The 114805-nt window shown below is 40.8% G+C and overlaps 3 protein-coding genes across 4 annotated transcripts; 1 reads left to right on the top strand and 2 right to left on the bottom strand.

Moving 5' to 3' along the window:
• Positions 1-15743: 15743 nt before the first annotated feature.
• rpe65a (retinoid isomerohydrolase RPE65 a) lies at positions 15744-20327 on the bottom strand. 2 transcript variants are annotated; one of them, XM_079451876.1, is made up of 14 exons: positions 20157-20327; positions 19956-20038; positions 19683-19833; positions 19498-19605; positions 19252-19393; positions 19023-19170; positions 18847-18928; positions 18426-18558; positions 17510-17649; positions 17184-17313; positions 16807-16921; positions 16612-16706; positions 16426-16537; positions 15744-16356 (listed from the first exon to the last, which is right to left on the bottom strand). In XM_079451876.1, the coding sequence occupies exons 1-14, from the start codon at positions 20165-20167 to the stop codon at positions 16211-16213; spliced, it is 1596 nt and encodes a 531-aa protein (XP_079308002.1). In that variant the 5' UTR covers positions 20168-20327; the 3' UTR covers positions 15744-16210. The 2 variants fall into 2 exon arrangements, 1 of the variants encoding a protein (XP_079308002.1); XR_013786365.1 differs by having other exon boundaries at positions 15795-16356; positions 17527-17649.
• Positions 20328-36954: 16627 nt separating this feature from the next.
• On the bottom strand, positions 36955-90437 carry LOC306891544 (uncharacterized protein). The gene is made up of 9 exons (XM_079451904.1): positions 90168-90437; positions 89872-89929; positions 81005-81166; positions 76089-76274; positions 63938-64150; positions 63782-63865; positions 54420-54522; positions 54286-54330; positions 36955-39412 (listed from the first exon to the last, which is right to left on the bottom strand). Exons 1-9 carry the CDS (start codon positions 90227-90229, stop codon positions 37212-37214), a joined length of 3114 nt encoding a protein of 1037 aa, XP_079308030.1. The 5' UTR covers positions 90230-90437; the 3' UTR covers positions 36955-37211.
• Positions 90438-93469: 3032 nt separating this feature from the next.
• Positions 93470-95324, top strand: cldn1 (claudin 1; the record flags this gene model as incomplete). Its single annotated transcript, XM_079453863.1, has 4 exons — positions 93470-93692; positions 94347-94515; positions 94707-94790; positions 95168-95324. The coding sequence occupies 4 exons, from the start codon at positions 93470-93472 to the stop codon at positions 95322-95324; spliced, it is 633 nt and encodes a 210-aa protein (XP_079309989.1).
• Positions 95325-114805: the final 19481 nt, after the last annotated feature.

Genomic DNA, 114805 nt, shown 5'->3' on the forward strand with positions numbered 1-114805 from the left:
CTTACATAAAAAATGGCACAGCTCAGGTTAAATAATGGAGGGTTTCCGGAGCCCCCAGTGGTTGGTGAGGGAATAGCAAGGGGGTTGTGCGTTAGTATACCATATAGTGTCTGTCTACCAGTGTAAATAGGAACCACAAATAAATGTTCAATAATTGTAAATATATCAATAATTGTGTGAAATACTACTGATAGATATAATATGATAAACAAATACATGTTTTTAAAGTTAAACATGAGCTATTAAATTATTGAAATATTTAGTTAAAATCTCAGGGGGTACAAAAGTAAATGAGTCAATATCACTATGGTGTCCTTTGGTGTCCTCATCAGACTTACTCGGTCATCATGAAAATGTAGCAGAATAATCTAAGTCTGAGGTCTTATTATAAGTGGCCAAACATTTGCACACATATCAGTACAATGATAAGTGATTTTGGAATGTCCCACACACTGCTCTGCTAACTACAGTGTGTGTAATAAGTGGTTAAACTATACTAAATCAAATTTTGTACATGGTTTTACGTTCCACAATATTTATTTGATAAAACAAGTAATTTTTATCGTGTATATTGTATGTTCATAATCATATTGAACATTTTGCATGTGTCCCTGAAATTGCTGTCCACCCTGTCATTATGGGGTAACTGCCCCTTTAAGAAACCCACTGATGTTTTCAGTGACATCACTACGAGCATTTTGTCTTTCTTCAATGAAGGCTGAAGCAGTGGCCAGTTGCAGAGTAAGTATGTTTCATAATTTTCATCATATTATGTGTGTAGTTGGATGTTGTCAAGCTTAACATGTCCACTCTGTCATAGGTTTTTCTATCAATTGATATTTCACTATCAGAAGTTTGAAATATATTTGTAAAAGAGTACACAGTCAGCTTGCTAACTGTAGTATGTTGCTAAGTGAAGGTCCACCATGTGCTCATTAAATGCTTACATTAGCCAAAAATGTCCACCCTGTCATTGTCCAGCCTGTCAGCAAGCCTTCCATGACAGGGTGGACATGGTTCATGAAAGGAAGGACATGTGCATAGTTTAGTCCACATGCTGATAATGTTACATATTACAACAGCTATTACACACATTTTATAACAGTACATGCTATACACAGTACGAATGGACAATATGGACAATTTATTTGGCGATATCGGTATCAGCAAATCTAGTTTGATAAGGCAAGCCTAGTTTACCGGAATAGGAATAAGGAATAAGATCAAAAGGAGCTGAGATAGCTAGGCGATATCTGGAACATGGTGATGCTGACCGACCCAGACAGAAGAGAAAGAAAGGGTCAAATGGAAAAGCTAGGAGATATCGGGAGCATCGTGATGCTGACCGACCCAGACAGAAGAGAAAGAAAGGGTCAAATGAAAAAGCTAGGAGATATCGGCAAAATTGTGATGCTGTCCGACCCAGACAGAAGAGAAAGAAAGGGTCAAATGGAAAAGCTAGGAGATATCGGGAACATCGTTATGCTGTCCGACCCAGACAGAAGAGAAAGAAAGGGTCAAATGGAAAAGCGGGAACATGGTGATGCTGACCGACCCAGACAGAAGAGAAAGAAAGGGTCAAATGGAAAAGCTAGGAGATATCGGGAGCATCGCGATGCTGTCCGACCCAGACAGAAGAGAAAGAAAGGGTCAAATGGAAAAGCTAGGAGATATCGGGAACATTGTGATGCTGTCCGACCCAGACAGAAGAGAAAGAAAGGGTCAAATGGAAAAGCGGGAACATCGTGATGCTGACCGACCCAGACAGAAGAGAAAGAAAGGGTCAAATGGAAAAGCTAGGAGATATCGGGAACATCGTGATGCTGTCCGACCCAGACAGAAGAGAAAGAAAGGGTCAAATGGAAAAGCTAGGAGATATCGGGAACATCGTGATGCTGACCGACCCAGACAGAAGAGAAAGAAAGCGTCAAATGGAAAAGCGGGATCATCGTGATGCTGACCAACCCAGACAGAAGAGAAAGAAAGGGACAAATGGAAAAGCTAGGAGATATCGGGAACATTGTGATGCTGTCCGACCCAGACAGAAGAGAAAGAAAGGGTCAAATGGAAAAGCTAGGAGATATCGGGAACATCGTGATGCTGACCGACCCAGACAGAAGAGAAAGAAAGCGTCAAATGGAAAAGCTAGGAGATATCGGGAACATCGTGATGCTGACCGACCCAGACAGAAGAGAAAGAAAGGGTCAAATGGAAAAGCGGGATCATCGTGATGCTGACCAACCCAGACAGAAGAGAAAGAAAGGGTCATATAGAAAAGCGGGAACATCGTGATGCTGACCGACCCAGACAGAAGAGAAAGAAAGGGTCAAATGGAAAAGCTAGGAGATATAAGGAACATTGTGATGCTGTCCGACCCAGACAGAAGAGAAAGATAGGGTCAAATGGAAAAGCTAGGAGATGGAACATCGTGATGCTGTCCGACCCAGACAGAAGAGAAAGAAAGGGTCAAATGGAAAAGCTAGGAGATATCGGGAACATCGTGATGCTGTCCGACCCAGACAGAAGAGAAAGAAAGGGTCAAATGGAAAAGCTAGGAGATATCGGGAACATCGTGATGCTGACCGACCCAGACAGAAGAGAAAGAAAGGGTCAAATGGAAAAGCTAGGAGATATCAGGAACATCGTGATGCTGTCCGACCCAGACAGAAGAGAAAGAAAGGGTCAAATGGAAAAGCTAGGAGATATCGGGAACATCGTGATGCTGTCCGACCCAGACAGAAGAGAAAGAAAGGGTCAAATGGAAAAGCTAGGAGATATCGGGAACATTGTGATGCTGTCCGACCCAGACAGAAGAGAAAGAAAGGGTCAAATGGAAAAGCGGGAACATCGTGATGCTGACCGACCCAGACAGAAGAGAAAGAAAGGGTCAAATGGAAAAGCTAGGAGATATCGGGAACATCGTGATGCTGTCCGACCCAGACAGAAGAGAAAGAAAGGGTCAAATGGAAAAGCTAGGAGATATCGGGAACATCGTGATGCTGACCGACCCAGACAGAAGAGAAAGAAAGGGTCAAATGGAAAAGCTAGGAGATATCGGGAACATTGTGATGCTGACCGACCCAGACAGAAGAGAAAGAAAGGGTCAAATGGAAAAGCTAGGAGATATCGGGAACATTGTGATGCTGACCGACCCAGACAGAAGAGAAAGAAAGGGTCAAATGGAAAATCGAGAACATCGTGATGCTGTCCGACCCAGACAGAAGAGAAAGAAAGGGTCAAATGGAAAAGCTAGGAGATATCGGCAACATTGTGATGCTGACCGACCCAGACAGAAGAGAAAGAAAGGGTCAAATGGAAAAGCTAGGAGATATCGGGAACATCGTGATGCTGACCGACCCAGACAGAAGAGAAAGAAAGGGTCAAATGGAAAAGCTAGGAGATATCGGGAACATTGTGATGCTGACCGACCCAGACAGAAGAGAAAGAAAGGGTCAAATGGAAAAGCTAGGAGATATCGGGAACATCGTGATGCTGACCGACCCAGACAGAAGAGAAAGAAAGGGGTCAAATGGAAAAGCTAGGAGATATCGGGAACATCGTGATGCTGACCGACCCAGACAGAAGAGAAAGAAAGGGTCAAATGGAAAAGCGGGAACATCGTGATGCTGACCGACCCAGACAGAAGAGAAAGAAAGGTTCAAATGGAAAAGTGGGAACATCGTGATGCTGACCGACCCAGACAGAAGAGAAAGAAAGGGTCAAATGGAAAAGCGGGAACATCGTGATGCTGACCGACCCAGACAGAAGAGAAAGAAAGGGTCAAATGGAAAAGCTAGGAGATATCGGGAACATTGTGATGCGGACCGACACAGACAGAAGAGAAAGAAAGGGTCAAATGGAAAAGCTAGGAGATATCGGGAACATCATGATGCTGACCGACCCTTGTGATCAGAAGGTTGCTGGTTCTAAACTCAGTGCCAGCAGGTCATGACTGAAGTGCCCTTGAGCAAGACACCTTACCCCTGATTGCTCGACAGTAATGTGCCACTGTAAAAAAACTACTTGTAAGTCGCTTTGGATAAAAGCATCTGCCAAATGAATAAATGTAAAATGTAATGTAAATGAAACAGGGCCAGTGCTTTGCTACAGCAAGAGCCACCACCCAACTCCCCTGCTGAAACTCCTGAAAATCAGCGTTAGCCAGGGCCCTCCAGGTTAGATCACAGAAGTTTAGCTGATGAGACTTATTAGAAAGTTTAGATTTATTTTTGAAGGACAATTATCAACTGTATGTCCCCATAAAATGACATATTGATAACTTGCTAAAACAAATCCTTACAAAAATGTTGTGTTTCAGGCAACGGCGTCAAGGGCATTTGAAGGAGTTCGAAGAGAAAACTTAAAAAGCAGATTAGAGAGACAGCTCACAAAAGAGAACATTTTAACTGAGAAATATTAGAAGAGGTACCATTGGGCCAAGAAAGAAAGTGCGTCCAAATCACCACGTACAAAAGTCAATGCTTTGTTGGCACATCAAAGAGCTCTTCTTTTCCATACATATCTGATTGAAGATATTAGAAGAAAATATGAACATGTTTGTGTGTGTGTCTGTGTGTGTGCATGTAGGGTTGTGCCTGTGGAGTGTTTTGTGTGTGGGTGTGTCTCAATCTGTGTGTCTGTCTTCTGTGTTTTCACCTTTTTTGTTTTCGCCTTGTATAACTTTATATGTTTTGCTTATAGTTAATGTGTTTCTTGTACAGCTGTACAATACTTAAACTGGTACTATAGATATTTCTGTATACATTATATCAGGGGCCCCCAGACATTGTCCTGGATAGTTGGTGTCCTGAAGAGTTTTGCTCCAACCTGCCTCAACACACCTTTCTGCAAGGTTCTACTCTGCCTAGTACAGGGGTCTCAGCAACCTTTGCGACCAAAAGAGCCATTTTGGATCCTCTCACACAAATTACAATTTGCCTGGAGCGGCAAAACATATGTAACCTTTAAATAAATATAACACAAGTTGTTATGCATGTTAGGCAGTACTCACTCAGTTTCACCATGATGTGGCCCAATAGTGTAATTTCTACTCTATTTAGATGTTAGCAATTTAGTGCTTTTTTTCCCTAGCAAGAAGTGGGAGTGTTGCCTGACAACGAGAGAGTGGCTTGTATGCACTGCTCTAGGGACGTGCGAGTAAACGTGCTTCACCTCTCCCCTCTACTACAACACGGAATCAGGTTGTTGTATCACTTAACTTGCACTTCTTTCATATTAGTGTATTTTATTCATAGCATACATTGTTAATTATCACTGTCGTTGCTAACTTATCCTGATATCTCAATAACCTCTCCTGGTTATTTACTTGAAAATCTTAAACCAAAACACTCAGTGCCGTTAGCATAGCACAAGCGTGCTAGCGGGCTTTCTGTTTACACTGCTAAATATCATCTCGCCTTCTAGCTGTCTTGTGTGCTAACGGTTTCTCTTTAAAGCGTATATGCTAAGAATCACCGAGCAGCCTTGGTAAGGTGGAATTACTCTTCAAACCCGGTGAGTTATGGCTTCTTCTCTTATTATTGTCACTTGCACCTCATGTCATATGTTTAGCTTAGCCTTCTCTGTCAGCGGCGAGGGTTTTACATGCGATAAATGCAGGGAAATAGCTAGGCTGACAGAGAAGATCACAGTATTAGAGTCTCGCATCCAATCTTTATCTGAGGATAGTAAGAATGTAAGGAGCTTAGAAAACACTTTGGATGCAAGCAATACTAGCGCGCACAGTTCGGTTCCGGTTGAACAACCCCCGCAGCTGGGAAACTTTGTGACTGTGAGACGGTGTAGTCGCAGGTCAAAACATCACTCAAACGTTCCGACTACAGTCTCGAACAGGTTTGCCCCGCTTAGTGACGCACCGACTGAGAAACCTGCTGAAAGTGCCCTAGTTATCGGTGATTCTATTGTTCGGAACGTTAACATAGAGGCACCAGCCACCATAGTCAAATGTTTACCGGGAGCCAGAGCGCCTGACATCAAGTCAAATTTAAATGTGCTGGCTAAGGCTAATCGTAAATTCAGTAAGATTGTTATTCACGTCGGAACAAATGATGTTCGACTCCGTCAATCGGAGATCACTAGAGATAATATTAAAGAGGTGTGTGAGCTCGCAAGCACGATGTCAGAAACTGTAATATTCTCTGGCCCCCTCCCCACATATCGTGGTGATGAGATACATAGCAGAGTATCATCACTAAATGGCTGGTTGTCTGAGTGGTGCCTGCAGAATGATATTGTTTTTATAAATAACTGGAAGAGTTTTGAGGGCAGACCTGACCTGTTGAAAAGAGATGGTCTCCACCCCTCCTGGGCTGGAGCTTCTCTACTCTCTAGAAATATGGCACATAGTCTTAATGCTAAAACTTGACTCACTGGGGCCCAGGTCAGGGAGCAGACTGAATGGCTTAACCAACGGTCTGCTTGCCGTCTCACGTTGCAGAACACACATAATACACTACATGCGATAATACTTTCTCCCAAACATCATAAAATAGAGACTGTGTCTGTCCCCCGGATTAGTAAACATAAAATAAAGCGTAAACCTCTCAAAGGTAATTTACTTAACGTTAAACTAACTAAACATGAACATAATACAGATAATCAACTGTTACGACTCGGATTGCTAAATATTAGATCTCTCTCTAATAAAGCACTTTTTGTTAACGATATGATAACAGATCATAAAATAGACATGCTCTGTCTAACAGAAACATGGCTAAAGCCAGATGACTATATTGCGTTAAATGAGTCTGTCCCCCAAGATTACTATTATACACACGAGCCTCGCCTAAAAGGCAGAGGGGGAGGTGTTGCTGCACTTTACCGTAACTCTTTTAGCATTTCCCAGAAGTCTAATCCTAAATATAATTCTTTTGAAGTCATGGTACTTGATGCATCAATACCTAATATTAAGGACAAAACATCTTTAAAATTTATTCTGGCTATTGTATATAGGCCTCCAGGGCACCACACAGATTTTATTAAAGATTTTGGTGGGTTCTTATCAGAACTAGTACTGTCTGCAGACAGAGTCCTTGTTGCTGGTGACTTTAACATTCATGTAGATAATGATAACGATGCTTTAGGAATGGCTTTTAAAGACACTCTTAACTCCATGGGCATTAGTCAACATGTGTCAGGACCTACTCACCTTCGTAATCATACTTTAGATTTAATTTTGTCTTACGGTATAAACGTGGTCGATGTTAAAATCCTTCAGCAGAGCGAAGACATCTCAGATCATTATCTGGTATCATGCTTGCTTCAATACCCAATGGTGGCAAATCAAACTCCAAGTTACAAATATTGTAGAACAATAACTTCGACTACAAAAGGTGCGTTTCTTGATAATTTGTCTGAATTGTCTCAAATCTCTAGCATGAGTAATAACGTTGAAGATCTTGACTTTACTATTGAAAATATTAATGCCACCTTCTCGGAAACGCTAGACATAGTTGCTCCCTTGCGCTTAAAGAAGATTAAAAATGACAGACCGACACCGTGGAAAAATGAACACACTCAGGCTCTAAAGAAAGCGGCACGAAAAATGGAGCGCAACTTTAAAAAGACTAAATTAGAGGTATTTCGTACTGCCTGGAAGGATAGTACAAAAAAATACAGGAAAGCCCTAAAAACGTCTCGATCCGCCTACATTTCATCACTAATAGAAGAAAACCAGCATAACCCTAGGTTTTTATTTGATACAGTGGCTAAATTAACCAAAAATAAATCGTCAGCGACTTCTGATGCTGTATACCAGCATAGCAGTGATGATTTTATGAACTATTTCACAAATAAAATCCAAGATATTCGAGAGAAAATTATAACTATGCAACCAGATGCGAAACCCGCTGAACAAACGACTTACTACAGCACCCCTAAGGAGAAATTACGTTTATTTTCTACTATAGATCACGATGAACTATCGAAAATCATTAGATCATCTAAATCGACTACATGCATGCTAGACCCTATACCTACAAATCTTCTGAAAGAGATGCTCCCAGAAATTATAGATCCTCTACTTAGCATTATTAACTTATCTCTGACATTAGGACATGTGCCTAAAGCATATAAGGTGACTGTTATAAGGCCCCTTGTCAAAAAACCCCATCTGGACCCTGGAGAATTAGTTAACTATAGACCTATTTCGAATCTACCTTTCTTATCTAAAGTTCTGGAAAAAGTAGTCTCAACTCAAATATGTTCCTTCCTCCAAAGGAATGAGATTAATGAAGATTTCCAGTCTGGATTTAGAGCACATTACAGTACAGAGACTGCTCTGATTAGAGTTACAAATGATCTGTTTATGGCGTCCGACCGAGGTTGTATCTCCTTATTGGTGCTGCTAGATCTTAGTGCTGCATTCGACACCATTGACCACAGCATGCTCCTACATAGACTTGAAAATGATGTCGGTATTAAGGAAATAGCTTTGAAATGGCTTAGATCTTATTTATGTGACCGTTTCCAATATGTAAAAATAAACAATGAGGTATCACGCAAATCGCAAGTCCAGTACGGTGTACCACAGGGCTCAGTACTAGGGCCTATGCTCTTCGCATTATACATGTTACCCCTAGGAGATATAATAAAGCGACACGGAATAAGCTTTCACTGCTATGCTGATGATACGCAACTTTATATTTCCTCGAAGCCTCACGAAACACAGCAATTCCATCGAATAGTGGAATGCATTGTCGATATAAAAAAGTGGATGAGTAGCAATTTTTTATTACTGAACTCGGACAAAACTGAAGTGTTACTTATCGGACCGAAAACCGCCCTACGTAACAACCAAGAATACTGCTTAACTATTGATGGATGTTCCATAAAACCCTCATCTTCAGCTAAGAATCTTGGCTTTATATTCGATAGTACTCTGTCATTTGAGAACCAGGTCGCCAAAACCTGTAAGATTGCGTTTTTCCATCTTAAAAATATATCTAAATTACGTCATATGCTGTCATCATCAGATGCGGAGAAGCTTATACATGCCTTTATGACATCAAGACTAGATTACTGTAATGCACTATTAGGTGGTTGCCCTGCAGGCCTATTACAAAAACTCCAACTGGTCCAAAATGCGGCAGCTCGAGTTCTTACACGTACAAAAAAGTATGAGCATATTAGCCCGGTTCTGTCAACCTTGCACTGGTTACCTATAAAGCATCGCATAAATTTTAAAATCTTGCTTATTACCTATAAAGCCTTGCATGGTTTAGCTCCTCACTACTTGAGAGAACTTCTTACGTATTATAGTCCATCACGTGCACTACGCTCTCAGGCGTCAGGTCAGTTGGTAATACCTAGAATTTCAAAATCAAGTGCAGGCGGCAGATCCTTTTCCTATCTAGCACCTAAACTTTGGAACAGTCTTCCCTTTACTGTCCGGGAGGCAGACACACTCTGTCAGTTTAAATCTAGACTAAAGACGCATCTTTTTAATCTTGCATACACTAGATTATCATAATATATGTATTTCAAAGATCTAGGCTGCACTAGTTAGATCAACCGGAACCAGGGACACTTCCAATAACAACTGATGCATTTGTTGCATCAAAGAGTGCAGAACAGTACTCTACTCTCAGCCAGTCTTGTCTCATTGTTCCAAGGTTACAAGAGCGGAGCGGGCAGGGCGCAATCCATTCCTAGACCTGACAAATGCTGGACGAAGGAAGTGACGTCCCTACAAAACTTCAGCCACTATTAGATTATTAATGATAATTTTAAATCTAATTTTTTTTTATTTTCGCCTTGTTGTGCAAGCACTGTTGAGCTTGTGCAGAGGCTGCAGTTTTTGCCAGAGGGGAACTGGAATCCCCTGGTTAGGCCTGGTTTCCCTCCGAGGTTTTTTTTCTCCTCCAATGGAGTTTTGGGTTCCTCGCCACCGTTTGCATACTGTTTTGCACTGTTTTGCCTGGCCGGGGGGGCTGCTAGAATTTGGTAGTCTTATTTAATTAACACTGCATATAGGAATTTATTGTGTGTCTGATATTTGACCTGTGTTTTGAATTCCATAACCTTTTATGTTTTACTTATAGTCATTTTTTCTTGTACAGCTGCTTTGTAACAATGAAAATTGTAAAAAGCGCTATATAAATAAAGCTGACTTGACTTGACTTGACTAGTAGCTTTTGTCTGTGATCTCTTGTTTGAGCTTCTTCTTTTTAAATGAATGTAACTTTGTAAAGTTTTGTCATTAAATCTGTTCTTGTTCATTTCACATTAAAGAACTGCGTTTAAAAAACGGCCACAAGAGACTCTCCGCATACGGACATAATGTCCAAACATTATGAGAAGCGCACAAGCCAGGCAGGATTAAAACTATGTCTGCTAAAGACCTAAAAGTATGGTTTAAAGATGAAAAACTTAAATCTTTATGTCTTGGTCAAGAGGTAGAAGTTCCAGAAGTTGTTTGTGACAGCTGTGTTGTCAGTGGGGTTACATGCCCAGGCTATCTTCTTAACGAACATTAAGACGTTGAAACTTTTACTGTGCAACAAGAACCCAACACTGTGCTCCAATCTGTCCTAGCCATCATACAACTTTGATGTCACACCAGCAAGAAGACGAGGAGGCCTTCCAGACAGACCAAAGCAGTGGCCAACCATCACCCTGAGTCACCCTGCCCAGGGCTGTGTGGTAATCTGGCATACCGGCCAAATGCCCGGTGGGCCGACACACGTGGGGGCCGGTCGATATAATATTATTTTTTTTATTTATTTGGCCAACGACCGGCCCATAAAGCAGGGACAGCGGCCCATTGGTTCATTTTCCATACTGACACTTGGCTGGCCCAATCATCTCTTAACAGGCTCCACTCCTCCCCCTCTGTTTCTTTTGTCAGATACACTCAGTTGCTCAGAGCCAGAAATTTGTGGATTAAGGATGGAGAAACAAAAGCGCAAGGGCAAGGGGGGTGCGGAGAAGCTGCGGGCCAAAAAAAAAATCTAGAGGTTGATGCCTCAACATGTGCAAAGATAACTGACATGTTTAGTGCTGTAGCTTCAGTTTCCAAGACAACAGTACCTGACAACACTCAGCAAAATCAGGTGAACATAGCACATGGAGGAGAGGTGACTAGCCATGATGGCGGCGCCGGCGGCACCCAGGCAGAGGAGAAGGTGTCTGAAGTCAAGGAGGGACCGAGTGAGCAGGAGAGTGAAATTGAAACGGTAAGCATGGTAGCTACATTATTAACAGGGAGGGAGTGTTAATCAGGGCGGGTGCAGGAGGATAGTGTGTGTGTGCGCCTGGTTGGGCCACACTGAAGATGATGATTTACCTAAATTAATGAATATTATAATAAAACAACATAATCGTTGTTGCTATTACAAAGTCTGTCAGATTATCACCTACGGCACGAGCCAGCTAAAGTCAAATAACACAGCATAAGCTTTTTTGCGTTGCTTTTGTAGCTAGGTTAGCAGAGTTAACTTATTCAATTGCAACTTCGGCTGACTTTTCTAATGTTAACATGGAGCACATTGTCCATCTAGATATTCTGCTCTTCAAGAATACAGGACTATATAACCAAAATGGTTACTTACTAAGTGTACTTCTAATAACTCTTCCAAATAATTGTTTGGATAATTGTCTTCCAAACCATCTCTCTCTCTGTCCTTATGTATAGTCAAGCCAGGTTGAGTTAGCAGTGGAGGAGAGAGACAGGGAGGAACAGGCTGTAGACTACTTTGCCCGTCCTGAGCCTGCCATGATGCAGGTGTTTTTAAATCATCACCCCAAACAGGATACTAAAAACCCTGTGGTGAAGAAGGTGTTCACCAGTAAAGATGGCAAAAGCAGAAAGTGGCTGTCATATTGTCAAGAACGTCATGCTTTATTTAGTTTTTTATGTCTGGCCTTCAGCAAGCCAACTGACTCCAACATTTTCATAAATGGATTGTCAGACTGGAGACATGTGCACCAGAGATCGGAAGAGCATGAAAAAAGCATGGCACACAGAAATTGTGCCGAAGCTTATTTTTTAAACTGCTCAAAAGCTGACATAAAAAACCTACTGGGGGCAGACAGCTGACAGAGCAGAGAAATCAGGTCAAGAAGAGGCGTCAGGTTTTGGAAGGGGTAGTGGAGGTCGTAAAAGTGATAGGAAAGAGGGGCCTAAGCTACAGACAGGTGGAGAATGAGGCTGTCAGGTACAGAAGGCAAGGACTCAAATGCAGATTCAAATAATAATGTTTAATCAAAAGCAAGACAAGAAAAAGAGCTTCAGACAGTTCAGGGCAAAGCAGATGCAAGGTCAGGCAGGCAGGTGGTCAGTCGAGGTGTAAACAGAGTCCGAAGGGGTAATCCAAAAGAGGCAGTACAACAGGCAAGGGTCGGTCGAGGTGCAAACAGAGTCCAGAGGGAAAAAGCAAAACTCGTAATCCAAACTGGTGCAGACTAACAGAGAGAATCCAGATCTAAGCAGCAGTCCAGTCCAAAACAATAATCCAGTGCAAAAACTATAACTAGAAAAGAGCAGGGTTAGCATAAATAATCCGACAAGGCAAGAGGCTAGAGTGAGGTAGACAATACAACGCAACAGCAACGAAGGAGAGAAACAGAGGGGAATATAAAGGAAGGAAAATAATGAGAGCGATAAGAAACAGCTGTGCGCTGCTGAGCCGCTCAGCAGATTGCCAAGCTGCATCAGCTGTGCACATGGAAAGGTGAGTGAGAACGTGAAGGAAGATCAAACCCGGGACCTGACAGAGGCTGCATATACCCTGGACAACGATAGCCTCGACCATGGAAATTTTTTGGAGCTGATCATTTTATTGGGAAAATATGATGTGTGTTTAAAAGAGCATCTAAGTAATGTGATTGAGAAGAGCAAAAAGTTGCATGTGACACCAGGATCAAGAGGCAGAGGTTCCCTCATCTCTTTACTGTCTAAAACGACCGTCAACTCTGTGATTGATACCATCCGGAACTTAATTCAGCAAAACATCTCCACTGAGATCCGGAAAGCTGGAAGGTTTTCTGTCCAGCTGGATACAACACAGGACATAACAGTGCAAGACCAATGCTCAGTCATTTTGAGGTATGTGACTGATGTTGTCAATGAGTGGCTTGTCGCAGTGGTCCGGTGCAGTGCGTCCACTGGACAGTCCTTTGTCGACTTGTTAAAAGAGGTCCTTGAGCATCTGAAACTGGACTCAAGTCTGTGCATTGGAAATGCAACAGATGGAGCTTTCGAATATGCAGGGACATTACAGAGGCTTCTCTGCACTGCTGGCATCACAGTCTCCCAACCATGTACATGTATGGTGCTATTCACATGTCCTCAATCTTGTGCTGTCTGATACCACTCAAATAGTGACAGAGAGTGGATCACTGTTTGATCTCCTCAATGACACAGCAGTCTTCATCAGGGAGTCATATCAGAGAGTGAACATTTGGGAGAAGGAAAGCCATGACAAGAGACACAGACGCATTGCTACAATTGTAGAGACACGTTGGTGGGCTAAGCACGATGCTCTGAACAAAATATTTGGATTATTTGGAAAGCCTCAAGAAAGTTTGTACATTGATGTATTGTCCACGCTCACAGCCATACAGGAACTGAAGACTGTGAAAGGAAATGCTCGCACCAAAGCCAGAGGCTACAAAGAGGGCCTACTCAGGTATGAGACTATACTTACAGCTCAATTATTCCTTAGGATATTTGAGCATACATCACCATTGTCAAAGTACCTGCAGACGGAAGGGATGGACATCCTCTCTGCCCATTGGATGGTCATGTCAACACAAGATGCCCTAAAAAAGATGGCGAGAGATTTCCTGGCTGTCAAGGCTGCTGCTGATGACTTTGTAAAATGGGCAAATGAAAAACTTGAGCAGCAAGATGAGGAGACCGACATGGAAGTGGAGGCTGCACTGCCACAGAAAAGAAGAAAGAAGAAAGAAAGCCATGCCGGGTGAGATGTCTCAGGATGACACCATTATTGATGCTGAGAGACCCTACGAGGTAAAGGTTCATAACCAAATTGTTGATACAGCTATTGAGGCCATCCACCAAAGATTTCTGACACATGGCACTCTTTATGCAGATTTGTCATTTCTGGATCCAAAAAACTTCTCCCTGATCCGAAACCATGCTCTTCCTAAATCTGCACTTGAAGACCTCAGCAAGTGCCTGGTTAAATTTGATGATAAGGCAACAGTTGACAACCTGCAGTATGAGCTGAAAAGCTTAGCGGGACAGTGGAACAAGCTAAAAGAGTCACCACTGGATGAATATGTGACCAGGACAGTGGAGGATGGACCTGATGGAAAGGAAGAGGACATGGAAATCATCAACAAAAGCTGTGCCTCCTGCAAAGACTGCCCACTGTGCTGCTATCAGATTCTAAAGAGATTCAACATGCTCACTGATGCATATCCCCTGCTTGGACTTGCGTACAAGTTTTTGCTGACACTTTCAATAACCCAGGTGGCATGCGGACGATCATTTTCAACCCTAAAATATATTAAAAGCCGACTGAGGAGCAGCCTGTCTGCCAGCAAAATGGAAGCCTTCATGTTGATGGCCACTGAAAAGGACATCCTTGTGGCCCTGGACACAGACACTGTAATTGACAGAGTTGCAGTGAAGAGCAAGCTACTGAGGAAACTGCTGTTATTGTAAGGTGAGATGACATCATTGATATTATTATAAAAATATTTTTATAATATTGTAGACTGAAGATGTGACTCATTATTCCATCATTACTCTTTACTCTCTCTCTCTCTCTCTCTCTCTCTCTCTCTCTCTCTCTCTCTCTCTTTGTCCCTCTCTCTCTCTTTCTCTCTCTCAGGATGCCCAAACTGAAGTTTGTTGTTTTGAGGATGTTCAGAGCCCCATGGAGCCATTTCCACTGAGTAAGTATAAAATATGTGCAACCATCTCTCTACATTGTTATTTATTAAAGATACTTGTATGGTGATCATTTTACTCATTCAGTTATCATTCTCGTCCCTCTCTCTCTTTCTCTCTCTCGGGATGCCCAAACTGAAGTTTGTTGTTTTGAGGATGTTCAGAGCCCCATGGAGCCATTTCCACTGAGTAAGTATAAAATATGTGCAACCATCTCTCTACATTGTTATTTATTAAAGATACTTGCATGGTGATCATTTTACTCATTCAGTTATCATTCTCGTCCCTCTCTCTCTTTCTCTCTCTCAGGATGCCCTCACTTTGTGTAGGCCCTACTCCACTGCCACCTTTGATCACCAGGGAGTCAGTCAAGAGAGAGTGAGTACACTGGTCCACTTGCACTGGTACACTGGTCCATGGAACTTAGTTCTCAGCTTTGTAGGTTTTTTGGGGAATGGAACAGTAGATATGCATCTCTACAGGGACTGCAAGGATGGTGTACTGTTTGGATGTGTCCGACCGATTGTGGTGGGCCGGTCTGAGCAAAAATGCCAGGGACCCAGTCCAGCCCTGACCCTGCCTGTCTGTTTCTGTAGACAGAAGTCCACCAAGGACCTACCTGTCAGAGTGTCATAAGTTGGTTCTCAGTTTTATTGGAATATACCAAATCACCAGGCTTATGAGTACAGCTACCTTTTCTCTATTTTGCCGCAGGGGCAAGCTGCTCTGCTCACAATACTTTGCTGGTCTTCTGATTATTCCTTAAGGTTTCCTGCTGAATTTCTCTAAATAAACTGTTGTCTGATTCCTGACCATGAATGTATTTATTTCTATATGTATGAATGTCATAAGCATCTCTTTTGGTAATCATATTTAATTTGTTAGATCTGTTGAAAACACAGAACACAAATCTAGGTGAAGTAACATTTTATTTGAGTATACATTTCAACATTAACAATACCCACAAACTTAACGCAGTGCTTCATAATAACCCTGGCCCCAAGAGACGTAGAAGTGTCTCTGAAACTTGATCCGCTGGTTTATATTGGACTTTGCACACACTATTATTAATCGTTTACACACTATTTGAGCGTTAATTTTTTTTTTATTCTGAGCAGATTCTTCCTTTCCAGAGAAAATATCCTAATGCAGATAAAGTGTGCAAGAGTTCATTTCTCATGCATCATGTACAGTATGGCACTGTGTTAATGTTGCATTTCCAGAACGAAAATGATAAAGCTAGTCAACATGATCATTTTATTCTCTTCTCAATGTCATTATGCTGCATTAAAACATTTCTGGCTTGGGAACTTAGTGTGACTGGCCACTTTACGGTTTGTACATTCCGTGAAAAGTAACTGGTGAAATGACGTCAACTTCTGCCCTTGCAATCTCGGACAGGTCCTTGGCATTTAAGATCAGGCAATATGTTGGTCTCTGCGCTCCAGGTGCCACCACGATTGTCAAGATTACACCTGTAGAAAAACACGTTAAATGTCAAGCATGTGTTGTGTAATGCCTAAAATGACTTCAACCTCACCCACCATCGTCCTCATCCACCGCGTCAGGCGTCTGAATGAACAGCGGCTCAGAAGGGTACGAGTCTGGCTCCTGCCACACCCACGTCTCCTTGGTTTTCACGTTCAACTTGCAAATCTAGAAATCATCAGACAGTCCACAAAGCACATTCCTTTTCAGCAATTTAAAATATAATCTGTGACTGTTCATACCCTGTCAGGGATAAAGTGGTTCAGGCCGAGTCCATAGGCGTATGTGTAATTCCTTCCGTTATTCATTTTGTAGTTGATCTGAGGAAACTCGAAAGCTTTGAAATATAAAACAAATTGCCTGTTTTATAAAGGTGTGCATGAAGTTTTTGTTATGTCCGTCACCTATAACCATGTTTCTCAATGCGTAGTTTGTACCTTGGCGAGGACCAGAGAAAAGAACCTCTGGCTCGAGCCAAATGGTCCCGTCAGTGCGCATCGTGGCAGTAGCGGTAGTGTAGGGTAAAGAGATGAGGTTTTTGCCCTGTTCCTCCTGTGAGAAATGGCAAAAACAACAGACATTATATTCAAAACATCAGTTTTAATGCTAGAAAAATCAGATCTTGAGCATTCGTTCTGACAACATCCATGCAGAGTCTTGTGGAGGTGTCTGATCATGTTGGACCTAGAAAAATGCAAGCTCGTTGGCTGCAGATTAGATCTGTACAAATGTTCATTTGTACATCTTTATTTGTTTAGTCATTGTTTAACAAACAGAGCAATAATTTGGCGGCAGCTGATAGTAATTATTTTACCTTGTAGGGGTCCAGAGGAATGACGTATCGCCTCACTTCCGGTTGAGGGGCGATCATGGCATTCCTCTTCACCTCTTCCCAGTTGGCACGGAGGTTTGCCAGCCACAAATAATTGTAGACGAATTCAAATCTGTCGGAAAGAACAGCAGCAGAGTGAAAAGCAATTGTTGTCACAGACAAATAATAACAATGGAATAAAGGTTCAATTGAATGTATACTATAATTAATGCTTTTGAATGATGAGAGATGTTTGTCTATCGAATTCAAAGCAACGTGAAGCTTTTGTGTAATTCTTTCCACCAGTCAACCATTTAGCCTTTAGTTACCCTTTCCATGCACACACGTCAAAAACGATGAAGCCAGAGTCCTCGTAGCAGTTAATGTGATGAAAAAGACCCATCGCTGAGGTTCTGAATTTATAGTTAATGTATTCTCCTGGATGCTTCCTTGCGATATGAATCCACGTCTGTAGGAATTGACAGAAAAGTTCAAGTGTCACACACACATCTGACACATCAGGGCATTGAAGAATGATGTATAAACAGTGTTGTAGTAATGTGTCAGAAGTAATCCGATTACTTTATGAAGTAACAAGTGAAATAACATATCAATATTTGAGTTACTTTTTTAACTTTTTTAAGTTATGCTTACGCTTTGTTGCTAATACACGGGGAGTAATAAATTATGTTTCTTGTTCAGAAAGGAATTCCCAAGGGTGAGTTAATGACAATTTTGGATAATTTGAGAAATGTCAAATTAGGAATCGTACCTTATATTTGATAAAAAAAGAATGATAGACAAGTGCTGTGTGTTTGTTTGTACACGTATATTGATGTATTTTGTGCCACCCCAAAGTAACAGGTCAACCCTATGAATAAATTTCTCCAAGGATATAGGCTATATTCTTTTTTTTTACAAAACTCCATTTTGCCCTTTTCTCTCAAATGTAACTTTATTAAATGTTTTCAGTTGTACTTTTGCTCTAAAAAACTTATTTAGCATCGCATACAGAGCAAATGGTTAGGAAATATCTGAAATGTTTTTTTCCAAAAGAAAATGAAGGTGTTCAGTATGTTATAGGCTATGGGCTTTATTGTTGAATGCATTACAGTGCAACACTGAAAAACAGAAAAGTCATCAGTCGGGTAAGAAAAAAGTAACACAAAGTACTTTAAGTTACTTTCCACAATGCTTTTTTATGGATTCAAAAGTTCTCCACTGTTAAGTGAAAGAATGACATACCCCTTTTTCCTCATCAGAATCGAAGCAGTCCATATAGTTGGATCCTCGAATACTCCAGGCACTCAAGAATTTTAAGAGGTCGATTTTAACAGGTGTCTCCACGAAGACAAAGTAGTTCTCTGTCATCCCAAAGCTAGACAGAGAAAAAGAGTTTCGGTCACAGACATGTTACCAAAAGCGTTCCACTTAATTTTATAAGAGCTGAACTGACAAAGACATGTAAAATCTTATCATTCAGATGTCAGGGTAGGGATTATTACTTGTTATTTACTGTATGAAGAGTTAAACACTAACAGGAAGACTTCAATGTCATGAAAGTTTGCTAAACATGAACGTGAATTCGAAATCAGGGAGACTCTAACATCAGGATACTAGAAGGATATGACCTTAAAAGTGTTTTGATCAATTCAGTGCTGCTTACCTGTGCACATAGGACGGCTTAAACCGTTCAGCACTTGGGAACTGCACCACGACCTTCGATTTTTCAATCGGGTCAGATTTGTCTGAAAGATTTGTCTGATTTCAGTTAATCCAAATGAAGTGTTGCATTAGTTCGAAAGATCACCAGACCCATTACATGATTGCGTGATCACTTACCTTTCTGGGTTGGCGGGATTTTTACGATATTATAGGCAAGCGTGGCTCCTTTCCCCATGCAGTTTCCAATGTTATACACTGTGCCATCTCTTTCAATATGGGGGTGGGCTGTTATTCCATTTATATTGACATAGTCACACATGTCAACCTTTTGGTGGGATATAGCAAAATTCCTTCACAAACAGCTTTTTAGGGTAACACGAAGCGAGATGACTAATACTCATATTACCTTTTTCAAGGTTTCCAAAGTGTTCACATTTACTTTGGTGATGTAATTGGTTTCTGTGACTGCATAAAAATCCTCTCCGATAGGGTAAACGTTCACCAGACAGTTGTCTGTGACCTCAACACCCTTGAAGTACGAGAAGAACCTGTCAAATTCAACAATCATCACAAATGGTGAGACAGATTAATACAATAAATGCTGAACCTCATAGTTTTCAACAATTGTTTGTGTAAATGCAGTCGGGGGCACCTGGAGAAGATATTCTTGCAGGGATCTGGGTAGGCACAGGTGCCGAACTCAGTAATTACCACACGTTTCTCTGTCATAGCTCGCACGTAAGCGTCCGTCTTGATATACCTGTTACAAAACAAATGTCACCGATGATGATTTTTTTACATGCTGGATGGAAAGTGACACAAGATTATTAGACATACTTGCGGACGTATGTGACCTGTCCGTTGCTGAAATCAAACTTGTGCATGAGGGCCTGGCCATCAAAAAGATGATAGAAAGGCTCAGAGCCCACCTCAAATAAACCGGGACCCAGACGCAGGAGACTCCCTTTTATAAACGAGGGAATGCGACCTAAAAGAAAAATAATTTGTTTCTCAGCGCCTTATGGATGTTAGCACATGTATTGTGACACTAATGAAACTAATCTTGAGCTTCATTTCGGTCCACATCAAAACTACATGATGAAATATTACCAGTGACTGTGGCTGGCAGAGGTTCGTTCAGCTCTTCCACGGTCTCAAAGATCTTTTTATAGCCTCCGGCAGGATGTTCGTAACTGAAGAAAAAAATCATTTTCAATACAAGGAATAGCAACTCAATAGAGCACCAGAAGTTTTTGCAAATGGAATGTTTAAATTCAAGAAATGTCTTTCGGCCACAAATAAGTCACTCACCGGCTGACCATGATTGTTCCCTGGGCAGCAAACTCGGTCACACAAGTGCTTCTTGTCAGTTTGTGGGGCAGAGCTGTCCATGTTCATGGGTTTTTATACATCAACCCCCCAATACCAGCTAACTTTAATCTTTGTAACAGGCCATGGCAATCTGTGCTTCACAACAGTCCCATTGTGCTGAAAGCTGTCATGCCTTCAAATAGGATTTACTTTTCACGATTTGAGGCTTTCACACAGTTAAACTGTGATGCAATGGAGTACACAAAATATGTGATTGTGAACACATGAATGAGTTGAAATCACCAGACAAACAACTTTGTTGTACACTTTCATTCAAGACACTCATTCATTCAGTACACTCTGCTCCTGACCTACAAGACCACCACTTGTCCGGCACCCCCATCTCTTCATTCGCTAATGCAGACTTACAGTATCCATTAAAGCGTCTGTTAAATGACTAAATATAAATGTAAAATGACCATCCTATGAGAGGAAAGTTTGCTAAACTGCATCCAGTACCTCATAAAACAGCATTCTTCATTTTGTTTTCATGACATAAAAACTCATTTGTTTAACCGATTACCAAATAAAGTAATGAAATAAAATTGCAATGCCTTAAACACACGTACATCTGACCCATGGAACAGTGACTCTTCAATTCTTCTATTAAAGGTCAAAAGGACAATGATTTTCTATTATTTGTAACGGGTCAAATAACCTGCTTTTACACAGTGTAACACAAACAGTCTGTTAATAATCCTTATCAAAGAAGATCACTTATCAAAATAAATCAGTGAAAGTGTTTTTTGTGTAATTCAAACGTGTTATTGCAGCCGTGTACTGAAACAATCATCACATTGTTCTTTAAGTCTCCTGGGAAAGTAGACTGAATGCTGAGGCTCTACCTTACATACCTCATGGTGACTGCAGTATCACGTGTAATAGTCCAGATATTCAATGTGGTGTGATTGAGTTACATGTGACTGTTCATGTTTGTGCATTAGTAAGCTTAATGTTGAACTTTGTTGCCAGATAAGTATACTCTTGGACCACATCCAAATTTGCCATATCTTCATAGAGAAAAAAAACAGCTAGTTGCTATGGTTACTACTGTGTCAATCATCACAAATGCGGACACATGTGCTGCGTCCCAATTTGCCTACTTATACTTTGCACTATAAGTATGTACTGTTTTTGTAATGGAAAAGTGTATACATTTTAGTGTGTAGCAAAAAACAATTCACGCACTGGAACATACTAACAGGAGACGGAAGTGTGCGCTTTTGCCTAGACAACATTGTGGCCATTAACGGTCACACACATCAAAATACAGCTCTTCTTTCTAGCAAGGTATTTATTCATTCATTATTGCAAATGTAATGTTTACTGTATACTTACGTTTATTAGTGTAGTGACGCATCAGTTATATGATTTATAAATGCAGTGGAGCGGTGAGTTATGGGTAATATCAGCCATTAGAGTGTGCATCGTTTGGCACTTCAAATTCCTACCAGAAGTAGTAGACCATCCAGAAATCTTTGGAATACTCTTTTCAACATACTACGCTTTGGGAAATACCAATATTACTTTCGAATACTTTCTCGCATTTTATGGGGGTTGTCATTCCCGAAAGTTTGCAGTTTGCACGTGTTTGCTTGATTCTGTTGTTTTTTAATAATAATCATTATTAAACCGGAAAGCTATGTTATGCTCTAAGCTGTTCCTATGGCTGCAGTCATTTATGTTTACTTTCTAATAAGGGAGAGCAATCTGTTGTTTTCAAGTTGGTAATATATGATTCCTCTTCAACTTTAAGCATTCTTTACAAGAACATTATAATTTCATATCTGTGCCATTCGTACCTAATTTGATACATTTTGGACTATGGCTCTTTGACCTATGACATATTTACACGACAGTACATTGTCATCAGTAAAAACATAATTGAGTTATGAGAAATGAATTTATTAATACTTGAAAAACGGATATCCCTCTTAAGTTTTTATTCGATTCACTTCTGAAATTTGACCGTGGCATCATGGGATAGAGAAGTGTCCATCCGATGTACACTCCCAAATCTTGGCGGAAGCAGTAGACCAGTAGAGGTATTTCTCGCATACTGAGGATTCAGATATACTACTCGTGATTCGTAATGAGTTTCACCTACTATGGAAGTAGCCGATTTCGGACGCAGGGTAGGCCTATGTGTTCATTTAATACTTTATTTAAGTCGTAGTCTGTGTTTACGAAGTTACTCGACAAATGTGCTCTAAGGCATATGTTCATTTAGGAACAAATTAAAAGGTAGTTCTGGTGCGCTGTCTGTGTCACAGAGATCTATGAGTTGCCGTACAAGCCAAATTTCATTCTAGCACACTCACGCACACACATTCTCCTTTCACACACATACATTTTTCCTCTCACACTCACACATTCTCCTTTGCATTCACATACATACATTTTTAATCACACACACACACTCACATTCTTTTTTTGCATTAACATACAAACAGTTTTTACTCTCACACACTCATATTCTCCTTTTGCATTCATATAAATTTCCACTTTCTTGCATGCCTACACATATGTATGGACTTTTTGTGGGGTGGGGGTATCCATTACTTCCTCTGTAAGGGCTCTAAAACCATTTGGTCCCTTATTTAATGCCCTTGTGTCTTCTGTCTTGTGCTGGTTCATTCTGGTTGTGTGGTGAGTCCATGTGTCTAGTCTAGTCTAGTCTAGTCTAGTCATTTTGTATTGTATTTAAGTGTCTCCTGGTCAAGTTTAGTTTAGTCATTCCATGTTCCTGTGTTATTGTCATGTTTTGTTCTGTTACCCCCACGTGGGTCTTTGTTTTGTATTTATTTATTAAATATCTGTTAAACCCACTGTCTGCACCTGGGTCCTCTGTCTGTGTCTCACCCACCGCGATCATGATAAAAACAGTTACAGCAGAGGTACTTGACTAAGATAGGTATAGGATAAAGATAGGTCTTTGTAAAACAATGTGAGCTTTTTGTGCTAACAATTAAAAATAAATTTTGTTCAGAGATTTTACACTTTAACACATGTGATATAAATTAAAGGACTTTCAGGATAAGGATGAGCACGTGTACCTAACTTTATCAAACACTGATTTTGACCCATTTAAAATAGCTGTCAGTTCACACTCTGACGTGAACGTAATGATCGCGTTCTGTTTCCATACCTTCAGTTTTCACTATACTCTCTCACACTTACACACATTCTTCTCTTACATACATATATACTTTGAATACGTTTATATGAAATATATAAATGTACGTCTTAAAATATATGAGCACGAAAGGAAAAAATATATGAATGTGAGCATTAAAATGTGTGAGTGTAAGAGTAGAAATGTAAATGTGCGAAAGGAGAATGTGAGTGTGTGAAAGGAAAAAAGTATAAATGTGAGCGTTAAAATGTGTGAGTGTGAGAGGAAAAATGTATGTGTGCGAAAGGAGAATGTGTGTGCGTGAGTGTGCTAGAATGAAATTTGGCTTGTACGGCCCCTCATAGAGATCAGAAGCTCTCCGTATTGCCGGAATGCACAGCTAGAATCTCTATGACTCCAAAAAATATATACCGTTTCCAAACCTGCTAAAATAAGAGCGTGATCATATAATGTAACGCTAACAAAAGGATCACAGAGAAGATTGATTCTGCGTTACTTGCGTTAAATATTTAACATCAGAAAAAATTCCCTGCATGCGTTAACATGATCATTTTGACAACTAATAAATATAATAAAAGGAAACACATGTTTGCCCCAGTCATATGTCTTAAAGGCAAGGTTATTTCTTTTTTTCCCCTGTTGTCACATGATTGAAGGCTTCTGTTGTTGCTGCACACCAGTGGAGGTCATTCAGGTTTCTGAACATTTCCAAACAGATTTACATAACAAGGAGCAAGCTAAACTTGTAAAGTTACCTCAGAGCTATGATGTAGAATAGGGGTCTCAGTTCTGAACATAACCTCAAAGTTGTAACCTGCAGGCACGAGGGTGAATTTTCATGACTGGAATGAATCCTTTTCTCAGGTCAGGAAGGAAGGGTGAGGACCTGGAGGAGGTGGAAGAGGAAAACACTGCAGGCCTGCTTTGGCTTAGATAAGAAAAAACACAATATCTAGCCCAACAATATAGTGACTGAATGTGTTCTCCTATATTTAGGATGTCAGGTTACTGTTAGCCTTATTAACATATATGCAGAAATGTAACAAGTCGAGAATGGAACACACATAAAGCTTGTAATCGAGACTTTCCGGACAAATACTGTAGCTGCCTATGTGACGGACACCTAGTGTTTAACAGTGTTCATAACATGAATGTTGATGTGCCTCGAAGATGAACTTCTTCTATGGCGTACGTTATTGTATGTGTGCTGTTCTTGTGAGCGCGTGCGGAGAGAGAGTGAGATTGTTCGCTCAAAGGGAGGAGATGACCGCTTTACTGCTGACTGTTATTTCATGTTAAAACACTCACTCATTGACATGTGTGTGAAGAGTGTGTTTAACTAAAGAGAAACATCATATAAACGACCCGTGGTCTTCTATTCTTCATCTGGGCAAACTTCAAAGTCTGAAAGACGTTACACCTCTCCATTCACATACTATCCGTCCTTAGTAGCATTTGAAAATAGAATGATTACGTCGACTACGAAAATACGTTGACGCGTCAGATGATTTACGTTATTTGGAGTAATGGCGGATTCTGCTCACGGGCATAGTGCAAATGACAAAATAACATGATCGTGGTCTGGTTTTATTGAATATGTTTAAGTGTAGGAAAACTTCAAACAGAGTTCGGACAAAATGGTGATGTATTTACTCTGTAACAAAATAATGGCCTACCACGGCAGCACGACTGCGATGCAAGAGCACCTCAAGAGATAACATCCGGTGACTCTCCGACGAGCCTTTGTTACGGTCAATGACTCATAATAGACATCACCCTAGAGCTGACGCTATCGGCTAGCACATATGCTAATAATATGGTGGCTAGGAAACGGGTCCGCTCGGTCCATTGATTCGCGCAGATGACATGTCAGCGCGGCGCGAGCTCTGTAAAAACTGTCTCATCCCACTTTTGGATTGTTTGGCTTCCCATATAAAAATGCTAATGTTAACCGCTAATGGTGTTACCTACGGTGGCAGTAAACTTCAACATTAGTCAGATGTAAATCTTACATCCACGGAAATTGATAACAGATAGTAAACAACACGTTTCCTCGTTAGACCTTCACTGTATACATTTTACATTTTGTCATGCTTTCTCGGTTCATACATTTCATAATAAAATACATTTACATTTATTAGACGCTTTTATCCAAAGCGACTTACAAGTAGTTTTTATACAGTGACACATTACTGCAGAGCAATCAGGGGTAAGGTGTCTTGCTCAAGGGCACTTCAGTCATGACCTGCTGGTACTGAGATTCCAACCCAACCTTCTGATCACAAGACCAACTCTCTAACCACTAGGCCACATAAATACGTAAAGTTACTCAAAATTTGTTACACAGTCCCCCAATATTTTTGTGCACTGTTCTTGTTGGGCATTATTTATGTTTGATTTGACTTGAAACTACATGTTGCCTCTCGGGATATTTTGCAGTGTATTAGGCAGGATATATATTTGAAGTAACGTCTTTGAACTATATGTTGTCTTTCAGGTATTTTTTGCACTGCATTAGGCAGTGTTTTTTTTTTACTTTGCTCCTCTAATATACATGTTGCCTTTCAGGCTGTTTTGCACTGTTCGGCAGTATCTTTGTTTGAATAAACTGAATTGAATTATGTTTTTAGAAAATGATTTAATAAAACATTTAAAGTTTAAAATACTAACGGTAGAAGCTGTACCTATTATTTTACTGGAAAGTTTACAAAATAATGAATATGGTAAAACAACAACAAGCTCGAGATTAATCGGAAAAGTAATTGGTAGATTAGTCAACTAATCGAAAAAATAATCGTTAGTTGCAACTTATTTCTCACATTTATAATATTTTGTTATGAAGAGAACAAAACGGATCGGTTTGACACATTTATTAGGAGTTTGAGTGCGAAGCACTGAAACCCTATTGTAATTGTATGTTTATTTTTTTTCTCGCAAAAACTGAACAGGCAGTCCAAACCATAAGGCTGACACCAAATTGGCCCATGGGGGGGCTACCGCAATGCCAAAAACGTTTATGCCCGTAAATCCAAAACCCCTCTTCAGGATCTCTGACTGCCGCATGCCGCACACCCAAGTGGTTCATATCATAGGAATCCTTGGCTCATGGCAAACAAAACATTTATCTCCGCTAATTAGAATTTTATGCAAAACCATACTTCTGCAAACTAGTCTTAGGTTTTTCACCTGATCGGTACAAAACCAACGAAGATTAATTGGGTCGCAAGAGGGTGCAAACAATTTGAAATTGGCGGAGCCCATAACACTACATTTTTGTGATAGTTGAGATATCTTTATAATGTGTGTAGACCCTCGCTCATAAGTTCACGCTAAAAAACACGGCATTTGGACACTAGGTGGCGCTATAACACTAAAATAGGCAACGCAGTCGCTTTCAAATCTAATACATCGTCTATTCTTGTTATAATTTTAAAGATTTGTGTTTTAAATTGTTACTTGCCGAGGGTGAAATTGATCCTTAAGTATATCCCATACAAAAATCATTGTTAAACGCATTATTATTTAGTAGATCATTCTGTATTACCAGCCTGCATACAGCCTGCTTACTGCTTGACTCACTGTTCTCATTATTACATAACTAATTTGATCTTCAGTCGGAATGCAGGGGTAAATGACATCAGGATGCGGCAGTCAGAGATCCTGAAGAGGGATTTCAGGAGTCTGATCGAGACAGTACCCAACACATCGCCCGCGGCGAGGATAATCGTATCGGGGCCGCTTTCTAACTACCGACGAGGGTATGAAAAGTTCAGGAACCATAGTCTGTGTTCCTCACAATCAACTGTTATTTATGTTTCTGCTTCCACATGTATAGAGACCTTATTTGTCCCCCGAATAATAAAAAAATTATAATAATTTTGGCAAAAGGCAGAGAAAAAATCTGATCGTGATTGTATTCAGGTTTATTGTAATAAACAACCAAAACCAATTCGTAAAGTTCGGCATTATGAATTGCATGAGCCACGTCCAGTTGGTTGAGGTGGTGGTGTCGCAACAATCTTTAGAGACTTTCTTACTGTAACTCAGAGAACAGAGCATAAATTTAAATAATTTGAAGTGCTTGCTTTAAACATGATTTTTCCAAACAAAAGTAAAAAACCATTGCTTTCTTTTACATTGGCTACTGTGTATAGACCCCCTGGTCCCTACACTGATTTTCTAAAAGAGTTTGCGGACTTCTTATCGGACCTATGGGTTCATGTTGATAAAATTAAGAGATTTCCACCCACAGCCACTAGATGGCGCATCTACGTCATTCATACAGCATGTTGAGGCTTTAGTTCATTTAAATGTATGCATTCAGTAGAGACTTCAACGTGTTTATATTACACGGTGACAAGATGGACCATTTGTAAAGTTTCAATCCAATCGGGGAATGGCCAATTTAAGTCTCTGTATATAGATAATATTATAATGTTAAGCATATAATATATTCATTTGAAGAGTCATTCCAGACTCTGGATTTTCTGTAAACATTATAAAACGCGGTTCAGCTTCCCATTTAATTAAAATATGACACCACACGCTTTTTTGATTACCAAAACAGCTGTTTAAGTTTGCCGTCTATTTTCTCCAGACTCTCTGGATACATAAAGATAATTTTATTATGCGACAATTATGTTCTGAATGATGCAGCCGCTCTGCATTTATAACAAGTGCGTGCATGACGAAGCGAATGTAGAAAGGATCCTTTTGGTCGGTGTCCTGTGACTGCGCACCCCATAACCCCCCCAAAAATAAATAGAATTTATGCAATTTTAGGCGAGTGATCCCCGTAAGGTGAAAAATATGAAAATCCGTATTCCCTGATAGATTAACATATAGAATTCAAGCGAATTCGTCATGATGTGATATGGCGCAAGTCACATCAACAACACAATAATGAGATCACAGTTGGTAAAATAGGTATGTATGTATATAATATAAATATATATACCCCCTTATTCTCCTTCACAATTCCTTCCTGGTGGAACATTCTTCCTAACTCGGTCCGGTCAACCACATCTCTCACAACCTTCAGAAAACTACTTAAAACCCTTCTCTTGTGTGAATACTTGACATGCAAATGAGAAAAATATATATACAGTTGTATGCAAAAGTTTGGGCACCCATTAGGAAAATCACTGAATCAGTTTGAATCCGAACAGAAGTTTGTCACTTGCTTAGCTTTTGAAGCTGCAACTTCATTTTAACATGTATTATACCTTATGGAAACAGAAACATCTCAGTAGTGAAATCATTTGTATTGGTCCAACAGAAACATTTTTATGTGCATTTAAACAAAAATAGGCATGTGCATAAATTTGGGCATCCCAAAGAAATAATTCTATTAGTATTTAGTAGAGCTGCTATAACAGCATGTAGACGCCTGAAGTCTGGCAGGTGGTATTTTGGCCCATTCCTACATACAAAACGCCTCCAGTTCAGTCAGGTTTCTTGGCTTCCGTGCGCAGACAGCCTGCTTCAAATCAATCCATACATTTTCAATGATGTTAAGGTCTTGGGACTGGGATGGCCATTCCTGAACCTTGTACTGCATGAATTCCTTGGTGGTTTTTGAACAGTGCTTAGGATCCTGCTGGAAAATCCAAACCCGCCGTAACTTCCACTTTGTGACCGACTCTTGAACATTCTTGTCAAGAATCAGCTGATACTTAGAGGAATTCATGTTGCCCTCAGCTTTAACAAGGTTTCCAGTATCTGTGCTAGCCATGCAGCCCCATAACAGTAGGCAATAAGTTCTTCTCATGGAATTCAGTGTGTTTTTTTTGCCCTGCATACCTCCTCTTGTTCTGACCATTGTCTGTGACCATTCTAATCATCCTTCGCCTGTGCCTGTCCTGTATTTGTTTCGGCCTACCATTCCATTTCTGCACTACATTTCTGAAGGTGGAAACGGACAGTCCAAACCTTCCAGATAGGATTTGAATGTGACTACTGTGGGAGCACATCTGATCTCTTCTGGAAGCTGGTTCCAGCTGCGGCTCGCATAATAGCTAAATGCAGACTCTCCTTGCTTAGAGTGAACCCTTGGTATTTCTAGCTGACGCAATCCTAATGACCTGAGCAACAAGAGGTGTGCAGGGTGGCGAACAGGACCACCTGTGCCTGCGCCTAGACACAAAGTATGCGTCCTTCAGGTTGATAACCACAAACCAATCCTGGTGTCGGACGGACTTCAGGATGTGCTTCTGCTTCAACAACGCAGGATGGGGCGCAGCCCCCCACCTTACTCAGGGACAAGTAAGTATGGGTTCTCACCCCTGAGACATTTCGGCCAGAGGGATGGGCTCTATTGCCCTCTTCTCCACAAGGGTAGCAACCTCGGCCCGAAGCACTGGAGCAATCTCGGCTCTGCTGAGGTAAGAGAATGTCCCTAAACTTCAGCGGGTTCCTGGCAAACCGGGTCTCCTGGCCAATTCCTTGGTTCCTGTATAACGACTGAGTCGCGCTTTCCCTTGTCTAACTGCTTCAACGCCTTAGCCTGTTGGATCTGCAGGATGGCCATGGTGTGAAGGACGGAGGCAGCTTGAACCGCCGCAGTGTAAGCCCTCAATATCAGTGATGGCAAGGACTAACAAGCTTCGGAAGGGAGCCTTGGTCGGTGTCTCCAGGTGGTGGTCTGTGGACACAAGTGCACTTGTGCCATGAGAGCACACTCTACCTGGGATACCGACATAGCCCATAGCTGCTCCACTGTCGAGGGAAGTCAGGGAGACCAAGCTCGTCTGCCGTGAGCGAGCAGCATTTCTATTGAGCAGCTTACCAACTACAAGTTCTCTATAAAGTGTGAGCCCATACCAAAGGTCACGGTAAAGCCCATCAAAAGCCTTTGACGGTGGTATACCGCAGACCTTAAAGACACTGAACAAGTGGAACAACTCACAGCCAGTGGTCTCAAGAAAATCAATAATACAGCTCTTCCTGGGAACCTGAAATTCTGGTGCTTTCAATCTGGCTCGTTTGCTGAAGAACCCTGCACTCAGCAAACGAGCGGCGCCTTGTAATGCCTTCTCATAAGGGCACTAAATCCCTTTCACACTCATTCTTCCCATTGCGGTCTGGTCAACCACATCTCTCACAACCTTCAAAAAACTACTTAAAACCAAATCTTCGGCAAATACTTTACAAAAACTTACACTTACCCTCTTCTTGTTGTTCTTTTTTTTTTAAACTAGTAACTTTGTATTAGCACCTATTGTACAATTGCTCTTTGTATGACATGTCGCTTAGTGCTCCCCAAACTTTGTAAGTTGCTTTGGATAAAAGCGTCTGCTAAATGACTAAATGTAAATGTAAACTGAGGGATTTCACCTTGCATCTTGCACAGTGTATAGGAGTACCATGGATGAAACAGCCACCGGGAGAATGGACAGTGTTCACCACAGCACCCGGGAGGAAGAAGCCGTGTTCGCCACAGCCCCTGGGAGAAACACAGTACCCGGGAGAACCAACCGTGTTCACCACAGCACCCGGGAGGAAAAAGCTGTGTTCACCCCAGCACCACGTACATTTAAATAAATCCACCCTTCGGGAAATCTTGATTTTGAGCTCTCCTTGTCGTGTGATCCTTCCACCCTGCAACATTACGTCATCACATGCTTGGCGGTGTGGAGGGGTGGCTTTGGGGCTGTAATGTATTCGAGAGAAAATTATAACTATGCAACCAGATGCGAAACCCGCTGAACAAACGACTTACTACAGCACCCCTAAGGAGAAATTACGTTTATTTTCTACTATAGATCACGATGAACTATCGAAAATCATTAGATCATCTAAATCGACTACATGCATGCTAGACCCTATACCTACAAATCTTCTGAAAGAGATGCTCCCAGAAATTATAGATCCTCTACTTAGCATTATTAACTCATCTCTGACATTAGGACATGTGCCTAAAGCATATAAGGTGGCTGTTATAAGGCCCCTTGTCAAAAAACCCCATCTGGACCCTGGAGAACTAGTTAACTATAGACCTATTTCGAATCTACCTTTCTTATCTAAAGTTCTGGAAAAAGTAGTCTCAACTCAAATATGTTCCTTCCTCCAAAGGAATGAGATTAATGAAGATTTCCAGTCTGGATTTAGAGCACATTACAGTACAGAGACTGCTCTGATTAGAGTTACAAATGATCTGTTTATGGCGTCCGACCGAGGTTGTATCTCCTTATTGGTGCTGCTAGATCTTAGTGCTGCATTCGACACCATTGACCACAGCATGCTCCTACATAGACTTGAAAATGATGTCGGTATTAAGGAAATAGCTTTGAAATGGCTTAGATCTTATTTATGCGACCGTTTCCAATATGTAAAAATAAACAATGAGGTATCACGCAAATCGCAAGTCCAGTACGGTGTACCACAGGGCTCAGTACTAGGGCCTATGCTCTTCGCATTATACATGTTACCCCTAGGAGATATAATAAAGCGACACGGAATAAGCTTTCACTGCTATGCTGATGATACGCAACTTTATATTTCCTCGAAGCCTCACGAAACACAGCAATTCCATCGAATAGTGGAATGCATTGTCGATATAAAAAAGTGGATGAGTAGCAATTTTTTATTACTGAACTCGGACAAAACTGAAGTGTTACTTATCGGACCGAAAACCGCCCTACGTAACAACCAAGAATACTGCTTAACTATTGATGGATGTTCCATAAAACCCTCATCTTCAGCTAAGAATCTTGGCTTTATATTCGATAGTACTCTGTCATTTGAGAACCAGGTCGCCAAAACCTGTAAGATTGCGTTTTTCCATCTTAAAAATATATCTAAATTACGTCATATGCTGTCATCATCAGATGCGGAGAAGCTTATACATGCCTTTATGACATCAAGACTAGATTACTGTAATGCACTATTAGGTGGTTGCCCTGCAGGCCTATTACAAAAACTCCAACTGGTCCAAAATGCGGCAGCTCGAGTTCTTACACGTACAAAAAAGTATGAGCATATTAGCCCGGTTCTGTCAACCTTGCACTGGTTACCTATAAAGCATCGCATAAATTTTAAAATCTTGCTTATTACCTATAAAGCCTTGCATGGTTTAGCTCCTCACTACTTGAGAGAACTTCTTACGTATTATAGTCCATCACGTGCACTACGCTCTCAGGCGTCAGGTCAGTTGGTAATACCTAGAATTTCAAAATCAAGTGCAGGCGGCAGATCCTTTTCCTATCTAGCGCCTAAACTTTGGAACAGTCTTCCCTGCAATGTCCGGGAGGCGGACACACTCTGTCAGTTTAAATCTAGACTAAAGACGCATCTTTTTAATCTTGCATACACTAGATTATCATAATATATGTATTTCAAAGATCTAGGCTGCACTAGTTAGATCAACCGGAACCAGGGACACTTCCAATAACAACTGATGCATTTGTTGCATCAAAGAGTGCAGAACAGTACTCTACTCTCAGCCAGTCTTGTCTCATTGTTCCAAGGTTACAAGAGCGGAGCGGGCAGGGCGCAATCCATTCCTAGACCTGACAAATGCTGGACGAAGGAAGTGACGTCCCTACAAAACTTCAGCCACTATTAGATTATTAATGATAATTTTAAATCTAATTTTTTTTTTATTTTCGCCTTGTTGTGCAAGCACTGTTGAGCTTGTGCAGAGGCTGCAGTTTTTGCCAGAGGGGAACTGGAATCCCCTGGTTAGGCCTGGTTTCCCTCCGAGGTTTTTTTTCTCCTCCAATGGAGTTTTGGGTTCCTCGCCACCGTTTGCATACTGTTTTGCACTGTTTTGCCTGGCCGGGGGGGCTGCTAGAATTTGGTAGTCTTATTTAATTAACACTGCATATAGGAATTTATTGTGTGTCTGATATTTGACCTGTGTTTTGAATTCCATAACCTTTTATGTTTTACTTATAGTCATTTTTTCTTGTACAGCTGCTTTGTAACAATGAAAATTGTAAAAAGCGCTATATAAATAAAGCTGACTTGACTTGACTAATGAGTTAAGTGCTCTGTAGTGTCCAAAGTGGGTCTAGAACCAGGGTCCTCCTGCTGAGAACACAACTTAACTACCTCGAGAACACTGATGACCCACGTGCACAGGAAGAAAGAACCAGGAGGCTGAAACTGTTGTAAGTTAGGCTCACTTTACTTGCCATTAAATTAAAACAAAGGGCAAAAACACAGTCCAACTAAAACAAAGGTGTCAAAAGCAAAAACTCAGGTATTCCATGCAAAGGGTAGGCTCAAGACTGAACAGGGAACAAAGCACTTGCCAAACTTAAATAGATAAACAACAGGCGATGCAAATTATAAGGAGCTGTGCTAAAAGAAAAAAACAGGACGAGTGTTTACTTTCTGTATATGATGATGTTTCTGATCATTGTTCTGTATCCTCTGCTGATTCTCTACCTGCTGGTGATTGCCCAGTTGTAGCTGAGGGGGAACTGCAGACTCTTGAGTCAGGTAATGTTCACCACCCAACTGCAGTAGTTGATGTTCCATTGCAAAGTGTGGTTTCTGGAAAGATCTCTCCAGATCACTTGGTCGGTCAGGAAAGTCCTGAAGACAGTAATGCCTGTAATGGTAACTCCGTACGAAACGATCAACATCAAGGTCACAATGTCGTTAGTCAAAGTTTGGAAGATTGTTGAAACCGGTAAATCGCCTTATTTCTTCCATGAATCAACGCTTCAAGCAGAAAGCAAACTCTGGGTAAATGGTCTATTTCAGTTCTTAGTCTGAAATATTGAAGTGTTTAATTCAGTGTACGATGTCAATGTGTGTAATTGCTTAAATGAAATGTAAAAGTCACTTCATTTGGTTCATGATTAAGGAGGAGTGATATGCGCATCACTTTTTCCTGTCAGTTCTTTATGTGAACAGTTGTTACTGATCAAAAGCATTATGCTAAGAATGGCAATTACAGTTTATGTTTAACGAAAGTAGAGCAGAGATTTTTTTTTGTGTAGGTTTTTATGTTTACCACATTTTTGGCAAATTCAGTGGGGGAGAATGTACAGGTAAAAGAAGTTTGTTATGAATTGTGCCAAAATAGTTTGTTCATCTTGTAAAATATTCATTTAATCGAATTTGGTAAATGCATCAAGAAGGGGATATGGGGACACCCCACAGGCAGTTAATGTAAACTTAAAGTAGAGTCTGCAGTTTACTCCTCAGTCACATATAAACTGCTGAGGAGAATGGTAAGTGTAGAAATTCACTCCGGTCAAACGAAGTAAAATGTTATTTAATTATTTTTTAAGGTCAAAATTGTTCTTTTAAAGCATTATATCTCTTATACCTCAATTCTGAAATAAAGAGTCGAAGGATAATTTGTTTTGTACAGAGTTTTCTGCTGAGTGGTTTGGGAGCACATGGTATTTGTTGTTTTTATCTCTGTCAAAAATAAATATACATGTGGAAATAAGCAAATACAAAATACAGTTATGTGACTGTAAGAGATCAATAACCACAAATACTTCTATGGTTATTTGGTGTCGTTTCATATATTCCAGGTATGATGCATCAATGTTCTTATATTGTCATACTTTCTATGTTTGAGAAACAACAAAAATTGGGCTCTTGATTTTGCGAAAACTGATTAATTGATTGTTAATCTGGTGGATCAGTCACATGTAAACTGCTGAGGAGAATGTTATGTGACCCGAAGAGATGTATTTAATGGCTATTTGGTGTCGTTTCATATATTCCAGTAAACGCGACAAGTGAACTCAGTCTGTGTCTCCGTGTTATCCTTTCCGTAATGGCCGTAAGAAGGAACCAAAAAGAGGGTGTTATACATGGGGGTTGCCGACTCCGCTTGATCCGCTCATCGAAAGAAAAGAACATAATAAAACAAAAAGATTCTAACTTGGTTTAAACGCTTAACCTAACTAAGCAAAGAAAAACAAGGAAAGCAAAATCTTCAACGCCAAGTGCCGTATACTTCACTACCCTAAACTAATCAAAAGATAAATTAACAGGAAGTGGCGTTCACCTCTTACCTTAGGTGTCGAATCTCCAAATTATAATTGAGGACAGCCAGAGCCCAGCGCATTAAACGCTGATTCTGGTTGTACATACGAGTCAAAAATATGAGCGGATTGTGATCCGTATAGACAACAATAGGAAGACTACTAGAACTGAGATATACCTCAAAGTGTTGTTATGCGAGCAATAAAGCAAGAGCCTCTTTTTCAATGGTCGAGTAATTAAGTTGATGTTTATTTGATGTTTATATGTTTTTAACGGACTCCAGAGCATGTTGACACTCAGTAGACCACTCAAAAGGTTTAGACGGACTAAGCAACGGTGTAAGAGGGTTCAGAACGGTCGAAAAATTCTTACAAAAACTGTAATAGTAGTCACATACCTAAGGATCTCCGCAACTCTCTTCGAGTGGTAGGAACCTTGACCAACTTCCTTGCCAAGGTAAGTGACTGTCGCTCTAACGAATTCACACTTTGCCAAATTGAGGGTTAAATTTGCTTTAACAAGTCTTTCAAACACCATCTTGACCAAGCAGATGTGTTCCGTCCAATCCAACGAATACAACACCAAATCATCAAGATACGCATTACAGTATGGTACGTCATGCAAGATAATGTCAGCAAGACATGGAAAAGTTGAGTCTAAAAGCCATTACACTAAATTGGAGAAAATGATCAGAATTTTCTGATAGCCTTTCAGCATATGTCAGCATGTCAATGTGAACATTTGTTTTGTTATGGTTTCAAAATGATAATACAAAAAACAATTACATAAACATTTTAATATAGCTGCCATTAATAGGGAATGCCCATTAATTTGGGCTAAGCCCCAATGTCTACAATGTCTGGCTCCGCCCCTGGTGCTTGACATATGATAGTAAACAGAACACAGGGAATATACTCTTATATTTTTATTACACAATAAAAACCATGTCTCCCTGCGGCAAATTTCCATGTGATTTATTCTTCTGTCACTACTTTTTGCATGAATAGGTATTTACTGTAAAGATGCTTTTCAACAATGTAAAATTAAGAAAGATACTGTAGAAATAATAGACTTTTCTTTTTTTGTTTAGCTTAAAAATCTGTTGAATATCAAATCAAAATATGATTGATTTTTATGATCAAATCAATGTTTCTTTATATTTTCCTTATATTTTTTTAGGTATATTTAGGTTGAGGTTAAAGGTATATTTAAATTCTTTCACATGCAAAAATGATATCTAAATAGTAATCTCTAAGTATTATGTTAAATTAATAAAGCAATTTACAAGAGTACTTGAGATAAACTGAGAGTAAAGTTTTAAAGGTTATATGCTAATAAATGATCAGTATATCAACATGTTCAATGGCAGTATAGTTGCAGTACAAATTAAAAACAAGTTGTTTACCCAAAAGTTAACTACTGTTACACTTAAAATACACTTAAAAGTACCTTTTTATAAACTTTAAAAAAGGGTAAATTTAGTCGCTAGGGGTATTGACATTTTGCACTTTCAAGTATAATACTTTGATCCATTGATATTACTATCCATAAAGAATACTTAAAATATGCTTGAACTTCACTAAAGAATACACAATAAAATTTACCATACTACCCTTTTGTAAGGACAGGCAAGACTCCACAAGTCAGAAGCATTGAAATGTTATATATTTATTTATTTAGCTACATATCAGCAGTGAGTATTTGGCTACAACACACAGTTAGTAAAAATAGGATAAAGGGAACACCAACGTAAATTAGTAATAGTTCTACAGAGAGTTTCACAGGACGCTTTTACACCGAAACACTTCATGCGTTTTGGAGTGACTTGATACAATAATGGAAAATCCAGATTTTAATGTAGCCAACAGACAAAACTCATTAAATAAAGCACATGGGGAAGTCTAAGAATTGTTCTGCTCCTTTTTAAAATCCCAGGGATAAAAGCTAGAAGTGTTTGGAACAGAGCCAAATAACATTTCTGTTACACTTTGCTGTACGGAATCAGAGGAACGTGAGGACACCATTTTACTGAGCTCAGAACAAAAATAGTCAATATCAGCAAGGTCAGACATTTTTGTAACATTGACAGTGTGATTTGCGACATCTTCAGTTTGTTTGGACACAGATGAATCAACAGCAGTTGTAATACATTTAAAGACAGAATGTTTCATTGAGTCACACATTTCAGGGACGGGTTCAGAGGTTTTCCACAAAGAGTTTGAATAAGCGTTTGATGTCATTGAACTAGGTTTGGTTTCTCCACAAGCTGGAGATTTGTCTCGGCTTAAATCAGGCATTAAAATTTCCTTAATACGGCCATCATTACTGCTTCCTCTCTTATGTGGAAAAGAACCGAAGGTGTAGCAATCATCAGGATCTTGATCACTCAGCACATCACACAATACAGTGTTGAAGAAAGACATTGCCTTCTCATCAGAATGGCTCACATCTAAGTAATCTTGCGGAGGACTAAAGGATTGACAGTAACTCATCACATAATCGGACTCGTAGTTCTCAATTTCAGAGTCAAATATCCCTGTGTCAATAGATTTTGGACTAAATGGATCTGCATTGTAGAATTCACAGTTGCTCTCTTTACTTGTTTCCAAACATGTGTCTTGAAGAGCGAAACTATATCTGCTTTTGTCAACCGGGTCTTGATAAACAGCTGTAGACGTATCAACCTCATTGTAGCCAGAATCCAGTCTCGAAGCATCATGACAGTTGATAGTGTATGTTTCTTCAAATTCAGATACACAGTCAGCTGACTCAGTGGATATGGGACTGAATGGGTCAAAATACTGGAGCTCAGATTTGCAAACGGTCAACCTTTCACAGCAATGGGAGTCATGCAGTGGTGAATGACTGGACTCAAGGTTCTCACAATCACAAAGCTGGTCAGCAGACGCAATGAGGTCTTGAGTTTTAGATTTTAAAGGTGAACCACATTCTGTATCCTGGACCAATGAATCAAGAATGTGTATTTCTAGATTTGGATCATTAGCCTCGGAATTAAGCAAGCTTTCGCAAGCATTTGGATCATCAAGCGTAAAATGTGGAATATGTGAATTCCCATACGATTCACTGTCAGTAGCACAAAGACTGTCTGTCGCAATCTCCATCTCTACTTGTTTGGAATTTTCAGGCTTTGGGGCACAACATTTAAATTCATCTGTGTCATTGAATTCAGGACTTAAAGAATTTTCATTCCAAGGCAGCTGATTCAGAGAACCACATTTCTTTACATCATCGTACTCTGGACAAACTGGATTGGGATTATGTAACTCAGGGCTACCAGGGTCTAATCGCACTGTGAAAAAGAACATATCTCCATATTTGTAGTCATATGCTTCTAAAGCAGAGCAATGGTCAGAGGTTTCACTCTTTATATCGTGTGATAATTCACATGAGCCACCTGGATTATGAAGATCCTTCTCACCATTTTCAAGTTCAGAATGACAGCAATCAGCATTTTTTTCAACAGTGATCATATACGGACATCCATAAGTCTTGTCAATGTCTCTGTTGTTTGGATTTGGATCAGGGTCACATGGACTGAGAGGAAAGTCAGTGTAGGAGCCTGCGATGATCTTCTGCAGACCACACAGAGATCCCGGCTGGACCCTGTCCTCCTCCTCTTCAACTGCAGCAAGTGTACTGCAGTCACCCTCAAAGGAATCAAACTCTGAAGAACTGTGACTATAGACATGGTCTTCATCAAGCTGTGGGCTAACAGCTTCAACTGACTCATTTGCTTGCACTGCATCAAGAGTTTGACCTGGGCTTGTGTTTCTTCCCACCTCAGGACAGGTATTACTGCAAGACCTCAGACTTTTACTTTCAGTGGGCACGGACACATGGCGAGCAAGCCTTTCAGTGGAACATCGGGATTGAGCATCTAGTGGTAGGTTGACCGGAGTATTGAAGGTACCGTAGTCTCTGTCTTTACCAACGGACTGGAGAGGGCAGAGCACAGTTTCAGAAAGACTCTGTTCTGCAGTGATGAAGCTATCCTGACAGCACTTTACCTCTGATATGTCAACAAAGAGCGTATCGGAGGCAAAAGGATCTGTGCCTTTGAATGGGTCCCTTGGTAAACAATCTGTGAAAAGAACAAAAACGTTAAATTAGTAATGACTGACACACAATGAATTAAACTAAATGTATTTCACTGCTGGGGAATATTTCACTAACTCAATGAATTTCTAGTTTCCTTTTGTTTCAATGTTCATTATTGCTGTTTATTATTATGTACTGATTCCCTCACTTCTAGTTTTATCATCTGTATATATACAGCCGCTACATTTCTAGATGTATTGTGGCCATTCCAGTCCAACAAAATCCAACCTAAAGAGAGACAAAGTCATCCAACAACAATGTTAATGATTAAATATTCAGGTTTTTACATAAATCTTCCTGAAATTATGTTTGTTTGATAATGTTTAAAATTATGTTATGTCAGAAATTCAAAATGGGAGTTGGAATTCATCTATTGGAGGAGTCAAGTCGCAGTCGGACGCTCCTGCTTAGCTTTTATATTTTATCTCCTTTTATCACCCGTGGTCAGCGGTGGCCTAATGGTTAGAGCGTTGGGCTTGTGATCAGAAGGTTGCCGGTTCTAATCTCAGTGCCAGCAGGTCATGACTGAAGGGCCCTTGAGCAAGGCACCTTACCCCTGATTGCTCTGCAGTAATGTGCCACTGTATAAAAAACTACTTGTAAGTCGCTTTGGATAAAAGCGTCTGCCAAATGAATAAATGTAAATGTAAATGTAAATGTAATTTTAACTTCGGCACAGTGCTCAAACGTATTACTACAAAAATCCGAATTATCTTATTTGACCAGCCTCCAACTGAAAGCTTACATTCCGGGGAAGAGAAAACACAACTGTCTACACTCATAAGGATAAGAGAAAATGCCTTCTCTGGAATCTACTTGCTGCATAAACTGCCACAAACTTTTACAAAGGATTGCAGTTCTTGAAACAAAGTTACTTGTGGGACCACCAATCCAGCCGGAACACAAATCAGAGCTCCGTCATGGACGCCCTCAGCACACAGCCGGTGAGTCCCATAAATCTAGTACTCCTCGACCGGCCTTTCTGAGTGTAGAGAAACAAGCCGATCGACTTACAAATAGATGGCATAAACAGGGAGCGAGACCTAAAGGCACCCGAGACATCAGACTGTCACGAGTATCACATATTGCCGCAGTAGCATCCTCTACCCCAAATACCGCTACCAGGATTGCAAACACTGGTCTCCGAACACCGCCCATACATCTTGAGAACAGATTTGAAGTATTATTCAATGAGGAATCCCCAAATTTTATGAATGTGTCTGAACACAGACTAAATCAGCCAGCAGCTAACTCTGTTTTTAACAGGCGCTCAAGGTCGAACAGACAGCGGCACTCAGCTCAAAGTGCAGCTGAGCCCAGGACTCTGATAGTGGGTGATTCCATAATCAGAAACATTAGTAGCAGGGATACAACTACGTGCTGCCGTCCACAAGCAACAACTTCTGATGTAAACAGGGAACTTCAGAACATTCTGATGAAACATTAGACTGTAAATCGACTCATCATTCATGTGGGGAAAAATGATATTCATAAAGAACAGTCAGAACTTCTTAAGAAGGACTTCAATGAACTCATTGAAACACTAAAAACACTGAATGTTCAAACATTCATCAGTGGACCACTCCCAGCAAGAGGAACAAACAGGTTTTCTCATTTGCTTGGGCTTAATACATGGCTGCAAAAAACCTGCAATATAAAAGGATTGAACTTCATTGACAACTTCAATATTTTGTGGAGTCAGAGGCAACTGTTTCAACAAAATGGCCACCAGCTAAACAAACTGGGTTCAAGAGTGCTTAAGGACAATATCTTCTTCTCCCTCAGTCATCCTTCTGCCAATCCACTCAACCAGAATGCCACACACACACCCGAACACAGTGTGAATGACCACATGTCTTCACCTCAGCACCTGGTTGGACATGCGGCTGACACGTCACACAATGATAACACCACTCAGTTCATGGACACCATCTCAGCTGAGCCCTGCCCACCGATCTCAACACAGACAGACTGTGACATATTAGAACTGCTCCAAGATTCAGCACCCAAGGACGACTTCCTGGAAAACAGCCAGGGAAACCAGGACAGCGTATTACAGCCTCTGATAACACTTGAGATACAGCCCCTCTCACCAGACACGTTATCTCTCTCCCCAGCATCTCCACTTCTGTGCTTCTCAGAGAAAATGGAAAAACTGGTGTATGCTGGAACCAAACTTGCTGGAAGCCCCCAAATATCGACCAAAAAACGACAAGCCCCACGGCCACAAAAGCCTGCAGGCCCAGCTCGCCTTCGCCCTCCTCCTGTGAGAGCTCTTCGGCCTCTACCACAACGCCAGGGCCCACACCCTCCTCCATCTCCTCGAGGTCAACCAAAAACAACTAATACCAGCTCTAAGTGATATGTGTCGGGTCCCCGCTATGATAACAGTAACTTTATCAAATGTTTACAGAACAAGCGGGAATCCAGTGTGCCTGTATCTTTTTCTATTGCTGTGCTATCACACGACAGAAAGTCTAAGGCCTTCAATAGTCGTAGATCAAACCAGACTAATCTGGTGCCCATTGCACGTCAAACCAAGATTGCTATGGGGCAAAAAGCAAGACTGTTAAGTTAGCACTTTTAAACATCTGCTCACTTAAAAACAAATCACTTCTAGTCAACGACTTAATAACCACATACAACCTGGATTTTATGTTTCTAAATGAAACCTGGCTAGAAGACAGCTGCAGTGCGACAGTCCTCAATGAAGCATCCCCTCCTAACTTTACTTTTATGAGTGTCTGCAGATCAGTTAGGAGAGGTGGGGGAGAAGCTGCTCTTTTTAAAGATGTCTATCAATGTAAGCAAATATCATTTGGAAATTACACGTCTTTTGAATATCTGGGTATTGTGTTAAAAGGTGCTCCTCGCATTTTACTAATCACTATTTACAGGCCTCCAAAATACTCTTCATCCTTTGCTGAGGACTTTATAGAACTGTTATCAACAATTTCCTCAGAGTTTGACTGTTTCTCTATTGCCGGAGATTTTAACATTCACATAGATAATGCAGAAAACAATATGGCAAAAGAAATCAAAACTGTTTGACAACATTTGACCTGACTCAGCATGTACATGGACCCACACACAATCGTGGACACACTCTAGATTTACTTATCAGTAAGGGTCTAAACATTTCATCTATTGTTATTAAGGATGTAGCACTATCTGATCATTTCTGTATTTTCTTTGATATATTGATCTCTCCTGCCATTGAAGTTAGATCTGTGTCTGTCAAGAAGAGATGCTTAAATGAGAACACTAGTGTACTATTTATGAAGGCCATATCTTTAACACCAAGCATATCTGCTGACTCTGTTGATTCTCTCCTTGATTCTTTTAACTCGAAGGTTAAAAGTGTAATTGATGATATTGCCCCTGTGAAAGTCAGGAAGAGTGGTAGACAAAAAGCACCTTGGAGAAACTCAACAGCGGTGCAAAATATGAAAAGACAATGCAGAAAAGCAGAGCGCTTGTGGCGGAAGACAAAACTCGTAGTCCATTATAACATCTACAAAGACACCATCCATGCTTTCAATATGGAACTAGGCAAAGCTAGACAGACTTTCTTCTCAAATATTATAAACAGCACCCGGACTCTTTTCGCTACTGTAGACAGACTGACAAACCCCCCAAGCCAGATTCCCAGTGAAATGCTCTCAGACAGCAAGTGCAGTGAGTTTGCATCTCTCTTCTCTGATAAAATCAATAATATTAGAAAGGTGATCAGCACATCCTTGAGTAGCGCTTGGGTCGGGCAGATCACACCACAACCTGAGAAAGTAGTTACAATGTCTGATTTTGAAGAAATTGATGGCAAAAATTTGGAAGAAACCGTTCAACACCTTAAAACAGACAATTTTCAATCTGGGTTCCGCCCGCATCACAGCACAGAGACAGCACTCATTAAGATAGTAAACGACATTCGCTTAAGTACTGATTCAGGCAAATTATCCGTGCTGGTCCTACTCGACCTCAGTGCTCCCAATGAGCCAAATAATGAGAAATAACCAAATTGCTTACCACAGCTATGCAGACGACACACAGATATACTTAGCCCTATCGCGATTACAGCCCCATTGACTTCCTGCTCAAATGCATTGATGAAATAAATAGTTGGATGTGCCAAAACTTTCTTCAGTTAAACAAAGACAAAACTGAAGTCATTGCGTTTGGAAATAAAGATGAAGTTCTCAAGGTGAACGAGTACCTTCACTCCAAAGGTCAAACAACAAAAAATCAAGTCAGGAATCTCGGTGTGTCTCTAGAGTCAGACCTTAGCTTCAGTAGTCATGTCAAAGCAATAACTAAATCAGCATACTATGAATCAGCATACTAAATCAGCATACTACATATCATCTGAAAAATATTGCAAGAATTAGATGCTTTGTTTCCAGTCAAGACTTAGAGAAACTAGTGCATGCTTTCATCACCAGCAGGGTGGATTATTGTAATGGACTCCTTACTGGCCTTCCCAAAAAGACCATAAGACAGATGCAGCTCATACAGAACGCTGCGGCAAGGATTCTGAGCAGAACCAGAAAATATGATCATATCACACCAGTCCTCAGGTCTTTACACTGGCTACCAGTTACATATAGGATAGATTTTAAAGTTTTATTACTGGTATATAAATCGTTCAATGGCCTAGGACCTCAATACATTGCAGATATGCTCATTGAATATAAACCCATAAGAACACTCAGGTCATTAGGATCGCATCAGCTAGAAATACCAAGGGTTCTCTCCAAGCAAGGAGAGTCTGCATTTAGCTATTATGTGAGCTGCAGCTGGAACCAGCTTCCAGAAGAGATCAGATGTGCTCCCACAGTAATCACATTCAAATCCAGACTCAAAACACATCTGTTTAACTTTGCATTTAATTAATGTGCCACTGTGCCTCTGACCGTCCGACTGTTTGTGCTGTACTTTATTTTATTTATTATTTATTCTTAACTATATTTTATTTTATTTTTATTCTTAACTGGTTAATTTTTATTTTTCTTATTTCTTCTAAACTATGTTATTTTATTTTTTATTCTTAACTGGTTACTTTTATTTTTCTTATTTCTTAACTGTTTTATCAAATGGATATTTTTAATTTCTTCGATGTAAAGCACTTTGAATTGCCATTGTGTATGAAATGTGCTATACAAATAAACTTGCCTTGCCTTGCCTTGCCTAAACGGTTGCAGTATAAGTGAAGAGACAAAAGTTATACAAAATTATTATTAGGTTTATTAACTATTTCTAGGTATGTTAAAGTAAAATGATCATTTTCATTTCATTCTGTAAACTAGTGAAAATTGTTTCTCCTAAAAATTGTAACAAAATGTGTCAAAATTACAAAAAGGCAAAACTCTATTTCATGTTTAAAAACACAATTCTAATTTGTTTAAATGTATATTTGGATCAGTTCAAAAATGAATATTTTTTCTCTTTCACATTGTTGTTGGGTAACCTGGTTTAGATCAAGTTAGAAAACTCAAGAGAGACTGGACTGGAATTGACAGAATACATGCAGGAATTCTGATTAAATGTTAAAATGTGGAGTGGTGTCTTTATTTTTATCCAAAGCGACTTACAAAGAGTTCGGGGAGCAATAAGCGATATGTCATACAAAGAGCAATAGTACAATACTATTCTTGATAATTTGTCTGAATTGTCTCAAATCTCTAGCATGAGTAATAACGTTGAAGATCTTGACTTTACTATTGAAAATATTAATGCCACCTTCTCGGACTCGCTAGACATAGTTGCTCCCTTGCGCTTAAAGAAGATTAAAAATGACAGACCGACACCGTGGAAAAATGAACACACTCAGGCTCTAAAGAAAGCGGCACGAAAAATGGAGCGCAACTTTAAAAAGACTAAATTAGAGGTATTTCGTACTGCCTGGAAGGATAGTACAAAAAAATACAGGAAAGCCCTAAAAACGTCTCGATCCGCCTACATTTCATCACTAATAGAAGAAAACCAAAATAACCCTAGGTTTTTATTTGATACAGTGGCTAAATTAACCAAAAATAAATCGTCAGCGACTTCTGATGCTGTATACCAGCATAGCAGTGATGATTTTATGAACTATTTTACAAATAAAATCCAAGATATTTGAGAGAAAATTATAACTATGCAACCAGATGCGAAACCCGCTGAACAAACGACTTACTACAGCACCCCTAAGGAGAAATTACGTTTATTTTCTACTATAGATCACGATGAACTATCGAAAATCATTAGATCATCTAAATCGACTACATGCATGCTAGACCCTATACCTACAAATCTTCTGAAAGAGATGCTCCCAGAAATTATAGATCCTCTACTTAGCATTATTAACTCATCTCTGAAATTAGGACATGTGCCTAAAGCATATAAGGTGGCTGTTATAAGGCCCCTTGTCAAAAAACCCCATCTGGACCCTGGAGAACTAGTTAACTATAGACCTATTTCGAATCTACCTTTCTTATCTAAAGTTCTGGAAAAAGTAGTCTCAACTCAAATATGTTCCTTCCTCCAAAGGAATGAGATTAATGAAGATTTCCAGTCTGGATTTAGAGCACATTACAGTACAGAGACTGCTCTGATTAGAGTTACAAATGATCTGTTTATGGCGTCCGACCGAGGTTGTATCTCCTTATTGGTGCTGCTAGATCTTAGTGCTGCATTCGACACCATTGACCACAGCATGCTCCTACATAGACTTGAAAATGATGTCGGTATTAAGGAAATAGCTTTGAAATGGCTTAGATCTTATTTATGCGACCGTTTCCAATATGTAAAAATAAACAATGAGGTATCACGCAAATCGCAAGTCCAGTACGGTGTACCACAGGGCTCAGTACTAGGGCCTATGCTCTTCGCATTATACATGTTACCCCTAGGAGATATAATAAAGCGACACGGAATAAGCTTTCACTGCTATGCTGATGATACGCAACTTTATATTTCCTCGAAGCCTCACGAAACACAGCAATTCTATCGAATAGTGGAATGCATTGTCGATATAAAAAAGTGGATGAGTAGCAATTTTTTATTACTGAACTCGGACAAAACTGAAGTGTTACTTATCGGACCGAAAACCGCCCTACGTAACAACCAAGAATACTGCTTAACTATTGATGGATGTTCCATAAAACCCTCATCTTCAGCTAAGAATCTTGGCTTTATATTCGATAGTACTCTGTCATTTGAGAACCAGGTCGCCAACACCTGTAAGATTGCGTTTTTCCATCTTAAAAATATATCTAAATTACGTCATATGCTGTCATCATCAGATGCGAAGAAAAGCTTATACATGCCTTTATGACATCAAGACTAGATTACTGTAATGCACTATTAGGTGGTTGCCCTGCAGGCCTATTACAAAAACTCCAACTGGTCCAAAATGCGGCAGCTCGAGTTCTTACACGTACAAAAAAGTATGAGCATATTAGCCCCGTTCTGTCAACCTTGCACTGGTTACCTATAAAGCATCGCATAAATTTTAAAATCTTGCTTATTACCTATAAAGCCTTGCATGGTTTAGCTCCTCACTACTTGAGAGAACTTCTTACGTATTATAGTCCATCACGTGCACTACGCTCTCAGGCGTCAGGTCAGTTGGTAATACCTAGAATTTCAAAATCAAGTGCAGGCGGCAGATCCTTTTCCTATCTAGCGCCTAAACTTTGGAACAGTCTTCCCTGCAATGTCCGGGAGGCGGACACACTCTGTCAGTTTAAATCTAGACTAAAGACGCATCTTTTTAATCTTGCATACACTAGATTATCATAATATATGTATTTCAAAGATCTAGGCTGCACTAGTTAGATCAACCGGAACCAGGGACACTTCCAATAACAACTGATGCATTTGTTGCATCAAAGAGTGCAGAACAGTACTCTACTCTCAGCCAGTCTTGTCTCATTGTTCCAAGGTTACAAGAGCGGAGCGGGCAGGGCGCAATCCATTCCTAGACCTGACAAATGCTGGACGAAGGAAGTGACGTCCCTACAAAACTTCAGCCACTATTAGATTATTAATGATAATTTTAAATCTAATTTTTTTTATTTTCGCCTTGTTGTGCAAGCACTGTTGAGCTTGTGCAGAGGCTGCAGTTTTTGCCAGAGGGGAACTGGAATCCCCTGGTTAGGCCTGGTTTCCCTCCGAGGTTTTTTTTCTCCTCCAATGGAGTTTTGGGTTCCTCGCCACCGTTTGCATACTGTTTTGCACTGTTTTGCCTGGCCGGGGGGGCTGCTAGAATTTGGTAGTCTTATTTAATTAACACTGCATATAGGAATTTATTGTGTGTCTGATATTTGACCTGTGTTTTGAATTCCATAACCTTTTATGTTTTACTTATAGTCATTTTTTTCTTGTACAGCTGCTTTGTAACAATGAAAATTGTAAAAAGCGCTATATAAATAAAGCTGACTTGACTTGACTCAATAGGTGCTAAAACAAAGTTACTAGTTACAAAAAGAACTAGACCACTACCTGTTGAGAGAAGAGGGTTAGTGTTTTTTTTTTCATTTGTCTGTCAGGTATTTGCCGAAGAGGTGTGTTTTAAGAAGTTTTTTAAAGGTTGTGAGAGATGTGGTTGACCGGACCGCATTGGGAAGAATGTTCCACCAGGAAGGAGTTGTGAAGGAGAATGAGTGGATTTAGTGCCCTTTTGAGAAGGCATTATAAGGCGCCGCTCGTTTGCTGAACGCAGGGTTCTTGATGGGGTGTAGGAGTGTAGTAGGGTGTGAAAGTATGCCGGTGCAGATCCTGTGATAGTCCTGTATGCAAACAGTGACTTGAATCTGATCCGGGCTTCAACCGGTAGCCAGTGGAGAGAGATGAAAAGGGGTGTCACATGAGACCTTTCGGGCTGTTGGAAGACGAGGCATGCTGCTGGACCAGTTTGATAGCCTTTGCAGGAAAACCAGCAAGGAGAGCATTGCAGTAGTCCAACCTTGAGATGACCAGGGCCTGGACAAGGAGTTGTGCCTCATGCTCAGTGAGGTAGGGTCTAACCTTGCGAATGTTAAAACAGGCATATCGGCATGATCCCGTTGTCTTTGCAATGTGATCATTGAAGGACAGCTGTTCATCAAATATGACTACGAGGGGCTTCCGGTAATGGAGGAGAAGCGAGTGGTCACATAATTCTAGAGCTCCCGGCGGGTCTGAATCTGCCTCAAGATTTACTGCCATTTTAATGGTATAAAAGATACTGGAAATAATGCCGGGGGGACGAAAGTCAAGAAATAGAGGAAAGGCTTTTGTTAATTCAGAAGAAGACGTTTTATCACCGAGTGACAGTGAGGAGAGTAACAAGTGCGCTTTATTTCCAACCCGGCCCAGTGATTTACAGAGATCTTCAAGAAGCCTCGAAAGACCTGAAAGGAAGAGGAGTGATTAATGCCGAAACTTTCAATCAAGTGATTAAATGCAAAGATCCAGCTGGACCAAATATGGCAAAACCTACTTGGCAAAATGCGGGTACCTTGTGACAGCAACAGGGGAGGATCAAAGATCAATTTAAATAATTTCGCCGCAATGGAGACAGCACTAGCTAAAGTCAATTCAATTTAACGATTTTTCTCAACAACTTTCCTAAACTCTAAGTGTAATCTGGTCCCCGCCACTGTGCAATGCAAGATTGTTGTTTCTCTACCACGCGAGCTGCTCTGAGTTAAATCAGAGGACACAACTCGCATTGAGAGGGAATCCTTTGGTTTCAGTGGATTCCGCTTTCAGATTAGGAGTGATCAGCACTTCACCTTTGGAAGTCGTTTTCGTTCATGTTCAAATGTTCTCTATGTTCTGTTTTAGATAGACCAACATGTTATAATTTTTCTTTTAGCCACTCAAGCTGCTCAGTAATAGTAACGTTTCCCAAAAAGAGGAAGGGGAAAAAAGGTGAAAAAAAATAAAGAAAATAAGTAACAAAAGAAAAAGTGTATGACTAGACAGAAATATAACTTTATTAGTTTTAATATAAATGGCTACCACAATCCTGTAAAAAGGTGTAAAATCATAGCTAAAATGAAAAGAGAAAAGCAAGACGTCATATTTTGGCAAGAAACAAACGCATGACAACATATGAAGACTATTTAAAATCATACATCATATGAAGCCCACTTAATCTGTTGTCCTCAGGCATGATGCAGAAAAGCATTTGATTCTGTGAGATGGGAGTTTCTATACATGTCTCTAAAACTATTCGGTTTTAATGGCCAGATAATCAATTGCCTAAAATCCCTGTATAGTTCACCTAAAGCAAGAATTAAAATTAACGGAGATCTATCAGATGTTGTTTCCCTAAAGCGAGGCTGTAGACAAGGATGTGCGATGTGCGCAACGCTATTTGTTTTGTTTATTGAATCGCTGGCACAAGCCATCCGAGAATCAGAAAACATTGTAGGAGTCACTGCGTATAATACAGAATACAAAATTTGTTTATATTTAGACAACATTTTGTTGACTCTCATCAAACCTGACATTAGTCTCACAACATTAATATCCCTACTTAAAAAATATCGCTCTTTTTCAGGATACAAATGAAACCTCCATAAAACTCAAATTTTAACATTTAACTATAAACCTAGCAAACAGAAACAACAAAATTTTAAATGTAAGTGGAATAATAACATAATTAAATATTTAAGGGTCAATATTCTTTGAGAACTGACAGAAGTATAAAATCACAATTATGTAAAAAGTCTTATTTAATTAACACTGCATATAGGAATTTATTGTGTGTCTGATATTTGACCTGTGTTTTGACTTCCATAACCTTTTATGATTTACTTATAGTCAATGTTTTCCTGTACAGCTGCTTTGTAACAATGAAAATTGTAAAAAGCGCTATATAAATAAAGCTGACTTGACTTGACTTGACTATTATCAATGAACATGTGCAACAGAATAGAAATGGTCAAAATTATTATAATGCCAAGACTACTTTATCTTTTTTTAGCATTACCAATTGCGGTGAACTCAAAGCAATTCAATGAATGGACCAAAATGATTTCGAGTTTTATTTGGTGTAAAAGACAAAGACCTAGAATAAAATTTGAGACATTGCAACTAGCCAAAAAGGAAGGTGGTATGGCTCTCCCATGTTTACAGAGTTATTATAAAGCAGCACAATTTAGGATTTTGATAGCATGGTGTGATCCATCAAATGATGCCAAATGAAAAGAAATGGATCATGATGAGAGCCACATTCCTCTCCCCTCTATTTTGGGGGACAAACAATTATTGCAATCACTTTTACTCAAAGTATCTCTTGGAAAAAAAACATTAAGCATTTGGCTAACGGAATTAAAAGATAAGAGAGTGGAAAGAGGTGCAAAGATTTTACGATGGCCAGCATTTAACAGGGACTTTACAACTGCAAAATTATGCAAGATTCAAAAACTGGTGTAATAAGGGTATTACGGCATATTGGACAATAATTACAGATAATGACCTAGAAACTTTTCAACAATTATCGGAAAAATACTACTTGAGAAAAGATGATTTCTTCAGGTACCTTCAATTAAGACATTATTTCAGAGCAGATATCAGGTCCAAAAAAATAGAGACCATCCCATTAGTTGCACTTCTTGTAAATGTATGTAAAGGGAAGCTCACCAAAAGTCATGTCTCCACAGTATATTCTCTTTTACAATCTGGGAAAAAGCTTTCCACTTTGTATATTAAACAAAGATGGAAAAATGAGATTGGAACGAATATAACTGAAGACGATTGGCTAACTATGTGCAAAACCATTGCTACGACTTCCAGCTTTGACTTATGGAGAGAATTTACTTGGAAAAATACATTAAGGTTCTTCATGACCACAAAGATCAAAGAACAACAATCAAAAAATTCTGAACATGGTAAATGCTGGAGGAACTGCAGACAAGAATCAGCAGGACATTTTCACATCTTTTGGGGTTGTTCAAAGATCGCCCCCTACTGGACAGACATTGTTAGATATATAAAAACGATACTGGGAATACAACTAGAGGAGACTTTCTCTGTGTTCTACCTTGGAAATATTCCAAAAGTGACAAGAAAGGATGACATATACTTGCTACAAATTCTACAAGCATCTAGTAAGAAAGCCATTACACTTCATCGCAATGGATAGAAATTACAAATGAAATAAAAAAGGTCAGTTTCTCCATGTTGTATAAGACATGCTTCGGAAAAAGGGGAAAGTTACTGGAAGAAATGGAAACTTTCTTGGATAAATAGATGCCATTTATGTTAAAAATGTATATATAATTACTTCACTGAATTAAAGTTTGGGAAACATGTTTCTTTGTACTATGGCTTAACACTTTAAGAAGGTATTATAATTTTTTTATAATCATTTTTCTTTGCGGTCTATCTGTTTTGTTACTTCAGGTTCTTTTTCCCTTTTTTTCTTTTCATTTTAGATGAAAAAAATTTAAAATCTTTAAAAATAAAGTTTGAAAAAATTTGACTCGAGGTTCCTGGCTGATTCGGAGGGAGTGATAGTGGAATTGCCAAGCTGGATGGTTAATACGTTGGAATGCGGGGTGTGCCAGAAACACAAGTAGTTCTGTCTTGGCCGGGTTCAGCTGGAGGTGAGTCTCTTTCATCCAAGCTGAGATGTCATCTAGGCAGGCTGTTATGCGAGCTGCTACAGTGGTATCGTCTGGTTGAAACGAGATGTAGATATGGGTGTCTTCAGCATAACAGTGATACGAGAAGCTGTGCCCGTATGATGCGTCCTAAGGATGTCATGTAGATGGAAAAAAGCATCGGTCCAAGCACCGATCCCTGAGGGAGTTTGAGATTCCTAAGGATGACAGGGTTGCTAGCAGTATCTGGTGATTGACCGTGTCTGGTAAGTTACATTTGGATTCTGCCTTGGCTGGCCGCAGTGCTTCTGTGACCGATAGCAGTGCAGTCTCAGTGGATTTGTTTGTTTAGAAGCCAGACTGATTGTTCTGGGATAGGTATGAGGAAACTTTTAACTCAACAAAACTCAAGCTTTTGTTATATAAGAGGGATTCGAATTCAAGTGAACATCCTGTAAGTGTCAGAACTGAAGATGCCCTTGTTACTGAAATTACAGCTGTTTACAACAAATTAGCTAAAAGAATTTAAACAATGTTCATGTGAGGGTTAAGCACCACGCCCAACAAATAACTTAACAAATGACAACATGTGACAAATTAAATTTTTTATTAGACCAATAAAACTTTTCGCTTCTGAAAGGCTTTACAAATAACACCGGAACTCTTCAAACGTAGCATTGTGCAACTGACATGTGCAAGCTATGGCCTAGTGGTTAAAGTGTTGGGCTTGTGATCAGAAGGTTGCCGGTTCTACTCTCAGTGCCAGCAGGTCATGACTGAAGGGCCCTTGAGCAAGACACCTTACCCCTGATTGCTCTGCAGTAGAGATGCGCGGATGAGCTAAAATGTCACCCGCATCCGCTGCTTCAAATCAATTATCCACCCGCCATCCGCCCGCACGTATAATTTTCTATGATATAGATATCCGCACCCGACCCGCAACCGATCGTCACTTTAATACATCTAATTATATTCTTTAAGCATGATGTTATCAGATTCAGTGACGTTAGAACTAGTCTTTCATTATCCGATATTAAAATGATACGCTAATCGTAAAATGCTTTTAAATGAACATTTATTTGTATAACAAAAAGTTTGGCTTCGGCCACACAAACACAGCTCAAATAATTTGAAATATACTGGAACATTCCTAAAACAGATATTCAAAGTAACAATAAAGAACTTTTTTTCTTTCCAGAAAACAGAACAAAGTCCGATAACAAAACGGTGCCAATTCAGCATTAGCTACTTGGCCTTTTCTTTTGCACTGTGCAAACACAGAATAGCATCTACTGTGCCTGGATTCAGATTCCGCCTCGCCTCTAAAACCCGCACTAAATGAGCGTTCGCTTGCACAGCTTGTTGCAGGAATGCACAATATTCTCCTAGCAAGGCGCCGCAGTCGTGGGAATAAGCGATCTTATTTGTCCCAGAATAACACATTTTCCTCTGAGGACTCATCTAACTGAAAGTTTCTCCGGGATCTGTTTCGCCTCCATTTCTGCATTAAGAAAAGGACCCCTCTCCACTGTCGACACCCGCGTATTTCTTTTACATGAGTGCAAAATTGCCGGTTGCCTGGTTGAAACTGCTATTAAAACACATTCGTATTTTAAAGAAATGTTGTTATAAATAATTGTATTATTAACGAATGATCTCATCAACCCGCGACCCACCCGCAATTAATCAGAATATATTTTTTATTACCCGACCCACCCGACCCGCGGATCATCCGCAGCGCCCGCGGATTTAACCGCCGTCCGCGCATCACTACTCTGCAGTAATGTGTCACTGTATAAAAACTACTTGTAAGTCGCTTTGGATAAATGTAAGTAAATAAATAACTCAAAATAAACAGAAAGAATAATAATTAACGGAACCTTGGGGTCAGTATAACGCACACTGTGTACACTGCCCACACACATTAAAACTTGTTACAAAACATTCCCTATGCTCTTATTTTATGGTTCAGACCATAGACATAATAAATGTACGTAGCTGCAGCATTCGACAGTCACGTAGCTGTAGTGCATGAGATCGATCAAACACACAATCACTAATTGTATTTCTTGAATAAGCAGAGGCTCTCTTCTCTCTTTTGACATTTCATAGAAAAAAATATCTTTGGAGGCCACAAAAGTTTTGTTAAAATGATCAAAGATGCTTGCGCTGAGTGAACTTGATTTTAAAGGTTAAATTTCGATGCCATGTTGTAAAAAAGAATGATTTAAACGCAATAAAAATATGGAACGGTAAAACAGAGCTTTTCAAAGTTACCAACCTGTCACATCAGCCTTCGGAAAATGGTCATCTCCAAAAACATCACCTGAGAAAAATGGAAAACAAACAGGTTGACACCTCGATCGAGAAGTGTGCAATCCAAACACAATCTTGCTGTCAAAACAGCACGCTCACCATCAGTGAAGGGATTTGGATGAAAGAAATCAAACTGTCTGTTTGTGGTCTGACTGTGCTGAACGATCTCGAAATCTTCCTCCTCCATATCAAAAGAGTCCAACTGTTGAAAAGAGTAAAAAGTCAACATCCATGACGCTTCTAGCACCAACAAACCAACACAAAAAAAGTGTCTTCTGCCATTACATCTTAAGCAGACTGCGAAAAAAACGCTTTTGACTAGGGATGCACCGATACAACTTTTTAAGGATCGAGTACCAATATTTTTTTCCTGGTACTCGTCGATACCGATGCCTGTTGTACAGTTTTTTGTTTTTTTTGTTTTTATGTGGCGATTTTCTAAGAACAACACAATGAGACTAACGAACATATCAGCATCTTTATTTTTAACAACTTCAACTCATATTATGAAAATTTTTATCTTTCTTATGTGCTTATCACAAATTTTCAAAGTCAAAATTTCACAGTGTACTATAACCTCCAAAGGGCAAAACCAAAGACGTAAGCGTGCAGATTGCTAAGCGTTGGAAATATTTCCAAAATGCTAATAGAGTGTTCACACCAAACGCGGTAAATCGCACTATTCTCGTTTAGTTGGACGCTTGAACATTTTGAGTTGTCTAAAACTCTTGGGGGGCGGTTTCCCAGACAGCACTTAACTCTAGTCCCAGACTAACTTAAAGTGCCCCTAATGTAGAAAATTCACTTTAAAATGTTGATAATAACAATAATGTTATTACACATAAAACAATTTACATGCAGCAATTAAACTTAATCAAAAAACATAAAATGTCAACGGTATGCCTGCCTAAAAAGGTGTGTTTCAGACGAGATTTTAGGTTTTGAGTGTCACTATTGCAAATGTCTTGTGGAAGCAAGTTCCACAAATAGGGAGCACCATAACTAAAAGCTTGAGATCCCATAGAAGCCAAATGCATACGAGGAATAACTAAGGAGAATGTAGATGACGATCTATGAGTTCGAGAGAGGTATACGGTAAAAGTAGGTCCGATAGGTATGATGGAGCCAGGTTATGCTGGGCCAGTGAAGTTGTTGAAGAACAGGAGATATGTGATCCATTTTAGGAGTGATTATTGGCAGGGCTGGGCTGGTAATCTGGCATTCCGGGCAAATGCCCGGTGGGCCGACGCACTTGGGGGGGCGATATAATATAATATGATTTTTTTTTAATCGGCCAACGACCGGCCCATAAAGCAGGGACAAGCGGCCCATTGGTTCATTTTCCATACTGACACTGGGCTGGCCCAATCATCTCTTAACAGGCTCCACCCACCCCCTCCGTTTCTTGTGTCAGATGCAGTCAGTGTCTTATAGAGTGTTCACACCAAACGCAGTAAATCGCGCTATTTGCGTGTAGTTGGACGCTTGAACATTTTGGGTTTACTCGCGCCATTCGTGCGTGAAATTCGCGTCATGGAAGGGGCTTCTGTCACGCGGCTCCCGTCTAATGTCCCGTCTAAGCGAATCACGCGAACTATGGGAAGCCAAACAATCCAAAAGTGGGACGAGACAATGGGGTATTACAGAGCTCAGCTGTCATCTGAATTGAATTGAATATTTGAATTGAATATCTTTATTGTCATTGCACAAGTGTAACATAGTTAAAAAGGATTCATGTTAAATCCTACTAAATGGGATTATTGTGCCACCTGCTGTCATAAAGTTGTACCTGCAGCGAACGCTAGTAATGACGGAGAATTAGGGGTAATCCTCAGAGCAACGGAGGATTTTCCCTGAGGTAACGTGTCTGTGAATGTCCGTGGAATAAACAATGTTAACTCACTTGAGAAGCATAGATTTAATGTTCAGCTAGATTTAATGTGTTGTTGATTAATTTCGCCATGTTTTATGAAGTCAACCATCTGGTTATCTGATATAAAGTCTCCAGTATAGTTAGCTAACTTTGACATGATGCCGTCTTTCCAGACAGAGCATGCGCTGTTTGTCCACATGAGGTGACTTTACAACACTGTTATCCTTTGTCATGAATGCAGGTATGTTATCATATGTTCTTATAAAGTGTTGTGATGTTTGATTGAGGTATTTTCTGCTGTTCGTCTGCCTCCTGTGTGTTGAATTGTAAGGAAGTTACATAACTGTTAACATAAAATGGAAAGGTAACTGTAGGAAATCTGTGTTATTACATTATTTTATGTTTATGTTATTTCCTCATTGTAAGACTAAGAGGGACAATTTGGTGTGTTTTAATTATTTTGTTTATACAAGTTTAAATCCACTATACGATCAAATCCATGTGTCAAACTGTACTTTACTTTTGTGTAGAGCTTTAAGAGTAGAATTATGGGTAATCCTCAGAGCAACGGAGGATTTTCCCTGAGAGCATGCGCTGTTTGTCCACATGAGGTGACTTTACAACACTGTTATCCTTTGTCATGAATGCAGATGCAGAAGTAGAATAAACCTGCTGTTACCACAACCCTGACGGTGTCCGAGAAATTCTATCAGGCAGGAGACATTACACAGAGGTCACACAAGCACAACGAAATTGGAAAGAAGCAAACCCCCAAGGCAAAAAAAAAATACATATAAAAAGTACTAATAATTCACAGTTACATTCACACTTCCACAAATACTCCTCTCATTGCCCAATAAGTGCAACGCAGATAGTCAACAAAATTAGGTCTTCATTGTGTTCAGTGCAGTTATGGCTCTGGGGTAGAAACTATTTTTCAGTCTATTTGACCAAACTGTCATTAATCTATAACGTCTGCCTGAGGGCAGCAGTTCAAAGTGAGTGTGTCCGGGGTGAGATGGATCTCTGAGAATATTATTGGCCTTCCTAAGACAGTGGGAACTATACCGATCATCCAGGGAGGGGAGGGGACATCCGATAATCTTCTGGGCCGTATTGACGACCCCCTGGAGCGCTTTCCTCTCTGCGACTGTGCAGCTGGAAAACCACACACAAATGCAATATGTGAGGATGCTCTCTATGGAGCAGCGGTAGAAGGACACCAACAGTTCCTGGGAAAATTTATTGTTCCCCAGAATTCTCAAAAAGTACAGTCTCTGGTGTGCCTTCTTGATGGTGGTGGTGGTGTTGGTGCTCCAGGTCAGGTCATCATTAATGTGAATGCCAAGGAATCGGAAGTTAGTGGTCCTCTCCACATTATCCCCATTGATGAACAGTGGCTGAATATCAGTTTTCCTCCTCCTGTAGTCAATAATCAGTTCCTTGGTCTTGGCAATGTTCAGAGCCAGGTTGTTATTTGTACACCACGCTGAGAACTGCTCCACCTCTTCCCGGTAAGCAGACTCATCTCCCCCAGAGATGAGCCCCACCACGGTGGTATCATCAGCAAACTTGATGATGGTGTTGCTGGAGTGGGTGGGGGTGCAGTCGTGGGTGTAGAGAGTATTTAACGAAGTGGACTCAGCACACAGCCCTGGGGAGAGCCGGTGCTGAGGCTCAGGTATGAGGAGTAGTAGCGGCCTACCTTCACCCTCTGAGGGCGATCGGACAGAAAGTCTTTAATCCACAGGCAGATAGTGTGAGGTATTCCCAGATCTGACAGTTTGGTCACCAGTCTGTCAGGGAGGATGGTAGTAAAAGCAGATCTGCGCGATTCAATGGACTGAGCTGCACAGCCGACTCGTCAGCGCACACAGACGTGTTTCCTAGTGCCACTACCGGTGTCACGATCGTCAGTTGAAGTGCCCATGAACTCCAGTAGAGGGCTCTCCAATCAAGACTCTGGCATGTTGTATCCATTCCCAACTCCAATTCCCATAACCTAATGCTAACCACCACCAGGTGCCTGTCTAGCATTTCCGAGCGGTTCCGTGTGTTTGTTCCTCCCCTGTCTTATCTTGGATTGTTTATTCCGACTGTGATTCTCTGCCGCCTGCCTCAACCTATGCTTGCTATTGTTTCTGATTTTGCATATCCCCTGACACACCTGACGCTGTGCTCTGATCTCTGCCTGGTTGACCATTCTGTATATTAAAATACTGCATATGGATCCGAACGTCTCTGACTCCAAATTAAAACCGGCGCTGCGCTGACCAATTTAAACAGCGCAAACCGTACACTCAAATGTACAATAAAGAAACCCCTCATTCCTTAAAAACATTTACATTGGTTCTTTGCTGAAGTCTATCAGTTTTTCCCTACAGAAGACAAAGGAAATCAGGATGAAATGCATTATCTTTTTTTTATTATGTTTAATAGTGTACAAGTGAATGGTAGGGTTGTGCATCGATACTTTAAAGAACTACACATATGTATAGACTCTGTACAGGTCTTTCCGTAGCCTCTATAGTATAAAGCAGAAACTGCAATGACTTCCAATATCGTAGTCTTGAGGAGCACGCCAACCTCCTGGTAATTATACTGGACAGTTTACTTGTTCAGGTAATTTATTTTATTATTGTAGTACGTTTTGCGTCTAGCCATTTTACCTCAACTATTTACGTTAATAATAGCAGAGGTTTATGTGTAAAATGTAAATGAGTGGCGCCAAATGAACTTGTATATGTTTTAATTGGTCAGTGCAGCAAATTGGTTGGCACGAGCACTGTAATACCCAGCTGTCTCGTCCCACTTTTGGATTGTTTGGCTTCCCTTACTAACGCTCAATTCGTGTGAATCACACCGCAAGAAGGTGTATGTCTATCACCAGGGAGTCAGTCAAGATAGAGTGAGTGAGTACACTGGTCCACTTGCACTGGTACACTGGCCCATGGCACTTCTTCAGCTTTGTAGGTTTTTTTGGGAATGGAACAGTAGATATGCATATCTACAGGGACCACAAGGATGGTGTACTGGTTGGTTGTGTCCGACCAATTGTGGTGGGCCGGTCTGAGCAAAAATAGCAGTGCTAAAGTAGCAGTGCTTGTTGTTGAAAGGGCAGGGCGGAGGTGATTAATGTTAGAGATGTGATAGTAAGCCGTCCAAGTAATCTTGTTAATGTGCGCTTTTAAAAAAAAAGTTAATCTCAAGGATAACAGACACACTCTGTCAGTCACAATTTTAATGTAGCACAGCCTCTTGATATGGGCGTAGACTGAGGATAGTGCAACTCATAGATCACGCTCCACTGACAAGCGGTGCTTTTGTTTTTTTCAGGGATGAAACTGCTAGGTCACGGGCAACAGCACACTGACGGCGACTTAGCGTTTTCATATTAGCCCTTTTGGTGAGCACCCGGGTTTGATTAATGTCAGAGATAGGTTAGTTTGGGTCATGTGAACGCTGTCTTCTGAACCGGGGTGCTCACCAAAGTCCCCAGTCCGCTTCAAAAGGGAGGTCTGGGATGTGTGGTTCTTTGTCCTATCACTCATAAAAAATCAATGTGCACGTTTTTAAGACATGATGTACAGTAGGTAGTCAAGCAAAATGCCCATACTGCCGAGTTGAGTGCAGTTAAAAAACTTTTACATGTGAAACTAGATGGCTAAATTTCCACCAGGAGGCACAAAGGGAGAGTTTGCACCATCAGTACTTAACCACATACACTCACCTAAAGGATTATTAAGAACATTGTTAAATTTCTCATTAATGCAATTATCTAATCAACCAATCACATTGCAGTTGCTTCAATGCATTTAGGGGTGTGGTCCTGGTCACGACAATCTCCTGAACTCCAAACTGAATGTCAGAATGGGAAAGAAAGGTGATTCAAGCAATTTTGAGCGTAGCATGGTTGTTGGTTCCATACTGGGATTTTCACACTCAACCATTTCTAGGGTTTACAAAGAATGGTGTGAAAAGGGAAAAACATCCAGTGTGCGGCAGTCCTGTGGGTTAAAATGGCTTCTTGATGCTTGAGGTCAGAGGAGAATGGGCCGACTGATTCAAGCTGACAGAAGAGCAACTTTGACAGAAATATCCACTCGTTACAACCGAGGTATGCAGCAAAGCATTTGTGAAGCCACAACACGCACAACCTTGAGGCGGATGGGCTACAACATCAGAAGACCCCACCGGGTCCCACTCATCTCCACTACAAATAGGAAAAAGAGGCTACAGTTTGCACGAGCTCACCAAAATTGGACAGTTGAAGCCTCGAAAAATGTTGGTCTGATGAGTCTCGATTTCTGTTGAGACATTCAGATGGTAGAGTCAGAATTTGGCGTAAACAGAATGAGAAGATGGATCAATCATGCCTTGTTACCACTGTGAAGGCTGGTGGAGGTGTAATGGTGTGGGGGATGCTTTCTTGGCACACTTTAGGCCCCTTAGTGCCAATTGGGCATCATTTAAATGCCACAGTCTACCTGATCATTGTTTCTGACCATGTCCATCCCTTTATGACCACCATGTACCCATCCTCTGTTGGCCAACACCATGCGCTGTCTTTTCAGTCCTTATACGAGCAAACTGTTGAAGCCCTTGATTGGTTGTAAAAAAGTTCCATACCCTCGATTAGGAACGTATTAAACTGTGGTTAAGCTTTTATAATAAATGTATCTTTATTTAAGGAGAATCTCATTTCCACCACAGTGCAAACACAATGAAGATCAATATTACATATAATAAAACCATTTAACAGTCTTCATTTAACATATCACCAAGTAAAACAAAACAGTAAGCATTTCAAAAGCGCAACAGCACGTTTTAAGCAAATGCCGGCAGAACTGTCATGATCCTGCCTCTCCTTGTCTTGGTTTTCGAGTCTTGTGGCAGGATCATGTCAGTCCCATGTGTTTTGTGTGGAGAAAGAGCATTGTTTTGGTTTGAGAAGCCATGCTCTCTCTCCGGTGTCACGTCCTTTAGCCCCGCCCCCTTGTTTCCCTGTGCAGTCCATTAGTGTTAGTCTTGTCTCCAGCCCTGATCTTTCCCTTAGTGTTTCATCCTTGTCACCTGTGGCCACTCTCCCTGTGTCATCAGTCCTTGTTAGTGTTTTCCCTTTATCAAGCCCCAGTTTTCCCTCTGTCCCTGTTCGGTTCATTGTCATTTTGTCATTTTCGTACCTCCTCACGTCACCTTGTTGGATTATTCCTGTCTATGGATTATCGTGTTTGTTCCTGTTCTAAGTTTGTGGATTTTGTTGATTTATTATTCAAAGGACTTTGTTTGTTTTGTTCCCCATGTGGGAAGTTTTAGTTTACACTTTTTGTCTTGTTTTAGATCATGTTCTCCCCATCGAGGGTCTTTTGTTTAAATAAAGTTCTTGTTATTTAACTCTGCTGCCTGCGTTTGGGTTCTGTCCACACACCGTGACAGAATGAACCGACCACAGAGAACCCAGCAGGCAGCCAGGGACCGTGAGCAGTCCTCTGCCAGCCAGGACCACTAGCATTGGTGGCAGTCGACTGCTGACTTAATTCAGCGGGGCGATGGTCCTTTCCAGCCTCAGGGAGATAGATCCCTTAGTGAGTATGCTCAAGCGTCTGTGGCTAGACGGGGTTTTCTGCCAGAGACGCTCATGAATGCCTACTTCCTGGCGGGCCTCGTTAAGCCTCCACCGTTGGAGGAACGGGAGAGGCTGATCCGGGGGTCCTTTCAGCAACTGGTCAGCAGTCTTGCCTCCAGCTGCCCCTCGGCTGCACGCTCTCTCCTGCCTTCGATCCCAGAGAGTCGTTCCCTGAGGATTGGGGTTTTGGGCGTCACCACACACTCTGCTCCACCACCAGCTAGCCTCCGTGGTAGGCGTGGACGGAGGGAGTCGTGGGACTCCCCGTCCGACTCTTCCAGCACGGAGATAGTGGGGTCCCCCACCGCTACTCTGCAGCCGGCCACACGTCCTGTGAGCCGGTCGAAGAGGAAGAAGCAGAGGAGAGTGGCACCATCCTGTCCTGCCCAGCAGCCAGTATCCAGCCCTGCCCAGGTGTCAAGTCCGGTGGTCCCGTCAAGTCCGGTGGTCCCGTCAAGTCCGGTGGTCCCGTCAAGTCCGGTGGTCCCGTCAAGTCCTTCTCAGCCGGCGTCACAGCCGGCCCTCCAACCTACAACCCAGTCAGCCTTGCCCCAGCCGTTCCCTACTACGGCCGTCCTGTCATGCCCTACCCCTTCTAGTTCCTCCCACTCCGTGAAAGGTATCCCTACCATGCCCAGGCCTTCCTATCCCATCCCTCCGCCCAGCTCTAGGAAGCAGGGTCCTGTCCCTCCTAAGTCCCCACCCAGTTATGTTCCCAAGTTTTTCCCACCAATTCCGCCTCCCCCCTTCCCATTGATGTTTATTTTATTGTCCAACCCCAATCCCTTTTTAGTCATGTCAGCCCTGCCCCTAGTGTGTTCTGTTCTGTGTTTATGGTGTCTGTCCTCCTGTCTGTCAGTCTTGTCATGTTTAGTGTGATCTTGAAGAACTCCTGGAGGAGTTCTTTAAGGCGGGCGCTCTGTCATGATCCTGCCTCTCCTTGTCTTGGTTTTCGAGTCTTGTGGCAGGATCATGTCAGTCCCATGTGTTTTGTGTGGAGAAAGAGCATTGTTTTGGTTTGAGAAGCCATGCTATCTCTCCGGTGTCACGTCCTTTAGCCCCGCCCCCTTGTTTCCCTGTGCAGTCCATTAGTGTTAGTCTTGTCTCCAGCCCTGATCCATCTTTCCCTTAGTGTTTCAGTCCCCTCACCTGCCTCGTGCAATCCTCCTGTTAGCTTTCCCTTAGTGTTTCATCCTTGTCACCTGTGGCCACTCTCCCTGTGTCATCAGTCCTTGTTAGTGTTTTCCCTTTATCAAGCCCCAGTTTTCCCTCTGTCCCTGTTCGGTTCATTGTCATTTTGTCATTTTCGTACCTCCTCACGTCACCTTGTTGGATTATTCCTGTCTATGGATTATCGTGTTTGTTCCTGTTCTAAGTTTGTGGATTTTGTTGATTTATTATTCAAAGGACTTTGTTTGTTTTGTTCCCCATGTGGGAAGTTTTAGTTTACACTTTTTGTCTTGTTTTAGATCATGTTCTCCCCATCGAGGGTCTTTTGTTTAAATAAAGTTCTTGTTATTTAACTCTGCTGCCTGCGTTTGGGTTCTGTCCACACACCGTGACAAGAACCTGCTTTAATATATTATTTGTTTTTGAGGTATACAATTGGTTTAGATTTTAACATCATTTACACTAAAATAAAATATGCTACTTGTGCGTTAGTGAAAACCGTATATAGAGATCACATTGTTCACGTGTAACATTATGAGCATGGGTGGGCAGTTCGGAGCGTAGCCTCCTCGTTAGCGTGTCTGTCTTCTATGCCGGTGGACTGATATGACAATGAGTGTCAACTCGCACTGAGTGAAGATCTGTGAATAGACTGCCACTCAGTGTATTCGTCCATTCACTTGTAGAAAGAATGTGCTTCGTTTTTAAAGATGGAGCACATTTACAACGGTTGGGTCAAAGTGGGACTAAACCCACTGTTGGGTTATTGTGTGCTGTATGTGCATCCTATACCTGTGAAGTGGCTGATCTGAACATCACATCTTCTTCCTTTACTTCAGTCAATGTGATCTCTGTAAAAGACGAGCCGCTGCTTTTCTGTAAGAGATAACAGATTATAAGCACATAATATCAATCACATGATGCGATTACGAATGCTAACAGACGTACCATGTTGTCAGCTGAACATTGTGTATCCACAGATCTCTCCAGTTTCACATCATCTACTTCCTGCTCGGACCTGATCTCTTCTTGGTGAACACAATCAAAGTCGTTCTCCAAAACATCCACTTTTCTTTCACATGTGGCTTCCTCTGGTATCTCAGTCACTGAACGTTCATCTGTCATGAAGCCAGCAATCAACTCGTCCAGCTTCTTTTTAACCTAAGCGAAACAAAAATGGTAAAAACTATTTAGCATACATTTGACCTGTTTGCATCCACACTCTCACTCCTAGCTCTCCTTGGGACGCATCAACTTTTATTGTTGTTTTCACTGCCTATGTGTTTTGTCCGTGTTTGCATCTTTACAGAAGCCACTACAGTCTTTCCATTCAACAGCAGCAAGCGGTCTTGTTTGATTAACATTGACATTATAGGCTGTATTAACGGCACAAACCCTGAGGCCGAACCAATAATTTAACAAATACTGGATTTCCATTTACCTTCATTCACTGTTTGGATCAGAGGTGTTCAATCGTTTAAATGAGCATTTTTCATCAGGCTCATACATTTACTTTCAGCGACAGCAGATATTTCAGATCAGTCAGAGTGTAGTATATAGCAGGGCTTGAGGCAAAATTGATATTTCAGTTACGTACAGTATACCATGTGTGGAGAGCATTCACTCAACATCGTAATCTCATTTGGTGGAATTTAGAGGGTTGTGCATTTGAACTCATCAATTTATTTTATATTTGATTAATATTAATAAGATCTTAAATTAATATTTTGATTGTAGCCTATATTAATTGTACAAAATGTAATTAAAAATACTGAACGGCAATAGATTATTTGCAGAGGTCTACCGGATGTTAAGTTTGGGCCACATAACGTTTGCTTGTGTTGTTGCCGCTCAAACCTGTTGGTCTATGGGAGCAGGACAGACTGCCTTCAGCAACAAGGTTGAAGACCTAGGGTTCGCGTATTTACTAATGTCTCAACTATTCAAATATAAGTTACTCAAAGGCATTTGAAGATAAACATTAACTGGGTTTCCTTGATGACCTCAACTGCTATGGGGAGATCTTGCACATCATTTAAAATCTCTATTGTGCTCAAAAATGTTATACAGTATGTGGCAACTACAGTATTTCTGACTTACCTTGAAAATATGGATGTTGCTATGAGTGCAGTCTAGCACTTCAGATATTGTTTTCTTTTTTTCTTACAGCATCCTATTGAACATGATCTTATTGTTTGTGTTTTTTTGTATGTTTACATCAATATATTGTAAATGGTGTGCATCTGTATATGTACTGTATGTGGGTATATGGATGCTTGTATACAGTTAGATACATAAATATTTGGACAGAAGCACATTTTGGGTTATTTTAGCTGGGTATCAAAATGTATTCGAGTGACATTTTTATAATGGATATTGACTTAAAGTGCAGTGCACAACTTTCTTGAGAGTGTATTCACATCCAGATTAGTTGAAGGCTTTAGGAATTACAGCTCTTTAATATGAAGCTCCTCTCTTTTTCAAGGGACCAGAAGTAATTGCATAGTTGAATCAATAACTGTTTTATGGACAGGTATGGGCTTTTCCTTAAATAATTTCTTTATAAATTAAGCGTGTTAAAGGTCTGGAGTTGATTCTCATGTGATGTTTGTATTTGGATCATGGGGTTCTTCACTTGTCTTGACATTGTGAAGTTGTTTTTCTTTATCATGGAGAGGATAATGTCATCAGTGGTGGGTTTTTTTTCTCAGAATGTACCAAATTGTTGATTTTGTCCGCTCTTAATGTTCCAGGCATCTTTCTGATGGATTTGTTGTGTTTTTGAAATCTAACTGTGGTCTGTTTCAGTTGCATGGAGATCTCCCTGAACCCCATGATGTGGGTTCACAGCAACAGCTTCCAAATGCAAACACCACATGAGAATCAACTCCAGACCTTCAACGTGCTTCATTGCTGAAGAAATGATTTAAAGTCCTAATAAAGTGGCCATTGGCATGATACCGTTTGTCAACTGTCAAATACCGCTAGGGGCGGGGCCATGCATGCTCAGACAAGTTTCGTCATTGAGTAACCGTTTTAGGCCGCCCAGAAAATCCTGACCACAGAATTGGTGAAACTGTTAAACGGTTTAACTCCAGTGTCTTTGTAACATGTTTCAGCATTTATGATGTGTTTAGAAACAATTATCTGATTTCTCTTAGCGTCTGGTCGGACAAAAGGCCAACACATGGGATCGTAAAATGTAAATGGCCGAGCTATCACCTATCTGGACTGACCAGGGGACATTCCGACACTCTCCCTGAGCTTCAAAGGCATTCTCGGGGGGGTCCCGAATGCGTCCTAAGGTGACAAAAGCCATGTGGCACCAGGAACAGAGAGAGATTCAAAGTCTACCAAAGAATGTTTCTTTCTCCCCTCTTGCCACCTTAGAAAGGCTTAAAGTGTAAATAATTGTTTCTACCGTTTATGTTTGTTCCCATGATATGCTAGCCTAAGCATAATATCAAAGGCATAGGTGTTACACCGTAACTAGGCTCATAATGGTGTTCTTGTACAAATTATGGGTCAATGTTCTAATAACCCTATCATGTTTCATACATAAAGGTTCCCCTTTTCCTTCTTTAGATGATGGTGTATAGCACAGTAATGTATTGTATACCATACTCGTTTTATTTTCATCTAAGAATATTACAGCGCCAAAACTTCCAGGTGACCATAAATGCAAATGAGCTGTTGAGCCGGACAAAGGAACATTTCCCGCTCAAAAATCAGCTCACACTACATTGGATCGCCCACTCGGGAGGGGCGTGACACCCTCAGGGTTAAAACATCTGTGCACGGAAGAAAATGCGCTCGTTGCTGTTCCTTCAATATCTCGAGACCTGTCTCCTCCCTGGAGACAGCCCTTTTCCGGCAGTTTGCTTCGGCTAAGTTCGTACTTCCTTCGGCAGCCAATCCGGTTCTCAGGAAGAACCCAACGGACTCACCGCTCGCTTTAAACGCATCAGGACTTCCATCAGCGCAGACCAGAACATGTCCCAGCACATCTAAAAGCCAATGCAAGTATTTATAAATAGCTGCGCATAAGTTTTACCCCTTTCAATAAGGAGATTGTCCTTGATGGTTTATGCAAATGTGAATTGCTGATGTAATACTGCCACTCCTACTTTGTCTATTACTTTCATTCTTTACTGCTTTTACGTTCCATGGGTGTTTGTCTAATTGTTCATCATTGTTTAGTTAGTTGGTTTATTTCCCCTTTGTCTCGTGTTTATTAAAATCCCAAAAAGTACATTTGAACTGAATCTGTTATTTGCACCACATGCTCGAAGTCAATTAAACTAAGATATTAACGTTACCTACGCTTTAGTATATTACTATTTCAGTGATATAAACTGTACGAACCTAGGAAGTATTAATTTGTCCTGATCAGAAAATTAAGACTATTTAGACGTTCGTAAGGCAGTATTCCCTTTTTGAGAATTGAGTGGGAAGTCCATAACTTTAGTTTGCAGGACAAACGAAATAGTCAGATAACTTAAACAATTCTATAGAGGTTACTTGTACTAAATTAAACATTTTTCCTTATCGGGAAAATTGAGATTTAATATGAACGACCAGCAGATTATATTCATAAATCAATGAATATTCAATCCATTTGAGTTAGATTTTTCCCCAAGACTCATTGTCGCTACACTCTTTACCAAGTCATTAAGGAAAAGCCTATACATGTTAATTAAACAGTAGGTTCCTAAAGCCTTCAGCTAATCTGGATGTGAATACACTCTAAAGAAAGCTGAGAGTGTGCACTGCACTTTAAGACAATATTGAAGCAGGAAGTGAGGGTGGGGGTGTAATACAGTTCCCTTTCTGTCGGTCTCTCAACGTTGTGTCGAGACTGACAGAATGCGGTTTTACTTGAGAACCAGTCATCTCCGACTCTTTGAAAAGGCCAATGAACTTGGTGAAACTTCCTCACATGCTTCGCCGTGCTAAAGTAGTGGTCGTGGTAACGGTATTGCGGTCACACCGTTTGCTTCCTGCCCGGCAGCAGCTAAAAAGCCAGCTGTGGCGGCGAGCGGCGGTGGTGATATGGCGTTCGTGGCAGACGGGCTCGGTAGCTGTGACTTCCCTCGACTCTGGAGCGGCTAAGGGCTATGTCGGTATCCCAGGAAGAGCATGTTCTCGTGGCACAAGTGCACTTGTGTCCACAGACGTGCTACCTGGAGGCACCATCCAAGGCTCCCTTCCAAAGCGTGTTCGCACTCGCCATTACTGATGTTGAGGGCTTTCACTGTGGCGGGTCAGCTGACTCCACCCTTCACGGCATGGCCATCATGCAGAGCCACTAGGCTAAGATGTTGGAGTGGTTAGATGAGGGAAAACAGGACCCAGTGGTGATGCAGGGCCTACGCACCGCCACAGACCTAGCTCTCCGGGCGACCAAAGTGACGGCGCACACACTGGGTCTGACGAAGTCCACTCTTGTGGTCCAAGAGAGACACCTCTGGCTCAATTCTGTGCAGATGGGAGGCGTCGAGCGAGTCTGCTTTCCTGATGCACCCATCGCACAGCGTGGGCTGCTTGGGCGTCGAAGACTTTCGAGTCTTTTGACGAAATAGCAGACGGAGGCCATCAGCCTCTCCGCCGCGACCCTAAATTGTCAGGAACGCAGAAAGAGAACCCAAGTGCAGGCAGCGAAACGGGGTTTAAACAGGATTTTAATAAATAATAAACAGGAACAAAACAAAAAACCCACGAGGGGGTAAACAGGGAACACAATAAACTGAAGACTAACACTCGACAAGAACTACAACTCCAAAAACACCTAGACTAACAAAACACTCACACTGACTTGACTTGACTAGACTATCAATAACAATGACAAAGACTCCAAGACATGGCATGGCAAAAAGCATGAAACATGTACAACGAACGAGCACAAGACAATAGACAAGAGGGCATTAAATAGGGAGACTAACAAAGGAGATAACAATGGGCAGGTGTGGGTAATGAGACACAGGAGGAAAGCAATACTAGGAACGAGAGGGGCGGGGCCAATGACGAGACTGGAGAGAACACATATTATGTCCTGATTGACAATAATATGTTTCTCTCCACAAAAAACACGTGGGTCTGTCATGATTCTGCCCCTAGACCAGAAAACCAAGACAAGATTAGGCAGAATCATGACACTAAATACTAAATACAATTATTTTGAAGTCATGGTACTTGATGCATCAATACCTAATAAAAAGGAAAAAACATCTTTAAAATTGATTCTGGCTATTGTATATAGGCCTCCAGGGCACCACACAGATTTTATTAAAGAATTTGGTGGGTTCTTATCAGAACTAGTACTGTCTGCAGACAGAGTCCTTGTTGTTGGTGACTTTAACATTCATGTAGATAATGATACAGATGCTTTAGGAATGGCTTTTAAAGACACTCTTAACTCCATGGGCGATAGTCAACATGTGTCAGGACCTACTCACCTTCGTAATCATACTTTAGATTTAATACTGTCTCGGTATAAACGTGGACGACGTAAAAATCCTTCAGCAGAGCGAAGACATTTCGGATCATTATCTGGTATCATGCTTGCTTCAGTACCCAATGGTGGCAAATCAAACTCCAAGTTACAAATTTTGTAGAACAATAACTTCGACTACAAAAGATGCGTTTCTTGATAATTTGCCTGAATTGTCTCAAATCTCTAGCATGAGTAATAACGTTGAAGATCTTGACTTTACCATTGAAAATATGAATGCCACCTTCTCGGAAACGCTAGACATAGTTGCTCCTCTGCGCTTAAAGAAGATTAAAAATGACAGACCGACACCGTGGAATAACGAACACAATCCGCCTACCTTTCATCACTAATAGAAGAAAACCAGCATAACCCTAGGTTTTTATTTGATACAGTTGCTAAATTAACCAAAAATAAATCGTCAGCGACTTCTGATTCTGTATACCAGCATAGCAGTGATGATTTTATGAACTATTTCACAAATAAAATCCAGGATATTCGAGAAAAAATATAACTATGCAACCAGAAGTGAATCCCGCTGAACAAACGACTAACTACAGCGCCTCTAAGGAGAAATTACGTTTATTTTCTACTATAGATCACGATGAACTCTCTAAAATCATTAGATCATCTAAATCAACTGCATGCATGTTAGACCCTATACCTACAAATCTACTGAAAGAGATGCTCCCAGAAATTATAGATCCTCTACTTAGCATTATTAAATGATCTCTGACATTAGGCCATGTGCCTAAAGCAGTGGTTCTCAACAGGCGGCCTGCAGGCCGCATCAGGCCCGTTGCCCTTTAAAATGTGGCCCGTGGCAGCGCTGTTCAACGTATAACATCCTAGCATTGCGAGGGCAGACCGCTCCTGCTTTCGAGTTACTCTCACGGGACTTTGACGTCAGATGCGGATCCGTCTGCCCAGCGCAGCATAAAGTAAACGACCTTTAAGGAGGCATGAAAACTTTTTTATTTATTATAAAAAGTAGGCTGTTATCATGACTAAACAAAATAGTACACACATAACATTTATGACTCAATTAATTTTAATGTCATGTATATAATTGAATGCAACCTATCGCGAGACTAATCCGCCTAATCAGGCTAACTTATTAGCTATACTCACAGAACTTTTTAACTATTGGCTAATTTATGTGATGGCGACCAAACGAAGAAAGGTGGATGATGAAAACAGGACTTTTAACCCTGCGTGGGAATCTGACTTCGCTTTTATTAAGGTACAAGGCAAACCAATGTGTCTCATCTGCCAAAAGACGATTGCTGTATTAAAACGGGCTAATCTGCAAAGGCACCACGAACAGCTTCACCCCGAATTCAAGGATGCGTATCCCACTGACTGTAATCTCAGAAAACAGAAAATTAAGACTTTGCGAGAAAGCTTTCAGTCCCAACAATCCCTGTTTTGCAGTCATGTTAAATGCAGAGACAATGTTACTGAGGCATCGTTCAGAATCACCTGGAATATTGCAAAAGCAAAGAAACCAGCTACAGAAGGAGAATTTCTGAAAAATACACTTGTTGACTGCGCGGAATCACTGTTTTCGGATTTCAAGAACAAGGATGACATAATTAGACAAATTTCAAAGCTACAGTTGTCTGATTCAACAGTAACTAGGCGAGTCGAAGACATTACAGATGATCTCTTTTCACAGCTTTTAAAAGACATTGAAAGTGCCGAGTATTTTAGTTTGGCATTGGATGAATCCACTGACAGCACGGACATCGCGCAGCTTCTGGTCTGGGTACGTTTTCTCAAAGAGGAGAAACTTGCAGAAGAAATGTTGACTTTGCTACCATTAAAAGGCCAAACGCGAGGAGAGGACATTTACTCTGCGCTATAAGATTTTTTTCATGGTCCAGGCAAAAGCATTAACCTTAAAAAACTTGTTTCTGTTACTACCGATGGAGCTCCTTCAATGGTCGGAAAGGAGAAACGATTAATTGCATGCTCAGAAAGGATCCTGAAATCTCTGCATTATTTTCATATCATTGCATTCTGCATCAGGAGCAATTATGCAGCAAACTAAGAGGCGGAGCACTCAAAGAGACAATGGACAGTGCGGTAAGGATAGTGAACTTTATTCTTGCACACGCACTGAAACATAGACAGTTCCGATCGCTCGTGGAAGAGTGCGAGAGTGCATACGGTGACTTGACAATGCATGCGGATGTCCGATGGCTTAGTCGTGGAAAGGTGTTATGCCGCTTCATGCAATTGCTTCCTGCTGTGCGCTTGTTTTTGGAAGAGAAGGGTCAACATAATTTACTGTCTCTCTTAAATGATGACACATTCATTGAAAACGCTGCATTTTTGACAGATATAACGTGCCATTTGAATTCACTTAATCTCAAACTTCAAGGGAGGCAAAAAATTCTGCCGATGATGTTCAATGATGTATCCGCATTTGAAACAAAACTTGCTCAACAACTTAAGAAAGACGACTTGACACACTTTCCCGTTCTGCAGTCCGTTGCAAGACCATTGTCAGCCGCTGCTTACTGCGCATACCTCACTGAACTAAAAGAGCAGTTTTCCCGGCGATTCACAGACATTAAGGCCATGAAACCCATGCTGGCATTTACGGAAAATCCGTTTGCTTGTGACGTACTTTCTACTTCAGTGTTAGTCAGAGATCTTCAGTTCGGAGTCGAACGGGCTGTGTTTGAGGAGCAGCTAATTGAGTTGCAGCACAATACCATTCTCAAAGAAAGGCACAAGGAAGAAAGCGCCGACGCATTCTGGATATCTTTCGTTCCCAAGGACACATATCCTGCACTAATTCAGTGTGCTAAGAAAATCCTGACCTGCTTTGGATCTACATATGTTTGTGAGAGCTCCTTCGCTGCCATGGGTATAATTAAAACAAAGCACCGGTCCCGTCTAACTGATAGACATCTGACAGATTATCTGAGAGCAGCTATAAGTGAACAGGAACCAAATCTCAAAGTACTTGTGAAACGTATGCAGACTGAAATGTCTCACTAGTCAAATCCACAATGGCATCTTTTTCACCATACTGGGATAACACTTACTGTACACAGTTTTTTGATGTGTGAAATATAATTAGCATTTTATGTGTTTGAAAGTTTTGTGCAGTATTTTATAAATTAGTAATCATTAATGTAAACATCAGTCATGTTTTGTGCTTATTGATGAGGCTAAGAATTCATGTGTAAATATAGTTTTCTCATACTCTTTTACAATGCAATTCTGTCCTTCATCTCCAAAACCTGGTTTAAATGAATAAACATGTTCAAATCATATTAATATGAGCCAGTGGCCCTCTGTATCTCATGTGGTTGAAATTTGGCACTCCAGGCCCCTGAAGTTGAGTACCTCTGGCCTAAAGCATATAAGGTGGCTGTTATAAGGCCCCTTGTCAAAAAACCCCATCTGGACCCTGGAGAACTAGTTAACTACAGACCTATTTCGAATCTACCTTTATTATCTAAAGTTCTGGAAAAAGTAGTCTCAGCTCAAATATGTTCCTTCCTCCAAAGGAATGAGATTAATGAAGATATCCAGTCTGGATTTAGAGCACATAACAGTATGGAGACTGCTCTGATTAGAGTTACAAATGATCTGCTTATGGCGTCTGACCGAGTTTGTATCTCCTTATTGGTGCTGCTAGATCTTAGTGCTGCATTCGACACCATTGACCACAGCATTATCCTACATAGACTCGAAAATGATGTCGGTATTAAGGAAATAGCTTTGAAATGGCTTAGATCTTATTTATGCGACCGTTTTCAATATGTAGCAATAAACAATGAGGTATCACACAAATCACAAGTCAAGTACGATGTACCACAGGGCTCAGTCTTAGGGCCTATGCTCTTCGCATTATACATGCTACCTCTAGGAGATATAATAAAGCGACACAGAGTAAGCTTTCACTGTTATGCTGATGATACACAACTTTATATTTCCTCGAAGCCTCATGAAACACAGCAATTCCATCGAATAGTGGAATGGACAGTCGATATAAAAAAGTGGATGAGTAGCAATTTTTTATTACTGAACTCGGACAAAACTGAAGTGTTACTTATCGGACCGAAAACCGCCTTACGTAACAACCAAGAATATTGCTTAACTATTGATGGATGTTCCATAAAACCCTCATCTTCAGCTAAGAATCTTGGCTTTATATTCGATAGTACTCTGTCATTTGAGAACCAGGTCGCCAACACCTGTAAAATTGCGTTTTTCCATCTTAAAAATATATCTAAACTACGTCATATGCGGTCACCATCAGATGCAGAGAAGCTTATACATGCCTTTATGACATCAAGACTAGATTACTGTAATGCACTATTAGGTGGTTGCCCTGCAGGCCTATTACAAAAACTCCAACTGATCCAAAATGCGGCAGCTCAAGTTCTTACAAGTACAAAAAAGTATGAGCATATTAGCCCGGTTCTGTCAACCTTGCACTGGTTACCTGTAAAGCATCGCATAAACTTTAAAATCTTGCTTATTACCTATAAAGCCCTGCTTGGTTTAGCTCCTCACTACTTGGGGGAACTTCTCACGTATTATAGTCCATCACGTGCACTTCGCTCTCAGGCGTCCGGTCAGTTGGTAATACCTAGAATTTCAAAATCAAGTGCAGGCGGCAGATTCTTTTCCCATCTAGCGCCTAAACTTTGGAACAGTCTACCCTGCACTGTCCGGGAGGCAGACACACTCTGTCAGTTTAAATCTAGACTAAAGACGCATCTTTTTAATCTTGCATACACTACACTATCATAATATATATATTTCAAAGATCTAGGCTGCACTAGTTAGATCAACCGGAACCAGGGACACTTCCAATAACAACTGATGCATTTGTTGCATCAAAGAGTGCAGAACAGTACTCTACTCTCAGCCAGTCGTCTCATTGTTCCAAGGTTACCAGAGCGGGCAGGATGCAGGAACTGGAATCCCCTGGTTAGGCCTGGTTTCCCTCTGAGGTTTTTTTCTCCTCCAATGGAGTTTTGGGTTCCTCGCCACCGTTTGCATACTGTTTTGCACTGTTTGCCTGGCCGGGGGGTTGCTAGAATTTGATTTTATTATGTGCATTTTTTTAAGTCTTATTTATTTAACACTGCATATAGGAATTTAATGTGTGTCTGATATTTGACCTGTGTTTTGACTTCCATAACCTTTTATGTTTTACTTATAGTCAATGTTTTCTTGTACAGCTGCTTTGTAACAATGAAAATTGTAAAAAGCGCTATATACATAAAGCTGACTTGACTTGACCCGGCCCCCACTAGTGCCTAGTGAGAATGATCCGTCTCGGCTTCGCGATCTGTTGCCGTGCACTCGCCCAAGTCATGGGACATTCTCTATCCTCTATTGGTTAGGACTGGTTTCCCTCTGAGTTTTTTTTTCTACTCCAATGGAGTTTTGGGTTCTTCGCCACCGTTTGCATACTCTTTTGCACTGTTCGCTTGGCCGGGGGGGCTGCACAAATTTTAAAGTTTTATTTAATTGGTAGTCTTATTTAATTAACACTGCATATAGGAATTTATTGTGTGTCTGATATTTGACCTGTGTTTTGAATTCCATAACCTTTTATATTTTACTTATAGTCATTTTTTCTTGTACAGCTGCTTTGTAACAATGAAAATTGTAAAAAGCGCTATATAAATAAAGCTGACTTGACTTGACTTAATTAACACTGCATATAGGAATTTATAGTCTGTTTAATATTTGACCTGTGTTTCTCTCTCCTTATCTCGGTTGTGTGGTTCTCGGTGATGGCCCCTGTGTGTGTTTGTCTGTGTTTTCACCTTTTTTTTACTTGTATAACCTTATATGTTTTGCCTATAGTCATCATGTTTTCGTGTACAGCTGCTTTGCAACAATGAATTTTTTTTAAAGCCCTTTATAAAGAAAGTTGACTTGACTTGACCGTGTCTTCGCTGGTCTGGAAGTTTTTCTCGGTGGCAGCGGACGCAATGCTATTGCTATTTGCAAAACGTGTTCTGCAAAGATTGGGAGGAGGAAAAAAGGCGTCAAATTTTAACACAACAAATCTGATATCTGACTTGAAAGGTCGTCATCGTGGTGAAGCTGTGTTAAAAGAATATAAAGATACCACACCAGCAGTAGCTGCAGCTTAAGTTTCTAGCAACAAGCCTACAACACGTGATATGTTACGTGATGAGTTAATTGCAGGTAAACGGTACTTCTGTTAAACCATTTCTGTTACTACAAGCATTGTTGTGCAAAAAATAAAAACATTTGAAGAGTCAGGACTGATGTTTGCAGTAATTGTTCAGCTACTATCAGCTTTCATCAATGCATCCTAGATCTTCTATTCTCCTGGGTGTACAAACTGCAGATTATATTTAAATATAATATAGAAATATACATTTTCTGCATATCGGTATAAGAATCGGAATCAGCTATTGGAAGGACTTAATTATCGGTTATCGGTTGAAATTTTGAATACCTTACCTCCCTACTAAAAATAAATAAACTATGATTATCCTATCGTTACTATGCAAAAGCTGCCATGCCTGTGGAATCAAAATATATGAACATTTCTATAAAAACAATGTAGAAGGTTGAGGTTGACTCAATTGTGACCTGTAAGATGTCCTCAAATGAGTCCTGCAGTGGAGCAATCCGCACATGAATGTTTTCTGAATGTGCTTTGGCGCAGTCCACTTCCATCTGGAGCTGTAGGACACTGTCACTCACTGCTCGCAACTTCACGTCATACTGCTGTATTGTCTGTTCCAACTCCTGCTGCTCCTCCTGCAATGACTGCAGCTGCAAACACACAAGACAAGACAAAACACACAACTCCGACCATGACAAATATAGCAGTGACAACAGATCAACATGTTTCTGCAAGACTGAAAGGTTTTAAAACAGGGGTCCCAAAACTTCTTTCGATAGCGTAAAAAACAACAACGGGAAGTAATTCAATAATAGTTGACACAAACAGATTATATTTTTAAGTTTTAAGTATCAACTCTGTCCTCCTTTTTGAGCATGTTCTCCCTCTTTTTAAAAAGAACATGTCACCACACAGACCTACCTATGATTAGGGTCAGCTCAATCTATGATACAGTCCTACAGGTGTACCTGTACAGTGGGTATGAAAGTATTCAGACCCCTTTAAATTTTGTATTCTTTGTTATATTGCAACCATTTGCTAAAATCATTGAAGTTCTTTTTTTCCTCATTAATGTACACACAGCACCCCATATTGACAGAAAAACACAGAATTGTTGACATTTTTGCAGATTTATTAAAAAAGAAAAACGTCTCGGTTACGTATGTAACCTCCGTTCCCTGATGGGTGTCGATGTTGTGTCGACAGAATGGGTTTTGACTTGAGCACCTATCATCTCTGACATCTCTCATCTCTTGAACAGGCCAATGAAAATTGGCGAATGAAATTTGCATGCCGGTCCCCGCCCCGGATATCCGGGTATAAAAGGGAGCCGGCGTGCTGCATTCATTTACCTTTTGTGCTGAGGAGCCTGAGGATCGTGCCCCGACTGCTGCAGCGGGCGGCCAGCGTTGTGGCATGAAGGACACAACGTCTCATTCCCTCCATCAGGGAATGGAGGTTACATACGTAACCGAGACGTTCCCTTTCTGTCGGTCTCTCGACGTTGTGTCGACAGAATGGGGTTCCTCGGAAAACGCCACAGCGCTGTGCCGCGTCACAATCTCCCGCGAAGCTGACTGGCATGGGCATGTCAGACGTGAGCGCTAGCATGAATTGTAACCTTCCAGTGGAAGGGAAGGAGTCCAGAGCTTTCTTAAAAAGATGGGAGCCCCTTCCACCGGCCGTCACGGACGGAGGCCTAGTTCTCCCGGCACCGTAAGGGCCACTGGGAAGCGCCATTCCGCCCTGAGGGAACGCGCTACGGAGACCACTTCCTACCGCAGGGAGGAGCTTAGTGGAGATCCACACACGGTCTCGCCGGATAGGGGAGAGCACGAGGGAGACATGCGGACACGAGAGGGTGTCGCAAGCAGGTGAAAGTACACCTGGGAGAGGTCATGGGCCATCGTGTGAGAGCCATTCATGAGAAGACATCAGACTGAACCGCCTTGTGGGGGGGTTACTACGTGTGGAGCACTAGGCCTTGTTAGAGCCACTGCTAGAGCTCAAAAACAGGCCAAGGGAGGCAGGGCTGCTCCGCCCGGCCCGCCCCCGAGGAGTGCTTAGTGATGGATGGAATGCCTACTCTTCGGCCAAGAGGGGGGAAGAGGAGAGGCTAGATAGCGCCATGTCCCACCTGGGAGGGGCGCTATCGCAGGCGTACGCCCACCGGCTGCCGGTCTTACCTGGCGGTGTCCTGTAAGACTGATACCTGATACCGGTTCCACGCAGAGGCTGTAGAACCTCGCGAAGGTACTGGGCGTAGCCCAACCCGCAGCTCTACATACGTCTGCCAGAGAGGCGCCCTGAGCCAGTGCCCACGAGGAGGCCACACCCCTGGTGGAGTGCACCCTCACTGCAAGCGGGCACGGGAGGTCTTGTGATCGGTAAGCCGTAGTGACGGCGTCCACAATCCATTGCGCCAACCTCTATTTGGAGACAGCCCTCCCCTTGTGCTGACCTCCAAAACAGAAAAAGAGCTGCTCAGAGCTCATGAAGCTCTGCGTGCGGTCCAAGTAGAGGCACAGCGCGCGTACTGGACACAACACGGAAGGGGTTGGGTCTTCCTCCCCAGAAGGGAGCATCTGCAGGTTCACCACCTGGTGCCGAAAGGGAGTGGTGGGAACTTTGGGCACGTAGCCAGGCCGGGGGCTCAGGATAACGTGAGATTGACCGGGCTCCAACTCTAGGCACTCCGTGGCCACAGAGAATGCTTGTAGGTCCCCTACCCTCTTGATGGAAGCGAGCGCCACTAGGAGAGCCGTCTTCATCGAGAGATGAGAAAGGGGGGCGAAGGGGGGCCTCTGGAGGCCCGCCAGGACCACATTGAGGTCCCAAGAGGGTACGGAGGGCGGTCGAGGTGGATTCAACCTTCTCGCGCCCCTCAGAAACCTAATGATCAGGTCGTGCTGTCCCAGAGACTTCCCACTAACTGGTTCGTGATGAGTGGCAATAGGAGAGAAGGGGAGAGATTATTCTCGAGTCTCGACTGCAGGAAGAACAGCACGCTCCCGATCGAGCATTCCCGTGGGTCTTCTCCGCGAGAAGAACACCAGGACGAGAAGAGGCGCCACTTAAATGCGTATAGCCTCCTCGTGGCCGGGGCCCTAGCCTGAACAATGGTCTCCACCACCGCCGGGGTAGACCACTCAGGATCTCCTCGTGACATGGAGGTTGCAGAGGTCTGGTCTCGGAAGCCATAACGTGCCCTTCCCCTGCGAAAGAAGTTCCTTCGTCAGGGGAATCAGCCAGGGGGGAGTTGTCGTCAGAAGCATCAGCTCCGAGAACCAAGTCCGGTTGGGCCAGAAAGGCGCAACTAGTAGCACTTGATGCTCCTCTTCCCTGACCTTGCACAAGACATGTGCAATGAGGCTCACTGGGGGAAAGGCGTACTTCCGCTTGTCCCGCGACCAGCTGTGCGCCAAGGCATCCGTGCCGAGGGGGGCCTCGGTCAGGGAGTACCAACGCGGGCAATGGGTGGTGTCCAGGGAGGCGAACAGGTCCACCTGTGCCAGCCCGAACTGCACCCAAATGAGCTGAACTGTGCGGGGGTGGAGCCGCCACTCTCCGCGGGGCGTCGACTGATGAGAGAGCGCGTCAGCTGTCTGGTTCAGGTCGCCCGGGATGTGAGTGGCTAACAGGGACTTCGTCACCTGCTGGCTCCACAGGAGGAGGCGTCGGGCGAGTTGTGATAACAATTGCACTGATATATTTAAGATGTGTCAGTATAAGTTGTTTTTGAACAAGACACCTCTTACATTTAAGTCCGGAAATCCGTCCCAGGGTGTTAAAAGTGAAATCGTCTTATAAATTATTCGTATTATTAGAAGTGTTCTTTTTTGTGTCCGTGGTCACTGGGACTTGATTTTTTACTATATCTAAACTACGTCATATGCTGTCACCATCAGATGCAGAGAAGCTTATTCATGCCTTTATGACATCAAGACTAGATTACTGTAATGCACTATTATGTGGTTGCCCTGCAGGCCTATTACAAAAACTCCAACTGTCCAAAATGCGGCAGCTCGAGTTCTTACACGTACAAAAAGTATGAGCATATTAGCCCGGTTCTGTCAACCTTGCACTGGTTACCAATAAAGCATCGCATTAACTTTAAAATCTTGCTTTTTACCTATAAAGCCTTGCATGTTTTAGCTCCTCACTACTTGAGTGAACTTCTCACGTATTACAGTCCATCACATGCACTACGCTCTCAGGTGTCAGGTCAGTTGGTAATACCTAGAATTTCAAAATCAAGTGCAGGCAGCAGATCCTTTTCCGTTCTAGTGCCTAAACTTTGGAACAGTCTTCCCTGCACTGTCCGGGAGGCAGAGACACTCTGTCAGTTTAAATCTAGACTAAAGACGCATCTTTTTAATCTTGCATACACTACACTATCATAATATATATATTTCTAAGATCTAGGCTGCACTAGTTAGATCAACCGGAACCAGGGACACTTCCAATAACAACTGATGCATTTGTTGCATCAAAGAGTGCAGAACAGTACTCTACTCTCAGCCAGTCTTGTCTCATTGTTCCAAGGTTACCAGAGCGGGCAGGATGCAGTCCAAGGTTACCGGAGCGGGCAGGGCGCAATCCATTCCCAGACCTGACAAATGCTGTGATGATGGAGCTGGACGAAGGACGTGGCGACTCTACAAAACTTCAGTCACTATTAGATTATTAATGATAATTTTAAATCTAACTTTTTTTATTTGCCTTGTTGTGCAAGCAATGTCGAGCTTGTGCAGAGGCAGCCGTTTTTGCCAGAGGGGAACTGGAATCCCCTGGTTAGGCCTGGTTTCCCTCTGAGGTTTTTTTCTCCTCCAATGGAGTTTTGGGTTCCTCGCCACCGTTTGCATACTGTTTTGCACTCTGTTTGCCTGGCCGGGGGGGCTGCTAGAATTTGATAGTCTTATTTAATTAACACTGCATATAGGAATTTATTGTGTGTCTGATATTTGACCTGTGTTTTGACTTCCATAACCTTTTATGTTTTACTTATAGTCAATGTTTTCTTGTACAGCTGCTTTGTAACAATGAAAATTGTAAAAAGCGCTATATAAATAAAGCTGACTTGACTTGACTGTTTTAAAAGCATAAACGTATGAAAAGACATGAAATAAATGTGCTAACAACTGTAACATTGTCACAACAGCCACAGAGCTTATAGTGACTTTTAGAATAAAGGAAAAGCTTCAGATCTTCCTCTAATGAACATGGCATCCTTATACAGAATTGAAATTAAAGCATTGGCTATTTGCACCCATGACCTGCAGTACACAGGACCCAAAAAGTCCCATTTAAGATAGTAATTCCTTCTAAATTAAAAGGACAATTTTAAAATGTCACTGCAGCATCTCATGCTTTTGCTTACCACTTCTCTTTCTTGTTTCTCAAGATTCTCCATAATCTTCAACTGATCTCTCAACTGTGACTTCCTCTCCTCCAGCCTCTCCACGGCCTCTTGTGTCTCACATTGCAAAGTCTTGACCCTCTGAAGGGTTTCCTCCTCCCTCTGCACTGCATCCTTCAGCTCCTGGCGATGAAAAGCATGATGATAATTGTCTTTAATGATCATCAGGTCATCATCCAGATTTTCCCAAAAATGTTTGGGTTCATTTAGTTTATTATAAATTTTTTGTAGCCTTTTTGGACTTGTTTTGCCACACATTCAAATCAGCAGTGTAGAAATTGCGATGTTAAATATAATTAACAGTGATTATTTCGTTGACAAAACTATGAAGAAAGTTATTCGTCAACATTATATTTTCACTGACGAAATGCCCCAGGGAGGCAAATTGTTTGTCAGTCAGAGTAGAAGAAATGCTCAACGGCACAAAATACAGACATAATGATCATGAAAACCTAGCCCAGAACTAGGGATGCACCTTTAGCACTTTTTAAGGATCGAGTACGATACCGATACTTTTTCCCTGGTACTCGCCGATACCGATGATAGTTTTTCTTTGTTTGTGGCAATTTTCTAAGAACAACACAATGAGACTAATGAACATATCAGCATCTTTATTTTTAACAACTTCAACTCATATTATGAAAAAATATCTTATGTGCTTATCAAAACTTTTCAAAGCCAAAATTCACAGTGTCCAATAACCTCCAAAGGGCAAAACCAAGGACATAAGCATGCAGATTGCCATGCGTCGGTCGTCATCATTGATATTGAAATATTTCCACACTGCTGCCAAGCGCGAATGAAGCATTAAGAGAGAGTGATTTACATGTTAAGTCAATGCAAAGACGCGATAGACCTACTTGCGGTGCGATTCACGCGAATGAGGCGGTGCAAATTGAGCGTTCGCGTTATTCGCGCAAGTTGAAAAATCTGAACTTTGATCAATCAGGCACCTGCTAACGAGATGTGATTATGACATAGTGAGCGGAGGCAGAAATCTGAAACGACAATGAAGGACTGCGCCTCTGAAGGACTGCAAGGCATTATGGACAACCTGGTCAATGTCCTTCAGTGGCCCAGCTAGTGCTTGAACATAACTGATCATCTACCTAGAAACCTGAAAATGTAAGTGTAGTAATGATCTCCATCAAACCTGACAGAGTTTGAGAGGATCTGAGGAGATGAATGGCATGAATGGTTAAACACAGCAAACTTGAAGGGTGACTGCTGGCGAGTCATCTCGAAACTCATTACAAAGGAGTTTAAATGCTTGTTAACTTATCCGCTGATGTGAGCTGCTGCATAACGTGAAATTATATCAAACATGCAAAGGAAACCAGCACTGGTCCTATTGGAGAAGTGATGAAGGGGGTTGTACAATCATTGATCCCATATAGTTGACTATTCATTATTCGATAAGAAGGCACTTATACTGATTGTCACAGCTTATAATTTCAAACACGCACGCACCACATTAGTCATTTTTCATAGCCGTTCCTAACACTACCAAACTTGGATAAAGGCATGTGCATATGGGTGGACGGGAAACATAGTGGCTAACAAATGAGGAATGCAATCCTACGTTTGACAGATCTGAATAAGCATGTGCCCTTTCCTCCGTCCGTGTCTCCGCCATCAGTGCACTTCTTCCTACAGGCAGCCGCATCAGCATCATTGTGTGCGGGACACCATTGTGTTGATTGTTCCCATTGATTGTCACCAAGCACAATGTTCATATGTTAAGTGCGTGCCCTTATTTTGTCCACTCCCCTCCAACAATTTAGGATAGAAGTGGTGGAGGGTGAACAAAAGAGACAGATTAAAACACACGGGGCCTCATTTATAAAACGAGTGTCAGCACAGATTTGATATTGGAGCGTATGCAAAAAATCTATGGCAACGTTCATATAAAATAAAGTGTCTAGCGCAACGTACTACACAGTTTTGCAAATCTGAGTCCTGCATTTTTATGGATAAATAAGCCATTCATGACGCTTGTAAAGGAATTGGACGTTGACATGCAGAATGATATAGTTTTTATAAATAACTGGAAGAGTTTTGAAGGCAGACCTGACCTGTTGAAAAGTGACGGTCTCCACCTCTCCTAGGCTGGAGCTTTTATTCTGTCTAGAAATATGGCACATAGTCTTAATGCTAAAACTTGACATACTGGGGCCCAGGTCAGGAAGCAGACAGAATGGCTTAACCAACGGTCTGCTTGCCGTCTCACGTTGCAGAACACACTAAATACACAACATGCGATAATACTTTCTCCCAAACATCATAAAATAGAGACTGTGTCTGTCCCCCGATTAGCAAACATTAAATAATGCGTAAACTTCTCAAAGATAATTTAATTAACGTTAAACTAACTAAACATGAACATAATACAGATAATCAACTGTTACGACTCGGATTGCTAAATATTAGATTTCTCTCTAATAAAGCACTTTTTGTTAACGATATGATAACAGATCATAAAATAGACATGCTCTGTCTGACAGAAACATGGCTAAAGCCAGATGATTATATTGCTTTAAATGAGTCTGTCCCCCAAGATTATTATTATAAACACGAGCCTCGCCTAAAAGGCAGAGGGGGAGGTGTTGCTGCACTTTACCGTAACTCTTTTAGCATTTCTCAGAAGTCTAATCCTAAATACAATTCTTTTGAAGTCATGGTACTTGATGCATCAACACCTAATAAAAAGGACAAAACATCTTTAAAATGTATTCTGGCTATTGTATATAGGCCTCCAGAGCACCACACAGATTTTATTAGTCTTTTATTATCATTTTGGTGGGTTCTTATCAGAACTAGTACTGGCTGCAGACAAAGTCCTTGTTGTTGGTGACTTTAACATTCATGTAGATAATGATACAGATGCTTTAGGAATGGCTTTTAAAGACACTCTTAACTCCATGGGCGTTAGTCAACATGTGTCAGGACCTACTCACCTTCGTAATCATACTTTAGATTTAATTTTGTCTCACGGTATAAACGTGGGCGACGTAAAAATCCTTCAGCAGAGCGAAGACATTTCAGATCATTATCTGGTATCATGCTTGCTTTACTCCCCAATGGTGGCAAATCAAACTCCAAATTACAAATATTGTAGAACAATAACTTCGACTACAAAAGATGAGTTTCTTGATAATTTGCCTGAATTGTCTCAAATCTCTAGCATGAGTAATGTGATGGCCCCGATGTAGCCACACATCAGTGATAGGTGATGTTGCACACGCACATACCTACAAACCCCATTACTCATTATGTTTAGGTAATTTATCTTGCACATTCTTTAGTATTTCGTTTTATTTCAATAGTTGTTTATATATTTATGTGGCAAATAACATGTAGACACTGGGTATTTCTCATTAAGATATTTATTAGTTGCAGTACATCACTGACTGTTTGAAGTGCACACAATCTAGTTGGTGTGGTGCAGTACACGCATCTATTAATATTTCTTTCTTTGAGTTTAAGTTACCGCTGTGTTGGCTAAAGGCTGGATGATTGGAGCTTCGTCTGGCGATCGGCTAGTTCCGTTTGTGGTCCGCACGAATTAAGGGCCGGCATGCCGTTTCACCTGCTATTTTAGTTCCACTGGCTGCTACCAACCAGCAGGTTAACTGGGGGGGGTTCTCGAATTATTGTGTTGGTATTTTCTTTTCTAGTTGTTTGTTCTTTTTCCTAGATTTATTATTTGTGTTAAAAGATGCACTTAATTATAGTGTAATCATTTAATTAGTGTGGGTATTGACTTTGTCATTGTATGAGTAAAGTTGTTGGTTTTGTCTTCCCTTATGTGTTAATGTGGACTGGTCCGTTTGTATAAATGTGTCCCTGATGTTTAGCATGTAGATCAGTTCAGTTTATCTTTACACATACTCAGTTGTTGGAGTTGTAGTTTGTGCTGTTGATTTCGTTTATAGGCCTAACATTTGTTTTGATTATTTGGACTTTGTTTCCTTGCTTTTTGAAACTTTTGTACCTGATTTTTGTGAAGTCAGTAAAATATATATTTTTTGGAAATATATTTCTATGGCCCTCATTCCTTGATTGCTTGGTCTCTCACAAGTAATAACGTTGAAGATCTTGACTTTACCATTGAAAATATGAATGCCACCTTCTCGGAAACGCTAGACATAGTTGCTCCTCTGCGCTTAAAGAAGATTAAAAATGACAGACCGACACCGTGGAATAATGAACTCACTCAGGCTATAAAGAAAGCGGCACGAAAACTGGAGCGCAACTTTAAGAAAACTAAATTAGAGGTATTTCGTACTGCCCGGAAGGATAGTATTAAAAAATACAGGAAAGCCCTAAAAACGTCTAGATCTGCCAACCTTTCATCACTAATAGAAGAAAACCAGCATAACCCTAGGTTTTTATTTGATACAGTGGCTAAATTAACCAAAAATAAATCGTCAGCGACTTCTGATTCTGTATACCAGCATAGCAGTGATGAATTTATGAACTATTTCACAAAATTATTAATTTCAGAAAAAATTATAACTATGCAACCAGAAGTGAATCCCGCTGAACAAACGACTAACTACAGCGCCTCTAAGGAGAAATTACGTTTATTTTCTACTATAGATCACGATGAACTCTCTAAAATCATTAGATCATCTAAATCAACTTCATGCATGTTAGACCCTATACCTACAAATCTACTGAAAGAGATGCTCCCAGAAATTATAGATCCTCTACTTAGCATTATTAACTCATCTCTGACATTAGGACATGTGCCTAAAGCATATAAGGTGGCTGTTATAAGGCCCCTTGTCAAAAAAACCCATCTGGACCATGGAGAACTAGTTAACTACAGACCTATTTCGAATCTACCTTTATTATCTAAAGTTCTGGAAAAGTAGTCTCAATTCAAATTTGCTCCTTCCTCCAAAGGAATGAGATTAATGAAGATATCCAGTCTGGATTTAGAGCACATTACAGTACAGAGACTGCTCTGATTAGAGTTACAAATGATCTGCTTATGGCGTCCGACCAAGGTTGTATCTCCTTATTGGTGCTGCTAGATCTCAGTGCTGCATTCGACACCATTGACCACAGCATGCTCCTACATAGACTCGAAAATGATGTCGATATTAAGGGAATAGCTTTGAAATGGCTTAGATCGTATTTATGCGACCGTTTTCAATATGTAGCAATAAACATTGAGGTATCACGCAAATCGCAAGTCCAGTACGGTGTACCACAGGGCTCAGTCTTAGGGCCTATGCTCTTCGCATTATACACGCTACCTCTAGGAGATATAATAAAGCGACACGGAGTAAGCTTTCACTGTTATGCTGATGATACGCAACTTTATATTTCCTCGAAGCCTCATGAAACACAGCAATTCCATCGAATAGTGGAATGGACAGTCGATATAAAAAAGTGGATGAGTAGCAATTTTTTATTACTGAACTCGGACAAAACTGAAGTGATACTTGTTGGACCGAAAACCGCCTTACGTAACAACCAAGAATATTGCTTAACTATTGATGGATCTTCCATAAAACCCTCATCTTCAGCTAAGAATCTTGGCTTTATATTCGATAGTACTCTGTCATTTGAGAACCAGGTCGCCAACACCTGTAAAATTGCGTTTTTCCATCTTAAAAATATATCTAAACTACGTCATATGCTGTCACCATCAGATGCGGAGAAGCTTATACATGCCTTTATGACATCAAGACTAGATTGCTGTAATGCACTATTAGGTGGTTGCCCTGCAGGCCTAATACAAAAACTCCAACTGGTCCAAAATGCGGCAGCTCGAGTTCTTACACGTACAAAAAGTATGAGCATATTAGCCCGGTTCTGTCAACCTTGCACTGGTTACCTGTAAAGCATTGCATAAACTTTTAAATCTTGCTTATTACCTATAAAGCCTTGCATGGTTTAGCTCCTCACTACTTGAGAGAACTTCTAACGTATTATAGTCCATCACGTGCACTACGCTCTCAGGTGTCAGGTCAGTTGGTAATACCTAGAATTTCAATATCAAGTGCAGGCGGCAGATCCTTTTCCTATCTAGCGCCTAAACTTTGGAACAGTCTACCCTGCACTGTCCGGGAGGCAGACACACTCTGTCAGTTTAAATCTAGACTAAAGACGCATCTTTTTAATCTTGCATACACTACACTATCATAATATATATTTTTCAAAGATCTAGGCTGCACTAGTTAGATCAACCAGAACCAGGGACACTTCCAATAACAACTGATGCATTTGTTGCATCAAAGAGTGCAGAACAGTACTCTACTCTCAGCCAGTCTTGTCTCATTGTTCCAAGGTTACCAGAGCGGGCAGGATGCAGTCCAAGGTTACCGGAGCGGGCAGGGCGCAATCCATTCCCAGACCTGACAAATGCTGGATGAAGGACGTGGCGACTCTACAAAACTTCAGTCGCTATTAGATTATTAATGATAATTTTAAATCTAACTTTTTTTTATTTTGCCTTGTTGTGCAAGCAGTTTTTGCCAGAGGGGAACTGGAATCCCCTGGTTAGGCCTGGTTTCCCTCTGAGGTTTTTTCTCCTCCAATGGAGTTTTGGGTTCCTCGCCACCGTTTGCATACTGTTTTGCACTGTTTGCCTGGCCGGGGGGGCTGCTAGAATTTGATAGTCTTATTTTATTAACACTGCATATAGGAATTTATTGTGTGTCTGATATTTGACCTGTGTTTTGACTTCCATAACCTTTTATGTTTTACTTATAGTCAATGTTTTCTTGTACAGCTGCTTTGTAACAATGAAAATTGTAAAAAGCGCTATATAAATAAAGCTGACTTGACTTGACATGTGCTTTCTTGTATATTAATGACATTAATTAGACATCATTACAAGGCGGAAATCTGAAACTGTTTAGCTGTGCAAAATATCAAGATTATTCTACTTCTGAAAAGAGGCGTACGTAAGTGTTCTGTGCAGAAGTTCGTTCCTATGAATCACTCAAATGCACTTTGAGAAATTATCGTAAAATCGAATTTAGGACGATCCCTACGCCGCATTTTATAAATGAGGCCCCAGGTGTAAACCAGTATGTGTCCCCCCCATCCACTTGTGATCCAATTGACAAAACTCATAGTGCCCTGTAGCTCAGTGCTTAGAACATGGTGCCAGAGTCATGGGTTCGATCCCAGGGGATTGCACATACTCAGAATCAAAATGTATGGTTCATGTAATTCGCTTTGGATAAAATGCATAAATGTAGAGCCAGATGAGGGTGGAGGTACCCAGACAAGACTCAAGACATTCTTTTTCCAATGTGAGGTTCTTGCTGTGCCAGCCAAGAGTGTGTCCAATCAGCACCGGTTTCTTCAAGTAAGTGAAATAAATTCACTTGTATTGCGCTATCCTCTATAAATTATTTACTACACGACTCCTTGGAATGCTTGATTCTCATTGCCCGGTGGCAACATTTGCAGGTTTGTTATTCCCAGATAAAAACTAATAACACAGTGTGTTAAAGCTCATAATTGTATATACTTTTTCCTCAAAGATTAAGGGTAGAAAGTACTCTATGACCTCAATTTTATCGAGTAGATCCTATAGGTTTTTATTTACAATGTACCTTAAAACTGAAAGCATTTGGCTTTCCCTCATGACAAATCAGTCAAAATGAGCTAACCGATTTTGATAGACATTTCATGTCCAATATTTTTCTAATTCTGGCAAGTAGACGTGTAATAAAGTGGGATAATGTACAAGCAGCTAGCTGTTATTGAGAAATAATCCCCTTCAGTGTGATAAGGACCTGACGTGACACTAACCTACAACACTGGAAACAGATAATTGCGCTTATCAACTACATGGGACAACCCGTGAGCAAAAGTTCTAAAGTGTTGCTTTAAGGTTGCTATCTGTGTAACATCAATCAAATTTTGCAAACTTCAGTGGCTGAATATTTTTTGATCCTTCTTTTTCTGGAAAAGCCAAAATGTGAAATGTCATGGATGAATCTTGCTTAATTAGAGCTACTTAATAATAAAGAAAATAACTTGCTAAATAATGCAATATATACAATTTGTAAAATCAAATTAAATGATATTAAAGGTTTTTTTTTAAGTACATTTTTAAAGAAAATTTCACACAACATTCCCATGCCAGTCTGTTTGAGTTTACCCAAAACTTTGACACTATATCCATTAACATTTTTCTGCAGTATGCATATATGAAATGCTTTATTTCTATATTTTGTGTGGCTCTTATAAATAATCCAATACTTTGTAGGCAGTGGCGGCGCTAGGGGGGGCTGGCTGGGGCTCTAACTGCTTAACAGCGGAAAAGGATTTCCTAATACATTTTACGGAGTGTTTATTTAAACTGATTGCAAAAAGCCGTCTTGTAAGCAGAGGCTATGTACACTGACTCTGCCCACCAGTTTTGTCGCTGGCCAACTAACGTCACTAGCGTTGCGAGAAAAGTCTATGTAGTTTTTTGGATCATGTTGGATTGGCATCTGTTCTCGAGACTGGTTGACTGCCCAGTCGAACTTTTCTAGTAGGGTTAGTAGGGTCCTGCTGCCGCCCCTGTTTGGGGGGGTCGACTTCAAAATGACTCCTAAAATGTGGAGCCAAATTTCGACTTTGCTAAAAGTGAGAGTAAACATGAGATGTCTTGTTTTTTTTTAAGCCTGCATGTTTATAACTCGAGACGTATTCCAGATGTCTAAACACGCAAACATGCATTTTAGATTTTTTTGTAACATTAAAATAAATAAAAACAACATCTATTCAATTTACAAGGTCTAACATGGGGACAGAACAACCTTCTCAAATGGCTTGTAAGCTATATGAACACAATAGAAAACAAGTACCTGGATGTCACTGTTGTCCGAAGAGTCCTTCACCTGAGCCTGGAGCTCCACAGAGTCCCTGAAAAACATCATTCATTACACTAGCCACTGATATCCTGCACATGCACGAATACTGCATACACACAGATACTGATGATGGGGATGATGAATCATATTCGCGTTTACATGCATGCCTGCGTGCTTTTAGTGGCATTATTTCAGTAAATGACGGCTTGTCATTGCAAACGAACAAACTGCGATTGTTGTAAACGCGTTGACAGAAAATGACGCTTTGGGGTGATGAAGACCGCGCGCACCTCTGCGCTGCTGCAGCGCGCGTTCTCGCCGGCCGCAGACAGTCCACGATAAAGCGCATCATATTCACACGTTACACATCACACATCACACGACACGCAAGCGGCTCGCGCCATTAAAGAGTGCGCGAAGTAAGCGGAGGAAACTCTATCGGATCATCTTCCGATCTGCTGAGAAAATGACGACACGCTCTCCTTCAGTCTGCTCTCCGTCAGCTGCGGCGAGAGTCACGTGATCACGGGCTCTGGGCTCGTGACGCTTCACAACGCATCTGCTAAAAACAGCCAACTGGCGTATTAAGAAGACCCCATGGTGCCCCCATCCACACGCAATAATCCACTCATCAGAACATTTATGCATTTAAAAGATTTGATAAGAATGAAACTTAATATACTATTTTACAAGAGTTACAAGTATTCGTAACGGTCAGGCCGACTGTAGTAAAGGGCACCTGCTCTCTGTTGTATTGTTACAGTGAAAAAAATCACTAACAACATTTTTTTTAAATGTGTAAATGTTGTGCGTGCCACAAAGTGGGGGTACAGGAACATATAGGCCTATATACACAGTGATATATATATATATATAAATATTGTTATATGTATTGAATCTGAAAGTGGGGGGTATTACCGCTAGGGTGGTCATACATCCGGATTTTAAGTCCCCTGTCTGGCGCAGCCTCAAGCCGGACACTCATTTGTTCTCCTTTTCGGAATTGTGTGAATCGGCCTTAAAAACGCGCTGTAAAACCTTTATTGGGACTGTTGTGGAAAGTTGTTCTTGTAGTTTCAAAGAATTGCTCAGACGAAGAGGGTCCAGGTGTCTAAAAGTGAACTTTATTTGCGCATGCCAAACAAAGTGAGATCTTCCCAAAGCATCTAAAATTACAGTGTTTTCAGGCCCATAGTTATAGTAGAATTTCTGACAGGGGGGGCTCCTTTCGAACCAATCAAATACCTTACTGTTATCTTTTCATTACATGACATGACTTTCCACCAATAGATTTCCAGCAGTCAAGTATGTTTTTACTTGTGGTTAGCCAATCGTCCTTTTTTAAAAAACACAATGCCCATTGTATACATCGTTTCAATGTTCATAAGACATGTTTGTTAAAAATGCAACTCATGCTTAAAATTGTATACATATGATGTCCCTGCGGCTATAAAGTAATAAACAGTCATTTAAAATATCCTGCCGAAGAAATGGATTTCCAACAGGACAAGACACAGTGAGAGCCCAATATCTCATGTGCCCATATTTGGACACTTTTCCGGGGTCTTCCGATTAACTCTTATTAACGATGAGCTCATGTTCAGCTGGCGTCCTTGGCTACTTGTGATAAGGCTTCCTTGCTGCATGCGATAAGTTAGATTTAATTAAATTTGTCCACAAAAGTGTGTGTGGTGTATGTGCAGGTGTTCAAGTTTTCAAAAAGTGTTGATCATGCGTTTTTAGACAACCCTGATTTTTTTAAAATGCTGTGCTCTGCCGTGCTCTTAAATCATAAGTGTAAGTATATATGTTTGATAAATGTAAATAAATGATACTTGATAATAGCTTAGTATGCTGATCATAGCCCTTAAATCATTGCATAATCAACTGCATAGTCTTAGTCATTCTTCTTTGGTTAAATGTGGTTTCTGATTATATTACTAATACTCCCACATATTCTAATGTTCCTATGAATACTTCTTAATACTAAAACAGGTAGATTATAACTGTGGTAAATAATACTGCACTTTGCATGTGAAAGCATCATCAAATCATCTCAAAACAACCCGTCTGACGCCGTAAGATCTCCGGTCAAACTAATGATTGGCTGAAAGAGCTGTGAAATATATATCTGATATATCATTGGTTAAAAACGTAAACAAGCCTCCACGACGTGGAGGTGGAGTCCACGTACTGGCTACGTCACATCATAACGTTAACATGCCGAAACGTCAGACATCATTTAGTCCGGAATGGACAAAAGAGCATGAATTCATATCAAATAGTATTAGACATACTTTCCATGGATTTTGCACACTATATCGCTGTGAAGTGGACGTTAGTTGTAAAGGGAAACCCGCCATTGACCGACATGCCAGCACTGAAAAACATAAAGGTGACCGACGAGCTGCTGGTACGTCTTCCCTTAGGTCTTATTTTCGAGAGGCAACATCACCTCAGGATGACAAAATCTGCGATGCAGAGCTTTGTAAAGTCCATCATGCAGTCAAGCATCACCAGTCACGCCTATTGATCGCAGATGCACGACTTAAGTCTTAAAAAACAAGTGCTTATGTACATTTATCATTTTTTCATTTTGCAATGCTGGTTTAAATGGGCCCAATTGCCCATATGGTTAATCCGCCACTGCCTACTACTAGTCAATTAAGTTTAATTAATATTATAATTTTTTGTTATTCAACAAACCAACAGTTGAATGGCCGTATAAATGTTCATTTTGCTCTTAATTTCGAACAGTGTGTTATGTCACGGAATGCTCTGTCCGTATTATTACAGGTGGTTTGTGTAGCTGTAAGGTCGGATCATCTTTCAATATTCAGCAGACATTAGGGGTTTGGTGTTGTGTGAGAGGTCTTCAGCAGAGATCTGGGAGCAAGAGCGGTTGAGCTCATTTATTACCTCACAATGAACAACGGTTCATGTAGAGCAGAACAGGAAGAAAGGATGGTTTTGTATCATTTATATTCCTTTATTCCTCAAATGTTGCCTATTGTTCCCCTTTCCCTACAGATACAGTATAAAGGCTTATTTTAGAGGTATTGTTACGATTAGTTACGCAGTAACTCATTACTTGTTCTTGTAGTTAAACAAATAAAACCAACTTCACTTACCTTGGTCCTCGTGTATCAGACTATAGCACGTTACAACTGAGTGTATCGAAAATCACTTGAACGGTGAGCGCTGTCTATTGACTCACTTCAAAACAAAAATTGCATCAATATCATTAACACCTATTTAAATGTCATTTAAAACCTCAACTACTACTGCAGTAGACACACTATAAAACCCGAGATCCTACTTGCGTACAGAACGTTAATCGCTTAATAGTTCAATGCCACTGCATTCATGATTCATACAAGTGGTATAAAGGCCAACTTCAACTCTTCAGCTGCAGACACTTGTGAATGAAGAGGGATTTGAACACAAGGAGGCGCCACACACCCCTCAGGTTAGATGCTGCCGCACGAAAGATGCGCTCCACACATTCTCACGTCCCCTGAGAGGATCACAGCTGAGCCGACCCATCTCACTCTTCTTCTGACAAAAATTGTGTTTCAAGATTGCTGAATGAATGGCGAACGCAGGGCTCCAACTTCTCGGCTACACTTTGGCTTTTTTGGGATTCATTGGTCTAATAGCTTCTACCACCATGGCCGAGTGGAAGATGTCTTCATATGCCGGTGATAACATCATCACAGCTCAGGCCATGTATGAGGGTCTCTGGCAGGCCTGTGTGCACCAGAGCACCGGACAAATGCAATGCAAAGTCTACGACTCCATATTACAATTACCAGGTATGGACTTTATCTCCTTTTTCACAGTCGGTTGCAGTCTTAAGTTTGTCTGTGAAAGAAATCTTCCATTGAAACTCCACTTCTGAGGTTGACCTCTTCGCGGCGTGTTCAGACAAGTCCGACAAATACTTTGAATTACTGAGCAAACACTCGCTTAAAGAACATCATTTAACAATACACTTTATTTGATGTCAAACAAACGCTGACAGCCGCTGAATTATTATTCATATCCATGTTATTATTAATGCTGTTGCATGCCTTGCAGAGACATGGTTTGTACTCCTCACCTGCGGTGAAGGAGATACGTAGGTTTAAAAGAAGCATGTTAAATTGAAGTTAAATTATAGAATAATGTGTATAACAATAATTGATTATAACTAATATAGTATTTTCATGTATGTCATGGTTGTAGATGATGAAGATAATGTTTGTTCTGCATGCTGTTTGATTTCACACTTACTGTATATGTGGTGGCCAGAAACAAGACAATGACCGAAGGCTATGGCAGCTGTTCTGATTTAAATCAGAAAGGGTTTTTTTGCACTTTCAGCATGACAGTTTGAAAATTAAAAGAATGTCTTATGTGATGTGGGACTGAGAAACAGTGGCAAAATATGATGTTAAAGCATTAAAGAATGTTTTCTGTGGTCCCAGCGGAAGTTCAGAGTACTCGAGGTCTCATGATCACGTCCATCTTTCTGGGTGCTGCCGCTCTGATGGTAACTGCCGTCGGTATGAAGTGCACCACATGCCTGGCAGACGACAAGCAACAAAAGAGCAAAGTTGCCCTGGCTGGAGGCGTCCTCTTCATCGTTGCAGATATGTTGCTGTTCATTTCTATTAGCACTAACACATTTTTACAAGAATACATCTCTTAACACTGAAGAGAAAAAATAAATGAACAGGCTCACGCACTAGTGAATGTATTTCAAATAGCAAGAAAAGTAATGAGTAAAGGTTCGTATTTTTGCCCATCAGTATGCATCATGCAAGGCTCTTCTTTCTCTTTACAAGGGTTCTTGCTCTTGCTGCGACAAGCTGGTATGGAGAAAACATAAGACGCAAGTTCTTTGATCCATTCACTCCCACAAATTCAAGGTGAGCTTTAGCAGCTAAAGGGAGACAATTCTCATGTTGTTCGATGACACATTCTTCTGTGGAAGATGTTTTGAGGAATGTCTCAGTCCAATGTTGTTTGGTTATCTTTTGTATTCTGCATAAGAAAGCATTTTTTGATTTATTCATTCATTATTGGCATTCATTACAAAGTGTGAGTTTCTCTCTGGACATTATTGAATTATTCTTAATGATCGAACTACCGCTGTAACCATTGTTATTCCACATCAAAATAATAAGTCCAGAGTTTCTTTTGATGTAGACAAACACGCTTATGGGAAAAAGTGTGCTAGTGCGTTTCGGAAATGGCACACGACTCTCATCCGGTTCATTGATGATTTCATGTTTGGTGTCGACAGGTATGAGTTTGGTAAGGCGCTCTATGTGGGCTGGGGTGCTTCGGCTCTCTTGCTCCTTGGCGGCAGCATGCTCTGCTGTAACTGTGGAAGTAAAGCCGCTGGTAAATCGTACCCACCTCCCCGCGCGGCGGAACGTCCGAAAACAGATCGTGTTTGAAGATTATGGGTGTCCACACACTGTTAAACACCCGAATACAAAATAAATCTAGCAGCTTGTGTGCAACCTATAGTTTATTGTGTCGCGTGATCATTCTTGACTTTGAAATCTTTAACATTGCTATGTAATTTGGTGATATGTTATAGTTTTGTTTCCAGCTTTATTTAGGTCATTTTCAGTCGTTATGTTTGTCTCTCATACGTATAAAATAAAAATGAATGAAAAATTGATCTATTCAAATCTAAAGGTTAAAATCCATTATCATGATATAGTTGATGCATGCATTATGTATGCCAGTGTGATGTTGAAAGATGTTTTGTTGAAGATTTGTTTGGAAGAAAAAATAAAAAAATAAATAAGAATTGGAAAAATTGGAGTGCCAATGTCTGTTTTCATTGGATGTCTACTGTACTTTTTTTTCGTTTAAGAGACAGTTATTGTATTTACCGGGTTTGTGTGAAGCTTTCTGATGTGTGTGGTTTCTTCATTCATTCAGTGTGGTTTGCGAGTGTGCTGCTCATGAGATTGTTTGGACTTGTTGTATGTGCTTCACCTGTGCAGACCTGCACCACACATTCCTTCCACAGATCCCAGAAGAATGTCCTGTTCTGTAGTTGAAATGAACCACCATCCTGCATTTCCTCCTTATCTGGACTTCATCTCACCAGCACAAGCAAAGCTTTAGCTAAAAGAAATACAGACAAACAAACAAACAAACAAACAGAAAGTGTGTATTTGTAAGCATGAGAACGGCGTGACACTTGGGGTGTGAGGATTTACAGCAGATTTTGTCCCCTCGGGCTATATGATTAACTATCAGCTGCAGTTTAGAAATATATATATATATATCTCATATATATATATATGCATGATATAATATTTATAAATGTTATGATCATCCCGAAATGAACCACCATGGTTTCATAATAGTAAAAGTGTAAGCATGTTTTTGCGTGTGGTTTTTGTTTTTGAGACGGTTTGAAATTATTTGTTTCAATGATGAACAAATCAATGTTGATAATAAATATCACACATTTTTGGGTCATTCTAATAACATGTACACTTCATGCCCGTGTGCTGTTTTATTATTGTTATTTTTATTAGATTATCATAAAGCATCTGTCACGGTGTGTGGACAGAACCCAAACGCAGGCAGCAGAGTTAAATAACAAAAACTTTATTTAAACAAAAGACCCTCGATGGGGAGAACATGATCTAAAACAAGACAAAAGTGTAAACTAAAACTTCCCACATGGGGAACAAAACAAACAAAGTCCTTTGAATAATAAATCAACAAAATCCACAAACTTAGAACAGGAAACACGATAATCCATAGACAGGAATAATCCAACAAGGTGACGTGAGGAGGAACGATAATGACGAAATGACAATGAACCGACAAGGGACAGAGGGAAACTGGGCTTGATAAAGGGAAACACTAACAAGGACAGATGACACAGGGAGAGTGGCCACAGGTGACATGGATAAAACACTAAGGGAAAGCTAACAGGAGGATTGCACGAGGCAGGTGAGGGGACTGAAACACTAAGGGAAAGATGGATCAGGGCTGGAGACAAGACTAACACTAATGGACTGCTAACAGGGAAACAAGGGGGCGGGGCTAAAGGACGTGACACCGGAGAGAGAGCATGGCTTCTCAAACCAAAACAATGCTCTTTCTCCACACAAAACACATGGGACTGACATGATCCTGCCACAAGACTCGAAAACCAAGACAAGGAGAGGCAGGATCATGACAGCATCAATGGTTTTTTTTCTATAACAAAATGACACAACTGGGAAAAATATACATTTTGTTTACATACACATAAAACTGTCCACTGTTCGCTTTTGTATTTAAAGATAAAGACAACCTTAAATATACATTAATTTCAAAGTTTTGCTTTCAAGCGGACTAGATAATTGAAACATTTGGGTGTGTTCTTTGTCGTGGATAATACACCCATTAGAACCAATAAAATGGGGGCAGATTATCCAATGGGTATTATGGGCCCAGGCCCAGAGGTCAATGCACTCTTGGGGCCCAAGCAAGGGGAATACATTTTTACATAACAGCGTTTCCGCTATATTAATTCTGCCGTGTGCTTCTCTGGCCCCTCGCACATGGAAGAGAGCTCTAGCTTTAGATTTCATTCAGTGGGAAAATGTTGCCAGTGCTGCCCCGTGAGCGCGAGGTCTCTCTTTCCTGGGATCTCTTCTCTTGACGTCACTTTGTACAGTGAGCGGCAGGAAGAAAGCAGCACCATACAACAGGTGACTCATGAATCAAATGAGTACAAAGCAGCGTTTCCAACAACCTGTCACTGTATCCATCTAATGTTTGGATATATAAACATGAAAACAGTTCGTATGGTTACCAAGAGATTGTGTGTAAGAAAATATGGCAGAAATCACAGCTTTTTATTGTGAGTTGTTAGATGATGTCGCGTCATGAACTGACAACAGAAACAGAAAATTTGTCAAGAGAACAGTTTTATTGTTGTAAATATAATGAGTTGAAATACCTTCGCGGTTGCCTTAAATCTTAAAAGGTACGAGTTTTTACATTTATTTGGTGGTGTTTCCTTGCCAATTATGTTGATCAGTAACTACCTTAATTACCAATATAGCCTTTATTATTATATAATCCACAGTGCTTTAACATACATTGCAAAATGTTCACATAAACACAAATATTATGATATCGTACACTCAAATAGGGCACTATACTGTATTAATAAGAAGGAATTTTCCGTATTTATTTTTTCCGTTGTTTCACCTGTATTTTACATTTTCCAATGGATTAAATTACATTTTAGCATTAACGTAAATGTCCGTAAAATAAAGAAAATATTTTTTTGCCGTTTCTTTTACTGTGTGATATATAGGCTAAAGAAGTTTACTTATAATACTTGTTAGTTTAAAACATTAAATGCTTACATAAGAACATGTGTTACAACGGTGCTTGTTACACAAACAAAGTTTAACAAATGGTAAAATTACTATTATAGAATAATCATTGACAAAGACCTAAGAATATTTTTAAGAACGTTCTAGAATTGATCTTAAGAAAGTTCCTATATTTTCTCTTCAGTGGTGTTTTGTGAATCCGGCATGTTAGTTTGTGATTTATGGAAGAATCTGATAGAACTGAATTGGTAGAAGTGTGCTAGTGTGTGATTCGTGCATATGCCAGTGAGTAACAGTATGCTGGGAAATGTCTTTGGTTGTTGGTGCTGTCATGCTGGAAAACAATCATGTGGTGTAAATCCTGTATGATGTACAGAGAATGTGTACAGGTGTTGATATTGTCTGTCAGGTTGTGATCATAGTTTGTAAGTTGTCAATGTTATCCTGTATAAGATAGGACCCAATAGGCTAATTTCAAACTTTATTGTGCTCAAACGTGTGTATGGGGGGTCCATACGACACTTGTGCCCAGGGGCCTCTGAATTCTTAATCCGCACCTGCTTTCACCATGAACTCATCGAGTATAACGTGCATAATTTAATTGTCCAAGGTCTCCAGGAAAAAGCAAGAGAAAATCACGATCAGGGAAGAGAGGAAGACAATGCGCCAAGCCAAGGCCGAACCTCGTGATGAAGACTTTTCGTTGTTAGGTTTGTGTCATTACATTTGATATGTTATTAAAACAAAACCTTTCTCTGTGGTGATGCAATAAACCCCTTTTAACAAGTCTCTGTGTGTTATTATCTGAACCTGAATAAAACCACAGATCTAGTCAAAGTGACCTGGGGAGCATCCCATGACCCATTTGTCTCCCGTGATCATGTCATTAGGGTTTCATTCCTGTCACCTGTCTCCACTCTCCCCTTGTTATTACTCCTCATCAGTGTCTCCCTTAATATTGCCCCAGTTTCCTTCTGTCCATTGTCTAAAGCTAACGTGAACTGTTGCCGGTTCGCTACTGCTTGTTTGGATGTATGGTCCCACGGGTATTCTCTGCATCTGGTTCTGTCCACCCATTCCGTGACACAGTATGCATTTGGGGCTTGTTGATGCAAATGGGTGTACTTAGGATGTACTGAACTTGAGATTTAACATGGCGACCAACACGTTGGCTAGACAAAAGTAAGTTCAGAGGAACTGAAGATATGCGCATGAAGGCTCAAGAAGACCTGTAAAGAGAAACAGACGAAGACTCAAAAAATCCTCAGTGGAGGGTGAGTTTGTCTTTGTTTTTTTTTTGTTTATGTAAGACGTTACACAAGGAGAATATGATGGACCAATCATATACCTTGGGAGGAGATAGGAAAGAACTCTCCAATAGTGGAGTTCAGAGCTGTCATCGACATTCAATTATTTTCACCAAATCGTATTTTCATTGCGACTGTCTTTTGTCCCCTTTTATCTTGAATTTGGAGAGCAGTTTTGTTCACCTTGTTGTCATTATTTTTCCAAAGCCTTTGTTCATTTCCGACCCTGGTGTAAACAATGTATGTTGGGAACCGATACTAGAGGTGAAATCTACGGCCTAACATTAACCTACACAAATGCTTAGAAGTCCTAAACCCAAAGCTTAAAGAGTGAAATTTATTTAAAATATGATGCTTCCTTCATGTGTATTTCTAAAGTTTTATATGATGTACACCTGCTTAGAATTATAAAAGAAATAGAGGATCTCTTCAAAGACTGTTTATATTTATCTAAGGTTAGAAAACGTAAATTTAAGCAGCATAAAGCTGTAACATTAGAAAGCAGGTAGATAAAACTTTAATGGTATTTGTTCAGCAAATTGCAGTGATCCATTTGTTTCTTTTCTATTTTGATCTATGACAATCTTTGCTTTTTCTGTCATGAACGGGGAGGGTGGACGTGGTGGAAGAACCCAGGTGCAGGCAGACACGGATGAAGGGGTTAACAGATATACTTTAATTATAAATAACAAGAACAAAAACAAACACCCAACGATGGGGAAAAACTCTAACTAAACAAAATACAAAAACAGAAAATAAATTCTTCCCACAAGGGGGGCAAAAATAAACAACCACGAATAAAAACAAGGAACTAAGAACCATACATACACTATGAACAAGACCAGAGAACTTGGAAACATGGCAGGAACATGTACAACGAACGAGCACAAGACAATAGACAAGAGGGCAATATATAGGTAGACTAACAAAGGAGATAACGAAGGGCAGGTGTGGGTAATGAGACACAGGAGGAAAGCTATACTAGAAACGAGAGGGGCGGGGCCAGATGACGAGACTGGAGAGAACACATATTATGTCCTGATTGACAATAATATGTCTCTCTCCACATAAAACACGTGGGTCTGTCATGATTCTGCCCCTAGACCAGAAAATCTAGACAAGAGTATGCAGAATCATGACATTTTTCTATCTCCTTAAAAAATGAATATCTGATTTCATGCTGTATAATCTATCACACAACAACTTTTTTTCCATTCTAAACAGAGTAAAGAGCCAAACTGTTATGAACTGCTCCGAGACTTGAAGGTGAGATCCAATTGCAGCTTTATTAGAGGGTAATCCAAAAGGCATATTCCAAATAACGGGCAGGGGTCATACACAGACAGGCAGTCCAAACAAAGCAACAAACAAAACAAAGCAACAAACAAAAAGCAACAAACAAAAAAAGCAACAAACAAAACAAAGAAACCACCAAAACAAAGAAACCACCAAAACAAAGAAACCAACAAAACAAGCAGGGACCAGAGGCAAAAGGGTAATCAGGGAACAAGGCAAGAAATCCAAAAGACCAGGAACCAGGGAAACGCTCAAAGATGCAGTAGAAACTAAAACAAGACTTTGCAATGAATGGGTGTGTGTGAATGATATGCAGGTGTGTGTGCAATCTGCATCATTTTCCACTAGGGCTTGAGAACTGAGATCATCCAAATGTGATTTCGGAGGTGACGGATCTGTATCCGGCTTGTTCTGGCACAAATAAAGCCCTGGCTGATCCTCTCGAAATCGGAGATGTTCTCCTACAAAAATTAGCAGGGCCGAATGGAAAGCAAACAATACATGCAGCTAGGCTATGAAAGACACTGTGGCCAGGAAATCGAAGAAGAATTGAAAGCCGCATTGGCCATTGATAATATCTGTGCAGTGGCTAGGAAAAATAGATACCAAAACCGTAGCTATGCCTATAGTATCAGGAGGTGCATTCGGGTTTAATAAGGTGGTGTTGGGCACGATCCTCATAGCATTGTGTAACACAGTTCAAAAGAGGAAGGAGGTGGGAACCGGCTCAAGTAAAATACTTTAAAATAAACAAACAAAGAAACAAACAATAAAACGCAACCTAAAGTCCAGGCCTGGTCCTCTCTCACTGACCTCTGGTCGCTCGTCCTCTTATGCTCCCAATCTCCTACGTGATACGGGGAATCCCGGCTCTCGTCCCGCCTACATCACTACACATTGCTACGAGACATTTCGAAATGAGAATCGATTAGTACAGTCCCTTTGCACTAAGATTTGTAGCTCTGCCATATTCTAATGAGAAACACAACAATACCATAGATGTAAAAATACTGAAATTGTTACTTTACAGAATTGCTCGCCGACCAGATGCTGGAGGAAGAACTGCAGAACAACAAACCCATATAGTCAATATGGTGATTGCAAATAATTCCATAAGGCTACACGAAATTCAGCAGCGCGTAATTGAGGATGACACCACCTTCCAAAACATACACAATGTGAGCATTTCTGTATTAGGTTGTGTACTTGCCCGCAACAGAATCCGAATGAAACAAATCTACAGAGTACCTTTTGAAAGAAACAGTGAACGTGTAAAACAGCTGCGATATGACTATGTGCAGGTAAGCTATAGTATCATTGGTACTGAATCTGGAAGTGCATACAGTAGTGCTGTGAATGGGCCTGCTGTGCCGAATTTGAGAGTGATGGAGCTAGAGGGAGATGTCATGGGTCATGAGCAGTTTTTTTGTGGATGAGGCTGGTTTTAGCAGCAGCTGTAAACTCCGATGAAGGTACGGGAGCAGGCGGACAGAGGAGAGCAGAGAAGGTTTTGAAGAGTGTGTGAGAGTCCAGAGAGTTGCAGATCTTCGAGTGGTAGTAATCAGTGTTTGCAGAGGTGACGTCAACAGAGAAAGTAGAGAGGAGAGACTGGTAGAGAGAGAGGTCAGCAGGGTCTTTTGACTTGCGCCATTTTCTCTCAGCTGACCGGAGGCTGGCGCGATGTGCAGTACATCCGATAACCAGGGAGCCGACAGCGATGCACGGGCTGGTCCAGATGTAAGAGGGCATAGGTTGTCCAAGCAGGATGTAAGCGTGGAAGACAGAGTGTCTGTGGCATTGTCTGTATTCAAAAGAGAGAGCTCCTCAGAGGGGGGAGTGCAGAGAAGACAGCAGAGGAAAAACAGGAGGGAGGGAGAGACCGCAGGTTGCGCCGGAAAGTGACCATCGGTAAGACATCTGCGATGTCCGGAGCGGTGAGGTCGAGGTTGACGAAGAAGTGATCAGACGTGTGCAGCGGGGTGACCTGAGAGTGATGAGTGGAGCAGTACCTTGTGAAGATCAGATCTAGATGGTTTCCAGACTTGTGGGTTGCTGATGTGGAAACCTGCTCGAGGAGAAATAGTGCGGTCAGGTTGATATAGTTGTTCACCATCATGCAACCCTGGGCCCATATAACACTGCACACATTTTTACATTCCTGGACACCTTATATGACATGCTCACTAATGTTCAGAGAGCAGAGCAGACCAGATACGTCATCATATGGGACAATGTTAGTTTCCATAGGGCTGCTTTGGTCCGCAACTGGTTTACAGATCACCCACTCTTCACTGTACTCAACCTCTCCATTCTGGCTATCGGATCAGGAAACAGAGCCGAGGCCTAGATCACATAATCTTAGAGTCGAGGCTTTCGACTACGAACCTTGGAGAGATAACCTCTCATAACCGCTTTTAAATAATTTCACCCAATAGCGTGGGTAATGAGATATATGATAAATACTTTTCAGATGTGGGAACTGAAACTGATGAGTCAGAAAGCAAAGCAGAAAGCAAAAAAAAGACGGATCCAGATTATGAGAGGAGGCCACCGGTAAGAGCTGGAACGCCTGTCCAAATACAACAAACTTCTCATAGATTGCGTTTCTGGGACAGAAGCCAAGAAATAGAGTATCTAAATATAAATCCATCACTTGCTACCCAGCTAACAAAATTTTGTTATAAGAACGTTCTATAGAGGTTGATCATGTTTTTGAAACAAAAACATATAAAATTGTCCTGTATTTGTAAAGGTTCAAGAATGTTCCCAGCTAACAAAAATAAGCATCATGGTGATCAGTGTTTCCTTGAGTTGGGCTCTTGTCCCATCACTCTCATGTTTGAGATATTTTGGCGTGTTATAACTATGTGCATGTGCTCTACTTTGTTATTTTTTGATTTTGATTTGATTCAATTTATTGTCATTACACACATACAAGTACAGTGCAACGAAATGTATTTTTAGAAGAAGATAAAGCATAACATGGGGAAGGTCAGGAGAAAAACATGTACACAATACACCAAAGACAAGACTTGCAACAGGGATAGGTAATCCAGTTCCAACAAGCAGCATCTGATTCTGCTGCCATGGTGGCGCCGCATGCAGACCCACTTGTCAGGCTGGCGGGTCAAAGCGACGAAGGCAATGGATCTGGGTGTGAGTGGCCGCCCTCGAGTGCGGCCTATGTTTGTGTGTGTGTGTAAGAGTCTGTGTGATAGTCTGTGCAGGTGTTTCAGTAGAATGGGGGAGGGACGCAAGAGCGTCTCTCCGTACTGCTCCACTCAGGGTTGAATTCTAGCAGCAGCCTTGGCCAAGGCTGATACGGGGGAGTCGAAAGAGATAAGATTGATTGTTTGGTCTTAGGGCGAGCAACCGCATTCCATTTCCACGGCTACTCTCATTGTCCATTTGGTCTCCAAAAATATCAATTTTCCTTTGCAAAGTCGTGAGCTTCTCCGTGATAGAATCCATATTGCGGTTAATAGTCTCATTTCCAGAGCCGACCGCTCTTCCCACGACTTCTATCATAACGGGCAGCCTTGTGAGACTTTTGAGAGCTGTTACCGTTTTCTTAATTTCTCGATAACAAACGGCACAGCCTAATCCAATCAGCATAATACCTGTTATCATGGTTCCGAATAGGTAGACATCTTCAATGTCCTCCACGGAAAGAGGAGCCAGACACACGATCCTCCATCTCTCCCAGGCGTCCATCGTGTAGCCAGCTGCGAACGTTCCGTCAGGGCAGGCAGGTTCCCCCGAAACCAAGCTTCTCGTCGAGACGATCGTGTCAATAGCGTTGAGAGACCAGTTGATCAGATCCATAATTTCAGTTGTAGAGCAGTGCAGAGAGAATCTCTCAATAGATGATACGAGACAAGACACGAGATCAGCAGGAAAAAAAAGGGAATGACGGGAGCAAGAAAAATGCGACTGCCTCCTTTGACAGAGCGAAGAGAAGATTATGGCAATGCCATGAGAATTACATCCAATGGAGATTGTTGGCTGTCATTAAAATCCACATCATGTAGTAGTTCGATTCACTGAACATATATAAATTGTACTCTTGATCCTGAAAAAACGTTATGATATCATGGAGTGTAATTGCATTTTAATGTCTAGAAGATTCGCGAAAAAAGGATGCGAAAAAATACTACAGAAGAATTTAGACAAACACAGACATAAATAATCAGTGTACGAATCTCAACAACGGTGACAATCAACAAACTAATTCTGATAAACAGATCAACTGCAATGCAAGCTGGGACTCATGAACAAGTTTGGTACTAAGATGTACTTTTGTTGATTGTCACCATTGTCGAGATTCATCCACTTGTTCCTTTATGTCTGTTTTTTTTTCTAATTCCTGTTTTAGATTAAGTTCATACAGATTTCACAAATCTTTTTAGATATCAAAATGTAATTAAACTCCCGGATCGAAACAATTTTCTTCTAAGTTCTACAGCACAGCACTCAAATCAGATGATATCAATGATTCTAACCACAACATGATGTGGATTTTAATACCCACCAACAAACTCCATTGGATTAGATTCTCATTGCATAGCCGTAACAACAGTACAGCACACTGACTTTTATTAGCTGAAAAAAAAATGATTTTTTAAAATGTCTTCAAAAACACGAACGAAGCTTTGGTTAGCTGGGTATAGTGACGAAATAGCCTCACACATGGAGGCTTTACATTTAGGGACACGTGGTCAGAGACCCAAAACCCCTGTGAGCCAGAGGCGTCTCCCAACACTAGCTCTGGCTATGCCTGTAAGACCAAGAGCGAGCCTAGCAGAGCTTATGCAGAGACCAGGAAATGAAACCACTCAAAAAAGCTAAGCTTAAAAATACCCCTGTTGAAGGCAAAGTCCGTAAATTAGTTTGCTATGGCCAACAAATGGGTATTAAATGGGAGGCTATACAGTAGATTCACATTCCAGAGTTCGGACTGGAGGCCGAGCAGAAAGTCCTTTAACAGACATGAAATGGCCACTAAAACTAAAACAAGCCCTGAACACAGAGCGAGGAGAGCAGAGGAAGGCAGCACAGGAAAAAAGGCCCGGCAACACTCTAACCACAATCACCACATTTCATCAAGTAAACAAGCAATGTGAAATCTGTAGAAAATGTGTGACTGCAAAAGGACCGAAAGAGTAAATTTCCACAAGAATATGAAGGCCAAGAGGTCAAAGTAGACTTAATAGAAAAAGCGAGGGAATTGCTTCTAGCCATATACTGTACAATCACACTAAAATGAACATGATTTGGCACATGAGTACTGCTTAAGAGCAAAATATAGTCAAATGCCTAAAAGAGTGGATTAAATGGAGAGGAAAAAATGGAACATCTCAGGGCGGATAACGCGCACAATTTAAGCGGATGCTTAGTTGAAGATCTCTTTAAAGAAAATAGAATATTGCTGTCTAAAAGTATTCCCTATAGACCGGAAATTAATAGCATTGCTGAGAGGGATAAAGATGGATGAGGAAAAATTAAGCCCAAGGAGAATGAGACACACTTACTGACCGATGTTTCCCAAACCTCAGCAGGTTTACTGGGAGATTAAGGGAAACCTGAGGTTCCGATCTGGTGACGAAGTAATCATAATTGAAAATTCTCTGAAGGATCAGGGGTGACAGACAAGGTAACATCTATAACAGAGTCCAATCTTGTTGAATTAGAAAATAAGGGGTTATAGAGTAATGCAGATTTAGTTAAAAACTAAAATCATGAGAGAAGTCATTACTGTCTCTAATGGTTGTGGACTTTTGAGGGTGGAGCATATTGAATTTGGGTCGAGGGCTTTTATGTGGTGGGGACTGGAGCTAGAGAGGGTCATGGGCCTGACCGGATAGAAGGTCATGCCCACAGAGACCCTAGTCCAGCCCTACATGTGTGTGATCTGCTGCAAGCAGGGAGGAATTGGCTAAAGACAAAAAGAGGGAAGATCGAGGAAAAGAGCTGGCATTAGCAGACCATGAAACTAGGAAATGGAGCTTTAGTTTGTGGCATGAGCCCTAAGCCACAAAAGAGTGTTTTCCGGAAGTGGACTCAAAGTTTAAATAGAAATACATGATAAAAGCCTGAAATGACTGTGATAAAAAAGGGTATTCTGAGGCGATCGAGGAGGCTCGTGGCGGGGCCTAAGACTAAACTATGATTACAGGAAGATGAAGAGATCAACATCCATGGAGAGCCTCACTGGGGTACTAGCAGATGCTAAGGGCAGCATCAGAAGGCTGAAACCGCAAAGACGATATGGCAGATTGATGAGTATAATCATATTTTTGACAGGAATAATAATTATTTTCCACAAATGAAAAACTAGTTAACAGCTTGAAGTCTCGCTTTTACACATGTGGGCGGTATGAAATGCCCCCTTCCGCTGATTGGCCAACTAAAGCAAGTGACGTCTTGGCCTGGTAGTTAGAGTGTTGGGCTTGTGATCAGAAGGTTGCCGGTTCAAATCTCAGTGCCAGCAGGTCATGACTGAAGTGCCCTTGAGCAAGACACCTTACCCCTGATTGCTCTGCAGTAATGTGCTACTCTAAAAAGTAGTAAGTCGCTTTGGATAAAAGGGTTTGCCAAATGAATAAATGTCTTCGGTTGTCCCTCGGTTCTGTGAATGAACAGAATAAATCGTTTGAATAATACAATATGTTAAACTTAACGTGAAAGTGTCTCACACAGACATCAAAAGTTACACCTCCTCTGTATTGGACTACATAAATTCCACCAATGATAGTGTCACAACCCAGAAGCAGATCACCACATACCCTAATCAGAAGCCATGGATGAACAAGGAAGTGCGCCTCCTGTTGAAAGCACGTAACACTGCCTTCCGATCGGATGATGCACAGGCCTATAGTTAGGCCCCATCTGCTCCACCACCACCACCCTCAACACTGGTGTACCCCAGGGCTGCGTACTGAGCCCCTTTCTCTACTCCCTTTTCACACTCGACTGCAGGCCTGTGAACGGATCTAACTCCTTCATCAAGTTTGCAGACGATACAACAGTGATTGGTCTCATCAGCAACAACGATGAGACTGCATACAGGGATGAGGTCCGGCACCTGGCCACATGGTGCTCAGACAACAACCTGCTCCTTAACACCTCCAAGACAAAGGAGATCATCGTGGACTTCAGGAAGGCGAAAGGAGGCACCCACGACCCCATCCATATTAATGGGATGGCTGTTGAACGTGTTTCCAGTTTTAAGTTCCTGGGGACTCACATTTCAGAGGTTTTGTCCTGGACCACCAACACCTCATGCCTGGTCAAGAAGGCTCACCAGCGTCTCTTCTTTCTGAGGACACTGAAGAAGAACCAACTGTCTTCAACTATCCTGGTGAACTTCTATCACTGCACGATAGAGAGCATCCTGACCAACTGTGTCACAGTCTGGTACGGGAACTGATCTGTTGCTGAGCACAAGGCACTGCAGCGGGTGGTGAAAACAGCCCAGCGCATCACAGGGACTACACTTTCTCCTATTGAGGACATCCAGAAGAAACTCTGTCTGAGTCGAGCTCGCAGCATTCTCAAGGACTCCTCTCACCCCGCTCATAGACTGTGTACTCTCCTGCCTTCCGGTAGGCGCTTCCGGTGCCTCCGGACAAGAACCAGCAGACTAAGAAACAGCTTTTTTCCCAGAGCTGTTTCATTATTGAACTCGGCCCCCACTGATTCCACTACCTCTCTTACCTTTAACACCAATGCTGCTACAACATTGTTTCACCAAGTTCACCAGGATAGTTGAAGACAGTTGGTTCTTCTTCAGTGTCCTCAGAAAGAAGAGACGCTGGACAGCCATCCCATAAATTTTTTTTTGCCTTGTGCAAGCACTGTCGAGCTTGTGCAGAGGCAGCAGTTTTTGCCAGAGGGGAACTGGAATCCCCTGGTTAGGCCTGGTTTCCCTCTGAGGTTATTTTCTCCTCCAATGGAGTTTTGGGTTCCTCGCCACCGTTTGCATACTGTTTTGCACTGTTTGCCTGGCCGGGGGGGCTGCTAGAATTTGATAGTCTTATTTAATTAACACTGCATATAGGAATTTATTGTAGGTCTGATATTTGACCTTTGTTTTGACTTCCATAACCTTTTATGTTTTACTTATAGTCAATGTTTTCTTGTACAGCTGCTTTGTAACAATGAAAATTGTAAAAAGCGCTATATAAATAAAGCTGACTTGACTTTACATTGCACTACAGGGCTTGCATGCATGACTGAACTGTACACACCAGTACTTGTATCTGCTCTACCGGACTGTTTACACACACACAGCATCATTTGCACTCTATACTGCTCACTTGCACACCAGGAATATTTAACTGAACGCTCATTTGCACTAATGGACCACTTCCATAACTGCACTAACCTATCTACTGCACTGTAATTCTATTAACTGCATCTACTCATCTATTGCACTGTAATTATATTAACCGCATCTACTTATCTATTGCACTGTAACTTCAATAACTGCATTAACTCATCTACTGCACTGTAACCTAATTAACTGCATCTACTCATCTATTGCACTGTAACATCAATAACTGCATTAACTAATCTACTGCACTGTAACCTAATTAACTGCATCTACTCATCTATTGCACTGTTACTTCAATAACGGCATTAACTTATCTACTGCACTGTAACTCTATTAACTACATCTACTCATCTATTGCACTGTAACTTCAATAACTGCATTAACTTATCTACTGCACTGTAACTCTATTAACTACATCTACTCATCTATTGCACTGTAACTTCAATAACTGCATTAACTTATCTACTGCACTGTAACTCTATTAACTACATTCACTCATCTATCACACACACATACACACACACACACACACACACATACATCCTCACATACTCACTACCCCTCAGCCCCCTTCCCCACCCCCATCCCAATACCACCTCATTCACACTCTTAGAGCTACCATCCGCACCCCCCCCCCCCCATCCTCCCTTCTTTTCATTCCGGTCATCAATTTCATCCCTGATAATCATATCTGTAATCATCCTGGACGCAAATCATCCTTAGCCTTTTTGTTATTAATGTTATGTTGTGTTATGTTTATGGAAGCCAAGTCAATGCGATGTCTTGTTAAATTACAGTATGTGTTTATGTAATGTACGTCTGTTTGTTGTATGTAGTATTAATAATAAAAAAAAAAAAAAAAACTTATCTACTGCACGGTAACTCTATTAACTGCATCTACTCATCTATTGCACTGTAACTTCAATAACTGCATTAACTAATATACTGCACTGTAACTCTATTAACTACATCTACTCATCTATTGCACTGTAACTTCAATAACTGCATTAACTTATCTACTGCACGGTAACTCTATTAACTGCATCTACTCATCTATTGCACTGTAACTTCAATAACTGCATTAACTAATATACTGCACTGTAACTCTATTAACTGCATCTACTCATCTATTGCACTGTAACTTCAATAACTGCATTAACTAATATACTGCACTGTAACTCTATTAACTACATCTACTCATCTATTGCACTGTAACTTCAATAACTGCATTAACTTATCTACTGCACTGTAACTCTATTAACTACATCTACTCATCTATTGCACTGTAACTTCAATAACTGCATTAACTTATCTACTGCACGGTAACTCTATTAACTGCATCTACTCATCTATTGCACTGTAACTTCAATAACTGCATTAACTAATATACTGCACTGTAACTCTATTAACTACATCTACTCATCTATTGCACTGTAACTTCAATAACTGCATTATATTAACTACATCTACTCATCTATTGCACTGTTACTTCAATAACTGCATTAACTTATCTACTGCACTGTAACTCTATTAACTGCATCTACTCATCTATTGCACTGTAACTTCAATAACTGCATTAACTAATCTACTGCTCTGTAACTCTATTAACTACATCTACTCATCTATTGCACTGTTACTTCAATAACTGCATTAACTTATCTACTGCACTGTAACTCTATTAACTGCATCTACTCATCTATTGCACTGTAACTTCAATAACTGCATTAACTAATATACTGCACTGTAACTCTATTAACTACATCTACTCATCTATTGCACTGTAACTTCAATAACTGCATTAACTTATCTACTGCACTGTAACTCTATTAACTACATCTACTCATCTATTGCACTGTAACTTCAATAACTGCATTAACTAATCTACTGCTCTGTAACTCTATTAACTACATCTACTCATCTATTGCACTGTAACTTCAATAACTGCATTTACTCATTTTCTGGACTGCAACCTATTAACTGCATTAACTCGTATACTCCACCGTAACTTTAATAACTGCATTAACTCACCTATTGCACTGCAACTTTAATAGCCAATGTCAATAATTTATGCATACCTAATCTAAATTAATCTAAATTATTATCTGTTAATATCCACCTGTACATTAATGTTCATAGTATATAGCCATCTGTATATATTGTTCATAGTATATACCTACTATGTTTAATATTTTTAGTATGTTTAATATTTTCATTAAACATACCTACTGCAAAATATTTTTATAGTCCATGCCCACTGTATTATATTCTCTCATATTGTATTCTGTATTTATTCTAACTGTATATCCTGCACTTGCTAATTGCACTTCTGGTTAGACCTAAACTACATTTCGTTACACTGTACTTGTATATGTGTAATGACAATAAAGTTGAATCTAATCTAATCTAATCTAATCTAAAAAAGGGGGCGATACAGATATGTTTATATTTATTAAGATAATACATTTCATACATTTATTAAGACTAAAAAAGAAAAGTGTAAAACCAAATTGTTGCTAATAGCAGAATTTCTTAGTTTTGACTATACTTTTATTTGATCACTGTGCTATTCTATTTTTAGGAAAATAAATATTCACAAAAAAAGTCAATGCACATGTCATTCAGTAGATGGCAGTATGTGATAAATCTTTGCAGGATTGCTGGAACGTAAATGCACCACAGTTGCCAACTCTCGCAAGACAAATAAGCAACTGGAGCTTCAAAAACAAGCCCAAAACACGCCCAATTTTAATAGATTATTTAGTTTCAGAATTATCATTTATTATTTATTACCAATAAATGAGCCTGCAACATATTAAACTGAAACCACTCCTTTATTACAAAAGGATAAACGGATTAGGAAAAAAAGGATTAAAAAAAAATCAGCGAACTGCAACAAAGCACGGCACATACTATCCTCATCTCCGATACCTGTGAGGATAAATAGGATTGGAGAGGTGGAAAAGGACAAAAAGACAAGCAGGAAAAGACAAGAGCATTAAGGGGAGCTGTAACAAATATTTAGCTTAATAAAATTAATTGCTTCTGCCGTCACTCCCTGCATATCCACTAAACCCAAAAATGTTGAAACAATTTTGTTTAATGAGACACTGAAATAACGCACTGCTACACACAGCCAGTGGCGGTTCTACATTGAATTGCACCCCGGGCAAGAACATCTTTGAGCGCCCCCCAATCCCCCCCCCCCCCCCCTCGAAAAAAATAAATGATGTCATATTTTTCTTGACCTAAACTACAGTGGTACAAATGGAATTTGTCATTAAAATGTTTGGAAAATTCTGTTTGCTCATTACGGGACCTTATGTTAACCCAACTGATGGAAATAAATAATAATAACTGAACTTGTAACAGTTTTGTTGCAAAGCACAATATTATGGTGAAATTAGATCTCGTGTTTGTTGACTTAAAACCAAATTTGTTGTATAAGTGTTGTCGGTTCTACCTGCCCTGCGCGGGTCTCAAACCGGCGTCTGTCCGAATGAGAGTCGAGCGCTCTAACGACTAGGCTAAACACCGCAGCGTCTTTTCACACTGCAGAAAGGCTAATAAACGTTAAGAGTAAGAGTTATTAACCCTACAGTTAAAATTAGCCCTTCAGATGACAACATGGATACAGTAATCATAAGACAGAGAGAACATTATAGTTGCATACCTTTATCTTTTCAGCATGCAGGGGCGCCAATTTGCCAATTCCCCACACAATGAATGATAGATAATAGATAACCGATTTGCGACGGCCCAGAGTTTTTTTAACTGCTCGTGCCGGTGCCGCCCCCCACGTGACATGAAAAAATGCCGCCCCGGGCGACTGCCCGGTTCGCCCGTGCCTAAAACCGCCACTGCACACAGCTGCTTTACCGAAGCGACATCGGTGCTCCCGTCAATTACCAGTGAATACGGAGCCTCTCCAATATCTTTTAGCAAATCTTTAAACATGCAGGGGGCTATGACATTGGTGATAAGTGCTGTACATTTTGTACGATGGATGCTCACGTCCTTTTCAAAGGCCGAATTTACCAATTCACCTAAGTGATCAACTGAACTAACTGCTGTGTGGCAAGCTATAGCTTGCTGAAGCTCAGCCATTTGATTTGTAGTCGAAGGTTTCGACACTGTAAAACCGATGTCTGTTAGACGTGTTGAGGAAAATGGTTTAGCATTCCGCTTGTGTTTTTCTGTGCTTACATGTTGTAGGAGGTCTCCATGGTGAGCATGAATCTCCGTTTTACAGTACCTGCACATCGCTTTACTCTGATCACCAAGACTATCCAGTCTTTAAGTTGTTTATCCTTTTCCCAGTCTTTGTTGTACTTTTTGCCATACTTGGACCACTTCGTTGGAGGTATTGTTTGTAGAAATTGAAATATGAGTATTTATTTACGTCTATCATAGCTTACAGCGTCGCTTGCACGTTGAACGTGATTTTTTCCTCCAATGAGGGGGATAAGGGGGATGATTCGGTAGAATGTTTTGACGAATTACGCCACAGCACTTAAATTATTGCACTGAGCAATGTATTGGAGATTGGCCATAGATGTAAAGAAAACGAAGTTGCTTGTCAGATTTTCCTAACAAGCAACCATATTTTTTTAATAAGCCCAAAAAAAACGCAACCCGCAACCTGTGTTGTTTTAACGCGACTTACTAATAAAAAAATGCCCAAAGCCGCGTATTATAAGCGGACTCGGTAGCACATCTCATTAGATTTTCCCCATCCACACAAACATTGTAAAAATACACAACATTAATTTTCAGTGTACTATTAAAATTATGGAATCAGTAATAGTTCAATAGATGATCCTTTATTATTTACATGGAAACTGGCTAAAAGCAACCCATAAATAATAAATAAAACAATCCTAGATCTGCGAAAGAGGCTTTGCTTTTTCCATGTTTCATGACAGTCTTATATATAGTCTTATAGTTTTCTATAGTTTTCAAAATATCTTCTGCAAAAGTTCTTTGACACGGGGATAACTAAATGATTACAGAATTGGTATTTAAGGTTGAATCATACCTTTTGATATATGTTTTTTTTATTTCTCTGTCTACATTATTAGGAATAAAAAAACTTTATGACCAGACGTCAAGAGTGCATTTAAAAAATGTCTGCTTGAGGTTATCAGTTTTATTTCAAGCATTTACCCGCTAAACAGAGTCAAAAGGATCTTCTGGTTCTCCTTTTGAAGCCAGTAAGCCTGGCAAGATGCAAGTGTGGTCCCCTCATGTAAGAGGCCAACCCTGTGTGACTGCCCTTCAAATGTCAACTTCTGTATCCCCCTCAAACTTCTGCACATGCCAATGGTAAAAGATGTTTTTTCCTTGAAGAAAAGATGGCAGAGTAGTTTGTGGAAAGCCTCAGCTCACACTGGCCCACTGTGTCCAATTTATGCTAATGTGAGGCTTTTTAATTTATGCATCTGGACGCTGGAAGTGTTAGTTACCGAGCGTCTGCGGGACTCTGTTACGTGGCATATATAGCATGCTAGACACAGACATGAGGATTGTGAATTACATATAAAGCCCTATTCACACTGGATGAGTATTATCTGGGGACCTTGTGTGGTTTAGAAATTACATCCCCACATCTGTAACTCATGTGGCGCATTCGCACA

Source organism: Barbatula barbatula (assembly GCF_947034865.1).
Source record: "Barbatula barbatula genome assembly, chromosome: 3".
NCBI classification, from domain to species: Eukaryota; Metazoa; Chordata; class Actinopteri; order Cypriniformes; family Nemacheilidae; genus Barbatula; species Barbatula barbatula.

Excerpts from the sequence above, each read along its gene's own strand:
- rpe65a (XM_079451876.1), bottom strand. Across the intron at positions 19,394-19,497 it reads TGCAAGAATATCTTCTCCAG|GTTCTTCTCGTACTTCAAGG; the intron begins GTGCCCCCGACT and ends TGAATTTGACAG. Across the intron at positions 18,559-18,846 it reads AAGCCGTCCTATGTGCACAG|CTTTGGGATGACAGAGAACT; the intron begins GTAAGCAGCACT and ends TTCTCTGTCTAG.
- LOC306891544 (XM_079451904.1), bottom strand. The coding sequence starts at position 90,229 with ATGATGCGCTTTATCGTGGACTGTCTGCGGCCGGCGAGAACGCGCGCT. Across the intron at positions 63,866-63,937 it reads AATGTTCAGCTGACAACATG|AAAAGCAGCGGCTCGTCTTT; the intron begins GTACGTCTGTTA and ends TATCTCTTACAG. Across the intron at positions 39,413-54,285 it reads TCCGAAGGCTGATGTGACAG|ATTGTTTACCAAGGGACCCA; the intron begins GTTGGTAACTTT and ends TTCTTTTCACAG.